The 143490-nt window shown below is 43.2% G+C and overlaps 4 protein-coding genes, 1 non-coding gene and 1 pseudogene across 10 annotated transcripts in view; 3 read left to right on the top strand and 3 right to left on the bottom strand.

The window, feature by feature from the left end:
• Nucleotides 1–4, top strand: part of TAF1 (TATA-box binding protein associated factor 1) — a 97926-nt gene extending 97922 nt beyond the window's left edge. For all 4 annotated transcript variants that reach the window (XM_060002380.1, XM_060002379.1, XM_060002378.1 and 1 more), the window contains one exon: nt 1–4. This exon is cut by the window's left edge. The gene's annotated coding sequence lies outside the window, so the exon portion shown is untranslated.
• A 48419-nt stretch (nt 5–48423) lies between these two features.
• LOC132418175 (suppressor of cytokine signaling 6-like) lies at nt 48424–52889 on the bottom strand (annotated as a pseudogene).
• OGT (O-linked N-acetylglucosamine (GlcNAc) transferase) lies at nt 52878–90033 on the top strand. 3 transcript variants are annotated; one of them, XM_060002186.1, is made up of 23 exons: nt 52903–52931; nt 53076–53121; nt 55949–56129; nt 56995–57238; nt 62971–63039; nt 66319–66435; nt 68674–68753; nt 69287–69482; nt 69742–69882; nt 70476–70576; nt 70719–70872; nt 70971–71072; nt 71269–71448; nt 72119–72277; nt 72426–72515; nt 77615–77740; nt 78161–78331; nt 78445–78561; nt 78651–78821; nt 80465–80617; nt 82497–82749; nt 82973–83096; nt 87759–90033. In XM_060002186.1, exons 2-23 carry the CDS (start codon nt 53085–53087, stop codon nt 87931–87933), a joined length of 3141 nt encoding a protein of 1046 aa, XP_059858169.1. In that variant the 5' UTR covers nt 52903–52931; nt 53076–53084; the 3' UTR covers nt 87934–90033. The 3 variants fall into 3 exon arrangements, with proteins under 3 accessions (XP_059858170.1, XP_059858171.1, XP_059858169.1); XM_060002187.1 differs by having other exon boundaries at nt 52878–53121; nt 55979–56129; XM_060002188.1 differs by lacking the exons at nt 82497–82749; nt 82973–83096; nt 87759–90033 and adding an exon at nt 81804–82243 and having other exon boundaries at nt 52878–53121.
• TRNAW-CCA (transfer RNA tryptophan (anticodon CCA)) lies at nt 81824–81896 on the bottom strand. The gene has a single exon. It is a non-coding gene; the product is annotated as a tRNA-Trp (tRNA).
• Nucleotides 90034–94184: 4151 nt separating the features above from the next.
• On the top strand, nt 94185–115707 carry GCNA (germ cell nuclear acidic peptidase). The gene is made up of 8 exons (XM_060002043.1): nt 94185–94231; nt 103136–103176; nt 106556–106924; nt 108075–108150; nt 111989–112133; nt 113330–113468; nt 114472–114676; nt 114985–115707. Exons 1-8 carry the CDS (start codon nt 94185–94187, stop codon nt 115232–115234), a joined length of 1272 nt encoding a protein of 423 aa, XP_059858026.1. The 3' UTR covers nt 115235–115707.
• A 2051-nt stretch (nt 115708–117758) lies between these two features.
• Nucleotides 117759–120433, bottom strand: CXCR3 (C-X-C motif chemokine receptor 3). Its single transcript, XM_060002042.1, has 2 exons — nt 120422–120433; nt 117759–119264 (listed from the first exon to the last, which is right to left on the bottom strand). The coding sequence occupies exons 1-2, from the start codon at nt 120431–120433 to the stop codon at nt 118092–118094; spliced, it is 1185 nt and encodes a 394-aa protein (XP_059858025.1). The 3' UTR covers nt 117759–118091.
• Between the last annotated feature and the right edge of the window lie 23057 nt (nt 120434–143490).

Genomic DNA, 143490 nt, shown 5'->3' with positions numbered 1-143490 from the left:
TTTTTGTGGCACGCGGGCCTCTCACTGTTGTGGCCTCTCCCGTTGCAGAGCACAGGCTCCGGACGCGCAGGCTCAGCGGCCATGGCTCACGGGCCCAGCCTCTCCGCGGCATGTGGGATCTTCCCAGAACGGGGCACGAACCCGTGTCCCCTGCATCGGCAGGCAGACTCTCAACCACTGCGCCACCAGGGAAGCCCTTGCTGAAACTTTTATAAGGAGTCTCAGACTGGACTTTTAAAGGACCTCTCAGGGCTAAGAAAGTCACACCAAGGGTTTATCACAGATTTTTGCCTAACCTATGTAGGTGAATTCCTCCCTTTTTGAGGTCTCCAAAATACCTTGGGATTTCTGTAACCACTAGTGGGGGATAGCCTTCCTAATTTATCTGATAAAGCTGCAGGGAACCTAAGAGTTTCCAAACTCTGGAGGGAGCAGATAGATAAGATAAATGTTTCAATTCTGCTTACAAAAAAGTATAATTTACCAAATTTCTGTAAGTTATAATGAGTTTGAGGGGAAGGTCTCCTTATACCTGGAAAACACAGATTTAAACCGGTAATTTTTTCAGATAGAAACCATAAAAATAACCATATTCACCAGTTCACTCCATCCTGTATAACTAATCCTTTTTTGGTTAACAGCTTTATGAGGCCATCAGGTTTTTCATTAGAATTCTTCAATTTCTTACACAGTTCAGCATTATGGTCTGAAAGTCAGAAACTTGTATATATCCAAAAGTCCTTTCTATAAATCTTCTTGAAGGGGAAGCATTTTTTGCAAAGGCATTAGATTGAAACCGTAAGTGTCTATAATGACAAAAGACTTAAGAAGGCACGTTTGTTAAGGAACCTCCGTACTTTTCTCCATAGTGGCTGTACATTCCCACCAGCAGTGCAAGAGTGTTCCCTTTTCTCCACACCCTCTCCAGCATTTGTTTCTAGATTTTTTGATGATGGCCATTCTGACCGGTGTGAGATGATATCTCACTGTAGTTTTGATTTGGGCATATACCCTGAGAAAACCATAATTCAAAAAGAGTCATGTACCAAAATGTTCATTGCAGCGCTATCTACAATAGCCAGGAGATGGAAGCAACCTAAGTATCCATCATCAGATGAATGGATAAAGATGTGGTACATGTATACAATGGAATATTACTCAGCCATAAAAAGAAACGAAATTGAGCTATTTGTAGTGAGGTGGATAGACCTAGAGTCTGTCATACAGAGTGAAGTAAGTCAGAAAGAGAAAAACAAATACTGTATGCTAACACATATATATGGAATTTAAGAAAGAAAAAAAAAGTCATGAAGAACCTAGGGGTAAGATGGGAATAAAGACACAGACCTGGTCTTCCCTGGTGGCGCAGTGGTTGAGAGTCTGCTTGCCGATGCAGGGGACACGGGTTCGTGCCCCGGTCCGGGAAGATCCCACATGCTGCGGAGCGGCTGGACCCGTGAGCCATGGCCGCTGAGCCTGCGCGTCCGGAGCCTGTGCTCCGCAACGGGAGAGGCCACAACAGTGAGAGGCCCACGTACCGCAAAAAAAAAAAAAATAAAGACACCTACTAGAGAATGGACTTGAGGATATGGGGCGGGGGAAGGGTAAGCTGTGACAAAGTGAGAGAGTGGCATGGACATATATACACTACCAAACGTAAAATAGATAGCTAGTGGGAAGCAGCCACATAGCACAGGAAGATCAGCTGGGTGCTTTGTGACCGCCTAGAGGGGTGGAATAGGGAGGGTGGGAGGGAGGGAGACGCAAGAGGGAAGAGATATGGGAACATATGTATATGTATAACTGATTCACTTTGTTATAAAGCAGAAACTAACACACCATTGTAAAGCAATTGTACTCCAATAAAGATGTAAAAAAAAAAAAAGAATACTTTGGAGAAACCAAATCCAGTCTTGTTCTAGCCCATTCCTATTGAAATCCATGTACCCAACTAAATTTAGTCCAATCTTAGAAAATCCTGATTATGTATCACTCTTTTCAGTATTTTTCATTCTTCACACATTTTTTTAATGCTTTTTTAAAAAAAATTATTTAGTTTATTTTTGACTGAGTTGGGTCTTCGTTGCTGCGCGCAGGCTTTCTGTAGTTGTGGGAGCGGGGTCTACTCTTCGTGAGGTGCGCGGGCTTCTCATTGCGGTGGCTTCTCTTGTTGCGGAGCACAGGCTCTAGGCGCGTGGGCTTCAGTAGTTGTGGCTCACGGGCTCTAGAGCACAGGCTCAGTATTTGTGGCGCATGGGCTTAGTTGCTCCACGTCATGTGGGATCTTGCAGGACACGGGCTCGGACCGGGGCTCAAACCCGTGTCCCCTGCATTGGCAGGTGGATTCTTAACCACTGCGCCACCAGGGAAGCCCTTCACACCTTTTACTAAAAACACATATCTTACTTTCCTTAAAAGTTTTTTCCCATTGAGTTCCTTTTCTTGTTGACAAATTTGTAATAGATACAGAATAAGGTCTTATTTGACCTCTAGGTGTACGACAGAAGTATTATACTTGACATTGATGACTCTAACATATCTATATTAATCAAACCAACAAGCTTAAGCCACCTTCAATACCAGATATCTGTTTAGTACTGAATATTTTGCAGATGACATGAACCTGAAATTCATTCTAGCCAGATTATTTTCTATTTTTGAGTATTTATATAAGCACTTAATTTTTTAAAAAGCCAACTAGTAGAGCTCTTTTACGAATTCATTTTTGGCAATACCATACACCTACAACACACATATAGACACTTACGAACACACAAACCAACATAGAGGCCTCATAGTTTCTGTTCGAATTTCAGCCCTGAGTCGGGTACAACATAAAAGCCATCAGTTACAAGGGGTTGGATTCAAATTGGGTTTCTAGCAGATGGAACACATCAAGGTCACCTATCTAGATGGTTAAACACTTTTTACTAGTGTTTACAGAAGAAAAGACACTTAAGATTTCTATTTATCCTTGACAAGTCAAATTCTAAATTACTTTACCCTTTTTAAAATTTCCAGTTTAAAAAGATGGCAGAGCTAAGTGTTCCTGAGAAGACCAGATAGGACATTTGCATCTCAATGGTACAGGCAAGTTCCTCCTAGGATGACTTTGTTTCCCTTTTGTTTAATACTTATAAGCCTCTTAAGATAAATAGGGAAGGTTTTGGGAGTGGTGAAAGAGATTGGTGGGTTTTGGATTATTTTCGGAGCCACACCTCTGGTCCTGTAAAGACTACATTCGTAAAACAAGGACAGTTTTGTTTTCTTTTTCAAAGAATTGGGTGACTACCTCAATGATATTGAAGGACTGACATACCCATTCACCCATGTTGGAAAGTTTTACTTTTCCTCATTTAGCTTAGGGGAGGAGTCCTCTTCCAAAATTCCTATCAGGCTCTGAATATCAGCTATGGTTAGTTTAGTCAGACCAGTGGCCTCCTATTTTGGTAATCTATTTATAAACATTTTTTGAGGATCTTCCCTACGTTTAAGAAATTGGTACCTTATATTTAGACACTATATAACCCTTCTACTTAATATCACCGGCTGGATATCTTTGGCCAAGCCGGGAACCTCGATATTCCACGTTCCAGGGTCTACTAAGGCTTATCAGAACAATCTGAAGGAGTAAGGGAACATGCAGAAGTGGGGGAGGCTTGTTTTCCTCCCTGAGCCAGGAGAGTTTTTCTGATTCCTCAGGCTTTCAATTATAGGAGAAAGTCCTGGACATAAGGGAACCTCAGTCCATTTTCCCATCCTGTGGCAATAAAGATCTAATTGTAAGAGACCCATTTTTAGGCCATTTTTCTTTGTCATTGGATCATAGCTATAGGTTGACCAGTCATTCAAAATTTTTTCTAAGGGGCTCCCAGGTAGGGGTGGAACCTTACAGGAAGCGCTTCCCATTCTAGCTTGAGCAGTTAGTAACATGTCTGCGCGCTCAAACCAAAGTAACCAAACGAACCCAAACCTTGCCAGCTGGAAGCCACACTAAAAATTAAAAATATCAGCAAAGAGATGCCCAGAAATCAAAAACCAAATGGCAAAAATGCCCTAAATGTGACTTCCCAGTCCCACTAGACGTGTGACCTTGGTCCGAAGCGGCGCCTTACAAATGGAATTTCCCTTCACAGGGAGAACTCCCCAAACTGGAACCGAAGTTCCCCAAACGAACAAAGTCAAAGAGGCTACGGTGTGCACTCCAGGGAACTTACCAAATTACTGGCAGGTTTGTTGCGACGTACCAAACGCCCTCTTTCTGATCCTCCAAGAGTTAATGTTGTCTCAGGGTAGATGTCCGGGCTGATGCGGAGAAGGGAGAAGGAAGGTGTCCTCAAGGCAAAGAAAGCCTCGGCAGCTGCTAGGGCAACCTCTCCCCCGATCTCCGCCACAGCCATGGAGTTCTGCAGCTGAGACGGCGGGTCGGGTATGATCGGGGCAGGGCCCTATGGCAGGGGAACCCTGGCGATCTGGCCTCAGAGAAATCCTCCAACCCTCTGCTCTCCCTGGGGAGGGTGGTGTGGAGAGAAATCCCTGAGTAACCGATCAAACCGAGGGCCCTACGGGGCCTCCTGCCCACGAGTCAATCCCGGACGAGCCCCCAAATTTGTTGCCAAAATCTTGGCTCTCTGTGCAGCAATGCCAAACAGAAATATGGAGACAGTGTTAATGGAGGAGAAAGAGTGGCTTGCTTTCTTTGCCAGGCAAAGGGGAACACAGTAGGCTAGCACCTCAAGAACTGTGCCTCCCTTCACTGGGGAATAGGGAGAGGTTATATAGTCAGGGGTAGTGGTCAGAGGTATGTGATAAGGATCAAGGCAGTAACAGTCTTGCATTCTTTCTTCTGCAGAGTTTCAAAAGGGTGGGGTTGCTGACAAGATTAGGGTGTATGTAGGGTCTACTAATCTCCTGAACTTCTCTGGTCCCTTTAGTCTTGCCTCAGGCCCTTGATTAGCAACTGTTCAGGTCTGCCCTTTGGAACTCAGGGAAGGTCATGGAGGCTGGAGTCTTGCCTACAAGAAATGGGGGACAGAAAGGCCTCCCTGCCCAGGAGCCCCAGAGGTTCCTGCTTGGCATCACTGTTCTTCAACAAGTGTTACATCAAAATGGGAATAGGGGTTGCTTATTGTAAATTTAAATTCCTGGGCTTGGAATGTGCATTTTTAACATGCACATCTATAATTCTGATGCAGATCATCCTTAAAATAATACTAGCAACAATATTCATAATAATCCTTTGGTAAACATAAGTACTTTAGAAGAAGTATAGAATCACAATATTTTAATTATCAGGTATATAGTATTACAAATTTATCCTTTGCTTTTGGTTCGTAATAACTTAATATTCAAGGTTTTTAAAAATAATAAATTACCCTTAATGTTATGCATTCAATCTATTACTTATAAATGTCATACCTAAACTGACAACTTAAATTACACATAAATTATGAATTCTGCAAGTTGGTTTAAATAGATGTAAGACTTTAAAAATCATTTATTTAAAAATGCCTGTACAGGTTAGGATTTTCCACATTTTGGGGTCTCAGAATGCAGTCTTTTCAATCAACTGCACATTACAGCTTTTCAACTTTTAAAAATACCCACTCATCCTGATTTACAGTAAAATAAAAATGTGTACTTATATCCTGTGTTTGTGACTCTCTCACACAGTACAAATAAGAACTTGTATCAACCAAAAATTTGACTGAGTTAACTGTAAGAAGTGGTCAAATAACAGAGTAAGCAGAATTAAATTACATTTTAGTAGGTGAAGGGTATGTCATATCAATGATCACAAATTTATTCATTTTTCCTGTGTTTCCTTCTTATGAAATCTGGAATACTATAAAGGGAGGAAACAGCTATATGGGAAAACTTGGGAGCACATTTATTTGCTCTAGTTCCCAAAACTAGAGACATAGTTAAATACTTAGGAAGGAAAAAGAATTTATCAATGAAAAATGAAAGTTGGTAGGGTGCCAGATATATTTTGCTTCAGTTTTCACAACTGTATCAAAGAAAGTATATTAGAAGCTGTTTATTTTAGACAACTCACTTCCTAAATTCCTTTATCCTAAATATTGACAGTCTGCCTGTCTTTTAAAATAACATCAGCATAGTGCTGGGCACATATTATGACCCTGAAGGCAAAAGTTTAAACCAGTCTTATTTGTTTCTTTGTTTCTTCCCCAAATACACTGGGAGTTAAGATGAGCATTCACTAGTAAACAAATGTTCTAGATTCTGGGAGACCGGGGGCGGGGGGGGGGGGGGGGGGGGGCTCTAGATTCTGGTGGTGGGAAAGGTCACCAGAGTCTGCGAGGAGGGCTTTTTTTAAAGCCTCCCAAGTGATAGGGAGACCTGCCCCCAGCCCCGTCCTTCCCCAATCCCTGATTTAGACAATTTGATGAAGTTTCCCCAATATTATATTACAAAAATTCGTAGGTTTCAATACTTAAATTTAAAACTAATGGATTTCTTATCAACGAGGAATTTTCAGCCTTTACCTTTGTTCTCTATCAAACAGCTCTCAGTCTATCAAACAGTGGTTAAAATAATGGATCTTACCCTGTTTGGGGATATGGATAATTTTGAAAATATAGTAAAAACTGTGATATAAATACACATAAAGTTTTTTTATTTTTTAAAAAAAATTTTTTAAATCTATTTTATAGTGGAGCATAGCTGATTAACAATGTTGTGTTAGTTTCAGGTGTACAACATAGTTATACATATACACGTATCTATTCTTTTTCAAGTTTTTTTCCCATTTAGGTTATTACAGAGTAATTTTTTTTAATTTTCTTTTTTTTTTTAATTTTTGGCTGCGTTGGGCCTTCGTTGTGGCACGCGAGCTTTCTCTAGTTGCACTGAGCGGAGCGGGGGCTACTCTTCATTGTGGTGCGCGGGTTTCTCATTGCGGTGGCTTCTCTTGTTGCAGAGCATGGGCTCTAGGCGTGCGGAGTTCAGTAGTTGTGGCACACAGGTTCAGTAGTGGTGGCTAGCGGGCTCTAGAGCGCAGGCTCAGTAGTTGTGGCGCACGGGCTGAGTTGCTCTGCGGCATGTGGGAACTTCCCGGACCAGGGCTTGAGCCCGTGTCCCCTGCCTTGGCAGGCGGATTCTTAACCGCTGTGCCACCAGGGAAGTCCCTATTACAGAGTATTGAGCAGAGTTCCCTGTGCTATACGGGAGGTCCTTGTTGGTTATCTATTTTAAATATAGTGGTGTGTACATAAGCTTTGTATATAATATCAGGTGCTTATTAGACTCCTGGTTAAGAAAGTAATTTGAAAAAAAAAAGTAATTTAAAAAGAGGTGTAGTCTGAGGTTTAACGTAACTTTCTCACCAAGGGTGTCTAAGTTGCAAACAATAGAGCATAATTTAAATACTCCTAAATCTTTAGACAATATCATAAGCAAGTTACAGGCTCGATCACCAATTTACAATAGAGAGAAAAGTTGGGACAACACTTTTTCATTCTCTTGAGGTAAATTTACAGTCGTTTCACTTCCTCCAACCTTGTGATTGCCAGCTGTAACTCCAGATTCCAGTAGAATCTCTTTGTGGACTGTGAGGAAAAAAATATTTCAACAGGGGCTTTCCTGGTGGTGCAGTGGTTGAGAGTCCGCCTGCCGATGCAGGGGACAGGGGTTCGTGCCCCGGTCCCAGAGGATCCACATGCCGCGGAGCGGCTGGGCCCGTGAGCCAGGGTCGCTGAGCCTGCGCGTCCGGAGCCTGTGCTCCGCAACGGGAGAGGCCACAACAGTGAGAGGCCTGCATACAGAAAAAAAAAAAAAAATTTCAACAGAAACCCACATTTCAGATCCAAGTGTCTTAGAAACAGTGTAGTGTGTGGTGGTTTGAAATACAGGCTTAAGTATCATGTATACTTATGTATAACAGCTTACTAGCAATTAACTAACATTGCTTCCTCAGCTATCTGACAGAGTTGTAGTGAGAGTTAAATGAGATAGTGCCTATGAAGTGCTCATCAGAGTGCCTGGCACATGGTTCACACCCAGTAAATGTTAGCTGTGGTTATTATCTATTCTGAATAAACAATAGTTCACACATTTAGACCAATTTAAGTTATTCTAGCTCCTTAAAGTGAAACCTCGATCTTAATGTGAAATTGCAAAATATTCCAGACTAAGTAGAAATCCTCAGGAAGGGAGGGTTTGTCAGAATTACTTGAGAGACGTTTTCAAACTCCCATTCCCTGTTAATCTTCTCCCCCCACGTGGAGAGTTGCTTCCACTCTCACCCAGAGTTTTATTATCCCCTTGGCTGAAGATCAGTGCCTTGGTGAGTCACTATTATGGATGAGAATCTACACAGGTAGAGGGGAAAGCTTCAGAACCATGTATTGACTTCACCTCCCTTTGTGGCAGGGCCAGAAAACAACTTCTCAGTTTACTTGACTCTCCTTTATTTAAAATAAACAACTCTTTATGACACAGTCAAATAAAAGTAAAACACAAATATCTGACGGCTCTAGACAGCTCCAAGTACTGTAATAAAGCCAAATTATGCAGATATGAAAAAAGCGTAAGAATTTGTCCACCACTAACTTTTGTAATTTAAATATTTTAGTTTTTCTTCCAAGTTACTTGATGTGTTTCTGAAATTCAAGTTTAGAATAAAAGCTTGGCCACACGGCTTGCAGGATCTTAGTTCCCTGACCAGGGATTGAATTTGGGCTGAGGCAGTGAAAGCGCCTGAGTCCTAACCACTGGACAGCCAGGGTGTAAGGCCAACTGGCCCGAGGCAGTGGAACACAATCAGATTCACAGGTTGCATCAGACCGAAACTCTCCGGACCACCCAGTTCCAGAAACTGACCTGGAGACTTTCCGGACTACCCTGTTCCAGGAACTGACCTGGGGACTTTGAACCCGGCCCAGCCTTCCCACCTTTCGAGGGGCAGGACTAACTGTCCCCCAGGATACCTGAAAAGACCACCAAATAAGGAATACCCTGCACCCTCCCAGATTCACCACACCCCTTTCCCTTCTTCCCCTATAAAATCTTGCCCAACCCTCTCCCGGGTGCGACTTCTCTGGCCCCTTTCTCTGGGACCAGTGAACCTCGCCCGGGAGCGCTCCCTAATAAAGCTCACTTGAAGCTTTCCTCTGTTTCGCGGTGCCGTTTGTTAAGATCCGACCTTACACAGGGAATTCCCAAAACTTGGGGTTTTTAAAAGTTTTGCTTCTCATTTCATTTTTTTTTTTTTACTTTAGAATCAAATTGTAAGTTATGAGATTTAACTCTCAGATCACCAAGCAAGTATGGCTACTCCTAACTCTGAGCAATAAATATCAGACTGGGCAGAATTTTTTTGCCAGAAGATATAATGTAAATTCTTTAAAAAGGTAAGACGAGAAATTTCTTGCAACTAAATCAGAAGTTCTCTTTGACTCCATCCTAGCATGATGATTTTTTAAATTATTATTTCGAAGTAAGTTATTACATAGTAATACATCCATTCAATTTATACACATTTCACGTACCAGTTTAGTCAATTAATTTCTAGTTTCAAGGGCTCCTCATTTTATAACACAAATTCTAAGCTTTTCCATGCAAACCTCTAATTATTAAAATTTCAAGCACTTAAACTGCTTTTGATTCAGTGGGAGCTGTGTAAAGAGGACAGCCTGGCGCTTTCCCTAGGTGTCCTGTCTTAACATAGGTAGTGCCCAAGACTTAGAAGATAATCTCTCAATATACAGGTAAAAGAGGCTATACTGCCCTGTCCCCTCCCCCCAGTACTCATTACAAAATCTTCTGTTCTCCAACATATGCTACCCTTGTGCATTTTGCCAGGGACATATTTACTTGCCTAGTCTGTAATATGCTGCTTCAGAGCCTAGAGACAGTTCAGAGATGCTCCTGTGTGTGATTTACAAAATAAACCAGATGACTTACGACATTGTTTTCAAATGAAGATAATATGTCCTAATGCCTAGGAACATGCTTTTAAGTCAGACTCCTATGGCTCTTTAGGCAAGTCCCCTGGGCGTTAAGTTTCCTCATCTGTGAATGTAGGATAGTAGGATAATCGTAAAGATTAAATGAAAAATACATTGTGAAGTGCTTAGAATAATGTCTGGCACATAGTAAGCACTCAGTATGTGTTAACTCTCGTTTTATTGTTACAAATAATAATGATGAGTAGGAGAAGAGAGGTGGACCTTCTTTCCTTGTTCTAATTCCACAGCTCATCAGTTCCTAAATCACAATTTACCAGGGTTGCAGTTCAAGTAGGAAAGCACGGCACGCTGGCAAAACAATGAATGCAAAACTGTTGGGAGGTAATCCGTCCACTCAGGGAAGACCAGTTGGCCACCCAGTTAGTTGGCCAGTGGTCGCATTCATCCCAGCCCGTGGTCTCTGCCTCACCAATCAGAAGCTGTGTCTAAACCTTAAAGCAAACTGATACATAAACATTTACTAATTTGTTAATCAGCAATGAGAAATTTAACAAATAGGCAAGTACCCATATTTGCTCATTAGTACATTCTCTGCTAGTTGACAAGTCTACAGGAGAAGACATTGTAATCAGAATGTTGCTTAGTGAGGAGACAATCAGAACCAGGGCAGTAAGTTGGATTTTACCTTTATATTTTTACTATGGAAAATTCCAAACATACTTAAAAGTAGAGGTGTATAATGAACCCTCATGAACCCCTCATATAGCTTGAACAATTAACATTTTGCCAGTCTTCTTACATCTATCCCTCCCACTTTTCTTGGAGAGGTGCTGTAGTATTTTAAAGTAAATCCCAGACATCATATTTTTTTTCAGACATCATATTTTGCCAGAAAATTCTTCATTATGTAGCTCTTATGGATAAAACTTTAAAAACTCCTCTACCTTTATCACATACCAAAAATGACAATAATCATGGGACTTCCCTGGCAGTCTAGTGGTTAAGACTCCGAGCTTCCACTGCAGGGGGCACGGGTTCGATCCCTGGTCGGGGAACTAAGGTCCCTCATATTGCATGGCGCAGCCCCCCCCAAAAAAATCCCCTTATACTATCTAATACCCCATCTATGTACAGATGTCCCCATTGTCTCAAAAAAATGTATACATTTGGCTTGTTGAAATCAGGATTCAAACATTATATTTGGTTCACGTCTTTTAAGTCCTTTCTAATCTTTAACAGTTCCACCTCTCTCTCTTTTTTTAATGGCATTTGCTGTTGAGAAAACCAGGTCACTTTGACTTTCTCCCAGTATGGCTGACTGTATCCCCAATAGTCTTCTATTCCCTGTATATCCTGTAAATGGGAAGTTAGACCAGGAGGCTTGATTAGAGTCAAGTTCAGAATGTTTTTATTTTCGAGGGAGGGGGAGGAACAAGATGTTTCATAACTGATGGTGTGTGCTTCCTGTTGTATCACATCAGGAGGCACACGATTATCTGGTTGTTACACGGGCCAATTTGAATGGCTGGGATCAAGCTGTCATAACCTCATGTACCCATCTTCTGTATAGGGATGGACTTGATACCAGAACATCCTCCTAGACAGTGCTGGGGAATATTGATGACTTTGGCCTCTACCTTGGACTCTTGTATCTGATGACTTGCAGACTATCCTTGTTCTGTTAATATCCCATTTCGTCAGATAGAGCTCAGTAGGGCTTCCCTGGTGGCACAGTGATTAAGAATCCGCCTGCCAATGCAGGGTACACGGGTTTGAGTCCTGGTCTGGGAAGATTCCACATGCCACGGAGCAACTAAGCCCGAGCACCACAACTGCTGAGCCTGCACTCTAGAGCCTGTGCTCCACAACAAGAGAAGCCACCGCAACGAGAGACCCACACACCACAACGAAGAGTAGCCCCCACTCGACGCAACTGAAGAAAGCCCATATATTTGCTAAAATAAAAGCTTCTTACCTACTGGAACAATCCATCCTGTGCTTACCCCAAATCAACTTAATTGAATTTGGGGTATTAAAAATTTTGTAGGTCCCTTCCACAGATGGCTTGTTTTAGATCCCTTACATTTTTCCTATATTGGTTTTTAAATTATAAAATAGTTCATGTGTATAAAAGGATATAATGGGGGGTAGGGGAGAGAGGGATTGGGAGTTTGGGATTAGCAGATGCAAACTATAGAGAATGGATAAACAAGGTCCTACTGTATAGCACAGGGAACTATCTTCAATATCCTGTGATAAATCATCATGGAAAAGAATATAAAAAAGAATGTATATATCTGTATAGCTGAATTGCTTTGCTGTACAGCAGAAATTAACACAACATTGTAAATCAACTACACTTCAATAAAATAAACTTAAGAAAAGAATATAACAGATGGGGACTTCCCTGGTGGCACAGTGGTTAAGAATCTGCCTGCCAACACAGGGGACACGGGTTCGATCCCTGGTCCTGGAAGATACCACATGCTGCGGAGCAGCTAAGCCTGTGCACCACAACTACTGAGCCTGTGCTCTAGAGCCCGCGAGCCACAACTACTGAAGCCCACGTGCCCTACAGCCTGCGCGCCGCAACTACTGAAGCTCGCATGCTCTAGCACCCACGTGCTGCAACTACCACAGGCTCCACAAGGAGAGAAGCCACCGCAGTGAGAAGCCCACGCACCACAATGAAGAGTAGTCCCCACTCGCTGCAACTAAAAGCCCACGTGCAGCAAGGAAGACCCAACGCAGCCAAATAAATAAAAATTAAACCAAATAAACAAAAATTTAAAAAATAAAATAAAACTGTTCAAAATAAAATTTTTTTAAAAGAATATAATGGATGTACTAGATGTAAAGAATAATAAAACCATTAAATGTGTACCTACCACATAAGAAATTATATTTTTTTCTTCGATAGTTTTATGTTGAAAGAACTTTGGATTTACAGTAGAGTTTCAAATATAGTACAGACAGGTCCCCTATACCCTTATCTAACTTCCCCTAATGTTAACATCTTAATCTGGTACATTTATCAAAACTAAGAAATTAGCATTGGTACAGTTCTATTAACCAAACTAGAGACTCTATTCAAATTTCACTAGTTTTTTCACCTATGTCCTTTTTCTGTTCCAGGATCCAATCCAGGATACCATGTTGCATTTAATCATTATGTCTCTTTAGTCTCCTCCAGTCTGTGAAAGTTTCTTGGTCTTTCCTTGTCTCTCATGACCTTGGTGCTTTGGAAGAGTACTGGTCCAGTATTTTGTAGAATGGCCCTCAATTTGGGTTTGTCTCATATTTTTCTCATTATCCTGGTGGTATGCATGTGGGCGAAGAGGACCACAGCGTGAAGTGCCTTTCTCGTCACATCATACCAGGCGGTGCACAGAATATCAGCATGACTTATCACTGTTGATGTTAACCTTAATCACTTGGTTAAGGAGCTGTTTCTCCACTATAAAATTACTAGTTCTCCTTTTCCATGTACTGTTCCTTAGAAGCAAGTCACTGAATCTAGTTCACACTCAAGATGAGGGGAAATTAAGTTCCATCACTTAGAGCAAGAAGTAGCAAAGAAGTTGTGAACATAAGTTAAAGCCACCAAAGTAAGTAATGAACTTTTGATAGACTCCTTACATTTTTTTAACCAGCAATATGAGTTTATTTAGGAATGGCAGAGGAATAGCAATTAAGGACATGCCAACTATAGCAAACAATAGGCAACTCCAGAGACCAAGGGGAGGAATATTATTTTACAGAGGAAAAAGGGAAGTTGGGAAAGGCTGCTTTGTACGAAAGTCCATTGAAGGTGTTGACCGTAGAAATAAAACAGCCAATTATTTTACCAGAAAAATGGGTTCATTCAGGAATAACAGAGAATTGCAATTTGGGATAACTTTGCTATAGAAGAACTACAAGGGGCCTCCCTGGTGGCGCAGTGGTTTGAGAGTCTGCCTGCCGATGCAGGGGACACGGGCTCGTGCCCCGGTCCGGGAAGATCCCACATGCCGCGGAGTGGCTAGGCCCGTAAGCCATGGCTGCGAGAGGCCACAACAGTGAGAGGCCCGCGTACCACACACAAAAAAAAGAACTACAGGCAAGTCTACCTGGCTCCTTATATTTTGACTCCTCTTAATTTTATTATTACTACCAATATTGCCTGCAGTATCCACCAACTACTTCCTATTTCTTCATCCATGAGGTTATTATGAATTCGTCATTGCCTTCTTGAAAGCTATAGGTATTTGTACAGCAGTTTCCCAGGCTTGTCTGATTATCATAATTACCTGGGGTAACTATACAAGTTCCCCAGCCCCTCCTCTACAATATGGTTCAGTTTAACTGGGATGTGGGCTTGGAAACAGCGTTAAAGCATCCCAGGTGATTCTTATTATGAGACCAAGTTTGAGAAACTGGCTTACAGCATTTCTGTCTTCTCCCTGTTTTGCAATAGCGAAACATCGACACAAAACTTACTATTCTTTATGTTTATAGTTTCCTTATTTATATAGTTTCCTTATTTCCTTTTTCAAATTTAGGAAATTTGTATTTTCCCATCTTCCGCAGAGTAAGGACATTTGAATGTAAATGACAAGAAATATTTCCAGCTGGGAAAGGGCAGGCGGTCTCCCAACTCTTTCCCTCTAGTTTTGGTCTCTTCTTCCCCTTTCCCTTTTGTACTTGAAGCCTCTACTGCTTTTGTAAAAAGGCCAGAAGTTTTTCTTTAGGAGTTTATCTCTGCTTATTTCTTCTAAACCTGAGGGATTTCAGTAAGGATGCTATTCATTTTTGTTATCCTGCTTCCATTTCAGTAACTACCATTTGCCAGATAGCATGCTTTATGTATTAGGTTGAACAATATGGAAAACATTTTTATAGGTCAAAATGATTGAATGTTGGTGATTTAATATGGTTCAACCTAATACATTATCCTAGTTTTTTTTTTTTTTTTTTTTTGGCTACGTTGGGTCTTCCTTTCTGTACGCGGGCTTTCTCTAGTTGTAGCGAGCAGGGGCTAGTCTTAGTTGCGGTGCACGGGCTTCTCATTGCAGTGGCTTCTCTTGTTGTGGAGCACGGGCTCTAGGCACTAAGGCTTCAGTAGTTGTGGCACACGGGCTCTGTAGTTGCGGCACGTGGGCCCTAGAGTGTGCAGGCTTCAGCAGTTGGGGCGCACAGGATCAGTAGCTTTGGCTCGCGGGCTCTAGAGCGCGGGCTCAGTAGTTGTGGCACACGGGCTCAGTTTCTCTGCGGCATGTGGGATGTTCCCGGACCAGGGCTTGAACCTGTGTTCCCTGCATTGGCAGGTGGATTCTTAACCACTGCGCCACCAGGGAAGTCCAACCTAATACATTATCTTCTTTAATCCTCACAGTAACCCTCAGGGTTGGTGGTAGTATGCCCATTTTTACAGATGGGAAAACTGAAGATCAGAATAATTAGGCAACTTTCCTAAAGTCATGTATTTATAAATGGTAAAGCCAGGATTTGGATACAGGGCTATCCGTTTCTGAAACCCATGTTTTTGAACACAATACTGCTTTAAAGAAAATGTTATGATGAGGGTATGATAAAGCAGGCACTGACACACTGTGTGTGGGAGTGTAACTCAGTACAATTTTGCTGAAAGCTATTTGACACTGCATCAAGAGCCTTAAGAATTTTCATCCTTTGCGTCTAGTAACTCCAGTTTAAAAACATTATCCTAAGGGAATAATCAGAGATGAACATGAAGATTTATGTAAAATACACTCATAGAAGCATTCTATTTTTAATATAAAAAATTGGAGGGAGTTCCCCAGTGGCCTAGTGGTTAGGATTCCAGGCTTTCACTGCCGTGGCCTGGGTTCATTTCCTGGTCAGGGAACTGAGATCCCACAAGCCACGTGGCGCGGCAAAAAAATTAAAAATGGAAACCATGAGTGTTCAACAATATGGAATTAAATTAAGATACAGCCACAAGATGGACAGGGGACATGGAACAATGCTCATGATACAATGTCAAGTGAGACAAACAGTATACAAAATTAAGTATGACCACATTTTTTGTTAAAAAAAATAAGTATAGAAAAAGTCTGGAAGGAAATACAGGAAAATTGCAACACTGGTTATATCTACACAGTGGGATGAAGAGTGGTTTTCATTTTATTTTTAAAATTTTTCCATAGAGGGCTTCCCTGGTGGTGCAGTGTTTTTGTTTTTGTTTTTTGTTTTTTTTTAAATATTTATTGATTAACAAATATTTATTGAGTGTATATGGTGTACTGCTATAAAGTAAATGGTTTTTTTTTAATTTAATGTATTTATTTTATTTTTGGCTGCGTTGGGTCCTTGTTGCTGCACGCGGGCTTTTCTCTATGCAGCGAGCGGGGACTACTGTTCCGTGTGATGTGCAGGCTTCTCATTGCGGTGGCTTCTCTTGTTGCGGAGCATGGGCTCTAGGCGTGCAGGCTTCAGTAGTTGAGGCACACGGGCTTAGCTGCTCCACGACATGTGGGATCTTCCTGGACCAGGGCTCGAACCCGTGTCCCCTGCATTGGCAGGCGGATTCTTAATCACTGCGCTGCAACTACTGAGCCTGTGCTCGAGAGACCATGAGCCACAGCTACTGAGCTGGCATGCCACAACTACTGAAGCCCGCACGCCTAGAGCCCGTGCTCCACAACAAGAGAAGCCACCGCAATGAGAAGCCCGCGCACCACAACAAAGAGTAGCCCCTACTCACTGCAACTAGAGAAAGCCTGTGTGCAGCAACGAAGACCCAATGCAGCAATAAATAAATAAAATTTATTAAAAAAAAGAAATTTATTAAAAAAATTTTCTTCTATAGAGAATTTTCTATAACAAACATATATTACTTTCATCATAAAAATGTTGAAAATAAGTTTTGTTACAAGAAAAAAGTCATTTATAATCCAAAGATGCCAACATAATAACTGTTTTCATTTTTGCATATCACCTCCCAGTCTTTGTTCCCGTAGTTGCATAATTTTACCTGATAGCAGTCATGGTGTACAAAATATGTTTTTTAAACTTTTAAAAATTACTATTTAAAAAAAATAAAAATAATAATTATTATTTAAATATTATTGTTCATTGTAGAAAATTAATATAGATAGGCAAAAAAGAGGGAAATACAAACCTGTAATCCCACCACCAAAGAAAATCACCATTAACTTGTTTTGTATATAGCTAGCTTCCAGGCCTTTACACACTTGTGTATATATAATGTATACCAAGATTATATCATACTTGCACATACCATTTTTTAATGACTGTGTAATAGTTTATTGAATTTACCATTACTTATTTAACCATTTCCCTATTATTGTGTCATTAGATTGTTTCCAATATTTCCCAGTCTTAGATAATTCAACAATTAACATTTCATACATATAGCTTTTACTTTTTTATATATGTATGTATGTATCTATTTATTTATTGGCTGTGTTGGGTCTTAGTTGCACCACACAGGATCTTTCGTTGAGGCATGTGGGCTTCTCTCCAGTTGTGGCGTGTGGGCTCCAGAGCATGGGGGCTCAGTAGTTGCGGTGCACAGGCTCTCTAGTTGTGGCACGCAGGCTCAGTGGTTGCAGCACATGGACTTAGTTGACCCGTGGCATGTGGGATCTTAGTTCCCTGACCAGGGATCGAACCTGCGTCCCCTGCATTGGAAGGTGGATTCTTAACCACTCGTCCACCAGAGAAGTCCCATGCATATAGCTTTTACTTCTGTTGAATTGTTTCTCTAGCATCAGTTCGTGAGTGTGGAATTATTAGGCCAGTGGTTAAAAACAATTCTATAAAGTTTCTATCTATGTAACACACGGTCAAAAAATCAGAAGCGCTCATAATGAATAGCAACTTCCCTACCCACACTTCCCTTTTCTTCTCCACTCACTTTCCCCAAAGCAACCACTTTTATCTGTTACAAAGGTATTTATGGGTTTTGATATGTAATGTCACATTGCTTTCCAAAAGTTTGTACCCATCCTATGTGAACATACTAATTTCACTATAACTTTGTCAATTTTAGATGTTATTTAAAAGTTGTAAAAAAAAAAAAAGTTGTTTTTGCCTATTTTCATTCATTCAATAACCGTTCCAGCACCTACTACAGGAGACAACTGAGGTTACGAAGAAGAATGATACAGCATCTGCTCTGTTGCATCATAGGAAGCCAGACTGACAGGAGAAGCAAAACCCAAGAGTACAGTACAGTGTGATCAATGCAGTGGAAGCATGTGAAAGGAAAAGGGAAAGTTGAGAGGAAAAAGTAATCAATTTTGCAAGTTATGGGCCAGTGATGAGGGTGAAGAAAAGCTTTACAGTTCAAAAGACCTTTGAGCTGAATTTGAATGGCTGCTGAGGGGTCGGCAGGTGAGGTGGGGTGAGGATATTCCAGACAGATAGTACATATCCAAAAGCCAGAGCCTAGAATCAGCGTCGAATGTTTGCAGAGCTGCAAGTAGTCCAGCAGAATTGGAGCATTGGGCCTGTGGGGAGGGCAAGTGAGGGTAGGGGAAAGGTGGGGAAGGCAGAGTAGATTATGAAACAGATCCCACAAGGGGTTGTAGACCACAGTGAGGAATTTGGACTTTATCTTGATGGACAATGAAGAAGGTGAAGGATGTGATTCGATTTGGGTTGGTTTTAAAGAGATTAACTCTGGCTTCACTCCAGTGAATGTGTTAGAGAAGAGGCCAGGCTGGAGGAAAGAGTACCTGTTACAAGGCGATTGCATTTGTTCAGGTGAGAAGTGTTGTGGACTTCAACTAGAGCAATGATATTTGGGTTGGAGTAGATGGCATAGATTTGGGAGATGTTTAGGAGGTAGACTTAACCATGCTTGGTGACTAATTGTTAGAGGGGCAAGAAATAAGGAGGCTTATAGGACTCAGTCAGTAAATCTTTATAGTGTGCCTATTATGTGCCAGGCACTGTTCTAGACTCTGTGGATGTAGCAGTGAAAAACATGGAAATAAATCTCTGTTCTCATGGAATTTATACCTGAGTGGAAAAGAGACAGTAAACAAGGAAACACAAACTGTGTTAGAAATAAAAGAAGGTGGAATATTAGTCATTGCGGCCAGGTTGGGGTGGCTGTGGACCTACTTTAGGTAAGATAGACAGCAGAAGTCTCTAATGAGGAGGTGACATTTTCACTAAGCCTTGAAGATGAGAAAGAGCTAGCCTTGCATTGAGCCACAGGAAGATCATCCTAGGTAGAGGGAACAGCAAGAACAACGGCTCTGAGGCAGAAAAAAGGTTGGTGTATTGGAAGAACCGAAGTGTTGCAACTTGAGTAAAGCAACTTGGAATGTAATGACCAAAGGGGAGAGTGGAATTCTTCCAGGTTTTTGTCTTGGGAAGCTAGGGGTGGGGGTGGAGAATAATAGAGGAGTAACTTAAAAGAAGGAATAGGCTTTGGGTTGAGGTAGATAAGGAGTTGTGTCATGTTTGGTGAGATGTCTGTAAGACATCCAAGTGGAGATGTTCAGGAAGTAATTGGAAATAATGGAGCTTAGGAGAGAGGCCATGTTGTGTCGTTAGCCTATGGGTGGCAGATGAAGTTATGGAAATGAGATGAGGGCCAAGGGCAGAACTCTGGGGAAAAGATCCAACATTTAATGGGTGACCAAAGGTAGGGGAGTCAGCAAGGTGATTGCAAAAGAACAGTCAGCAAGTGTGTAATCCAGAAGTTAGAGGGGGAAGAGAAAGTGAGGAATGAAGGAATAATCAGTCTTTCTCTTTCTTCTTTCTTTTCTCCTTCCTCCCTCCCTCCCTCCCTCCCTCCCTCCCTCCCTTCCTTCCTTCCTTCCTTCCTTTCTTTCTTTCTCTTTCCCATCAGAAGATGGTTTTTTGGGTTTTTTTGGCTATGAGGCTTGTGGGATCTTAGTTCCCCGACCAAGGATTGAACCCAGGCCCTTGGCAGTGAAAGCACAGAGTTCTAACCACTAGACCGCCAGGGAATTCCCAATAATCAATATTTAAAATGCAACAAAGAAGTCAAGTAAGAACTGAAAAGTACCCATGATCATACTCTCTGACTCAGCAATTCTACCCCAGCTATGAGCACTAGAAAGATTCTTGCAGAAATGTACCAGAAAGTATGTACAGGAGTTCAAGCGTGTTCATAGCAGCACTGATCTTAATAGCAAAAAGCTGGAAACAGTTCAAATGTCCTTCAGCAGGACATTTGGCTTAATGAATTGCAGTATAATCATAAAATGGAAAACTACACATTGGTGAAAATGAATACGTACATCTACAATATCAACATGGATAAATCCCGCAAACACAATCTACAGAAAGGTCAAGTTCAGAAGAGTTCATACGGTATGATTCTATGTATGTAAAGTTCAAAAACAGGTGAGAAAGCAATAAAGAAAAGCAAAATCCCTGCGGGCAGTTATATGTTGTGAGAAAGGAGAGGAATGCAATGCAGAAGGGCATACAGAGGGCTTCAGAAGCTCTGGTAATGTTCTGTTTCTGAAGCTGATTGGTGGGTTACATGAGTGTTCATTTTATTATTCTTTAAATCACATACATATGATTTTATTATTTGTATATATGATTTAAATAAGTCATAAGAGTATGTATATATTGTTTTGTATTTGTGATACGTTTCATAAAAATTTTTAGGCTAAGAAATAATGATTGGAAGGTGAGAAATCTAGGCTGTGAAGGGAAGGAGAATAATAGTAATAACTAGAGGGAGAAATGGGATCATCAGAAGATTTTTTAAATACTTGTAAGATATGAGCACATTTACAGGCTTCTTTCATTCATTCAACAAAAATTTGTTGATACCAACTAGGTACAGGGTACTATGCTGGGCCCTGGAGTACAGAGATACATTTATTCAATTATGTAGTTACTGTTCATCTAAGAGCTAAATCATTAATACATTTATTCATTCAACAAATATTTATTGAGCGAGTGAATACTCTGTCCCAGGCAGTGATCTAAGTGCTGGGAATACAGCACTGAACAAAATAAAACAAAATAAACTTTAAAGTATATGGGAGGGGTACTTCCCTGGTGGTCCAGTGGCTAAGACTCTGCACTCCCAATGCAGGGGGGCCTGGGTTCGATTCCTGGTCAGGGAACTAGATCCCACATGCCGCAACTAAGACCCCGCATGCCACAACTAAGACCCAACACAGCCAAATAAAGAAATAATAAATAAATAAATAAATAAAGTATATGGGAGGATGTGCATAGGTTATACGCAAATAAGGGACTTGAACATCCAGGGATTTTGGTGTGTGTGTGTGTGTGTCCTGGAGCCAATCCCCCCGCCTCCCCGAGGATATTGAGGGTTGACTGTATATGGACGGTGGTGGTAAGTACATGAGAAAACAAGTAAGGTAAGGGTATAGAGAGGGAGTTGGGGGTGGGTGGGTTATTAGACTGTTCAGGGAAGGCCTTTCTGAGAGGGTGACATTTGAGCAGAGAACTTAATGAAGTGAGAAAATAAATCATGTGGATATCTGGGGGAAGATCATTCCAGGCAGAGAGAACAGCAAGTACAAGGATGCCGAGACAGTTGAGGTGCTTGGCATGTTAGAGGAACAGCAAGGAGGCCATCATGTCTGCTGCAGTGTAAACAAGGAGAGAGTGGAAGGTGATGAGGTCAGAGAGGTTTCCAGGGGCCAGATTATGTAACTCCTTGTGGTATGGGGAACCATTAGAAGGTTTTAGGCTTGGAGTGACATGATTTTTATTTCTGTGTTTTAAGGGATCTCTTAGGCTTTGTGGTAAATACTAGGGGGCAATGGTGGAAGCAGGGAGACTAGTTAGTAGGCAATTGTAGTAATCCAGGCGAGAGATGGTGGTGGCTTGGATGAGGTTGGTAGTAACGGAGATGGTAAGAAGTAGTTAAAAGTAGGGTTGTATTCTGAAGGTAGAACCAACAGGATTTGCTGATGGATTGCATGTGAGGTATGAAATAAAGAGAGGAGTCAGGGATGACTCCCAAGCCTGAGAGACTGGAAGGCTGGAGATGCTATTTGGTGAAATGGAGAACATTGAGAGAAAAGGTTTGAAGGGAAAAAGAGAGTTCCGTTTTTGACATATTAGGTTGAGGTGCCATTTAGACAACCAAGTGGAGATGTTGAATAAGCAATTGGCTATATGAGTCTGGAGTTGAGGGGAGTGGTTGGGGCTAGAGATATGAATTTGGGAATCATCACTATGTAGATGGTGTTTAAAGCCATGGGATTAGGAGAGATGGCCTAAGAATTGAGTGCAAAGAAGAGAAGAGATTAAAGGACCGAATCTTGAGGTCCTCCAACAAATACAGAGGCCAGGGAGATGCAGAGGACTCATTAAAGGAAGCCAAGAAGGAACAGACTGTGAAGTAAGAAGAAAATTAAGGGATGGGAGTACAGTACCTAGAAGCCAAGTAAAAGGAATTTAAAATAAGGAAGTCATCTAGAGATTATCCTACTAAGTAAAGTAGGTCAGACAGAGAAAGACAAATAACATATGATATCTCTTATATGTGGAAGCTAAAAAAAATGATGCAAATGAACTTATTTACAAAACAGAAATAGACTCACAGACATAGAAAATAACATTATGGTTACCAAAGGGGAAAGGAGGGGAGGGATAAATTAGGAGTTTGGGATTAGCAGATACAAACTACTATATATAAAATAGATAAACACCAAGGACCTACTATATAGTAGAGGGAACTATATTCAATATCTTGTAATAAACCATAATGGAAAAGAATAAGAAAAAGAACACACACACACACACACACACACACACACACACACACATATATATATCTGAATCACATTGCTGTATGCCAGAAACTAACACAACGTCGTAAATCAACTATACTTCAGTAAGAAAAATAGTAAGTCATGATCAGCTATATAAAATGCTGCTGAGAGTTCCAGCAGGATGTTGCCTGAGAACTGAGGCAGAATGGATTTGACAAAATGAAGGTAATTGTGTTATTGACAAGAACAGTTTCTGTGGAGTGGTGGTAGTGAAAGCCTAGTTAAAGTTGGTTTAAGAGAAAATCGAATCCCACTACTGGGCATATATCCTGAGAAAACCATAATTCAAAAAGAGTCATGTACCAAAATGTTCATTGCAGCTCTATTTACAATAGCCAGGAGATGGAAGCAAACTAAGTGTCCATCATCGGATGAATGGATAAAGAAGATGTGGCACATATACAATGGAATATTACTCAGCCATAAAAAGAAATGAAATTGAGCTATTTGTAATGAGGTGGATAGACCTAGAGTCTGTCATACAGAGTGAAATAAGTCAGAAAGAGAAAGACAAATACTGTATGCTAACACATATATATGGAATTTAAGAAAAAAAATGTCATGAAGAACCTTGGGGTAAGACAGGAATAAAGACACAGACCTACTAGAGAATGGACTTGAGGATATGGGGAGGGGGAAGGGTAAGCTGTGACAAAGTGAGAAAGAGGCATGGACATATATACACTACCAAACATAAGGTAGATAACTAGTGGGAAGCAGCTGCATAGCACAGGGAGATCAGCTCGGTGCTTTGTGACCGCCTGGAGGGGTGGGATAGGGAGGGCTGGAGGGAGGGAGACGCAAGAGGGAAGAGATGTGGGAACATATGTATATGTATAACTGATTTACTTTGTTATAAAGCAGAAACCAACACACCATTGTAAAGCAATTATACTCCAATAAAGATGTAAAAAAATAATAAAGAGAAAATCGGCGGTGAGAAGTGGAGACAGTGAGTGTAGATACTTGAGGAGTTTTGCTATTAAGGGGAGCAGAGAAAGGAGACAGTATCTCAAGGGGGATGTGAGGATCTAGAAGTGTGTGTGTACATGTGTGTGTGTTAGATGGGAGTTATATTTCTTTTTACACTTAATTATTGTGAATGTCTCTCTACACACACACACCTCATTCTTTTTTAATTGACATTTTCATTGAGGTAAATGTAACAAATAACAGTGATCTCTTGCACATTTTGCCCAGTATCTCCCAATGGTAACATTTTGCAAGCCTATAGTATAGTACATCACAACCAGAATATTGACATTGATGCAACCCAGTAATCTTTTTCAGATTTTTCCAGTTTGCCTCATTATTTTTTTTATAAATTTATTTATTTATTTATTTATCTTTGGCTGCGTTGGGTCTTCGTTGCTACCCATGGGCTTTCTCTAATTGTGGTGATTGGGGGCTACTCTTCGTTGCGGTGCACGGGCTTCTCATTGCAGTGGCTTCTCTTGTTGCAGAGCACAGGCTCTAGGCACACGGGCTCAGTAGTTGTGGCTCGCAGGCTCCAGAGCACAGGCTCAGTAGTTGTAGCACACAGGCTTGGTTGCTCTGTGGCATGTGGGATCTTCCCAGACCAGGGCTCGAACCCGTGTCCCCTGCAGGCAGATTCTTAGCCACTGCACCACCAGGGAAGCCCTGCATCATTATTTTTTAACCTATTGATAGACACTTTTAAAAAAAATATTTATTTATTTATTTATTTATTTGGCTACACTGGGTCTTAGTTGTGGCATGTGAACTCTTAGTTGCGCCATGCATGTGAGATCTAGTTCCCTGACCAGGGATCAAACCCAGGCTCCTGCATTGAGAGTGTGGAGTCTTAACCACTGGACTGCCAGGGAAGTCCCTGGTAGACATCTAGTTTTCCAATTTTTTGCTCTTAGCAATGCTTGAGTCTCCTGGACTCTGTTCCGTTCTGTTTAATCTTTCTGTTTATTTCTAGGCCACTATAAAACTTTTAATTACTATGCATTTAATTATATCTGGTGGGTCAAATGGCCTTATTATTCATCCTTTAAAGTATTTTCTTTGGCTGCTGTGGAAGATAGATGGCCTCCAGTCATCCCCACCTCCTGGTATTCATGCCTTTGTGTAGTCCCCTCCTGAGTGTGGGCTGGACCTTGTGACTTAACAAATAGAATACAGCAAAGGTGATGGCAAAGGTAATGGGTCGTTGCTTCCAAGACTAAGTTACGAAGGACCATGACTTCCATCTGGCTGGCACTCTCTTGCTCTCTCTTGCTTGCTTGCTCTAAGGAAACCAGCTGCCATGTTGTGAGCTGCCTTGTGGAGGGGCCAAAACGGCAAGTAACTGAGACCCTCAGTGCAACAGCCCACAAGGAACTGAATCCTGCTAACAACCACCGAGTGAATGTGAAAGTAGATCTTGAGATGGATGCAGTCCTGGCCGACACTTTGATTGAAGCCCTGTGAGAGACCCTGACCTGTAGAACTTAGGTAAGCAGTGCCAAGTTTTCTGACCCATAGGAGACAGTGAGATGATAAATGGATGGTTTGGGTTTTTTTCTATTCTAAAATTTTTTTTCCTTTCTTTGTTTTATTTTTTAATAAATGTATGGTTTTGTTTTAACTTCTTAATTTAACTGTAGATTTACACAGTTGTTAAAAAAAATGTAATACAGAGATCCCAACACCCTTCACCCAGTTCCTCCCAGTGGAAACATCTTGCATAACCATAGTGCACTGCACAACCAGGAAACTGACATGGATACAATTCATAGACCTTATCATAGCACCAGCTTTCCATATGCTAACCTGTGTGTTTGTATGTGTGTCTTTAGTTCTGTGCAGTTTCATCACATGTGTAGATTTGTGCAACCACCACCACTGTCAAAACACAGAGCAGTTCCATCTCAGGATGGCTCATGCTACCCTTTTATAGCCCCTGAGCATAGAATTTTAGGTTAGCAGGGTTTTTTTTCTTTAAGTACTTTAAAGATGTTGCTCAGCTGACTTCTGGTTTACATCGTTTCTCACGAGAAACCTGTTGCCATTTTTATCTTTATTCCTCTATACATAACATATCTTTTTTCTCTGGCTGCTTTTAAGATTTCTCTCTTTATCACCGGTTGTAAACAATGTGATTATGATGTGCTGTGGCATGTGTGTTTTTTTAATTGTGGTTAACATGCATACATAAAATTTGCCATTTTAACCATTTTTACGTGTACAATTTACTGGCATTAACTACATTCACAATGTTGTGCATCCATCACCACTATTTCCAGTACCCTTTATCACCCCGAACAGAAACTTTGTACCCATTCAGCAATAACCCCCTATTCCCTCCTTCCCCCTTCCCTGGTAACCTCTATTCTACTTTCTGTCTCTATGAATTTGAGTACTCTGAGTATCTCATATGACTGGAATCATACAGTATTTGTCCATTTGTGATTGGCTTCTTTCACTTGGCATAATGTCTTCAAGGTTTATCCATGTTGGAGCATGTATGAGAACTTCATTCTTTTTTTTTAAATAAATTTATTTATTTTTATTTTGGCTGCATTGGGTCTTCGTTGCTGTGCGCGGGCTTTCTCTAGTTGCGGCGAGCAGTGACGCCTCTTGGTTGCAGTGTGCGGGCTTCTCATTGCGGTGGCTTCTCTTGTTGCAGAGCACGGGCTCTAGGCGCACGGGCTTCAGTAGTTGTGGCACGTGGGCTTCAGTAGTTGTGGCTCGTGGGTTCTAGAGCACGGGCTCAGTAGTTGTGGTGCACAGGCTTAGTTGCTCCACGGCATGTGGTATCTTCCCGGACCAGGGCTTGAACCCTTGTCCCCTGCGTTGGCAGGCAGGTTCTTAACCACTGCGCCACCAGGGAAGCCTTTCATTCTTTTTTATGACTGAAAAGTATTCCATTGTATGTATATATCACATATTATTTACCCATTCATCTGTTGATGGACACTTGATTTGTTTCCACCTTTTGGCTATCGTGAATAATGCTGATATGATTTTGTGTACAAGTATCTATTTGAGTCCCTGTTTTCAATTCATTTGGGTGTGTACTTAGGTGTGGAATTGCTGGATTATATGGTAATTCTATGTTTAACTTTTTGAGGAACTGCCAAACTGTTTTCCACAGCAGTTGCACAATTTTGCATTCCCACCAGCAATGCACGAGGGTTCTAATTTCTCCACATTCTTGACCACACTTGTTAGTTTCCTTTTTTTTCTTTTATGATAATAGCCTTCCTAATGGATGTGAAGTGGTATCTCATTGTCATTTAGATTTGCATTTCTCTCATGGGTAGTGCTATTGAGTATCATCTCATGTGCTTGTTGGCCATTTATATATCTTCTTTGGAGAAAAGCCTACTCAAGTCCTTTACCCATTTTTGAATTTGTTGTTGCTGTTGTTGTTGTCTTCTAATGGTTTTAAAGTTTAGATCTTTGATCCATTTTGAGTTAATTTTTGTATATGGTGTAAGGTAATGGTCTAACTTCATTCTTTTGCATGTGGATGTCCAGTTGTCCCAGCACCATTTTTTTAAAAACCAAACCCAACATTTATTGAGAATAAAGGAAACCAGTTAGCATAGAGGCCCAATTTCAATTCATCAAACTTCAGCTGAGGATAGGGAATGGGGGGGAGGGGGGTGGCCAGCCCTGAAGTCACCCTCCCAGGGAAGAACGAGCTCTGGGAGGGAGCCAACACCATTTATTAATGAGATTGTCCTTTCCCAATGAATGGTCTTGGCATCCTTGTCAAAAATCAACTGACCATATATATGAGGGTTTATTTTGGGGCTCTCTATTCTGTTCCATTGGTCCATGTCTGTCCTTATACCAGTACCGCACTGTTTTGACTGCTGTAGCTTTGTAGTAAATTTTGAAACCAGGAAGTGTGAGACCTCCAGCTTTGTTCTTCTTTTTCAAGATTGTTTTGGCTCTTTGGGGGCCCCTTGAGATTCCACATGAATTTTAAGATGGGTTTTTCTATTTCTGCAAAATATACAGATTAAATTGATCTGTAGATTGCCTTGGGTAGTATTGTCATCTTAACAATATTGGATGCCAGACATTGTGAATTTTACCTTATTGGATGCTCGATATTTTTGTACTACTATAGATGTGCTTAAAGCTTTTTTCTGGGAAGTTGTTACTTGGAAACAGTTTGATCTTTTTGAGACTAGCTTTTAGAAGCCAGAATCAAAGCAGCCTTTTAGTCTCAGGCTAATTTCACTCTACTACTGAGGCAAAACCCTCCTCAGTATTTTACCCACTGTCTTATGAATTATGAAGATATCCCACTCAGGCTGTGGGAACGCAAACTATCTGGTCCCTGTGTGAGCTTTGAATCTTTTTTTTTTTTTTTTCCTTTTTGCGGTACACGGGCCTCTCACTGTTGTGGCCTCTCCTGTTGCGGAGCACAGGCTCCGGATGTGCAGGCTCAGCGGCCATGGCTCACGGGCCCAGCCGCTCCGCGGCATGTGGGATCTTCCCGGACCGGGGCACGAACCCGTGTCCCCTGCATCAGCAGGTGGACTCTCAACCACTGCACCACCAGGGAAGCCCTGAATCTTTTTTTTTTTTAATATATTTTTAAAATATTTATTTATTTATTTAGGCTGTGCCAGGTCTTAGTTGCAGCATGCGGGCTCCTAGTTGTGGCATGCGGACTTCTTAGTTGCAGCATGTGGACTACTCTGTTGCAGCATGTGGACTCTTAGTTGTAGCATGCACGCAGGATCTAGTTCCCCGACCAGGAATTGAACCCGGGCCCCCTGCATTGGGAGTGTGGAGTCCTACCCACTGGACCACCAGGGAAATCCCGAGCTTTGAATATTTTTCCCCTCCAGTCCTTTCAGGTGGTTCTTTCTCCAGCTTTAGGTAGTTTCTTTACATGTATTCACTAACCAGTACTCAGATGGAAGACTCAAGGCGCATCCTCTGCATATCTCCAGAGCTTTCTCTCTGTGCAGCCCTCTTCTCTCTAGTATTCTGTCCTGTGAGTTTTAGCTACCTTGGCCTTCCTGGACTCCCAACTCTGTCTTCTCAGCTCACAAAGGCTGCTAGGCTCTGCTTGGATTCCACCCCTCTGCACTGTGGCCTAGAAACTCTCTTCTGACAGTATGCTAGGGCACTCAGCTTGTTTGTTTCTCCTCTTTCTGTGATCATTATCATGTGCTACCTGATGTCCAGTGTCTGAAAACTATTGTTTAATAGAGTCTGTCCATTTGTTGTTCTTTGGGCCAGGAGGGTAAATTATTCCATCTTGGCCACAAGTGGAAGTCCCCTCTGGCTTTTTGTGAGACTGGGGTGTGAGATTTCAGAAGTCCTATTTTTCTGGGCAATGAAGAAGTCCAGGATGTGGCTCTGTGAGTGGAGGCTGAAATGGGATGGATATCAAAGTTCCTGGAGTAAAGGCAGAATAGGAACTGGAAGGCTGGATTGTTAAATGAGTCATTCATATGGATGCTCAACTGGCAAACTAGGTGGGGGTGGAACTGGCGTTACAGAAAGAAGGAGGAGGATGGCAAAGGGCCTGAAGGAATAAATTAACAGTGGTTTTGGAGAACCGTAAAATATTTCTTCTAGCTGGAATATAAAGTACCCAAGAAGCCATGCCAGGAAATAAAGTAGACCGGTGACTATATTTGAAAGGTGCTGTCTGCCATACTGAAGAATTTTTGTTTGGCTGTTCTGGGTCTTCATTGCGGCACACAAGGCTTTTCGTTGCAGTATGTGGGCTTCTCTAGTTGCGGCACTAGAACGCACGGGCTTAGTAGTTGCGGTATGTGGGATCTTAGTTCCCCGACGAGGGATCCAATCTGGGCCCCCTGCATTGGGAGCATGGATTCTTGACCACTGGAGCATCAGGGAAGTCCCCATACTAAGGAATTTGGATATTTTCTTGAAGGCAATTGAGAAAGTCAAGAAATTGGGAAGCCAGGGAGTCAGATGGTCATCCAGATTAATTCTGGAGTCGTCTAGCTGATGACATGGGGTAGGAAAGAAAACTGATAACTAGATTCAAACATTCTTACTGAATAAAGGAGGCTGGGATCATAGTTTTAAGGTTGTGTAGACAGTTACAAAACCAGATGCCACAAGTCTCAAAGGAACAAAAATGGTTTACCCACGAGTGGTGGACTTGGCAACAGGGAGCAAGGAGAAAGCTTCCCTCATTCCCCCAACTCCTCCTCAACTTTGTGGTGGTCAGACTGTGAGAGAAGAAGCAGTCTCCTTCTGGAGAGGAGCGGGAAAGCAGGAGCCTCAGGAGAAAGCCACAATCAGTTAAGACAAGGGCTGGAAGGAAAAGCTCAGCAAAGAAAGCCAGTGCGTAGGGCAGTTACTTTCTCCTGGAACAGGAGCTCCAGAAGGCACAGTGCAAAGGGCTCTGAGAAAAGCAAGTGGTGGCAAAAACAGGTTGCAGGTGTATGTGGAGGAAACAGAGCATCTGGGGCTCTAATATCAGTTTTCACCTCTTTTCCAGTCTTAGAAAGGTGGTGACACCTCCTCTGCTGTCATTCTTTTTTTTTGTTTTGCTTTGGCTGCGTTGGGTCTTCATTGCTCCGCGCGAGCTTCCTCTAGTTGGGGTGAGCGGGGGCTGCTCTTCGTTGCGGTGGCTTCTCTTGCTGCGGAGTATGGGCTCTAGAGTGCAGGCTCAGTAGTTGTGGCGCACAGGCTTAGTTGCTCCGCGGCATGTGGGATCTTCCTGGACCAGAGTTCGAACCCCTGTCCCCTGCACTGGCAGACAGATTCTTAACCACTGAGCCACCAGAGAAGTCCTGTCATTCTCTTTTTTTTTTGTCATTCTCTTTTAATACCATTCTTAATGTGCCCCATTACAACCGATTTTAGTTTCACTTGAACATATTTCTAACGCTTACTTTGCTTTCTGTTTAAAATTCATGTGATCAGATTGGCATGTCTCCAAGGAAATACTCTCTCAAACCCTCATGAAATGTGCTCTCTCTGTAGCAAACACCGTGTTATTCTAATATCTTAAGGCTTGGTCCAAAAGCCCAAATTGCTTTCTCTGACACTGTCAACTCCTCCCCACTCTTCCCAGAGCCCTTCTTTCAGTTGGATGAAGAAATGGAAATGCCCCCTTTTGCTCCCAAGGTCTTCAGCTTTTGCCCAAGCATCATTGCAGAGAATTGCTTTGCAAGTGACTTGCCTCCTCGGAGCAGATAGAGGTCAGAAAGTTTGATAGATTCTATGACATACTCCAGATCCACAGTGGGAAGACAGCACCTCATCCCCTTTCAACATTACTTGGCATACAATATTTAATTTTTGTATATATAATGTATAGTACAAGAATTAAAATCTCCAAAAATGTACGTGATAAAGAGTAAGTTTCCCTTCTTCCTCTATCCCCAATTCACTTGCTCTCCCTAGAGACAACTACAGTTATCAGTTTCTTGTTTATTCTTCCAGAAAGATTCTATACATTTATCCACGTATATCCATATATTCCTTTTTAAAAACCACAAATTGTGGCGTAATATGCCCACAGTTTTGCACCTTGCCTTTTTCACTTCACACTATATCCTGAAGATCTTTCTAAGTCAGTCCATAGAGAGCTGCTCATTGTTTTTGCAAATGTGTAGTATTACACTGCTAGCTATACCATAGTTTATTTAACCAGTTTCCCACTGGCAGACTTTTCGGCTACTTCCAACTTTTTGCTCTTGCAAACAACGTTTCAGTGAATATTTTTCTACATGTGTCATTTCAAACATATATTTATAGAATATATGTAGAATAAATATATAGACTATATATAGAATAAGTAGCTATAGAATGCATCTCTTGAAGTGGAATTTCTAGATCAGACTATGGCACTATCACTTTTGATTGGCCGTGAGGAGGCTTTTTCCAGTGATATCTTGAACACTGTGGCAGCAAGCCATCCACTTCCACAATCTCTGCTACTGCTGCCAGGGGCAACTGTTTCCACTTCCTTTTGTTTCCACTTACAGAATCCTCCCTCTTCTTATGTGGAGTATGTGATAAAACATCTTGTTTAGTGGGTCTGTGCAAAGCCTTCATGGAGAATGCTTCATATATGTGGTGTAATGTGGCTGGTTCTACTTGCTTTTCTTTTCACATTTTTCTACTTATCATCATAACCTTGGTTATGGAAACCCTCTGCTGACCTCCTGGCATGTTCCTTCTCCTTTTCCTCTTTTTCCTACACTTCTTTCTCCCCTCCCCCTTTCTCTCCCTCCTCCTTGTTCTCCTTTCCCTTCTTCTTTTTCTCTTCCACTTCTCCCCTCTTCCTCTTTCTCCTTTGTGATGTTTTTTTTTGTTGTTGTTGTTGCTGCGCACAGACTTTCTCTAGTTGCGTTGAGTGGGGGCTACTCTTTGTTGTGGTGCGTGGACTTCTCATTTTTGTGGCTTCTCTTGTTGCAGAGCATGGGCTGTAGGCACACAGGCTTCAGTAGTTGTGGCACGCAAGCTCAGTAGTTGTGGCACACGGGCTTAGTTGCTCTCTGGCATGTGGGATCTTCCCGGACCAGGGCTTGAACCCGCGTCCCCTGCATTGGCAGGTGGATTCTTAACCACTGCGCCACCAGGGAAGTCCCTGTGATGGTTTTTGATTTGTCAGGTTGGCTAGGCTACAGTCCCCAGTTATTGAATCAAACTAATCTTTGTATCTCTGTGAAAGTATTTTGTAGATGTGATTGAAGTCCATAAGCAGTTAGCTTTAAGTAAGGGAGATTATCCTGGATAATCTGGGTGGGCCTGATTCAGTCAGTTCAAAGGCCTTAAGCTGAGGCTTCCCTGATGAAGAAGAAATTCCTCCTGTGAACAGCAGCTCCAGCCTGTTCAGGGGTTCTGGCCTGCCCTTCTTGATGGACTGCCCTACAGGTTTTGGACTTGCCTAACCAGCCCCCACAACTGTGTAAGCCTATTTCTTGCAATAAATCTCTTAATATATATCTTCTACTGGTTCTCTGGTTGAACTCTGACTGATACATCCTTCAAAGTATTTTCTCCATCCAGTCTGGGAAGTCCTCATTTCATTGACAAGTGTAGGGAGGCACTCCCCAAACTCATTTATCTGTTCCTCAAGGGGGAAGATCGACTTCAGTAAATACTTACAGAGGGCCATCGTTGCCTCTGATTGGAAGGAAACCATTCTTCAGGTGCCAGGAAAGGTTCCCAGTGTGAGGAACAGTGTGCTAGCATTGTCAAGTGAACTATTATTGGTTGGTTGGTTGGTTGGTTGATGCCAGACTGCTGTTAATTGCATAAAAAGAAAGTAAAAATGATTGAACATAAAAGTGAGAGCGGGCAGAGTATAAAATAAATATATGTCCATACTGACATAAATAAACGATTGACTGAATAAATAGATAAATAAGTAGAAGAGAAGAGGCAAATCTCCCATGCAGAAGAATTTCAAATAATTTATGTACGTACTCTGCCCTCAAGGAAGTAGAGCATTATTCTCTATTTCTTAAGATTGGGTATGCACAGTGACTTCCTTTCAAAGAGTACAATGTGCAAAAGGGGGAAAGGAGTAACTTTATAGTGGAGAAATCTGACAAATGCTACCTCAGTCAGGCGATCAAGTTCAACATCAACAGTGAAAATCGTGTTGATATTATGTATCACAGCTATGATGCAATGAAAATGGCACTTTACCTCTGTAGTCTTCTCCCCCAAACCTATAATCCTAGTCTAACCACGAGAAAAACATCAGAAAAATACCAATTGAGGGACATTCTGCAAAATAGTTGACCAGCACTTCTCAGAACCATCAAGGTTATCAAAAACAAGAAAAGTCTGAGAAACTATCAGGACCAAGAAGAGCCTAAGATAAGACATGATGACTAAATGTGATGTGGCATCCTGGATAGGATTCTGGAACAGAAAAAGGATATTAGGTAAAAACTAAGGATGTCTGGGGACTTCCCTGGTGGCGCAGTGGCTAAGAATCCGCCTGCCAATGCAGGGGACACAGGTTTGAGCCCTGGTCTGGGAAGATCCCACATGCCGCGGAGCACCTAAGCCCATGTGCCACAACTACTGAGCCCACGTGCCACAACTACTGAAGCCCGCGCGCCTAGAGCCCATGCTCCGCAACAAGAGAAGCCACCGCAATGAAAAGCCCGCCTGCCGCAATGAAGAGTAGCCCCCGCTCGCAGCTGCAACTAGAGAAAGCCCGCGCACAGCAATGAAGACAAAATGCAACCAAAAATAAATAAATAAATAAGTAAATAAACCAAAAAAAAACCTAAGGAGGTCTGAATAAAATGTGGACTTTGGTTAATGATGGCATATCAATATTGGTCCATTAATTGTAACAAATGTATCACACTAATGTAGGATGTTAATAATAGGGATGGATGTGGGTATATGAGAACTCTCTGTACTATCATCTTAGTTTTTCTACAAATGTAAAACTGCTCTAAAAAATAAAGTGTATCTCTGGAGACAATACAAATATCAGTGGTCGCCAGAGGTTCTGGGGAAGAAGGGAGAGGGGGGTTTAGGGCAGTGAAACAATACTGTATGATACTGTAATGGTGGATGTGTCATATACATTTGTCAAAGCCCCAAACCATTGCAGGAGCGGCCGGATGCTACAGGTGCCCCCAGCCAGAGCCCAATAGGAAACTGCTACCGCTGCTGCTGCAAGAAGTCAACCTTGAAAACACTGGGAATTCCCTGATAGCAAAAAATGGAAGCTCTGCGTAGAGCTGGTTTCCTCATGGTGCTCAGTTCCGAATCAGTCTCATGCAGGTGTGTCTGAGTGGAGGAGCCTAAGTCCTGGGACCGTGTTCTAGCTACGAAGGAGGCCGGCAGATAGTTCTGACTCTTACACGAGGGGGGGCGGAGCTCATAACGTGGAAAATCTTCCGTGTATGGAAAGGTTATTCCAATAATGAGGGCAGCCGCAAGTATGACACAGATGGTGCTGCTGCCAACTGACGTAGAGGATACAAGAGTTTGGGGGCAGGGTGATGAGTTCCATTTTGAACATGTGGGGTTAGAACACTCACATATAGATGTCTGGACGGTGGTGGGATATTTGAAGGTCCTAGCATAGAGGTAGCAGTTAAAACAACAAGAGGAGGTGGGATGGTCCAGGGAGAGCATGTAGAGTGAGATCAGAAGAAGACAGAAGGTAGAATCCTGGTGTGGAAAATAAAACTTCCCTGAATTTCTCAGTGCTCCTGTAAAAAGACCCAGCCACCTGGGACACGGGGATGTACACAATATAAAGATGGAGAATGTTTGCTTTCACTTCCCCTGCATTTCATTTTTCACATACCATGAGGATATCTCCAGTCATTTGTCTAGCTCACTGCTCTGATCCAAAGGGATAATAAAACTTTTCTTATCTTTCCAAGAGCTCCAAATGGTTACAGCCGAGACCAGGTCCCCAGGTGAAGCATCCAAGATTCCAGGAAGACTGAGCTCTATTTCCCTAAGTATTAACACTTCAAAACGGATAAAGCCCAGACTTTGGAGACATCTCTAGGCTGTAAAAGCTGGAGACACAGGATTTACCTGGCTCTTGGAAGGACATGTTAACATTACAAAAGGTTGGTGTAAGAACCGGGATCCTTTCCAGCCCCTCTTAGAGGAGCAAAGCTTTTTATCTCTCCTTTCGGAGGGGAGCAGGATGGCTGTCTCCCAGATATAAATGGAGAAAATCCACTGTTCTCTCTCATCTTTGGGGTGAAACCCGCCACTCACATAGAAAGTTTCCATCAGTTCTCACCCTGTCACCTGTGGGTCTGGGTGTGGGGGACCAACATGGCAATATTACTCTGGCTGTTGATCTGGTTGTGAGTATTAATCAAAAATAACCCTCTTTTCCCTGAGCCAGGTGTCTCGTGTTTCTTTAGTATCCATACATATAATGTACATAACTGTGCAAGTGGGGTAACATCTCAGACCCCTTTCAGCTCTTGACAAAACATTGGGAAACATGAACATTTAAATGGTGGAAGGAGGAAGAGATTTTAAAAAGAGAGAACAGGGGACTTCCCTGGCGTTCCAGTGGTTCAGACTGCACGCTTCCACTGCAGGGGGCACGGGTTTGATCCCTGGTTGGGGAACTAAGATCCCGCATGCCACGCAGTGCGGCCAAAAATAAAAAAAATTAAAAAGAACAAATGAAATAATGCCATTTGCAGAAACATGGATGGACCTAGAGATGATTATACTAAGTGAAGTTAGAGAAAGACAAATATCATATGATATCACTTATAGGTAGAACCTTAAAAAATGATACAAATGAACAACTTATTTACAAAACAGAAATAGACTCACAGACATAGAAGACAAATTTATGGTCACCAAAAGGGAAAGGAGGGGGGAATAAATTAGGAGTTTGAGATTGACAGATACACACTACTATATATAAAATAAACAACGAGGACCTACTGTATAGCACACGGCAATGTATTCAATATCTTGTAATAATCTGTAATGGAAAAGAATCTAAAAAAGAACATATATATATGTTCTTTGGAAACCTAGGAACGGGAAACCTAGGAACAGGAACGTTTCAAGGGGGTGGCAATTATCTGCAGTGTCAAATGCAGAGGGAAGTCCAGGAGTTCCCTGGTGGCACAGTGGATAAGACTCTGCACTCCCAATTCAGGGGGACCAGGTTCAATCCCTGGTCAGGGAACTAGATCCCACATGCATGCTGCAACTAAGAGTTCACATGCCAAACTAAGGAGCTGGCGAGCTGCAACTAAGGAGCCCCCCTGCCGCAACTAAGACCCGGTGCAACCAAATAAGTATTTTTAAAAATGCATAGGGAAGTCCAATAACATCAAGACCGAAAAGCTTTGGCAGTTTGGAAGTCACTGGTGACTTTTTTTTTTTTTTTTTTTTTTTGCGGCACGCGGGCCTCTCACTGTTGTGGCCTTTCCCGTTGTGGAGCACAGGCTCCGGACGCGCAGGCTCAGCGGCCATGGCTCACGGGCCCAGCCGCTCCGCGACATGTGGGATCTTCCCGGACCGGGGCACGAACCCATGTCCCCTGCATCGGCGGGCGGACTCTCAACCACTGCGCCACCAGGGAAGCCCGCTGGTGACTTTTGCCAAAATAAATTTCAATGGAAATATTTTTCAGTAGTTTGAGGCATGAATGGATTTGAGGAAGTAGAGGCAGCAAACATAGACTACTACTATTTGGAGAAGCTTAAGCTGAGAAAGTAAGGAGAGAAACTGGCACCTGATGAAGATTCAGGGTCAAGAGAGAGTTTTATTTTTGTTTTCTGTTTTTTTAAACAGGAGAGGCCTAAGCATGTTTAAGGAGAAGAGGCACCACAGATTGAAATCAAAGAGAGAAGCGTTAATTGATGGAGCAAGTTTCTAAAGGAGATGATTGAAAAAGATGGCACATAGGGCCCAAGTGGATGGGTGATCTTGAACAGGAAGATGGAATGGAGACAAGGATGAGTGTGAATGTAGCTTTGTTTGTAGAAGAGATTAGACACCTGGTGGAAACAACCAGGTGAAGGAGGGGAGAAAGGTGGTTGGTAGTACTAACACAGGGTGAGAGGTTTGTGGGGTGGTTTGGCAGACAGGAACACAAAGGGAATTGAGGCTGCTGGCGAGAGAGTAGTTCTGGTGATCAAGCATGACATTAAGAAAGGTTGGGAAAGGAAGGAAAAGAGGCCAGGAGGGGCTGGGAGACTGGGAGAAAATGGAGGGCTCAAAGGACTGAAGGGGTCCATATGAGGTAAAAGAACCAGTGTCCTGTGAGACCCTTACTCCTGAGGAAGCAGGTAGGAGAGGAGCTTGTCTCAAAATGGAATACTGAAGGGTTCGATGTTAGAGGTAAGCAATTCTGGGCCTCAGTAAAGTTCAAGATGTGGTGCTTTGAGTGCAGGTGGCTGAAACGGAATGGAGAAGGTAATTGAGAGAATCATGGGACCCAGAAGTTGCTGGTTCTGTCATCTCCATGGACAATGAGATCCCCTAGTATGAGCACCAGGAATTAGGGTGGAGTGGGAAATCATGGGCTGGGTGCCAGTATCCTTACTTAAGGAGGGAGGAGTGAAGGATATATAAGAATTTTCTAGGCAGACTGGGATGGAAGGATGACCATTCAAGATAGAACAGATTGGAGAAAGGCATGGTTGGATGTGTGAAACAGCCTGATCTTTTCAGGGAACTGAAACCAGTATGAGTGTGAGCACAGGGATGTGCCAGCAGATGAGGCTGGATTAGCAGATGGAACTGACATCGGAGGCACAGCCACTGAGAGGTCTTAAGCAGAGCATAGACATCATTCTGATTTGTATTTTAGATTTTCTAAGGTTAACTGTGGAAAACTAGAGTCAGGTAGGGTTAGAAACCAGTTAGAGGGCTCTCGCAGTTGCCTGGGCCAATACCAGGGAAGTGGCACTGGCAGAGGAGGTGGAAGATGAATTCCAGAGCTATTTTGATATCACACGTGTTTTTGCAGCTCTATACCGTTTCACCTATTTTCAGCATATGCAGTATGAAGCCTGGTAGCTTTATCCTTTCAGTTTATGCTTTTATGGCCCAGCTCTTCACCCCAGAAGCAGCTGTCAGGACCTTTGAGAATGGGATCCTTATCAGTTATATCTCCACTTTGCCCACTGGATAGGGCAGGGGATGCACTTATCAAAGGCTTTTGGTCTCAGCTAATTTACTTGTCTTTACTTGCTTTTTTCCCCCTTTACCAAATCCTTCAGTTAGTCTGAGGCAAGAATTTGATACCTTGAACGTTATGGGATCAGGCTGTTTCACTCTTTTTCAGTGCTCTGTTGCCTGGAGCACACATGTGGCAAATTGGAAGGGCTAGTACGGTATATGAGAGTTGAACTCAGTACGTGAAGCTGGCTGACAGGCCCTAGTTAGTACTCTGCCTCCTTTTCAGGGTTACTCTGTCATTTGTGGTAGGCAGAATTCTAACATGGCCCCCAGGATTCCTGCCCACCTGGTGAATACACACCTTCTCCCAGTTCTTTACTCAAAAACTAATCTAGGTGCTGCTGTGAAGGGATTGTGCAGATGTAATTCAGATCCCAAATCAGCTAACTTTAAAAAATAGATATTATCCTAAGAGAGCTGACCTAAACAGCTGGGCTCTTAAAAGGGATTGGGCTCTTCAGTCAGAAAAAGACAAATGCTGTATGATTTCACTCATATCTAAAGTAGTCAAGGGCTTCCCTGGTGACGCAGTGGTTAAGAATCCACCTGCCAATTCAGGGGACACGGGTTCGAACCCTGGTCTGGGAAGATCCCACATGCCGCGGGGCGGCTGGGCCCGTGCACTGTAGCCCAGCCTGTGCCCTGGAGCCCACGAGCCACAACTACTGAAGCCCATGTGCCTAGAGCCCATGCTCCGCAACAGGAGAAGCCACCACAATGAGAAGCCCGCGCACCGCAACGAAGGTAGCCCTTGCTCACCACAACTAGAGAAATCACGTGCGCAGCAACGAAGACACAACGCAGCCAAAAATAAAATAAATAACTAAATAAATAAATTTATTTTAAAAAATAAAGTAGTCAAATTCATAGAGACAGAAAGTAAAATGGCGGTTACCAGGGGCTGTGGGAGGGGGAAATGGGGAGTTGTTTAATGAATCTAGAGTTTCAATTTTTTTTAACATTAATTAATTAATTCATTAATTTATTTATAATTTTGGCTGTGTTGGGTCTTCGTTGCTGCACATGGGCTTTCTCTAGTTGGCGGCGAGTGGGGCTACTCTTTGTTGCGGCGCATTGCGGTGACTTCTCTTATTGCGGAGCAAGGGTTCTAGGCACGCGGGCTTCAGTAGTTGTGGCATGTGGGCTCAGTTGTTGTGGCTCACAGGCTCTAGGACACAGGCTCAGTAGTTGTGGCCCAGGGGCTTAGTTGCTCCGCGGCATGTGGGGTCTTCCCAGACCAGGGCTCGAACCCGTGTCCCCTGCATTGCCAGGCGGATTCTTAACCACTGCGCCACCAGGGAAGCCCCTAGAGTTTCCGTTTTGCAAGATGAAAAAGTTCTGGAGATCTGTTGCACAACAGTGTGAATATACTTAACAGTACCAAACTGTACACTTTAAATGGTTAAGATGGTACATTTTATGTTATTTTTTATCACAATTTTTAAAAAGTGGGAGGGACTGGGCTCTTTCTGGTGAGATTCAAACTGTGAGAGGAGTTTGACACGAGGGGGATTCTCCGTCGCTGACTTTGTAGATGGAGGGGGCCATGTGGCAAGTAATGTGGGTTGCCTCTACGAGCTGAGAGTGGCCTCCAGCTGACTGACATCAAAGATGTGGGAACCTCGGTCCTATGACCATGAGGAACTAAATTCTGCCACAACCACATGAGTTTGGAAGAGTATCCTAAGCCTCAGGTGAGTCTGCAGCCTGACATCTTCATTTCAGCTGGTGAGACCCTGAGCAGAGGACCCAGGTAACCTGTGCCTGGATTTCTGGTCCATAGAAACGGTGAGAAAATAAACGTGTGTGTGAGTGTGTGTGTGTGTGTGTGTGTGTGTGTGTGTGTGTGTGTTTGGTATGTGTTTTTAAATGAAAATTTTATTTATACTCTGTATATATAAGTAGATACATAAATTCTTGTACAATTTATTTCCAGAAATATGCAAGACATTGCTATTATTTGTTTACAAACCAAACCACATATTACAATCAGTGGACTTGGGATGATTCAATTGAGCTTCTAAGTACAAATGGTTTTACATACCTGATTGAAACATACAGAAAAAGTATAAACTACAGCAGTCTGGACTGCAAGTATTAATCTCATGACACTCCAACACGACTATAAAATTTCTAACACAACATATATACTTATCACAAATTCTATAAGAATTTTTCATCATCTCTGGATGTAGAATTTGTAACACTTTCCAGAAACAGTAACGAAACATTTTGCCATGTCATGATTGATTAATAAAAAGGATGATTATAAAAATACTTTCTTTACAGGATTAAAAAAAGTATTAAAAGAAACTAAATTTGTGATTACTAGTGTACCAACACTTTATTTTAGAAATATAAAGTTATTTATGGAACCGGCAATTGTTCCTTATTAGACTATTCAACAAAACTGTCTATTGCTGATAGTATGATTTCATTTTCAAATTAAGAATTCACACTTGAAAAACAAGGGCCTACTGTATAGCACGGGGAACTATATTCAATACCTTGTAATAACCTATAATGGGAAAGAATCTGAAAAAGAATATATATATGTATATATATGTATAACTGAATCACTTTGCTGTACAGCTGAAACTAACACAACATTGTAAATCAACTATACTTCAATTTAAAAAAAAGAATTCACGGAGTCCCCTGGTGGCCTAATGGTTAGGATTCTGGGCTTTCACTGACGAGGGCCTGGGTTCAATCCCTGGTCGGGAAACTGAGATCCCACAAGCCGCGTGGTGAGGCCAATAAAGAAAAAAAAATTCACATTTGATGAAAAGCCATTGTGATTTAAATATATATATAATAGGTATTTTAAATCATTCATAAAGCATTATTTCTCACGTGAAATGTATAATAATTAAAATCGCAATTTCTGAAGGCATTTTAAACAAAATGTTTAGACTTACAGCTTTAGCAGAGACATTGCACATAACCTATTTAAGATTTTAGTAACTTTTATCTTTTTATCCAGTTTTGAATGCTGGCTCAAATTATAATGTAGGGCTTCCCTGGTGGCGCAGTGGTTGAGAGTCCGCCTGCCGATGCAGGGGACACAGGTTCGTGCCCCGGTCAGGGAAGATCCCACATGTCGCGGAGCGGCTGGGCCCGTGAGCCATGGCCGCTGAGCCTGCGCGTCCGGAGCCTGTGCTCCACAACGGGAGAGGCCACAACAGTGAGAGGCCCGCGTACCGCAAAAACAAAAAACAAAAACAAAAAAAATTATAATGTATACTGTTTTTTATTTGTTTGGCCATGCGGCTTTTGGCACATGATTTTCTTTAAGAGCAAGATGGTTGCCCTGTGTAGCTGGTTTCCTTAAAACCTATTTTTTAGTTCTATGATCATTTCCTGCAATAAATATTTTGACCTTCTGCATTTTCAGATTATGGCTCCAAGTAGAAAGAGAACAGTTTCTCTTAGACAGATTGAGAGACAGAATCAGGGACACACAGAAAATTTCCAAATTCCTTCTATAGCTTATTATTTGTAAAAATTCATAGTAGAGTCCTAATAAGCCTGACAATAGCTCTGGCCTTCATCACGTTTTGTGATGAAACATTTGACAAAAACCACTTTGATCCATTTAGTATGGCAAACGGACACAGCTTTCCTGTTTTCCTTTTTTTGTCTTGAGCTCAGATTTTTAGAAGCACATATTTTAAAAATCAAGTACAGGTTTTTCCAAGTGCCATTTAATAGAATCCAAAAATATTATCAAAATTATTTAGGCCAAACTATGGGTTAAAGTTTTATCTCTCTTTTTTCCCTTCCATTTTTTTTCTTGGCTGCACCCTGCACAGCTTGTGGGATCTTAGTTACCCAACCAGGGATTGAATCTGGGCCCTCGGCAGTGAGAGCACAGTGTCCCAACCACTGGACCTCCAGGGAATTCCCTACCTTCCATTTTTAACTAGACTCTTTGAGTATCATATAAAATTAACCTTTCACATTAGGTTGTGCTACCTATGTCTAATGGCTCTCTTTATATACAAAAGTAGAAAATATTGCAATACCTCCTTCTTTCTAAATGTTTATACAATTAAATGTTTATACATTTAATTAAGGCAAATACTTTTATTTTTATTGATATACAATCAGAACTTAATTTCAGACTGCATTATAACAGGGCATATTTCAAGGTATTTTATAATATGGCTACACAAAGGCACATTAAAATTGTCTTTCTGAATAGAACAGTATTAATGTTTGCCCTCTAAAATGACACAAAATAAAATTTTTAAACATTTAAGCAAACAGACCATTTAAAAAATGGGCAGAAGACCTGAATAGACATTTTTCCAAAGAAGACAAACGGATGGCTAACAGGCACATGAAAAGACGCTCAACATCGTTAATCATCAGGGAAATGCAAATTAAAACCACAATGAGATATCACCTCACACCTGTCAGGATGGCTGTCATCAAAAAGAACACAAATAAACATTGGCAAGGATGTGGAGAAAAGGGAATGTTACACTGTTGGTGGGAATGTAAATTGGCGAAGCCACTGTGGAAAACAGTGTGGAGGTTTCTCAAAAAACTAAAAGTAGAACTACTATATGATCCAGCAATTCCAATCCTGGATAGATATCTGAGGACAATGAAAACACTAATTTAAAAAGATACATGCACCCAATGTTCATAGCAGCACTATTTACAATTGCCGAGATATGGAAGCAACCTAAGGGTCCATCTACAGAGGAATGGATAAAGAAGATGTGGTATACAGATATACAATGGAATACTACTCAGCCATAAAAAAGAATGAAATTTTGCCGTTTCCGACAACATGGATGGACCTGGAGGCTATTATGCTTAGTGAAATAAGTCAGAGATAGAAAGACAAATACTGCGTGTTATCATTTATATGTGGGATCTTAAAAATAAAACAAATAAATGAACATAACAAAACAGAAACAGACTCACAGATATAGAGAACAAACTAGTGGTTACTACTGGGGAGAGGGACGGGGGAGAGGCAAGATACAGGTAGGGGATTAAGAGGTACAAAGTACTATGTATAAAATAAATAAGCTACAAGGATATATCGTACAGCAAGAGAATATAGCCAATATTTTATAATAACTATAAATGGAATGTAACTTTTAAAAATTGTGAATCACTATATTGTACACCTGAAACCCTATATAATATTGTACATCAACTATACCTCAATAAAAATAGTGAAATAAAATAAAAGCTCACCGGGTGAAAATTTTTTAAAGTTTTAAAACATTTAGATGAAAATCAGAATAATCTGAACTTGACACTGAATAGTTAGATCTTATACACATAGTATCACACGAGGAAAACGTGGGGAACAAGCTATGCACACGTGATAAAATGGGTTTCAGGGCAGTCCAAAGGCCTCTGTGCACTATGGTTTCACACAAAGCACTTGTAAATGCTTCTAGAAACATGGAAAAGTCATTTCAACAGTTATTATTAATATACAGTGGCTCTCTGACAATACCTGCCATGTAATATAGATGCACAAGACTTTTAACTCACCCTAGATATATGTTAAATTGTTTAAAAATAAATAACTTTGCAAAAGAGTAGTTTAAATGTATTACATTAATTTGATAACAAGCTTACAACTCTAATAATTCTAAATCCAAATAGCTTATAGTGAACACAGATGATATTAATATAATATTCTCCATATTCTCCATCTTCTTATTAGGTGAAAACATATCAGAAAATGAGAGGAGTCTCCACAAGGTACGATCGACACCGGCTAGAATTCAGTACTTTTTCCCCTTTAAGTCAAAAGAAATAGTGCCATGGTATTATGGCTTTGTGCCTTTTCTTGGTAATAGCTCAATTCTGACCCTAAAAAACAAATAGAGAAAAAAGTGGGGATACAGTTACGTTTGAATGACAAAGCCATTAAGTTTGACTTACTTAGGACTTTTACCCTTGTGATTAAATGAGGGTAGGGAAAACTAAGTGACAAAGGAAGAAACATCTCGAATTACAGGTTTCATCTTAGATAGAAAGAGTTTTCTTGTGTAACTGGAAACACCTTCTGGTCAGGGCAATCTCAAAACACTACATTACAGCATTGTGCAATGAATAAACACTCTGCATTTCAAAATAACTAAAAATATTAGGGATAACCACCCCCATGACTACAGAGTTAGACATAAAATGCTTAACTAATGATTCCAAATTACTCAAGACTTAGCTAAATTTCAAATAAACAAATAAAAAACTTTAAAGAATGGCAGTACATATGATAGGCAATAAGACTTCCATATATCTGATATGGTTTAATATTTTTCTCACATAATGCTTCACACTTTCCACATTTTTTTCCAGCTAGAGTCTTTGGTGGGGGCAGGGGTCAAATCTAGCATATTTTACTAGCGACTACATTAAAGAAAAATATAAATCCAACTGCAAAACAATGTTTTCTTTTTATCTAAGTCAACTCAAAACCTAATGTAAATTTGAATGTTGCAAGAGAATCCGCCAATCCACTTATGCAAATTAGTGGTACAGTCAAGTTCTACCCAAGAAAATATGACTAAACTGAAGAAATTGAGGTGAAGCGTTTGCCAGAGGAAAGTATAGATGCAGAAAATTGCTATCATAGGAATCTAAGTTCATGTAATATTTCTTTAATAATAGTTCTAGTTCCATAGTTCTTTATATATTATGCCAATTTGTATCAGAGTTTAAAGGCAGAAAAGGCAACAATTTCTAAATTGGTGGGCTACATTTCTTCAAGATTTTTTTTTTTTTTGCAGTACGCGGGCCTCTGACTGTTGTGGCCTCTCCCGCCGCGGAGCACAGGCTCCGGACGCACAGGCTCAGCGGCCATGGCTCACGGGCCCAGCTGCTCCGCGGCATGTGGGATCCTCCCGGACCGGGGCACGAACCCGCGTCCCCTGCATCGGCAGGCAGACCCTCAACCACTGCGCCACCAGGGAAGCCCTCTTCAAGATTTTTTAATGTAAGGCCATTTTCTTTTAACATCTTTATTGGAGTATAATTGCTTTACAATGGTGTTTTAGTTTCTGCTGTATAACAAAGTGAATCAGCTATACATATACATATATCCCCATATTCCCTCCCTCTTGCGTCTCCCTCCCATCCTCCCTATCCCATCCCGCTAGGTGGTCACAAAGCACTGAGCTGATCTCCCCCTGTGCTATGGGGCTGCTTCCCACTAGCTATCTGTTTTACATTTGGTAGTGTATATATGTCCATGCCACTCTCTCACTTCGTCCCAGCTTACCCTTCCCCCTCTCTGTGTCCTCAAGTCCATTCTCTACGTCTGCGTCTTTATTCCTGTCCTGCCCCTAGGTTTTTCAGAACCACTTTTTTTTTTTTAGATCCCATATATATGTGTTAGCATACGGTATTTGTTTTTCTCTTTCTGACTTACTTCACTCTGTATGACAGACTGTAGGTCCATCCACCTCACTACAAATAACTCAGTTTCGTTTCTTTTTATGGCTGGGTAATATTCCATTGTATATATGTGCCACATCTTCTTTATCCATTCATCTGTCGATGGACACTTAGGTTGCTTCCATGTCCTGGCTATTGTACATAGAGCTGCAGTGAACATTGAGGCACATGACCCTTTTTGAATTATGGTTTTCTCAAGGTATATGCCCAGGAGTGGGATTGCTGGGTCATATGGTAGTTCTATTTTTAGTTTTTTAAGGAACCTCCATACTGTTCTCCATAGTGGCTGTATCAATTTACATTCCCACCAACAGTGCAAGAGGGTTCCCTTTTCTGCACACCCTCTCCAGCATTTATTGTTTGTAGATTTTTTGATGATGGCCATTCTGACTGGTGGGAGGTGATACCTCATTGTAGTTTTGATTTGCATTTCTCTAATAGTTAGTGATGTTGAGCGTTCTTTTATGTGTTTGTTGGCAATCTGTATATCTTCTTTGGAGAAATGTCTATTTAGGTCTTCTGCCCATTTTTGGATTGGGGTGTTTGTTTTTTTGATATTGAGCTGCATGAGCTGCTTGTAAATTTTGGAGATTAATCCTTTGTCAGTTGCTTCATTTGCAAATATTATCTCCCATTCCGAGGGTTGTCTTTTCGTCTTGTTTATGGCTTCCTTTGGTGTGCAAAAGTTTTTAAGTTTCATTAGGTCCCATTTGTTTATTTCTGTTTTTATTTCTATTTCTCTAGGAGGTGGGTCAAAAAGGATCTTGCTTGTGATTTATGTCATAGAGTGTTCTGCCGATGTTTTCCTCTAAGAGTTTTATAGTGTCTGGCCTCTAAGGCCATTTTTACAAAATATACAAACCACTAGATGAAAATGAAGGCAACAGAAAAATTCAACTTTTCATAACCAAAAAATTAGCACAACCTTAAAAATAATTTAGAAAAGAATGTTGTAAAAGATACACCCCTCTAGGTCGTCACAGAGCACCGAGCTGATCTCCCTGTGCTATGCTGCTGCTTTCTACTATATTTTAGCAGCATTAGGATGCAGGGTAAAATGGAGTGTATGTGGTAATATAGGACAAATATTTCATAGAGTGTAGCTTATTGATAACCACCACAAGATCCTGTGTGATTTACATGCCTCTTAAAAATATATAGGAGCTCAGTTCATTTTGTGCTATTTTATTGTGTTTTTTTGTTTGTTCGTTTTTTGCGGTACGCGGGCCTCTCACTGTTGTGGCCTCTCCCGTTGCAGAGCACAGGCTCCGGACGCACAGGCTCAGCGGCCATGGCTCACGGGCCCAGCCGCTCCGCGGCATGTGGGATCTTCCCGGACCGGGGCACGAACCTGTGTCCCCTGCATCGGCAGGAGGACTCTCAACCACTGCGCCACCAGGGAAGCCCTTATTGTGTTTTTTAACTTAATTACCGTCAAAAAAAAATGTTTGTATGCATGTGGTTTGTCTTTGTATAACCTTCCTTTACTTTCAGAAATGAACGCAAATACATTTGTATTAAAAATTTTTTAAATTACACTTTTCTTGTTAGGAGATAAAAAAAATTTCTAATAAAAGTCCCCATCTCTTTTTAGGCATACATAATTACAATAGAAATGTGACACAATTCACACCATTATTTCACTCCTATACTCACCTGGATCTAGGTATATACCCAGATAGTGATTTGGCTTACCTCTATGTCTCCAAATAACTGAGGCAAATACAAAAAAAAAGCCCAAGAAATAAAATTACTCTTAAAATAGGTCAATGAGCTTGTATACTTCAGTTACATTTCCACTTTGTTTAATCATGCTAAATAAAAAAAAAGTTTGTTTTCTTCTCATTCCATGATGCCCTATTATATACCACCAGGTACTAATTTTACAGAATTCCTAATATGTTTTACATATACATGTTTTATTTATATATATTTCCATTTCTAATATCATAGCAAAAGTCAACTTAGCTATTTTAAGAATGCTTTACATATGATATAAATTTTTAATAATAATATCTAATTAGTGTGATATCACAAATCTTAACTTCTTTGTATGTACTATTTGATTATTAAAATATCACTCTCTTGAAATAACAACAACAAAAAAGATATACTGCAGATCTGCATTCTATTACCCAAGCTATGTCAATTCATAATTCTAAATCTTTCTAAAGTATGAGATTAAAAATCACTTTTAGTGTATATATAAATTCTGCATGTTTTTTTGCGGTACGCGGGCCTCTCACTGTTGTGGCCTCTCCCGTTGCAGAGCACAGGCTCCGGACGCACAGGCTCAGCGGCCATGGCTCACGGGCCCAGCCGCTCCGCGGCATGTGGGATCTTCCCGGACCGGGGCACGAACCTGTGTCCCCTGCATCGGCAGGCGGACTCTCAACCACTGCGCCACCAGGGAAGCCCAAGACTTTCCTTTTTAAAGAACCAAAAATAAACTCAAGACACGTTGGCAATACTGCCCCACCCCTAAACAAATTGATTACTCTTTTCACCTAAATCTTTAACAGTTATGGCAGCCAAAGATTTTGATAGTAATGAAAGTTTGTCAATTATATTTCAATCTCTTTTTCTGGAACCCAAAGTGCAGGATGCAGGGTTCTCCTAATCTTTCAGTAATGCTTCTCCTGTCAATAATTCTTCATTTTGTTTGGCAAAGGCAGTTTTTGAAATAAGTCTATTCTGATATACTGACATATAACAAATAGCACCTGCAGGAATCGTGATACTTGGTTGGTGAGTCTGACAGGGTAAATTGCATATCCAGGCAACCGAGACCTTGAATAACAAAAAGCTCCATTTCCAGAGTCCCTGGTTGAATGTTTAATTAGATCAGCAAATTGTCCATCCACATCTGGTTGTTCATAAAAGCAAAACCTAACATTTGAGTGCTCAATTCTAGTGTGAAGTGTTTACCATGGAAGCAAAAGCTGGAGCTTAAAAGATAACAGTCATCAGAACTAGCCGGAGCAAGAAAAGAACCATCTGGCACATTTGCTAGATTTCCTTCTGTCTCCCAGCATGTGATTTGTCCCCAGCACTATCCTTATTTCACAAGTTTTCTCAGCTTCTCTGCAAAGCTTGTCACAACCATAAGACCACTACTTTCCACTGAGTCACAAACTCTTGGGCTTCCCTGGTGGCGCAGTGGCTGAGAATCCACCTGCCAATGCCGGGGACATGGGTTTGAGCCCTGGTCCAGGAAGATCCCACATGCCATGGAACAACTAGGCCCGTGTGCCACAACTACTGAGCCTGCACTCTAGAGCTAGAGCCCACGAGCCACAACTACTGACCCGTGAGCCACAACTGCTGAGGCCCATGCGCCTAGAGCCGGTGCTCCGCAGCAAGAGAAGCCACTGCAATGAGAAGGCCATGCACCACAACAAAGAGTAGCCCCTGCTCGCTGCAACTAGAGAAAGCCTGCACGCAGCAACGAAGACCCAATGGAGCCAAAAATAAATAAATTTAAAAAATGAATAAACTAAAAAAAAGAAAGAAACTCTTGCAACCACAGGAGCAGAGTCAGGATCAAAATTCAAATGATAGCACGTATACTTTCAGACACATGGACATCTGTGCTGGTAAGTCCACCGACGTTCCTTTGGATTTGATTTTTCTGCATTGGAGGTGGCAGTGGTGAGTGTGGAGGGACATCATCATGACTCACTCTTGGGCTTTGCAGTGTGACACCTGAGGTGCCAATGAACAAGCCATATACAGACTTGTCCACAAAGATCTCTGGGGCAACGACTAGGTCCTGGTTTTCATTTTTGGAGAAAGAGTTCTCTCCCGCTTGAGAAGCAACTGCAGAAACTTCCATGGAAAAACTGTCCAGACAATAGGCAATGCTTCCAAAGCATACATCCCCCTCATTTCTAGGCACAGAATACCAAACGCAGTCTTGACGGGTAAGTCCAATAACTACAGGCACGTGTTCATTGTGGTGAAGACGCAAATCTCCATTCTGAGATTCTGAACTCTTTAATGAATTATTTTGTTCTCGGCACACAGTTTCAGGCTGAAGACTGAAAATCTTTTCAGACATCCTTACGTGTTGGATTTGGATTGGAAGAATGAACCAGGGCTTTGAATCTCACTTCCTCCATTTTGATACACTGCTCCTCAGAGTTTGTAGGTCAAGAGACTAAGGGGTAGGACTATAGTGATGATTGACGAGGAAAGTGGACCTTATTGGTCTTTTGAGCTCTCGCATCTTTAAAGACTATTGGTGCTGAGGAGAGGAAAACGTATCCTCATCTGGCAGAGCTCCCAGAGGGTGTGCTCCCCTTGCTTTTCTGCTTTTGTTCTGCAGAAAGCCGCCTTTTTAATGTACCCATTAGGCTTTCAGTCTTTGATCTATTTTGTTCTACCTTTTTCATCTTCCCTGTTGATATCACAGCTGGCCATGTCTTTACCATAGCAGCTACCAAATAAGGAATCATTTTTTCCAAACTCACTGGCTAGTGATGGTTGCTGTGCTACCATGAAATCAGTTTCTTTACTTTTATTCGGGCTCAAAGATTTCCGGAAGGTTTTAAAACGAATTTTCTTCGTTATGAGTGGTTAGCTACTCCGGGGGGTGGGGGTCGATCTCTCTCTGGAATATTATCCCCAAACATCTGGAGAGCCTGTGGCGCTACATCTAGGTATTTTTCCAGCTTCACTGAACCTTTGGAGCCATTTTCCAGCGGCAACTGCGCGGCGGCGGCGGCGGCGGCGGCCAGAGCGTGTCTCCGGCTCTCTCGCCGAGCGCTGGCGCGACTGCTCTGAAGTGTGCGTTGTTTCAAGCCGCTAAATTGGTGGGCAATTTGCGAGACAGTAACAGAAAACGAATACACCATTAGCGGTATGATTACGGTGGCAAAGTTTGGGATTGCGGTGGAAGAAGCGGCTGGTTTATTTTAGGTGATTCTGAATTTACAATTGCCCACAAAAGGGAGAAAAACAAACAAACAGAAATCAGTGTGAAAGAGAACACACAAAAGCACCTCCATCAATGCCCAGGTCAGGCCTTCTTGGTCACCCTCCTCCAGCCTGAAGTGACTGTTCCCTCCTCAGATATTTATAGACAGTGATGTATTTTATCACCTTAATAATACTCTTCTGTTTTATGCTCTAGCGGCTTTTTGTGTCTACCTAACTGGTCTTCAATTTCCTCGAGGGCAAAGATCTTGTCTTGCTGATTTTTGTGTCTCCCACAGTGCCTTGCACTCTAGTAAATGTTACTTGATTGGCCAAAGAAGATGCATTTATCTGATAAGTCCTTCCAACTAAACCCTCCAGGTGCTACTGCTGGAAGGTACCTGGAGGGGGTTCTTGAGACTCCAACAGGAGTTTTTCCTTATTGAATCACTGTGAGCCCCACCACCCAGCTTTCCACAGCAGCGTCCTTTGACTCCTCTCAGGATAAGGAAACTTAGACCACAAGTATGGATGGGCCAAATAGCCTGCCTGGCTGGGAACATAATCTGGCATTTAACAAGAAGAAGAGTTTTACTTAATTAGCTAGCACCCACTAATCAGTAAGGCCTAAACATCTGCCAGTGGAATCTGAGAAGTCCGTTCTAAAAGTTGAAAAGCTGATTTTATTCACCACAGATGGAGCACTTCTGCCGGGGAAGGGGGGGGAGCGGGGAGAAAAAGGTTTTACCAGTTAAATCAAATTAAGAGAAGAGGTTGGTGCCCAACTTCCAGGAGAGTTTGTGTAGTGAACTTCGTCTTTTTCACTGCATCTGACTCGTAATTATGGATGTGATAGAAGAAATGATCAATATTACAAATTTCCTCTGTGCCCATATCCATAATTAACAGTATGTGAGCTGTCTCAAAGAAATTGAAGCAAAATTTGAGGACTTAAGGGTGTGTGTGTGTGTAGGCAGTTGGCTAGGTAGTAGAAACATTTTGAAGAAATTCACTGACTTGCTTTCTTAGATCAAGGACTTTTTTTTTTTTCTTGGAAAAAAGAAGGCTCCGAGAGACACAACTTGTTGCCTCCATTGGTTTATAATTTCTTGCTGATGTGGCAAGCTACCTTAAATCCTTCCTGGAACAAGAGATGAGATACAAATTAATACCAATGTGACAAAATGTCCGAACAGTGGACTTGAAACTGCAGGAGATCATAAAGAACTGATTTGTTCAATAAGTGGAGGCAATTTAGTTTCAATCTCGACGTGTGGTTTAGGTAGATGGCAAATGAATCCATTTATCATTGTTGAGCTGCCTTGAGTTACATATCACTGATTGTACCGTTCTGCAGAGCTACGTGGTGGAAATGAAGTCACAACTCAGAAGAGTCATGGATTTTGAGGAATATGAATCGTCTTTAACATTTTTATGGCTGCTGCCTTTGGAGTGCAAACTCTCAGCATGTCCCCGAGTTATGAAGCATTTGCCATAATACTGTGGGCAAAACTATCCTGAACACCAAAAGGATTTGGAAATTTCGGGCTATATGGCCCAAATCTGAGATGCTTGGGTTCACTTGGCCCTGTGAAACTCTCAATCTTTTTCATCAAAGTGCTTAAATCAATGGCTGGAATCAGAATTAAGACGTGTTCTAATTGGAACCCTCTCTGCCATCGTTTTGAATTCCAGCCTTTGAAATATAACCATTTAAATTTACTTGCTCAGAATTGATTCATCAACCTTGTAACTATCCCTTTTTGTACGAATAAAGTTGATGAAACTTTTGTAGATGCCTTTGGTATTTCTATTAAAATCTATGTTCTTGGCTGGGTAGTGGACTATACTTTACCACTCTGCCAAAAATGTAGCCATCATGTGTATGTTTCTTTTTCATCTTCCGCTTCGCTAGTAGAAAACTTGGACGGTCCTGCCCCAGACAGTGCCCTAGCCGCGAGTCGGGTTGACAGGGTTGCTCGCATGCGCTCTCGACACAAATCGTGTTTGTCGCAATGGGCCCTGTGCGGAAGGCTACATAGGAAAGAGTGACTTTGATTATAGTCATTTTGATCACATAAGTGGTTACCGCGCTACTTCCGCGCTGGTACTTGATTGTAACAGAAAGTAGTTCCGGTCCGTGTTGTCTCGGCCGAGGAGCCGTCGCCGCCATTTCAAGACCGTGAGAGGTAGATGGCCAACCAGAGTTCGTAAGGTTCGGTGCCTGTACTGTTGCCGCCGCTTAAGCCTGCCAAAGCAGTGGTACGGCTGCTGCCCTCGTATTTGCTACCTCTAGAAACATTCTTGCCAGTAGTGGCGGCAGCGGGACTCAGTTACCCCCTTTTCGCACTCCCTCCAGAAGCTCCAGATGGCGTCTTCCGTGGGCAACGTGGCCGACAGCACAGGTACCGGTGTCTGTTCTACCTTGGCAGACGCCCCCTTGGGGTCTCGCGCCGTCCTTTGCCTCTCATCACTCCCTTCCCTCTAGCCATCCCCATTACATCAGTGGCATCGCTGAGCTTTTCGTCGTCTACCGGCATCCGATCGCGGTTTCTGCTGTCGTCCGTTCCTTAAACATTTCCTCTCGCTTGCTTGTTTTTTGCTTCCTTTCTTGCTTTGTAATCCTGTGCATTTTCTAGCCTTCTACTCTCTCGGGACGCTTCTTCCACACGTGCGCGCTTAGGATGTCTTGGAATGGACTGCATTGGAATCCCTGCCCTTCTCGCTGCCTTTCACTTGCCTTCCCCGCCGTATTCTCTCCTAATTCAGCTCACCGCCCCCTCCTCTTCCCCCTCCACGTCCTCCTCCACCCTGCTCCCCTTAGCCCGATTTGGTGGTCCTCTGTCAATCGAGGGCGCGGGTGCCGTTCCGAGGTAATCGTATCTTCACTTTGTATCACCCCAAGGACGGGCACAAGCTCCTGGGTGTGCTTCGAGTAACCTCGACGAGAGGATTTTGAAGCAGCACCCCCCGGGCAGCGCCTTTCTGCTGTGTCTTCGGTTGAGTGGCCCCGGTTTCGATTGGAAATTTCCAGGGGTTCCTTTTGCCATCGCTCAATTCCACCCGCTGCCCCCAGCCTGGATTTCCCACCCTGTCCTCCTCCCTCCCCTCCCGCAGGCAGCCACACCCTTTCCTTCGCGAGGTTGCCAGCCCTGCGGTCCACTTCCTACCCTTGGGGAGAAACCACCCTGGTGCTGGGGTTTTGGCGTTGACCATCCTGCCCGCCAGTTTCTCGCTTTGTGTTACTTTCTCCCTGTATTCCTCCGCCGCCGCCGCCTCTGGGTCTTCCATCCCCATTCTTTAGCCCGGTATCTCTTTATTCATAGGGGGTGTATTTTTTTTAAGTTTTCATCCCTGCTTGAAGAGTTTGTAAAGCAACTGGAGTGTAGCTGCACAAGTGCAAGGCGGTTGCCCTTTTAGACAATTAGTCGAGAGTATTTGGTACTAAAAATAAGGAAACAACCAAATTATAGGAGTGTCCTTCAGCTGCCTTTCCATATTGAGGCTATTTGGGGCGGGAGGGAGGGGGGATTGGGCTGCGGTTCTAAGGTTTCCCACGAGGTTATTTTTTTGTTGATTTCTCAGTTGAGATGTGTCAAGGGTTTTATTGTTTTTGAACATTTGTGCACTAAGAAGTGAATCTTCAATTGTCTTAGCCATGATTGTAGGTAGTGGGATTAGTTATTAGTCTGTGTTCCCCTCCCTCTCAGGGATTTTTAAAGATTTAAGATTCTGTCCTAGATTCTCCTGTACTAGCTTGCCCTTTTCTACGTGTTATTTTATTTGAGGAAGTTGTCATTTCGAGCGTTAAAATAGCAGGCGGCCTTGAAAAGTTAATAATGTCTTAAAATAAGGAGCTAGGAAGTTCTAGAGACTTGTCTAAAATGTGATTTTCTAGTTTCTCTCATAGATATAACCGCCCCCAGAGTTGGATGCAGGTCTCTCTGCTCTTAGTTAGTGGTCAGCTAGCTGTGCATTCTGTTAGGAAATTTACTTTGCGTTCCTGTGAATACAGTTCGCTTGCCAGCTCTAATGATTGAGGGTCTAAGGCTCAAATTTGAGCTTGTCACTCTGACCTTGGTAGAATTTAAGTAATTTGTACAAGGTTTCCCACGCTATCTAGTTAAAGTGGTGTGGTCAAATTCCCAGTAATGTATTATTAAGTAAGTATTTACAATTGATACTTAGGTAGCTTGTTGTTGTTTTCCCTCTCTGGGCTTTAGATGTATACCCTTTATCTTTATGTATCTGAATGAAGTCACTTACACACAGCAAAGTGCTTTCATTTGTTATTCTGTTGCGCTTTATCGAATGGTTTTATATTTTAGTGTTTTCCCATTTTAAAAAATCATTGCAGTTGTAGGTAACTGCTTGGTTTACACAGGGTTGTTTGCAGTGTCTTAATCCTTTAGTCAGTATCCGAGGTCTTTGGAAAATGCTAGTGTTAAACCAGCGTAGGTGGGGTTTAGCTAATTTGGTCTCAATGTGAGTTTGGGATGGTAGAGGAGCAATGTAATTTTGGGTCTTTATTTAAAATGTTTGATGATCCCTTTAAATATTTTGGCTCTTGACAGATGAATTCATCTTGTTTACCAGCTGTTTTAAAAATAGCACCTTGACTTTTAGTTTTGTTTCCCCTATGCTTGTTTCTAGTGTTGCCCTTAAAGTAATTAAAAAATTAAGTTGTGAAATATACAAAACAATATAATTGAGTTCACTACGCATATGGTGCCCCCAACCCAGGTTAAGAGATAGTTACCAGTACCCCACCCCCCACAGATCCAACCTAAAACATGGGACAAAGTATTAAGTTTCCCAGGTTATTCTGACATTATTAAATCTATGTGACCTTGCAAATCACATGTTTTATATTTTGTTTTTCTGTGTTACCTAAGGTATGAGGAATAATGTTTCGTAAATCTTTAGATGCTACTTACGATTTGTAATTTAAAGATACAAAGTATTTTTTGTCATTATGTAATCTCCTTTTTAAGTAAATATTTCTGTCTGGTCTGGGAAAGAAAGTTAATGGGCGAATTCTAAAGATGCCAGTTCTGCACTTGATATTAACTTGGGGGTATCAGTAACGTGCAGAACACTCTAGTGCTTTACATAGTTTCAAGCATTTTCATCTTTAAGTTTAATATACCATATTTTTACATTTTTTTGTTTGCATTTCTAACTTTTTGTTTCCCCCCCCCCCTTCCCTCAAATGTTTTGATGATTCTCCAGAACCAACGAAACGTATGCTTTCCTTCCAAGGGTTAGCTGAGTTGGCACATCGAGAATATCAGGCAGGAGATTTTGAGGCAGCTGAGAGACACTGCATGCAGCTCTGGAGACAAGAGCCAGACAATACTGGTGTACTTTTATTACTTTCATCTATACACTTCCAGTGTCGAAGGCTGGACAGGTAGGAGATGTGGGGGTGATGCTGGTGATTGCTGCCTCTGGGTGCTAAGCTTGAAAAATGATACTTAAATATTTGAACTTGAAATTTTTCCAGTACTGGGTTTCACCTGGAGCCACCAACGCACATCTGCTCTCTTGCCCACTTGTGACATGCCCAGCTGCCAGTTTTTCTTCCCTCCTTTTGTGGTTATATTATCAGTATGACTAGGGACCTTTTCTAGTTCTTTCCACCTACGTCTGCTGCTTTTTTAAAACTCTGTTCAGGTAATTATTCTTAGTATACATCTGAGCATCCACTCTCACCTTTGTAAGATTTGTCAGCTTGAGGGACAGAAATGCTCAGAGGTGATGGTGTATATGCTGTGGTAGGAGGTGCATATGTGGTTCAAGTTGCAGATGCCATCAAGTCATTATGATGTGCTACTTTTAGCTAATCAATTGAATTAATCAAAAGGGAAGAATCTGTGTTCTTATCCTTTTAATAAATTGTCATTTTGGCTTATTTAGACATTTAAAGGTGTGCGTAATTGAATCTTTTCAAGAAATGGAAAATGAGACTCACGCACATAGCATTTTTATTCTTCATCTTAACGATCATGGTTTACAATGAGACAGTTTGGTAATGAGACTCTAGTTAAGAATTTTATCTCATAAGAAAAAAGAGTGTTCCAATTTGAAATCTGGAATGCCTCCACTTCTGAAAAACTTTGATTTCCAAAATTTTTCCTACTATGCGCTAGTTAAAAGATAATGTATTATTATATAATGAGCAATACACAGGATCTTCAGAAACTGAGTTGCATATGGGCCATACCTTCTTTCTGTAACATGCATACCCATGCAGGAATACTTTCCCCCTTTTCCAGATCTGCCCACTTTAGTACTCTGGCAATTAAACAGAACCCTCTTCTGGCAGAAGCCTATTCGAATTTGGGGAATGTGTACAAGGAAAGAGGGCAGTTGCAGGAAGCAATTGAGCATTATCGGCATGCATTGCGTCTGAAACCAGATTTCATCGATGGTTATATTAACCTGGCAGCCGCTTTGGTAGCAGCAGGAGACATGGAAGGGGCAGTACAAGCTTACGTCTCTGCTCTTCAGTACAATCCTGTGAGTATAATTTTAATTGTTATTATTTTCCCTTCACAAAAGCCTAGAAAGAAACAGTTTGATACTTTAGACACAAATAGGTTTTTGCATGGAAAAAAGTCAAGAGTTTGGCAATGTTTTGTCTACTTAAAATGGTGAAATTGCTTTGACTCAGGTCTGTGTTATATTTAAAAAAAATTCATTTTATCTAGCAAGTTATTTGAGAGTATAAAAATTATCCTTATTGCAAGAAACTCTACATCTATCTTTATAATGCCTGTAAAAGTACAGAACACATGACATTGTTTCTTTGGGCTCTTTTGATTAAATTTGGATAATTTCTGCTATAACATGTTTGCAACGGTTAATTGATTTTCAAGGAATAGTGGAAGAAGGGCGTTAATCTGTAATATAGAATAGTTAAGATGTCAATGTATGGATCCGTGACATGAAAACTAGGCTGCAAATTTTTTTCCTCAATATTCTATTCTCTTTTCTTTCTACATAATTAGAAGTGGTAGAATAGAGGTGATAGTATGCACACCAGGCTTTTGATTAGTTCTAAAAATTTTTTTGTCTAAATTGCAGATGTTTTCCTGGGAACAAGTGAGGCCCAGTTGGCAGACATTAAGTTCACCATGTGTTAGGGTTTCTGAAAGGTACACAGAAAAAGTAAGACTTGCCCTTAGAACTTTTGATGTAGTTAGGGAAATAAGATAGACATAACAGGAAAGTGATAAAAGGGAGATTATAGGAATCCAGAAAAAATTTAAGAATATGTTTTTGAGCTACGTCGTCAACATTTAGCTTTGCACCAACCCTTGAAGTGGTTAATAATTAACTATTATAGCTACCATTTATTGAAAGTCTACTATGTGCTCAGACATTGTGCCAATCAGACGTTGGTCTTTCTTAATGCTCACAGTGATCCTTCAAAGTAGATGGTATCTGTTCCAATTTTACCACTTAAAAACAGACTCAGGGGGGTTATGTTAACTTTCTTGGGATCAAACAGCTAGTAATGGTGAAGTGGATGTTAAAACCTGAGTCTGAATATCTTGAAAGCAAACATTGTAGAGAGAAGAAATAAAGGAAGCCCTTTTTATCTGGGTACCCAGAGGGCATCCACCCCTCAACGCAGCCCTTGAGCACAGTTTGAAAACCATTCTGCTGTCCCTTATCGTTATTTTACAGATGGGAAACTGAAGCTTAATATAGTAGTTTATGCAAAGATCTGAAATCACTTTTTATCATATCTATTAACAGTTATTTTTTCCATTAATTTTGATTGTTAAATTTTATTTATTGCTTTTTGTATGGATACAGTGAAAAGTCTCCCAGCTACCCTTCTTGGAGGTAGCTGATGAAACTAATTTCTTATGTATCCTTTTGGAGATACTCAATGCATATATATGTAAATTTGAGTGACTTTTTGTAATTTTTATTGCAGTACCATCTAGCTAGTTACAGAAAGTTTTAGGGAACCCTGTATGTGCTGCCACTGGGGCTTGGACCTTGTTCTTGCCAAGGCTCAGGGCTCACTTGTGTACCTAATTGTCACAGTAAATTCTTTCCCTTTATTAATTAAGGTTGGTTCCATCCTTCACTTGTTGATTACGTATACATTCACTTGTGCCCTCTTACACAGCCGTGGGCCCAAACATCTTGGAACTCTGATCCCCTTTGCTCAGGTTTCCAGTTGCCTACATGTATCGCAGAGCAGTCATTGCTGCTGACAGTATACCAAACTGTAGGAGTATGATGAGAAGGGAAAGCTAAAGTGGGAGACAGAACCATGCTTTTCAATATCTAACCTGTTAAGAGGAAGCTTATCATTGTGCCCTACCAAAGAAGTAAGATAATACTAAAATAAATCATGGGACTACCCCTTGAAGGCATTGAACATCTGTGCATTCCCATCTGGTTCTGTTTCTTCTAGTGGAAGGTGCTGCTGTATTTCTCTGTCTTTATCAGTAAGAATGAAAAAGGGACTGTGCCTACTGCCTTGATTTCACCTAAATATACCGTAGTGATCATGTTTTAATTCATTTCAGGGTATCTAGTCTTAACTAGATTTAAGCTTACTGTCAAATGCCTGTGTCAATTCAGTACTGACAGAGAATCTTGAGTCTGTTCCTAGATTGTGCTCTTGTTGGCAGTGCATTGCTGGCCTGAATCACAGATGTAGTTGGCATTCTATGAAAAATAGTTAAAGAAACTCAGGTTAGTTTGGTTTTGCAGTAGTGAAAAAGTAAAATGTTAAGGTGGTAGTCTTGGCAACCTGTTTTCAATAGTGTTTGTCTTTTTAAGTTAATGGTATGTCAGTTGAGAAGTTATTCTGTCACTTGATTATAGAAATTACTTTTAAGAAGTAGAGCTGTTTCATATTTTTACATTCTGAATTGGCTTCTGTAATATTGGGTGATTTAATAATTTCACTAAAATATTAGTCCATTGTATTTGAAGGTGCTGTTGCAGCTGGTAATCTTTCACATGATAACTCACTAGAGTTGCCCATGCTTGGCAATCCCTTTTATGAATTATGTATAAAATGTTCTTTGTAAGATGGCTATAATACTGAGTTGCTCTAAGGAACTCTGTTTCTGAGTCTATAGGTTTTTGAACCATTGCTTCTGTTTTGATTGTGGATGCATAGCACTGAGAGCTACTGGCATCCTGACCATCACGTGTTACTGTCATGTTATTTGTTACTGTTAATGAGTCTCAGTCATACAGCTAAACTGTAGAAAACCTTATACAGTCATCCCTAGGTATCTGTGGGGAATTGGTTCTAGGACCCCCCCACGGATACCAAAATCTGTGGGTGCTCAAGCCCCTTATAAACAGTGGTGTAGTACAGTTGGCCCTCAGAGTCCACAGTTTCTGCATCTGCAGATGCAGAGGGTCAACTGTATTTCTGTCCCTCTCTGCTCTGCTTTTTGTAAGTTTGCTGTGCAAATGTCACATTTAAATACTTGAGTGCTTATTGTGTGTACAGTGCTTTGTTAGGAATTGGGGAGATGTGTTGTGGGGGCAGCTGTGGATTATAATATGAGACAGGACCTGACCCATAAAGGAAAAAAGGTGTAAGCTCCTCAGATGATTATTCTTAGGGAGTATTAATCAGAAGATTTTCTCGAGTGGATGCTTATAACCTAAGCATTCTGTAGGAAGGTAAATAGCAAGTAGACTTCCTTGGCTGAAGTGGTGAGTCAAGTAGTAACAAGAAGTGAGCGTAGTAGAGGAGAGTCAATTGGAAGATTGAGAAAGAATAGAGGCTGAGGAGTTTGAATTTAATTTGAGAGGCAATTGAGAACTACTGTAGGCTTTAATCAACCTGATTTTATTTCGTGTGTGTATGTAGATGTTGTGGGTGGGGGTGGGGGGACTCTAGGAGGAAAGGCGGGAATAAATGCTATTTCAGGAAGGGTTGTTATACAGCAGATTCTTACTCATTTGCATCTCCTTACCTTTATTCATACTATTTTCCCTTGTCTGCAATGTCCGCCTCCTTTGTCTGTTAAAACCGTACTCATCCTTTAAGGCCCGGCTTAAAATTTCTTCCTTGAGTTCATTTCTTTACCACTATGTGGCTATTTAGTATGTATGTGTTTTGTCTTTCCACATAGGTTGTAAGCCCTTTGAAGATGAGGATTCTATTAATTTATTTCCCTACAGTTCCAGGCATATTGTTGAATTGAATAAAGGTTTGCATAGAAGATATTAACCTAGGAATGGGTACATGGGCCGGGTTTGAGAATTGTGATTCTCTTAGCAGATATTGTTTAGATGTGACTACTGAAGCAGAACTGATGTCTCAGGTTTTGAACTTTGGGGAGAATAGTGGTATCCTTGAATTTTCTGGAAATTAGTTATTCATGCATGAAGATTTGGATTTCCAGTGGGAGAATTGGATTTCACTATTATATTTAATATGATATGTTTTACCTTTTTCTAAAACTGCCTTATTGATTATTTTATAGTGATCTTGAAGATAATCTATTTTTAACTGTGGGCATTGTGTTAACTTGATTTAGTATGCTGTAATGGGTCTAGATGATATAACTAAATATAGATATATACACTGTCAGTACTTGGATGGCATGCATCCAAGAGTTTATAGAAACTAGAGGGTAAAATTATGCAACAGTTGGCTAAGATGTATAACCCATTAGGGTCATTGTTGGAGAATTATTGCAAGACTTCTGATTATTATGGCTCAGAAAAGGCATAGGAACTGGTAAAAGTCCAAAGATGTATAACCACGATAATGAGATATAGTAGAAGGAGTTTGTTTGAACAGATTGGATTGTTCAGTCATGGTCTGCCAAAACATAACGGTAGCCCTTAAAGTTTAGGGGAAAAAAATCATACAAAGTAGATAGCAAGATTATAGAATTCATTACTTCTGAGAGTATAAATAGGGTTGAAAAATACTTAGACTCATTAGAGGATGCTAAGTCTGTAATAAGATTAATGATACCTATGAGGATTAGTATTAGCCTTTTGTGCTTGAGGTCACAGGAGACCACCACTTTCTCCCAAAACACTAGTCATTGCTCCATGGACAGACAGATCAGGTAGCTCATGGAACTGACTCAGTATGGCCAACCGTAAGGGTGTTCTGTGGCAGCCTATTCTTTGCTGGCTGACTTTTTGTTCACTTGGATGGATGATAATATACAATCACAAAAGCTGTTTATCAGTAATCACCTGATTGTGGAAACCATAATACAGTTGCACATAGAATAGTATATATGATGATACTTTGGCACAGTTGACAAAATTTCACTTTCTAGGACTTAGTGTAAGGCTCTTCCACACGTGGAACAGTTTGGAATGATAAGCTTACTCCTTATTGCCATTGTCTTTGCTTGTTGACTGACAAGGCAAACCAAGGACAAATAAAAATTTAAGCTCACTGTTCTGATGTGTCTTTCATACTGATGAACGGACTGGTGAGTCAGATGACTAGCAACACAATTGTGCTGCTAATAAAAAGCCGAGTCGACTGCTTTTCATTATTCGCCCACTCAACTCTAATGGCAGTTAATACTAATGAGTAATCTAGTGCCAGGTGCCAGGATTAAAGCTTTGGTTGGATGGTAATCCTTTTGTCTAATAGTGAAATGAAGTCAAGTTTTCTACTATACGTCTGACAGCCTAAGGGTAGGTTTGCCAATAACTAATCACAGCTAAATCCTTTTTTCCACTATGGAAAATTTTTGACCCTCGATATAGTAGTGGTTCATAACCTTGAACAAACATTTGATGCTTTTTTTTTTTTTTTAACGTGACTAACATTTGGGGAGAGGAGAAGCTATAGCAAGGCCCATAGTCTTTTATCTGAAACTGGTGGGATCAAATGCATCATAAAATTCAGAGTTTTTAGGATATTAGAAAGATGATAATACCATATATGACTCCCAGGTGTGTCTGGAGCCGCACCTTCTAGTAAAACACATTTATATTTCTGCAGCAGAAGGTATGCATATTCACATTAAGTGGGATCAATAAATTCTGTAAATAACTTCATGCCAGTTCAAGTCAGATTTAATCATCAAATGAGTTTTTAAAATTTTTTGGAATTTGGAATTGAGGATGGAGGGGATTGTGTTCCTGTTCTTAAATTGTCAAGCAGTCTCTCTAGTTGACAATAAAATGATGGAGCTAGATGCGTAAAAGTAATTTCAAGATATCTTTGGTTGACAAAGCAGAGTATAATTAATGACAGAGTATCTCTGGGTTTCTAGGATTTGTACTGTGTTCGCAGTGACCTGGGGAACCTGCTCAAAGCCCTGGGTCGCTTGGAAGAAGCCAAGGTAGGTGTTTGATAGAACACATTTAAACATCAGTGTTACGGATACTTGTACTTTTTGCCAAGTCTTCAACTCTTCATTGAGCTATCTTCACAAAACAGTCCTATGAAACTGAGGAAAACTGACGGCATGAATCGCCTCAGACTAGAGCAGGGCCAGGATTTGGCATATCTGTTCTAAATCTGGGGGTAAAGCAAGAACCTGAACATTTTGGAGCCTTTCTGCTGAGCTAGATCATCTTTATAACAGTGGGCTCCGTCATGATCTTATGTGGGAATAAATAACATTCCTTCAAATCTGAGGCTTGCCTGCTGGTGACAAGCAGAGCGCCTGTGATTTGGCTCAAGACTCCTATATGATGCAGGTGCCATTGAAAATGCTGCTCTTCTAAGTCCTTTGTGGCTTGTAAGTGGAGAAGAATTTCATCCAAATGTTACCCTGTAATACTGGCATTTAAAATTCTTATTTAACCTTCCTCCCTTCATCTTCCTCACCCTTTTTACAGTGGAAGAAAGGCTGTTAAATGATTGCAAATTAATAATTGGAACATCCTGCCCCTTCTTGTCCTCACTCCCTTCCCCAAGTTCCTTTTCCTCTTTTCCAATCCTAGTTGTCTACCTTCTTTTCTTCTTACTTCCTTCTTTTATTCCTCCCCATCCCACCTCCTTTAAAAAAAAAAAGTCAGAAGGACAAAGCTGGTTTGTTTGGGAAATGGACTGATCGAAAGAAAACTTGCCCAAGTGGAAAGGTGGCTTTTAGCATTCTGTGTTTCCAAATAAAGAATTTGAACACCAGGTTGGGTTATTAAAGCTTTTGGTATAATTTTAAATTAAATTTATAAATGAAATTGTCTTGTTACAAGCCACCTTACGCAACCGCGCTGCAGGGGTGAGGAGTGGGGAGAAACCAGAATGCTTCTGAAACTCCCACCTGTTGCTCTGAGCCCCACGCGCATGCTAATACGTGGAGTGTATGCGCAGCGTAGCTGTCTGTTTGACTGCTTCATCCAGGGAGGGAGAAGGCTTTTCAGCACCATCTGATGTTAAAAGGCACTAGTTTTAAGTGCATAGCTCATAAATTCTACTGACACTTTGGATTAACCTTATGTAGGTTTCCAGCTAATGGATTGTAATTGATTTCAGTCTTAGCTGATAAATCTAATTGGTAATTTATAGAACAAATATTTGATAAGCTTCTATTAATTGTCACCCCACCAAGCGGACAGCTAACATGAATTGCACTTCACTGCAGCTTTAGAGATCGGTTTAGGCTGAGACATTGCGCCTGCCTTAGGTTGCTGACTTCTTTATTTCAGAGCTCTGGAGACACCTAGTTTGAAAAATGTTATTCTGTTTTTGTGAGAACTTAGTGAACAAGAAAATACTCTTGAGTGAAATGCAATGTATTTCTTTTGTAATCAGTGCATTTGAAAATTCAAGCCAGCATATTCCTAGTAGATGGAAGCAAAATTAAGTTGTCTTTGTAGAAAATGAAGAGCCTTTCTTCCAGCAAAAATCCCTGCTGTATGCAATAGCCCTGATTAACCCTCTCCCTTCTGCATGTTTCCCATATTACAGACTTGAGACTGTCCTCATTCCCATTTGTAATAGACATCCAAAGAATTTCAATTGCTTTGTTGAACTTTTACTAATGATCTTGTTTTTATTTTCTCTCTTGTTTTTGGTTTTTCACCATTGATATTGTATTTAGAAGGTTTCAGGTGGGTGAAACCTCCTATTCCATGCGTAAGGTGCCTCGCTGAAGGGAGCTCGAGGCCTGGATCTAGGGCAGACACACACCTCCTCCTCTTCCAGCAAGGAACGCACCGAAAAGTCACATGATGAGAAATATGGTAACGGGTTTGTAACTGCCACAGCAAAACAATTTGCCTCCATGCCTGAATCTTCTGTCTTGTGGCTTCAGAAACAGCTTAAAATAATTTTATTTACAAGCAAGTTATGTAAGAGAATGTTTTATACTATAGCCACAATTCTGTCAAAGATAAGTAAAAGTTAATTGATATTAAAAATTATTAGAGATAATTTACTAGTAAAAGCTTCTAACTCTTCTTGTTGTTCATTTTTTCCTTTTTTCTTCTTTGTTTGGATTGCAGCATTCTGCTCTTCTGATGATGCGCTGTGACCCTGCAGTAGCGCAAAGGCTGCGCAGCGTTAATGCGCAATGCGTGCGAATGAGCCCCTGTGAACGGTTGACTAGATGAGTAATCTGATTGACTGGCTCCCTCAGTCCTATTTTGTAGCCTTTTTGGATAAAATTGGGTTTTAACATACCTCGAGTCCAACTAATCTCATTAAACAAATATTCTCTATGGGCCTGTCTAGTAGATTAATGGATCTGGTTGGCCGTTTGCTGCGTCTAGGGGTGTTCTATGTAGCGCAGCAGTTCGCAGCGATTGCGCAGTGCGATGCTGTTAGGTTGCGCAAGCGATGTTTGCGCTCGCATTACAGGGACCTCAACCTAGGTGCAGTCCTGTCATATGAGGTTTCAGCTTCAGTCCTCCTTGGGAGACGGGCATTGTGAGGATGTGACTTATAGCCTGGCCTTATGATATCTGGCTTGTCAGAAAAACATTTTCCTCCTCAGTAGCATAGTTTTGATGTTAGTGAGGAACATTATTGTTTATTTAGAGCAGCATTTCCCAAATGTGTTTTATAGGTATTCTCATAAAATGTCCAATGAAAGAAGAGGTCCATGGTCAACTAAGTTCAGGGAACCGTGTATATACTATTAAAGGCTTAGGGAAGTCCTGTAGTCAAGAAACCTGTTTTCTGTTTTCCTAATTTATTTGATCGTGAAATCTTTTTTTCCAGTGATAACTATTAACACATCGTAGAACAGACTTTGGGAAACTTGGGTGGGGGAGGAACTTAGCCTTAAGTGGCACCTTCCAGATAACACTTGAAAACAAGAGCAAGAGCCCTTAGGTGTTCAGATAAGAGAAGTCCAGCATAGAGTCTTAAGGCAACTGACTTCCCGGTTAAGTCCCAGTGTAAGGGTTGGTCATTGGTTGGCAGAACTGAACATGGTGGTTTGCACCTGGGTTCTGGTGGCGCAGGCGCAGGAGCAGCCAGCTGTGGCAGCGCATTAGTTTTGGCGCAAGCGAGCCTATGCTGCAGGGTCACTTTTGGCTGGTCAGAGAAGGAATAATGATATCACCTTCTTCCCCCCTCCCCCAATCTTTTTTTTTCCCCTTTATAAATTTTCCCCTTTCCCTTTACCTCCTTCCCCTCCCATCTTCTTCTTTCATTAACCCCTCCTAAGGCATGTTATTTGAAAGCAATTGAGACGCAACCGAACTTTGCAGTAGCTTGGAGTAATCTTGGCTGTGTTTTCAATGCACAAGGGGAGATTTGGCTTGCAATTCATCACTTTGAAAAGGTTAGTCGTTAAATTAATAATTGGTATTTTTGAAGTGCTTATGTATGCAGGGTGTTTCTACTAGAACTAAATAATAGGCCTTTACTTAATCAGTCACATAATATCTTTGTTTCTCTGACAGTATTGCAGCATTTGCTGGATGGTATATGGCAGTTTCCAGTTTAGCATTGAAAATGTACTTTAGTAATTAAAAATTCTTTTTTTAAACGGGCAGCTTTACTGTAAAGAAGCAGAGTTTCTTGGTGAAAAGACTGATTCCAGATCTGGGGCAGGAAATGTACAAAAATAATCTGGAGTGCCTTGTTGTGCCAGAAAGCAAGGAAGTTTTGATATATTTATGTCAAAAGGACTCAGGAGGCAACTGGAAGAGGCTCCTACTGGCTAAAGATGGGAGTTGAGCATCAATGGGAATAATAACTGAAATATATTGAAACTTATCAAATACATTTAAGTTCATGAGTATAATTATACTAAGAAGAAATTCATGGGTCATCTTTGGAAGATAAGGAGCAACTCATTTTGAGAACTGGTTAAACAGTTGTCCTCTCTCTCCTGTATGAACTGGACATCAGGGTAACCCAGTAGTTGATGGGGGAAGTTTCTCTTTATACAAGTGTTCCAGCTAATAAATGAAGTAGGAATGATAGAATCAGAGTATAACCAATAATAAATTTAGGCATTTATCAGTGGCAAAAAAAAAGAGACACAACCAGACATTTTGTACCTTGTGATAGAAGTAAGTACTTCCACCAGTGAAGTAGCCTTGCAAAAAGAGCAAAGAACCCAAATCTGATTATGCTTGTAGTTCTACCAATTTACAGGAAATACATGGGACAGGGAAACATAATAAGCACATTAAAGGACACCATAGGGGTGCAGTCAGCAAATTCAAACTATGGGAAGCTGTATAGGACAGTGATCTGATTTCTTCAACAAATTACAGGAATAAAAATGAAGATTTAAATTAAACTTTTAATTTAAAAGATTTAAAGAAACTCACAAAGACATGTTAATTGTATGGGTCTTATTTGGATCCTCAATCAAAGTTAATCAGAAATTGGACCACTGAATGGATATATGATACTAAGGAATTGCTGTCACTTTTTTAGGTGTGATATTGGTATTGTAGTTATGTTAGGAGGAAAAAGTATTCCTGTATTGTCCCTAAAAATTTTCAAATGAACTGATATGTCTGGGATTAGCTTCAGAATGATCTGGGAAGAGGGCGAGTTAGGTTGGAATATAGATTAAATAAAATTGAATATGATTTTTTAATTGTTGAAACTGGGTAATGGAGACTTGGAGGTTATACTCCTCTGCTTTGGTATATATTTGAAATTTTCCATAATAAAAAAATTTGGGGGTGGACATCTATTACTATAGACAATCTAAGTAAGTTAAGTGCAACAGAGTTGCCATCTAAGTGAAGAGGAATGTTCTTAATGAGTCTTAAATATATTCACAGTTACTCATTACCTTTACCTTTCAGTATTTCAGTTCAGGTTTCCATTCATTACACTATAGGAGTACCTACTCTCTTGCTCTGTGGTTCTCCTTGGTTGCACATGAGGAGCTTGTAAAAGATATGGATATCCTGGCCCCGTTTTCAGAGGGTCTGATTTAACTGGCCTGTGATGGAACCCAGGCTCCATTTAGGAGGTGAATTCTAATATACTGCCAGTGTTGAGAATTACTGCTGTAGATATATCTGGTCATATTTTAAGACAGCTTCAGAACTATCTGAATGAACCATTTAATGGTTAGTATCCCCTTGAAGTAATGTATCTTACTGAGTATACAGCTCTAATTACATATCTTACTAAGGTCTGAGTATACAGTTGTAGTTACTGAGGTATGTATTTCCTTATTCAGTTAGAGCTTGCTGCTTCTTCCTGCCATTATTTTTTTAGAAGAGCTAGGCTGATTAATTGAGAATAAAATGGGGCCAACCATGAGAAGTGTTCAGCTCAATAAAATTGGAGCAGACCCAATTTAAAATTTTTCCCTTCAGGACACATTTTGCTCTTACATTACATGGGAAGTTATTTTGGTAACATTGAGATTTGTGAATAATGAGTGGGTACTAAAATAATTGGGTTTTAAAAATGAAAGAAATAAGATTTAATTATACTAGAAAATGTAATTGGAGGTCTAAAATTATCTCAGACTAAAAACTTGTAATTGGGAAGTTAATCTGAAATCCTAACTTGCTCTAAGTAACTGTCTTGCAATTTTTAGGCTGTCACCCTTGACCCCAATTTTCTGGATGCTTATATCAATTTAGGAAATGTCTTGAAAGAGGCACGGATTTTTGACAGGTGAGGTTATTTGGAGTTTTTGTTGTATCAACACTTGAGAGTTTGGACTGAAATTATCACAGTGGGTCATTGAAATACACTTTCCTTTTGTTACTTTCCCGGCTCAGGTCTGCTGTATTACCTTTTATTATAGGTTTATTGTTGCCTGACTTCATTGTTGGCTTTTCACGAAGCCATTATCCTTCTCACTAGGAGTTTAGTTGAAATTTCCTTTATTGTAAAACTATTGAAATGGTTATCTTTTAGACTAAATTATTCCTTCTGTCTGATTCAGAAAGCTAAGTAAATCCTGACTTTTAACTTTTTGTTGCTGTTGTCAAAGGAAAGTCTGTTTCTTATGGGGGTATAGAAAATTTTTCAGTGTAAAAATACATTTTATAAAGGTGCAACTTTGATTTTTGAGGTTAAGTATAGTATGGCATGAATTAATTGTAACTAGTTATAATTGATATACTTTGATAGAATGAAATAATTGTAACAAAGCATCCATTAAAAGTTAGTTGCATTGTGTGTGTGTGTGTTTCTGTTTATAGAGCTGTGGCAGCTTACCTTCGTGCCCTAAGCTTGAGCCCAAATCATGCAGTGGTACATGGCAACCTGGCTTGTGTATACTATGAGCAAGGCCTGATAGATCTGGCAATAGACACCTACAGGCGAGCTATTGAATTGCAACCACATTTCCCTGATGCTTACTGCAACCTAGCCAACGCTCTCAAAGAGAAGGGCAGTGTAAGGATTTTTATTCAGTCTCTTTCTTTGTTACCTGATGGCATTAAAAAAAAGTCATTTTTGTACATATTGTCATTAAATATTGAGGTGGTAAATTGTTTAATTTTGGAATTATAGATGAGAGGAAGAATAGCAAAAATACCTGTTTTCTGGAATATTACCAGCCATTAGGCTTAACTAAGCAATTGTTAGAATAATATCAGTGGCGACTCTGTGATTCCTCTGTGTAGGTTTTTGAATAGTTTGTTTTGTTTTTTAGGTTGCCGAAGCAGAAGATTGTTACAATACAGCTCTCCGGCTGTGTCCCACCCATGCAGACTCTCTGAATAACCTAGCCAATATCAAACGAGAACAGGGAAACATTGAAGAGGCAGTTCGCTTGTATCGTAAAGCATTAGAAGTATGTTGAGGGTGGTGTGGCTGGGTATTTTGTCTGTGTGATAGTAGAGGGAAGGCAGTTAAGTTTGCCATGTCATCCACCTCTTTTGTAAAAGTAGATAGTGGGCAAATCATTCGTTGAACCAGTAATTGAGTACCTAAGGTATGAGTGAGGTCCTGTGTGACATTCAAGAAAATCCTTAACATTGAGTTTGTTATTTTATGGGTAGATAAGATTGGCACAAAAAAATTTAAACAGTAAGCTAGAGTTCAAGAAGAGTTACCAGTAAATATATAATTTCAGTACCTGATGGCTGTAATGTTGGTTGGTAGGTGTGGTAGGAGTTTTGAAGAGAGATGCTAGAGTTACCAGCATAAACTAAGATGAGGAGAGGTCTACCTCATTATGTTTTGAAACACGGAGAGGTATAAAAGAAAGGAAGAGGTAGAATTTGAACTACTTGGCTTTGAAGAATGAGTAGACTTGGAGAAGGTGGAGAGAAGTGTAGGGATATAAAGGTGCTTGAGCGAAGTTCTTGTTGTGGTAAGTTATTACTGCTGTTTTAGCAGTTATTTTTTTTTTTAAACCTCAGTTATCATCTTGAATCTTTATAGGTCTTCCCAGAGTTTGCTGCTGCCCATTCAAATTTAGCAAGTGTATTGCAGCAGCAGGGAAAACTGCAGGAAGCTCTGATGCATTATAAGGAGGCTATTCGGTAAGAGACTCACAGCCTTATTTTTTTCTTCTGAGTTTTAAAATGTTTGGCATTTGGCACATTTGGTATGTGGGACTTTTAATAATAGCAGACTAAATTAATATTACAGGGGGTTAAATAAAATCTTTGTCCTCTCCTTTAGGATCAGTCCTACCTTTGCTGATGCCTACTCTAATATGGGAAACACTCTAAAGGAGATGCAGGATGTTCAGGGAGCCTTGCAGTGTTATACTCGTGCTATTCAGATTAACCCTGCATTTGCGGATGCCCACAGCAATCTGGCTTCCATTCACAAGGTACTATTTTTTATATATATTTTATTACAATATATGCATCTTAGCACCTAATGTTTTTAATTTTAGGAAAAAATTTAACCATCCCACTTTATTTCCAGGATTCAGGGAATATTCCAGAAGCAATTGCTTCTTATCGCACTGCTCTGAAGCTTAAACCTGATTTTCCTGACGCCTATTGTAATTTGGCTCATTGCCTGCAGGTAAAGAATAATGGGCCAGTAATTGGCTTTCAGGGTTGTAATCACTTTTTAATTGTATGTGCCGTATTAATCCAAGCTTGGCTGGAGACACTGTTTTTTAATGGGTTATCTGACATTACTTTAGGCCAAAGACACATAGGATGTTAAGTCTTGGAGTAAGGTTTTCTGGATAATAACTTCTTTTTGCCTCCTCTAGATTGTCTGTGATTGGACAGACTATGATGAGCGAATGAAGAAATTGGTCAGCATTGTGGCTGACCAGTTAGAGAAGAATAGGTTGCCTTCTGTGCATCCTCATCATAGTATGCTATATCCTCTTTCTCATGGCTTCAGGAAGGCTATTGCTGAGAGGCATGGGAACCTCTGCTTGGATAAGGTGCGAGTCTTTCATTTTAATCTTTTCGTCGTAAAGTAAAACACAGATACAGAAAACTACATGAATCAAATTTATGGCTTAATGAGTTATCATAAGGTGTTTACCACCCAAGTTGAGAAATGAAGCTTCGTGAGCCAGTCCAGAAGCCCCCCTCCCATTGTGTCCTGTCTTGATCGTAACCCCTTCCATTCTATAAGGTGGAATCCTTAACTGAAATACTTAACAGTAGGCTGATGGTGTTTTCCTTTAATTTTGAAACCATAGTTTTTATAAAGTGTTTGGTATTTTCTACTCACCTTTGGGAATTAGAGCAGTACTTGATCAAAGGTGGGAATTTTCTCAGCAGAATAGAGCAGAGTGCTAGGTGTAATTGTGTTTTTAAAAAATGCTTCCCTACAGAATTTTCTAAAATGCAGGGTTTGTCATGCTCTTCCCACTCTGCTTCCTTCCTACAACTTTAACTTGCTTGGGCTACTTCATAGGCCTCAGGAACAGGTCAAAGTATGAAGCATATTATACAAATTGCTAGGGTTGTATTAGACTGGTTATATGAATTAAAGAAGTATTCTGGGCATACCATTCCTAACAGGTATGCTTTTAGTCAGTTTTCCTAGATGAAAATTTACATATAGACTCAACTTTACTAACAAGCACTGAATTCCATTGGTAGATAAATGTCCTTCATAAACCACCATATGAACATCCGAAAGACTTGAAGCTCAGTGATGGTCGACTGCGTGTAGGATACGTGAGTTCTGACTTTGGGAATCATCCTACTTCTCATCTTATGCAGTCTATTCCAGGCATGCACAATCCTGATAAATTTGAGGTAAGACTAGTGTTGCTCTAGAGTCGCTATTTATAAAACCAAACAAACCCACAGTGGTAGCTTTATAGTCACCTTTAGGTGTTAAGCCCAGTGTCTTTTGGAAAGATTTGAGCCAAGGTTATTAAATATACTATGTGCTGCCTTTCAGGTATTCTGTTATGCCCTGAGCCCAGATGATGGCACAAACTTCCGAGTGAAGGTGATGGCAGAAGCCAATCATTTCATTGATCTTTCTCAGGTATGTGAAACTCTTATACTTACAACTTTCTTTTTTTTTTTTTTGAGTCCTTTCCCTCTTTTTCTTGATGAGTCTGGCTAATGTTTATCAATTTTGTTTATCTTCTCCAGGAACCAGCTTTTAGTTTTATTGATCTTTGCTATTGTTTTCTTTGTTTCTGTTTCATTTATTTCTGCTCTGCTCTTTATGATTTCTTTCCTTCTGCTAACTTCGGGTTTTGTTTGTTCTTCTTTCTCTAGTTCCTTTAGGTGTAAGGTTTGATTATTTATTTGAGGTTTTTCTTGTTTCTTGAGGTAGGATTGTAGCTATAAACTTCCCTCTTAGAACTGCTTTTGCTGCATCCCATAGGTTTTGGATCATCGTGTTTTCATTATCATTTGTCTCTAGGTATTTTTTGATTTCCTCTTTGATTTGTTCAGTGATCTCTTGGTTATTTAGTAACGTATTGTTTAGCCTCCATGTGTTTGTGTTTTTTACATTTTTTCCCCTGTAATTGATTTCTAATCTCATAGCGTTGCGGTCGGAAAAGATGCTTGATGTGATTTCAATTTTCTTAAATTTACTGAGGCTTGATTTGTGACCCAAGATGTGATCTATCCTGGAGAATGTTCCATGTGCACTTGAGAAGAAAGTGTTATCTGCTGTTTTGGGATGGAATGTCCTATAAATATCAATTAAATCTATCTGGTCTATTGTGTCATTTAAAGCTTGTGTTTCCTTATTAATTTTCTGTTAGGATGATCTGTCCATTGGTGTAAGTGAGGTGTTAAAGTCCCCCACTCTTATTGTGTTACTGTCGATTTCCTCTTTTATAGCTGTTAGCAGTTGCCTTATGTATTGAGGTGCTCCTATGTTGGGTGCATATATATTTATAATCGTTATATCTTCTTCTTGGATTGGTCCCTTGATCATTTTGTAGTGTCCTTCCTTGTCTCTTGTAACGTTCTTCATTTTAAAGTCTATTTTATCTGATATGAGTATTGCTACTCCAGCTTTCTTTTGATTTCCATTTGCATGGAATATCTTTTTCCATCCCCTCACTTGCAGTCTCTATGTGTCCCTAGGTCTGAAGTGGGTCTCTTCTAGACAGCATATATATGGGTCTTGTTTTTGTATCCACTCAGCGAGCCTGTGTCTTTTGGTTGGAGCATTTAATCCATTCACGTTTAAGGTAATTATCGATATGTATGTTCCTGTGACCATCTTCTTAATTATTTTGGGTTTGTTTCTGTAGGTCCTTTTCTTTTGTGTTTCCCACTCGGAGAAGGTCCTTTAGCAGTTGTTGTAGAGCTGGTTTGGTGGTGCTGAATTCTCTTAGCTTTTGCTTGTCTGTAAAGCCTTTGATTTCTCCATCAAATCTGAATGAGATCCTTGCCAGGTAGAGTAATCTTGGTTGTCAGTTCTTCCCTTTCATCACTTTAAGTATGTCATGCCATTCCCTTCTGGCTTGTGGAGTTTCTGCTGAGAAAGCAGCTGTTAACCGTATGGGAGTTCCCTTGTATGTTATTTGTCGTTTTTCCCTTGTTGCTTTCAATAATTTTTCTTTGTCTTTAATTTTTGCCAGTTTGATTACTGTGTGTCTCAGCATGTTTCTCCTTGGGTTTATCCTGTATGGGACTCTCTGTGCTTCCTGGACTTGGGTGGTTATTTCCTTTCCCATGTTAGGGAAGTGTTTGACTATAATCTCTTCAAATATTTTCTCTGGTCCTTTCTCTCTCTCTTCTCCTTCTGGGACCCCTATAATACGAATGTTGTTGCGTTTAATGTTGTCCCAGACGTCTCTTAGGCTGTCATTTGTTTTCATTCTTTTTTCTTTAGTCTGTTCCACAGCAGTGAATTCCACCATTCTGTCTTCCAGGTCACTTATCCGTTCTTCTGCCTCAGTTATTCTGCTATTGATTCCTTCTAGTGTAGTTTTCATTTCAATTATTGTATTGTTCATCTCTGTTTGTTTGTTCTTTAATTCTTCTAGGCCTTTGTTAAACATTTCTTGCATCTTCTCGATCTTTGCCTCCATTCTTTTTCCGAGGTCCTGGATCATCTTCACTGTCATTATTCTGAATTCTTTTTCTGGAAGGTTGCCTATTTCCACTTCATTTAGTTGTTTTTCTGGCGTTTTATCTTGTTCCTTCATCTGGTACATAGCCCTCTGCCTTTTCATCTTGTGTATCTTTCTGTGAATGTGGTTTTTGTTCCACAGGCTGCAGGATTCTTGCTTCTGCTGTCTGCCCTCTGGTGGATGAGGCTATCTTAGAGGCTTGTACTTCCAACTTTTTATTTTGAGCAAATAGTGAATAAAACTGTTGGTGTGTAGCTTGTATCCTCAATTTTCTTTTTTAAATTTAATTAATTTATTTATTTTTGGCCGCTTTGGGTCTTCATTGCTGCCCATGGGCTTTCTCTAGTTGTGGTGAGTGGGGTCTGCTGTTCATTGCGGTGCACAGGCTTCTCATTGCGGTGGCTTCTCTTGTTGTGGAGCACAGGCTCTAGGCGCGTGGGCTTCAGTAGTTGTGGCACGTGGGCGCAGTAGTTGTGGCTCGTGAGCTCTAGAGCGCAGGCTCAGTAGTTGTGGCACACGGGCTTAGTTGCTCCATGGCATGTGGGATCTTCCCGGACCAGGGCTCAAACCTGTGTCCCCTGCATTGACAGGCAGATTCTTAACCACTGCGCCACCAGAGAAGCCCATATCCTCAGTATTTTCCATGACAGATATTTAACATCAGCTACTACATACCTGTGGGCAATTGCTTCGATCTTATTTCCTTGATTGTTTACATTTATTACATTGCATTTATAATCAGCATGGATTTTTGCTGAGTTTGCAAATGAAATAGAAATATGGTGTATTTGTGTGTGGTCGTAAAACTTCTCTGCGGATTGAGCTAGCACTTGTGACAGTAGATACCTAATATTACCTGAATAAATTGAACAAAATGGTGGCTTGGAAGAAGAACAAAAAAGTCATTTAAAGGGCCTTTGCCGGGCTTCCCTGGTGGCGCAGTGGTTGAGAGTCCGCCTGCCGATGCAGGGGACATGGGTTCGCGCCCCGGTCCGGGAAGATCCCACATGCTGCGTAGCGGCTGGGCCCATGAGCCATGGCCGCTGGGCCTGCGCGTCCGGAGCCTGTGCTCCGCGACGGGAGAGGGGGAAAAAAAAGGGCCTTTGCCTTTGGTTTTCTTTATTTCTTATACTTGCTCCATTGCTGTTTCCTCTAGGAGCAAAAGTTTTATGATAAATTAATATTGAAACCTGTGAGGGAATGAATTTGCTGCAGGTATGGACTAGAGTTTTTTCTTATAGACGCTGTTGGCCACTTTGGTGACTAACAGAGGTATGTATGGTATACCCAGTAATTCATATATATGAATCATTGAAGTCCTAGCAGAAGGATTGTGAGCCTCTTGTCATTTCATAAATAATTTCTACCAACGTCTTTTGTGTTATGGCTGTTGCTTTGGAAATATACCTGACCATTTTTGATGTAGGGTTGGACTCTGACCAAGAAGCATATGGCCCTCCACCTCTGACACCTTTTAGGATTCACTGCTTATTGACTGAAGTCTAAACTCTTTAAAATATATATTTATTAATTTTATATATATATATATATATATATATATATATATATAAATTGAAATGTAGTTGACGTATAGTGTTACGTTAGTTTCAGGTGTACTACATAGTTATTTGCATACATTATGAAATCACCATGATAAGTCTAGTAACCACCTGTCCCCATACAAAGTTATTGCAGTATTATTGACCATATTTCTCATGTTGTATGTTGTATCCCTGTGGCTTGTTTTATATCTGGAGGTTTGTACTACTTAATCCTGTTCACCTATTTTGTCCCCTCCCTCCCTTCCCTCTGGCAACTTTTAAATGGCTGAGGAATATTCCACTGTGTATATATACCACATCTTCTTTTTCCATTCATCCATTGATGGACACTTAGGTTACTTCCATATCTTGACAATTGTAAATAGTGCTGCAGTGAACATTGGTGTGCCTGTATGAAGTCCAAGCTCTTCAGTGTGGCCTTCGCAACCTTTCTAAACAAACAACCTTGTTTGCCAGAGCTTTTCACCCATCATTAGCCCTCAGTTATACCCTATATCAAATAGAAGTGATCTACCCATTTTTTAAACCTACCATGCACTTTACTCTGGTTCTTTATTCATACAGTTCTCTGTTGAGATTGTATTCTGTCCAGCTTCCTCAAACTCCTGTCCATCTTTTTAAAATTTTTATTTATTTATTTATTTTTGGCTGCATTGGGTCTTTGTTGGTGTGTGTGTGCTTTCTCTAGTTGTGGCGAGCGGGGGCTACTCTTTGTTGGGGTGCGTGGGCTTCTCATTGCGGTGGCTTCTCTTGTTGTCGAGCATGGGCTCTAGGCACGCGGGCTTCAGTAGTTGTGGCACATGGGCTTAGTTGCCCCATAGTGTGTGGGATCTTCCCGGACCAGGGCTCGAACCCGTGTCCCTTGCATTGGCACGTGGATTCTTAATGACTTGCGCCACCAGGGAAGTCCTCCTATCCATCTTTGAAGGCCCATTTCAAATATCAACTCCTCTATGAAGCCTAGTTTTTTTTTTTTGGTTGCGTTGGGTCTTTGTTGGTGTGTGCGGGCTTTCTCTAGTTTTGGCGAGCGAGGGCTACTCTTTGTTGCAGTGCACGGGCTTCTCATTGCAGTGGCTTCTCTTGTTGCAAAGCGCAGGCTGTAGGCATGTAGGCTCCAGTAGTTGTGGCACACGGGCTTAGTTGCCCCGCAGTGTGTGGGATCTTCCCGGACCAGGGCTCGAACCCGTGTCCCCTGCATTGGCAGGCGGTTTCTTAACCACTGACCCACCAGGCAAGTCCCAAGCCTAGTTGTTCATACGTTCAGTCTAGAGGTAAACTCTCCTTCCTCTGTATCCTGTTTGTGTAATGCTGTGGGCCCATTTTAATGGTACTTAACCATGTTTTTACCCTGCATTAATGTAATTTGTGTTGTTACCACTTTTGCATCTGGGAATTTGAATTCTGTTCAATGCCATTAAGACTAATTGAATCAGTTTTAGATTATACATAGTATAAGTTCTTATTTTTTTATTCCATAGATTCCATGCAATGGAAAAGCAGCTGATCGCATTCATCAAGATGGTATACACATCCTTGTAAATATGAATGGTTATACCAAGGGTGCTCGAAATGAACTCTTTGCTCTCAGGCCAGCTCCTATTCAGGTAAAGGAAATAATGATAATTACTCACAGTGTTTATTGGGTTAAGAAGACAGTGATAGGTTTTTTTCCCCTCTTTGGTTAACTGTCCTTTGAAACAATAGGACAGACATGCTTGACTTATGAAAAAAAAGTGTAGTTCTTGAAAATGAACAGGGACAAAGAATTTTGAGTGAGAACACAGTGCCCACAGGAACATGTATATGGAGACATGCAATTTGTAGTTGGATGTAAACCGTTGTTCTGTCTTGTAAATTGGAAAAACGGTTTAGCACTTAGAAGTTTAGTCTAAAATATTACTTGATTGCTCTTGGCTAAGGAAGTCCACCCTCCTTGGTTGTTTGTTTACTTATTTAATTTTAAGCTATTTGCTGAAGGTTCTTAGTCAGTTTTTGGTCTGATTTTTTTTTTTTTTTTCTTTTAGGCAATGTGGCTGGGGTACCCTGGGACTAGTGGCGCGCTTTTCATGGATTATATCATCACTGATCAGGAAACTTCACCTGCTGAAGTTGCTGAGCAGTATTCTGAGAAACTGGCTTATATGCCCCATACTTTCTTTATTGGTGATCATGCTAATATGTTCCCTCACCTGAAGGTAGGTAGAAAAACAGTGCTATAGGGGAATTGCAAAGAACTGTAGTCATTTATTTCCTTGCTGCTGTTCCTGTGCATCCTAAAAGATATGTCTGAAACTTTTTTTTCAATTAGAAAAAAGCAGTCATCGATTTTAAGTCCAATGGGCACATTTATGACAATCGGATTGTGCTGAATGGCATCGACCTCAAAGCATTTCTTGATAGTCTACCAGATGTGAAAATTGTCAAGGTCAGAACCTGGTCAATACTGTCATTGAAATTAAGTTATCTGCATTTGGGATCTTTCCCTAATGATGTATTTTGTGTAATTATTTTAAGATGAAATGTCCTGATGGAGGAGACAACGCAGACAGCAGTAATACAGCTCTTAATATGCCTGTCATTCCTATGAATACTATTGCAGAAGCAGTTATTGAAATGATTAACAGAGGACAAATTCAGATAACAATTAATGGATTCAGTATTAGCAATGGACTGGCAACTACCCAGGTGAGAAGAGAATAATAGAACATACTATCTACCACCAAGTATACATTTATCTTCTTTACATCTCATAACTCTAGGAGGTAAGCATCATTACTTCCGTTTTATAGATGAGGAAATGAATTCAGTGGAAACTGGCATCTTATATAGGTTTGTTTGATTTTAAAAGTCTCTTGGATTCAGCCAGCAGGTTACTTAATGAGAGTCTTCTGTGTTAATACCTTGTTATTCTCTGCCTGTGGCTTTACTCTTACCAACGGTGAACTGTCTGTAGGCATCATACAGTGTCTTGCTTCTGTAACTCATCCTTTCCCCAGTTAAATCTTACTCATCTTTAAGACTTTCAGTTCAGACAACTCCGCCAGGAATCTGTTTCTGTCCATATCCCTGACCTCTCCTTCCCTGCTCCATTGGTACCTGTATTCTCTGTTCTTGTAGTATTTGGGATATATCTTTACATCCAGCACAACACATTATAATTCCCTGGGTTTGTATGTATTCTCCACTGAATTGAATTACTTTAGGGTCCGTGTCTTAGCCACAATAATGAAATACGTGCTGAGTAAATATTGGGTTGGCCAAAAAGCTCGTTCAGGTTTTTTTGTAAGCTTGTATGAAAAATCCGAATGAACTTTTTGGCCAACCCAATATTATATATTGCATACTTGAATAAGTGAATATGTAACTCTGTCAAGAGATCATAAGGCAAGGATCTCTGACCTCTTTAGGAGTTAACAGTTTTAGTGGTATAGCAGTTTATACAAAGAATGCTTGAAATGAATTAAGGTAAAGGAATTAATCACCCGTAATGTGTATTAGGCCTGAACTGTCCTTTGAAACAATAGGGCAGACATGCTTGACTCAAGGAAAAAAAAGTATACTTCTTGAACTGCACAGGTACAAAGAATTTTGAGTGTAGAACAACACAATGCCCGTAATGTATGAGATGTCTGTCACACCTGGAATAGTTACATAACAAGGTAAGGCACTACCCAGATGTGTGGGAATTGCAAGATAAGACTGTAATTGTGTATGTAGATGCTCAGAAATAGAGCTGAACAATGAGGAGAGGCAGTTTTAGTAGAGATTTTTCAGTAATTTAAGTTTAGTCTTGAAAGGTGGGTGTGATTTAGAAAAGGATATTTCGTACATGGAGAAAAGAGTGAGCAAAAGCTTGCTGTTGGACTAATAGGGTTTTGAAGAGAACTTTTTGGCTAGAGTGAGATGTTTCATAGTGCAGTCCCCCCCAAATTAAGATAATGCTCTAACTTTTTTCCTTTAACTTAATGTGTCATGAATATATTCTCATTATAGTTCAACGACATTACTTTTAATGGTTATACCAGTTTGCATCGTAAAGATTGTTTATTGATTGAAAAATAATCAGATTGGGGACTTCCCTGGTGGTCCAGTGGTTAAGACTCCGTGCTCCCAATGCAGGGGACCTGGGTTCGATCCCTGGTCAGGGAACTAGATCCCGCATGCCGCAACTAAAGACCCCACATGCTGCAATGGTGCAACGAAGATCCTGCGTGCCACAACTAAGACCTGAAGCAGCCAAATAAATAAATAAACAAATATTGAAAAGAAAAGAAAAATATCGGACCATGTTTACTTTAAATATAATCATATATTTTTTCTTGTTCTAGATCAACAATAAGGCTGCCACTGGAGAGGAGGTTCCCCGTACCATTATTGTAACCACACGTTCTCAGTACGGGTTACCAGAAGATGCCATTGTGTACTGTAACTTTAATCAGTTATATAAAATTGACCCATCTACTTTGCAGATGTGGGCAAATGTGAGTGTGTGTAGATTCATTATTAATGTCCAGAGATTCTCGTAAAGATTCTGTATATAGGTCGTCTTGCTGAGGCTGCCACCCCATCCTCCCATTCAGGAGCTGTTGTGCTAGATTATTGTGATAATCTTCAAAAGAGCTGTAGATTTCAGCAGTTTTTGATTTGTCCTTCAAGTGTCTAAATATCATATAATGAACTTTTAAAATTTATGTGTTCAAACGCAGGGATCAGCAAACTTTTTCTTAAAAGGCCAGGTGGTAAATATTTTTGGTTTTGCAGTCTATACTCTCTGTCACACCTACTCAATTCTGCCATTGTAGCAAGAAAACACCATACTCATTATATAAATGAATGAGTATAGGTATGTTCCAATAAGTTTTTATTTACAAAAACAGGCAATATGCCAGATTTGGCTCATAGGCTATAGTTTGCCAACCCATGGTCTAAGCTGATAGCAAAGCTGTTACGTATACTCATCCACATTTTACATCATTCTTGCAATATTGTAGAGTTAGAACCAGGAAGGAATTGGCTTATGCCGTTACTTCTCAGTCATTTCATCATACCAGTTTGCATAAGCAGGACCTCTGAAGCTTCTAAACTTTGCTATCCATATCTGCCTCTTTTTCCATAGAGCCTAAAATGGAGATAGTTCTTGGTTGACTTTTTTTCTGATTAATATCTGGGTTTTTTGGTCTGTTTTCTTTTTTTAAAGGACGAGGGAGGGTGGAGAAGAGGAAGCAGATGAGTACAGGTTTACTATCCCTGAATCTTCACTTCCCCATTTCAAAAAACCTGAAAACCAAAAGCATCTTCATAAGTTTGTGGTACATTTATTTGGTTGGCAGCCACACTGCCTGAACTGATGTTAGGCTATTTATGATTCTTTATTTATTCCATTTAGTATGAATATTCCTACATCTTGATGCAGAGATACTAATATGTTGGTTTGCAGGGAGTTGCCGCTGAGAGTGTTATGTAATTTATATATACTGTACTACTTCTTAAAAATCTGAAATATTCTAAATTCTGAAATCCATCTGTTCTCATGGCTTTCAGAGATGGGATGGTGAACTTGTATGATACATTGAGTAGATGTAGGTCTAAATCGGGTTGGCGAACTATGGCCGATGAGCCAAATCCAGTCCGCTGCTTGTTTTTTTGTTTGTTTTTTTATTTTGGCAGTGTGGCATGCGGAATCTTAGTTCCCTGACCAGGGATCGAACCTGAGCCCCCTGCAGTGGAAGCATGGAGTCCTAACCACTGGACCACCAGGGAAGTCCCAGCTGCTTGTTTTTGTAAATAAAATTTTATTGACACACAGCCATGCCTACTTACTTACATATTGTCTATGGCTTTCCAGTGACAAGGGCAGAATTGAATAGTTATGACACAGTCCATGTTGGCCATCAAAAGCAACAGTATTTGCTCTCTGGTCCTTTACAGAAAATGTCTGCTGACCCCTGATCTAGATTAGGCAAATAAAGTTTGGCAGGTGTGAACTAACTTTATTTGTTGTACCATGGTGGGGGATTTAAAATTTGAAATGGAAAATTCCTATCTCATGGACAAAAATCACTCCTAGTATCAATTCCCACAGGACATAGCTGCCTCAGATTTTGCCAATTAGTAACTTGTTTTGTCTTCTTGCATCAGTCTCCTCTTTCTTTGAACTGTCTTTGGGGACAGCTAAGCAGAACAGGAACCTATAGCTCAGTTGATCTAATTCATCTATGTGAAAGAAAGACTTAAGTTCACGGTAGGCTGCTATCTGGGTGAAAAGAATAGAGTATGGTAGAATTACTAGAAATTTATGGGAGCCTTTCTTGAGAAGGGCAGAGCTGCTATTAATACTTGCTCTTGTTTTCCCTATTTTAGATTCTGAAGCGTGTTCCCAATAGTGTACTGTGGCTGTTGCGTTTTCCAGCAGTAGGAGAACCTAACATTCAACAGTACGCACAAAATATGGGCCTTCCCCAGAACCGTATCATTTTTTCACCTGTTGCTCCTAAAGAGGAACATGTTCGGAGAGGCCAGCTGGCTGATGTCTGCTTGGACACTCCACTCTGTAATGGACACACCACAGGGATGGATGTCCTTTGGGCAGGGACACCCATGGTGACTATGCCAGGTGAGCTGCTTCCTTGTTCTTTTTAAAATCTCCTTGGGAGAGACACTTCCAGGTGAAATCATATGTACTAGAAGCAACATTTAGGGCAAGATGATAGAAAATGAGACTTGTTCAAGTCTGAACACTCTTCATCTGCATCGTGTGGATATTTAACATAAATAACATTAATAACTGTGTGCTATTTGCATTCTCAGATGTGCAGTTGTTATCTTTCTTATTGCAGGAGAGACTCTTGCTTCCCGAGTTGCAGCTTCCCAGCTCACTTGTTTAGGCTGTCTTGAGCTTATTGCTAAAAATAGACAAGAATATGAAGACATAGCTGTGAAACTGGGAACTGATCTAGAATAGTAAGTAAACTTTTCCATGAACAAATTATATGGTGAGGTGAAGGAAACAAGAAAAATTTAGAGAGAATATAGGTGTTATGAAGTGAAATCATAAAATAAGGGTAATATAAAATAAATGAATTAGTTGTATGCTCTCTGGATGGGAGAAGGACTTTTTATTATTTTAATTTAATTTAACTTGTTATTTATTTTTGTGGCCGCACCATGCGGCGTGCGGGATCTTATTTCCCCGGCCAGGGATCGAACCTGTGCTCCCTGCAGTGGAAGCATGGAGTCTTAACCACTGGACCGCCAGGGGAGTCCTGAGAAGAACTTTTTAAACTTCATAAATAAAGTGATCATTAGGTTTCACTATGTAGAGTAAATGCTGAATAAAAGTAAGTCAAGAGAATTAAAAGATGTAAACTAGCTATATTTCAATAAAAAAAAGAAAATTAAAAGGCAAACGAGGGAAAAAAATCTGTTCCTTAATGTCAAATATTAATAGCCTGGCTATATAAAGACTGAAGAATATTTACATTTTAAATCCCTTAATAGGAAAGTAAGCAAAGAAATGACAACTGACTAAAGTAGAAATACAAATGGTTAACAAGAAAGTTTCAACCTCTGTAGTAGAAATAAATATTTATTTTTTAATTTATTGGCCTTGCCACCTGCCTTGTGGGATTTTAGTTCCCTGATCAGGGATTGAACCCACGCCCTCGGCAGTGAAAGCGTGGAGTCCTAACCACTGGACCACCAGAGAATTCCCTAGTAGAAATAAAATAACCTTGAGGTACACCCATTATTTACCTATAAAATAAAAGATTTTTAATATGATACCAATGATGAGGGAGCACTGAGGTGCTGACCTTTTCATACATTGGTGAGTAAATTGGTAGTCTTTTCAGAGCCCTTAAAAAAAAAAAAAAAAAAGCTAGACCTTTGACCCTAAGAATATCCTTGTGATAATATTTGGGCATGACTTAAATGCCCCCAAATGGGTGGGAATTAGAGAGATGATGCTTAAATAAATGATGCTTTATCCATACAATAAAATAGTGTTTGTCTCTTAAATGAGATTTTTCTTTGGGTATTACATGTGATTTTTTTTTTTCTTTGTGTTTTCTGACAAGTAGCATATTATGTAGAAGTTTAAAGAAGCACCCTCTTTGAGTCAGACTTCCTGGGTTTGAATCCAGGCTCTCTCACAAGCTTTGTGACTTTGGACAAGTTAGTCTCTATGTGCCTTGGTTTTTCCATCTGCAAAATGGGGATGAATGATAGTACCTACCTTGCAGAGATGTGAGGATTAAAAAAAAGTGTTACCGGTCAGAATGGCCATCATCAAAAAATCTACAAACAGTAAATGCTGGAGAGGGTGTGGACAAAAGGGAACCCTCTTGCACTGTTGGTGGGAATGTAAATTGATACAGCCACTATGGAGAACAGTATGGTGGTTCCTTAAAAAACTAAAAATAGAACTACCATATGACCCAGCAATTCCACTCCTGGGCATATACCCTGAGAAAACCATAATTCAAAAAAGAGACATGTACCACAATGTTCACTGCAGCTCTATGTACAATAGCCAGGACATGGAAGCAACCTAAGTGTCCATTGACAGATGAATGGGTAAAGAAGATGTGGCACATATATACAATGGAATATTACTCAGCTATGAAAAGAAACAAAATTGAGTTATTTGTAGTGAGGTGGATGGACCTAGAGACTGTCATAAAGAGTGAAGTCAGAAAGAGAAAAACAAATACCGTATGCTAACACACATATGGAATCTAAAAAAAAAAAAAAAGGTTCTGAAGAACCTAGGGAACAGGACAGGAATAAAGATGCAGACGTAGAGAGTGAACTAGAGGACACGGGGAGGGGGAAGGAAGGGTAAGCTGGGACGAAGTGAGAGAGTAGCATTGACATGGATGCACTACCAAATGTAAGATAGATAGCTAGTGGGAAGCAGCCGCATAGCACAGGGGGAGATCAGCTCGATGCTTTGTGACCACCTAGAGGGGTGGGATAGGGAGGGTGGGAGGGAAACGCAAGAGGGAGGGGATATGGGGATATATGTATACACATAGCTGATTCACTTTGTTATACAGCAGAAACTAACACAACATTGTAAAGCAATTATACTCCAATAAAGATGTTTAAAAAAAGAGAAAAAGTGTTCCACGTAAAGCACTTAACAACAGTTCTTGGTACATAGTAAGCATTCAACAGATGTATGTTAAGCATTTATTTATCATTTTCAAAATTTTCTCCCCTGAACATCATATACAGCTAAGAAAAACTAGTGAAAACTTTGAGCCCAGGCATTAAAAAATTAATTTACATGTCCATCATCCCAGAGATAACTACAGTAAATAATTTAGTGTATTTTCTTTTTGGAACTTAGTTGACTTCATACACTACTTTTTCCCAACATTTTATTATGAAAAAGTTCAATTTTATAATAAACACTTATATACCTACCACCTAGCTTCTGCCACTGATAATTTTACTGTACTTTTATCACATTCCATCTGTTTATTCCTATATCCATTTAGAAATCCATCTTATTTGAAGTAAACTGCAGATATCAGTATTCTCCCTAAATACTTCAGAATGGCCATCATTAACTAGAGTTTAATACTTGTTTCTTTTGTCTTTTGAGGCAGAATTTATATACAGTGTATACACAAATCTTTTTTTAAATTAATTTAATTTTACTTTTTTAGTTGAAGTATAGCTGGTTTACAGTGTTGTTTCTGGGGTACAGCAAAGTTGATTCAGTTATATATATATATTATATACACATGTATATTCTTTTTCATATTCTTTTCCATTATGGTTTATTATAGGATATTGAATATAGTTCTCTGTGCTGTACAGTAGGACCTTGTTGTTTACTTTATCTACGGTAGTTTGTACCTGCTAATCCCAAATTGGAATACACAAATCTTAAGTGAGTTTTGAGAAATACCTTTATAACCCAGGCCTCCAACAGCATGTAGAACATTACCATCACTCCAGAAAGTTCCTTCACACCCCTTCTCAGTTGGTCCTCCTCACCAACCCTCAGAGACAACCACTGTTCTGAATTTTTTTTCCACCATAATTTATTTAGTCTTGCCTTTCTAGAACCTTATACAAATAGAATCATACAGCATGTACTCTGAAGGCTTCTTTCAATCAGGATAATGTTTTGAGATTCATCCGTGTTGTTGGCTCATATCAGTAGTTCATTCCCTTTTATTGCTGAGTAGTATTTCAGTGTATGGATGTACCACAGTTTAACCATTCTATTGACGTACAGAACTTTATTTATTTAGTTTTAAATTTATTTTATTTTAGTTATTTTTGGCCGCTTTGGGTCTTCATTGCTGCGCGCGGGCTTTCTCTAGTTGCGGCGAGCGGGGGCTGCTCTTCGTTGTGGTGCGCGGGCTCCTCATTGTGGTGGCTTCTCTTGTTGCGGAGCACGGACTCTACGTGCACGGGCTTCAGTAGTTGTGACACACGGGCTCAGTAGTTGTGGCTCGTAGGCTTTGGAGCACAGGCTCAGTAGTTGTGGCGCACAGGCTTAGTTGCTCCGCGGCATGTGGGATCTTCCCAGACCAGGGTTCGAACCTGTGTCCCCTGCATTGGCAGGCAGATTCTTAACCACTGCACCACCAGGGAAGCTGACATACAGAACTTTAAAAATAACACAAAGGTATTTTTATTTGGAAGGTAACACTAATATGATCATGGTTGGGTTGAGGCCAACAGATATGCATAGCTGTTTTACTAGTTCTGGCACAAAAAAAAACATTAAAACAACCTTTCTATTAATTGTTTTTTAAAATGCACAAGAGTATTCCAGCTTCTGGTTCTAAAGTAATAACTCTCTCTGTATAAGAATAGTCTCATGACAAATGATATATTCACAACAGGAGGAGAGAGAGAATTCTATCTTCTTTCCCCAGAAGAATTGATTGCTTTTTTTTTCCTGTTTCTGAACAGAACCATAGTCTTGGTGATATTAGGAACACTTTTTTTTTTATATCTAAATAAACAACTCAGTTCATGTACAAGGGGAAAATTAAAGCAGTAGACGTACTGTATTTTTTCCCCTTGAGTGTTTTCCTATTTCATTAAAACATTCATAAAATGAATACTTCCATCTTATGTTTGTGCCTTAGCTATTGTAAATGATGCTTCAGTGAACATCTTTGCATGGTCAGGTATGTCTGAGATTATTTCTGTTGAATAGATTTAAAAGTTATTGATAGGTCATAGGGTTATGAACATTTATGGTTCTAATAGACACATTGCTAAGTTGCGTATTAAAAGGGTAAACAGTTTATGTTCTAACCAGTAGTACGTAGGAATAGACGTGTCATTGCCAAGTGTTATTTTTATTTTAAAGGTAGAAATAAGATGAAGTGGAGAAAGCATGGTGTCTCTTGGATATGCTTATTTAGGAAAGAACAGTGTTTTCAGGGGACGTGGAGGTGAACTCCATTATAAGTGTTTAACATTATGTTAGCTGTGACCTTTCACTTTTTTAGCATTGAGGTAAGGGAGGACCAATCAGAAGAGAAAGTTTGGTTATGTAATTTACCATAAAGGTGTCTAGGTGTTTATGGGGGCTAGTTCTGAGTTTCTGCTCTGATTTGTAAACTTGGATCTCTTTTTATTATTCAGCCTGAAGAAAATTCGTGGCAAAGTCTGGAAGCAGAGAATATCTAGCCCTCTGTTCAACACCAAACAATACACAATGGAACTAGAGCGGCTCTATCTACAGATGTGGGAGCATTATGCAGCTGGCAACAAACCTGATCACATGATTAAGCCTGTTGAAGTCACTGAGTCGGCCTAAATAATGACTGTGTGCACAGGAGAATTACCCCTGTACCTGAGCCTCAACCTTCTGGGGGAAAGGGAACTACTTTTTACTTATCTGTACAATATCATGTTGCAGATGGGTGACAGACAATGATAAGAAATAGCACAGCCAGACTTGCTTCCTGCATGATCCTGATAGGGAGAGACACAAGAGATGGGAAACTGCTGTTCCACAAGGAGTCTCCATAGAATTTTGCAGCAGCCAGGTGTTGCATAAGTCTGGAAGGTCTGATCTCCCTTGGTCTTCCATGGGATGGATGGTTAGTGTGGAAGGGAGATAGAGATTGCCCAGCCGTTTTGTGATTGTCATGGATTGATTGAGTCTTCTGAATTTTTTTCTTTATATTTTGGGTATTGGAGCTTTTAAAAATGTTTGGTTTCAGGTATTTTTATTCATGTGAAGTATATATAATTCTCTTGAGATAAGGTTTTAAGCTAAAATATTCCTTGTTTTAGTTTCTGAACTCTACAGATAAATGGGGACTTTGCTGGTGTAGTCTTTTTATAGGTTTTATAAACCACTTGAGCCTATATCAGTCATTTTAGTGTCTGACATAATGTTTGGAACTATCAGTGCTTTGTTGGTTTATAGATGATGGCTTAAATTCTTTTTCTGGTCCGTTTCCTTCTTCCCTTCCCCTCACTTTAAAAATTCTCCTGTAACTTGGCTAACAAAAACCCAAGTCTGATTCAAAACCTCCCAGAGTGTTTCTCTTAAACACATCATCTGGTGCCAAATGAAGATTCTTAGGAGTGATTATTAATTCTGAAGGGCACAGTTGTGGTACTGTCACTGATGATAATAATAATGGATTTTTGGCCTAGAGTTTTGACCTATTTCACCAGTGTTTTACCGTTGACTGCCCCTCTATGCTGCTTCCAACAGTGATAGTGTGTGATACGATTTTTACTTTCATTTCTAAAGTTTGTTTTTTTTTAAGTGAGTCCTGTTCTTCCTTTTTCTTTCAGCAGAAATGAAATCCCAGGTAAGTATAAGTATTCAAATATTTGATCAGTAAGTCACAGTTATCTCCAGTACATTAAATAACTTTCATCAAAAAACATTTTATAGGTAAAAAGCTCTGAAGGACCAGCTATGTATATGATAATTATGTTTCAGACCTTCCAGGGTATTATATATAATAACTTGTCTTCTGGACGTGGTCTTGAAGTCTTTATGGATTCAGCCTCAGTAGTAGCGAACTGCACTGCTACTTGGTTTGGAGTACAAATTAGACTTTAGCCCTCCTGGAGGTTGAGTTTTTGGTATTGAAAACCATAGGAATAAAATTATTGTATTTCAACAAAGGATCGAGGGCTTGAGGCTTAAACAAGCCAACATATGAATATATGTTTTTGTCTTGCTGTACTGCACATATGCTGTCTAGTAACAGATATTTTGTCTGCTAGTAGTGTTCTAGATTATGTCTTTCCAAAGTGCTGAGGCAGTGCACCTATTCTGTAGTTGCAGCTGATGCCTGAATGTATCCTAGCTGACAAATTGATTAATAAGAACTTGAATTTCTGAAAGATTTGTACTGTTAACCAAAATCTGAGCAAGGAGTCTCAAATGTAATTCTTAGCCAGAATTACATGTTAATGAAACATTTAACAGTGTAAATCAAGGAACATCAGTGTAGGGATTTCTTTTAATTTATTTTTTACCTGCTTGAAATATCAGTTAAAGGTTGCCAGCTTGGTTGCAGATGAACGGACGTTTGAAGTTCACCAAACTACTTAATGTGGAATAGGATAATAGACTTCCAACGCCCTCAAGGCTGTGACCTTGCAGCCATTTTACATAGCACATCATCCTCCTATAGGGGTGAACCTTTCCCTGGCCCGAAAAGTAGCCGCTCTGGTTGAAGCTTTGCTTATTGTAACAGGCTTTTGTTTCCAGGTAACATGTCTGTGGAAGACTTAATTCTGAATAGAGATATAGATATTACTGGAAACTAATTGTTTTTTCTATTATACTCTGCTTTATCAAAAAAGTAAAACATTTAAATTGTGCTACAGAAATTCAGATGTTGTCTTGCAATCTTTAAACAATAAATGAATGATTTGCCCTTAATATGGCTGATGTATTTTGTGTTCTGTTAAATTGAGCATTGGATGGAACAATAGGGTCCTCCAGTTATGAAATCTATATTTGAACAGCTCCAAACAACAGAAGGACCAGATTTCCCTACAGTGCAGCTATGATAGTAAGAATTATTTTGTTTTCTCAGCCAAGTGTGGTGGAGCATGGGTCAGGTTGGTGTATGATCCATTAAGACTTAACAAAGCCTGAGACTCCCAGCACACGCATTTGTGTTTGTTCCTGTTCAGCTTATAACCATTCTGGCTTCTTCATCTACCCTTGTAGTCTCATTCTTTATGTGGACTATTCCTTCCCACTCTGTATGGTGATTGAACTCAACCACCAGTATGAGGGAGGAGGATATCCATGCATCAGGGACCAGAACAGGCTGTTTAGCTGCCTGTTTTCTCAGAGATATAACCAATTTTTTTTCAATAAAATGTTAGGTAATTTACCTCCCAAGTTCTGTGGATTGAGACCCTCAAAGCCCTAATGTGGGTTAGTGTTTGTTTCTTGGAAGATGGGGCAAGAAAGATGTCCAATAGATTAGTCATAAGTTCTTTTTTTTTCTAATATCTGTTTGTTTATTTGACTGCATCGGATCTTAGTTGCGGCATGTGGGGTCTTCTCCTTGTGGCGCGCAGGGTCTTTTCGTTGTGGCGCATGGGCTTCTCTAGTTGTGGTGCACGGGCTTTAGAGTGCGTGGGCTCAGTAGTTGCGGCGTGCAGGTTTAGTTGCCCCACAGCATGTGGGATCTTAGTTCCCCTATCAGGGATTGAACATGCGTCCTCTGCATTGGAAGGTGGATTCTTAACCACTGGACCACCAGGGAAGTCCCCATAAATAAGTTCTTACCCCCACCCTCTTCTGTCTATTAGGAATGTGCATCAGTTATTTCCAGTCTACTTCAGCTCCTCCTGCCTTCGGTCTAAAGGAGTTGCTTGTGCACCTTGAATAAACTTGTGTAACTTACCATTTGATTCCAGTCCTAAACCCACTCTTTACTTGAAGCACATGCCTCTTAACAATATTAACTACAGCTAATGTTCAGATTCTTTGCCCAAACCTCTGAGGCACACAGTTATGTAAGTCCCATTTTTATGGAATAGGCTTGTAGAGGTAAACTTACAAGTTTGTTGTAAGTGATAAGGTTATAATGATAAGCCCTTATCCCATTCCCCATCAACTCAGAAAGTACCTTTTTTTTTTCGGTACTCGGGCCTCTCACTGCTGTGGCCTCTCCCGTTGCAGAGCACAGGCTCCGGACGCGCAGGCTCAGCGGCCATGGCTCACGGGCCCAGCCGCTCTGCGGCATGTGGGATCCTCCCGGACCGGGGCACGAGCCCATGCTCCCTGCGTCGGCAGGCGGACTCTCAACCACTACGCCACCAGGGAAGCCCCAGAAAGTACCTTTTTATATGTAGGCAGTTTGGTGCTTAAGACTAACTAGTGCTGCTGGAATTTGCATTCTAGCTCCCTGTCATTTTTTAGCCATGTGATCTCTGTAAAATGAGAGTGCTAACACTGCCTACTTTTTTAAAGTGTCGTAAGGATTAAATTCATATAAAAACATTTGGAACAGAACCTAGCATGAAATAAGCTCAGTGTCATTAATGTTTTTAAATGCAGGGACGTTTTATATGTATTCTGTTGGCCAAATGCTTAAATTATGAGATGTATGGGTTTTTGCCAGAGAAACGGGCACAATCTAGAAAGCCTTTGCTGCCCCCGTTTGTTATTCTTGGTGTGTCGGGAGTGAGTGCCAGAAAGCTTCAAGTAACTAATTTCTCTTTATCTCCGGAGTTCGGAGGGGTCTGGAAGCAAACATCATAGTTCAGTGTTGCCTGGCACTTCTGAGTTGCTGCCTCCCTCTTATTAAGGGGGTCTGACCCCTCCCCCACCCCTCCCTCCACCCCCCTCTCCGTGCATCTCCGCGCCTCCCCGCGCCTCCCCGCGCCTCCCCGCGCCTCCCCGCGCCTCCCCGCGCCTCTCCGCGCCTCCCCGCGCCTCCGCTTTGTTTGGAGGGGGGCTAATGGACTTAGTTGGGCAGTTCAAGCAAGGAATGGGGCTCGCTTATCCAAGTTCTCACAAGGATGAAACTTTGTTCGGGAGGATTCGACTCGGTTTTTCCCTGTCGCCCCAAAAATTAATTTAGGGATTGCCAAACTACAAAAATGGGCTTGTACCCTGTGCGTGAAATGGTACGTTCCGGTAAAATTAGGGATACCTCGTGGAAGTGATAAGCTTGATTCCGGAAGCACTATAAATGGGCGCCAAGTTTGAGTTCATAACCGCGAAAATTGCCTGGTTTACCGCACTGTGATAGGTGGGTACAGGGAGGGCGGGAATACGTCAGTTCCTATCTCCCGCTGAGCCTGGGCTCTATAAAAGCAGCGTGTTTCACAGTTGCTCCGGGCGTTGCACACCTTCCACTCCCAGAGGAGAGCGGCGGCGATTCGATTGGGCCAGAGGCAGCAGAAGCAGGTAGGTGAAGGGAGAGTACCGAAGCAGAAACAATCTTCACGCTCGTCCTAGTTGAGCTGACTTAAAGTCAGGACCACCATAAGCCCTGGACACTGTCCGTGAGCCTTGAGACTGAGATTTTGGCAAAATATTTTGCCCGTTTCCACTTTAAGCTTTTGGAAGAAGGAATTTTTTTGTGTGTGTTAGTGATATTAACTCCGGGGGATGGGGGGCAGAGGTAACCAGTTGGTGCATTAGGGAGTAGAGGCCTGGGAGGTGGCGTACAGTTGTAGGGGGGACTCTAGGCCTGAGTGGTGGAAGGCCAGCAGGCTGATAGAGGTTGGAGTAATGTGTGGAAGTAGGGGCAGGTGGAGGATGGGTAGGGGTGTGCATGGGGGCGGTCGATGCCTGATCAGCTAGGGGCAAGAGACGGGCGTGGGAGCGGGGAGCGGAGGAGTCAAGGCCCAATTGGTGCAAGGCCGGCTGGGGGCGCTGGGAGGCGAGATGGGGGGATGGGTCTAGGACCGATGGTGCAAAGCTGCCAGGAGGGGGGAGGGGTCCAGGCCTGTTGGTGTAAGACCTCCTGGGGAGAGAAGGCGAGAGTGGGGGGAGGAGTAGAGGAGTCGAGACTTGATTGGTGCAAGGCTGGCTGGGGGTGCTGAGATGGGGGAGGGGCCTAGGCCTAATGGTGCAAAACTGGCTCCAGGCCGGAGTGGGGGAAGGGCCTAGGCCTGTTGGTGTAAGACCTCCTGGGGAGAGGAGACGGGAGCAAGGGGATGGAGGGGTGTGTGTGTGTGGGGGGTGAGTGGAGGTGTCTGAGGTCTGAGCAAGAGGGGGGAGGGGTCTAGGCTTGATTGGTGCAAAGCTGGTGGGGGGCGGGGGGTTGGGGGCAGGGAAGAGGTGGAGAGGTGGAGGGGGCTTAGAGAGGAGGTGGAGCGGAGGGGTGGTGAGGCGGAGTAAGGAGGAGAGTTTGAGGCCCCGTTGGGGCGGAAGTTGGAAGTTGGTGGAGGCGTGGAGGCGTGGGGGGAAGGTGACCTGATTCCCCGTGCGAGTAGGGGGATGGGGAGAGTGAGTTGGATTGAGGTGTGTGTCAGGGTGTGGCCTGGTCTGTGTAAGCCTGGCTATGAGCAGGAGTAGGGAGGTGGTGGAGGGTACGGGGGTGGCGGGGTGTGGGGGGTGGGAGCGTGTGAAAGCCTGATGGAAGACTTCCTTGGGGCATGAGGCGGAAGTAGGGGGAATGAAGATGTGGGGAGAGGGGAGCGCCGGTGGTGATGTAGGGGGTGGTGGGAATACATTTAGGGTCAGAAGAGCATTGGGCCGGGGACAGAGTAGTACATGCTAAAAGCCTTACAGTGGGGAGAAAATTGATCTGGGGGCTGATAAATGAACGATTGTCCTCCCTGCACATCTCTATAACAGGTGGTGGTTGAGGCGGCTTAACATCAGGGGCCGCTATGGGCTTTGGGCTTTCTAATGGATCAACGAAGAACCTTGGTGGGGCAAGGTGGGAGAAAGGTCAGCAATAAACAAATTTAAATACTTCTCTTTTCATAGAGCAAAGTTTTGGCTTTAAGTTGGGGTGAAGAAGCTGCTCAAAGGTAAATGCAGAACGTAGAAACATCTAACTGGTTCTGGTTTCCTTTCAAACGTATATCCTTGTCCTGACTACAGACGCGGACATGTCCAAAGCAGAGGATGGGCGTTGGAAGAACCAGGATGATGATTGGTGAGATTTGAAAAATTCTCTTTTCTCTTAGTTTAGTCTTACTCTGTTGGCAAAACGACTTTCTCAAAAAGTATATGTTTATATCACTTAGAGTCTACAGAGTGTATAATTTGGTTAGTCATAAAATGAGAATTGTGAAAAGAGAGCTTAGAATCATGGGAGTCCAGTTTCTATCCAATGCATGAATCCTCTGTATAACAGCTCTTTTAGTGGCCAGGAGTGTACAACTTCATGAAGCAACACAATGCAGTGTTGAATATGTGTAATTTCTAGAAAGTTCTTCATTCTGGTGAACTTCAAATCTGTCCTTTTGTTACTCCCAGTGTTCGCAGTGCTGCCCTCTTGAGGTATGCAGGTGAAGTATTTTTCTTCTCTGGGATAGGTATTTTAGGATAGTTGCCTCATCTCCTCTAAGTCTTCATTCTCCCAGAACACTGCTCTGTTTTCCTCCTTCACAGGTAAGATAAGCATACAGATAAGTGTCTGGTATGGGAGAAAGTAGAGACCATAGACTAGAGAGTCTGGAAATAGACCCAAATACATATGAAAATTTAGTTCATGATGAAAAAAATGACATTTCAAATCACTGGGGAAAAGATGGATTCATTGACAAATAATTCGAAGATAATTGGTTGACCATTTGGAAAACAATAAGAATTGGATTCTTACCTCATCACTCCTTATACCAAAATAAATTACACTTGGATAAAATATTTAAAAATAAAAAATGAAACCATTAAAAATGCTAGAAAATATAGCTGGATTTTGTTTCCAGTAATTTTGGAGTGGGGAAGGTCTTTCTAAATTTGATATCTAACAAAAGCATAAAAATGACAACAAACTGGAAAAATATTTTTATTACTTATGATAAAAGGCTATCTTCCTTAATCTACAAAGAACTTTTAAAAGGAGCAATTATGGAGTTCCCAGGTGGCCTAGTGGTTAGGATTCCGGGCTTTCACTGCCATGGCTGGGGTTCAATCCCTGATCGGGGAACTGAGATCCCACAAACCACGTGGTGTAGCCAAAAGATAAATAAATAAAAGCAACAATTTAAAAAGGTGAACAAACAGAAAATGAGCAAAAGTTTTAGAAGGTAGTTCTCAGGGAAAAAAATACAAATGGCCCACAGACATTAAAATTTATTCAACTTTTAATTTTATTTTACTTAAAGAAATGAAAGAATTTTAAATGAGTGAGATACCATTTTTCATATATCAGATTGGCAAAGATTAAAAAAAATTTTTGATAATACCCAGTGTTGGCAAATTTGTAGGGAAATTTCATACAGTCATGGTGGGACTATAAATTGGTGCAACCTTTTTTGGAGGGCAATCTGGCAATGTCAAAATTTTAAATGCCCATGTCCTTTGGCCCAGTAATTTCACTACTAGGACTTTTTCTTTCATTTTTAGGACAATTTTATTTAATTTCTGTATACATATACGTAAGTGCAAAAATGTGGTTGCATCGTACATGTTCTTTTTTTTTTTTTTTTTTTTTTTTTTGCAGTACGTGGGCCTCTCACTGTTGTGGCCTCTCCCGTTGCGGAGCACAGGCTCCGGACGCGCAGGCTCAGCGGCCATGGCTCACGGGCCCAGCCACTCCGCAGCATGTGGGATCTTCCCGGACTGGGGCACGAACCCATGTCCCCTGCATTGGCAGGCGGATTCTCAACCACTGCGCCACCAGGGAAGCCCTGCCCTTTTGATTTTTAACTGTAAACTCTGCATCCTCAAGTCCTTTCCCCTGTGGTCCCTTTCTCAGAATTCACTTTCATATCTTTAAATAGAAATATACCACTTGGCAAAAAACAGGCTTCTCACTGATAGCTAATGATACTCAACTAACATTCTTGTCCGGTCTTTGTGCAGTACGGACTGAGCAGCTTGTGCCTTCTAATTTTTCTTCTCCTACCCTATTGTGATCTTCATTTCATAAGCCCTTAAAACCTTTTTGCATTTCAGAAACTCTGATTGATGGTTCTTTCCATTTGAGATTTTTGACATTTGGTTGCTTATGACGTTAGTAGCCTTTCTTTAAAACAGAATGTATTTTATTTTGCAGTTGCATTCTTACTGTGGACTCAAGCAGTGATGAAGAACTTGATTACTGTAAGTAGAGTCCCCTCAAAGAGCAGTAATTTACAATTTAAAGCATAATTTAGCCATGTCTCCGTAGAGATGACTAAAATGTGATTTGGGACATTTGATGTAAGCTGTCCTAGGTTTGTCTCCTCTAGGGTTGGTTCTAGATTGGCAAAGCAAAGTTTATTTTCCTACTATGAGGAGCAGAGGAAGTTCTTTGTGCTTCTTTTCCAATTTGCTTCCTTTACTTTTTTCATTCAAGGTCTCCTTACATTTATTTCTTCTCTCTCATGGGAGATGTAAGAGTCCACCATAAATTTTGACCAGCTGTAATTTATGGACTTTGGTTTTAGGGAGTTAAAGACATGGGTAAACAGATTTGATTATGCTTCAAATGCTTTCTGATGCCCTGTTTCTTTCTCTGTGTCAGTTGTATCTGGAATGAACCTGCAGAAAAGGAACATCAGGTGAGTAGGAGAATTAGTGAAATTTGACTTTTTTAAGGAACAATGTTCCTGGTAAGATGACTTAAGAATAAACATCACATTTTCTCTGTGAATCCTATGTTCAGGGTCATAATGGGTGTTTGGTCTCACAACTGGGTTCAAAATATATTTCTTATCCATGGCCCATTATTTAATTGGGCAGTTTCTTCAGAATGTCTCTCTGGGGGGCTTCCATGGTGGCGCAGTGGTTGAGAGTCCGCCTGCCGATGCAGGGGACGCGGGTTTGTGCCCCGGTCCGGGAGGATCCCACATGCCGCACAGTGGCTGGGCCCATGAGCCATGGCCACTGAGCCTGCGCGTCCGGAGCCTGTGCTCCGCAACGGGAGAGGCCACAACAGTGAGAGGCCTGCATACCGCCAAAAAAAAAAAAAAAAAAGAAGTCTCTCTGAACCATCCCTTAACTTCCAGTCTCTACTATAAGGCCTTTATCAGTTTTTACTCTTGTATCTGTGCGGAGCTTTTTTTTTTTTAAATAAATTTATTTATTTTATTTATTTATTTTTGGCCGCCTTGGGTCTTCGTTGCTGTGCGCGAGCTTCTCGTGGCGGTGGCTTCTCTTGTTGCGGAGCATGGGCTCTAGGTGTGCGGGCTTCAACAGTTGTGACTCACAGGCTCTAGAGCACAGGCTCAGTAGTTGTGGCGCACGGGCTTAGTTGCTCCACAGCATGTGGGATCTTCCTGGACCAGGGCTCAAACCCATGTCCCGTACATTGGCAGGCGGATTCTTAACCACTGTGCCACCAGGGAAGCTCCCGTGCAAGAGCTTTTTAAGTGGGCTCCTCACCCTGATTTCTTCCTTCTCTGATCCAGTCTGTATCGCACTTCCAGATTAATCTCCTGAGTCACTGCTTTGATCGTACTAATTCTCTATTCAAGTTGCTTATCATAGGGAAATCAAACTGGTAAACCCAGTAGGTAAAGTCCTCTGTGATCTGGCTCTAACCTAACTGTCAGCATTATCTACTACTTTTCCTATTTAGGAGCCCTCTGCTAGATGAAGGGGTGTTGCCCAGGTGCCAAACTATAGGAAGTGCTAAGAAAAAAAAAATTCCTGGAATAAAACTGTAATAACTGTGGTTTCCACATCAACTCCTTGAATTCCTGTAGAAATATGAATTGACCATTCCTGTCCCCCACCCACCCACCCAAGGCGAAATAGTGCTGTCAAGTGGGAAAATGTTTTTCTAGCTAGTTCTGATTTACCTCTGTTGATTATTTTTGCAACATGCAAGCCACCAAGCTTGACACCAATGTGTGAAAGTGATTTAAAGTCAGCAGTTGCAGTCAGCTGAAATACCGGAACTGAATAATGCATTGTATAAAGCTATCTATTGGAAATGATCAGTTTTATTATTTATACTTTTAAAGTTAGGTCTATTGAGGAATGACTTAACATACAGAAAAATTAGCCCTTTTTGGGTATACAGTTTGATGAGTTTTGACAAACGTATGTGGTAGTGTAACCATTACCACAGTCAAAGATGCAGAATTTCCATCACTGCCCCTTACATTTTATTTTTATTTTTATTTATTTATTTTTTACATCTTTATTGGAGTATAATTGCTTTACAATGGTGTGTTAGTTTCTGCTTTATAACAAAGTGAATCAGATATATATATGTTCCCATATCTCTTCCCTCTTGCGTCTCCCTCTCTCCCACCCTCCCTAACCCACCCCTCTAGGTGGTCACAAAGCACCGAGTTGATCTCCCCGTGCTATGCAGCTTCTTCCCACTAGCTAGCTATTTTACGTTTGGTAGTGTACATATGTCCGTGCTACTCTCTCGCTTTGTCACAGCTCACCCTTCCCCCTCCCCATATCCTCAAGTCCAGGCGGTAACAAAGCACTGAGCCGATATCCCTGTGCCATGCGGCTGCTTCGCACTAGCGCTTGCTGCTTTTAATGTGTTTTCTTTCTGTTTAATTTTTGACAGTTTGATTAATATGTGTCTTGGCGTATTTCTCCTTGGATTTATCCTGTATGGGACTCTCTGTGCTTCCTGGACTTGATTAACTATTTCCTTTCCCATATTAGGGAAGTTTTCAACTATAATCTCCTCAAATATTTTCTCAGTCCCTTTCTTTTTCTCTTCTTCTTCTGGAACCCCTATAATTTGAATGTTGGTGCGTTTAATGTTGTCCCAGAGGTCTCTGAGACTGTCCTCAGTTCTTTTCATTCTTTTTTCTTTATTCTGCTCTGCAGTAGTTATTTCCACTATTTTATCTTCCAGGTCACTTATCCGTTCTTCTGCCTCAGTTATTCTGCTATTGATCCCATCTAGAGTATTTTTCATTTCATTTATTGTGTTGTTCATGGTTGCTTGTTTCATCTTTAGTTCTTCTAGGTCCTTGTTAAATGTTTCTTACATTTTGTACATTCTATTTCCAAGATTTTGGATCATCTTTACTATCATTATTCTGAATTCTTTTTCGGGTAGACTGCCTATTTCCTCTTCATTTGTTAGGTCTGGTGGGTTTTTATCTTGCTCCTTCATCTGCTGTGTGTTTTTCTGTCTTCTCATTTTGCTTATCTTACTGTGTTTGGGGTCTCCTTTTTGCAGGCTGCAAGTTCGTAGTTCCCATTGTTTTTGGTGTCTGTCCCCAGTGGCTAAAGTTGGTTCAGTGGGTTGTGTAGGCTTCCTGGTGGAGGGGACGAGTGTCTGTTGGATGAGGCTGGATCTTGTCTTTCTGGTGGGCAGGTCCACGTCTGGTGGTGTGTTTTGGGGTGCCTGTGGACTTATGATTTTAGACAGCCTCTCTGCTAATGGGTGGGGTTGTGTTCCTGTCTTGCTAGTTGTTTGGCATAGGGTGTCCAGCACTGTAGCTTGCTGGTCAGTGATTGAAGCTGGGTGCTGGTGTTGAGATGGAGATCTCTGGGAGATTTCCGCCATTTGATATAATGTGGAGCTGGGAGGTCTCTTGTGGACCAGTGTCCTGAAGGTGGCTCTCCCACCTCAGAGGCACAGCACTGACTCCTGGCTGCAGCACCAAGAGCGTTTCATCCACTCGGCTCAGAATAAAAGTGAGAAAAAGTAGTAAGTAAGTAAGTAAGAAAGCAAGAAAGAAAGCAGGGAGGGAGGGAAGGAAGGAAAGAAAGAAGGAAAGAAGATAAAGTAAAATAACGTAAGGTAAAATAAAATAAAGTTATTAAAATAAAAAATAATTATTAAGAAAAAAGAATTTTTTTAAAGAAAAACAAACCAAAAAAAACGGATGGATAGAACCCTAGGACAAATGGTGGAAGCAAAGCTATACAGACAAAATTTCACACAGAAGCATACACATACACACTCACGAAAAGAGGAAAAGGGGGAAAAAATCATAGATCTTGTTCTCAAAGTCCACCTCCTCAATTTGGGATGATTCGTTGTCTATTCATGTATTCCACAGGTGCAGGGTACATCAAGTTGATTGTGGAACTTTAATCCGCTGCTTCTGAGGCTGCTGGGAGAGATTTCCCTTTCTCTTCTTTGTTCTCACAGCTCCTGGGGCTCAGCTTTGGATTTGGTCCCGCCTCTGTGTGTAGGTCGCTGGAGGGCGTCTGTTCTTCGCACGGGGTTAAAGGAGCAGCTGCTTCGGGGATTCTGGCTCACTCAGGCCGGGGGAAGGGAGGGGTACAGAGTGGGGGGCGTGCCTGCGGTGGCACAGGCTGGGGTGAAGTTGTACCAGCCTGAGGCGCGCCGCGCGTTCTCCCGGGGAAGTTGTCCCTGGATGCCGGGACCCTGACAGTGGCGGGCTGCACAAGCTCCCCGCAGCGGGGGTGTGGATAGTGACCTGTGCTCGCACACAGGCTTCTTGGTGGCGGCAGCAGCAGCCTTAGTGTCTCATGCCCATCTCTGGGGTCCGCGCTTTTAGCCGCGGCTCGCGCCCCCGTCTCAGGAGCTCCTTTAAGCAGCGCTCTTAATCCCCTCTCCTCGCGCACCAGGAAACAGAGGGAAGAAAAAGTCTCTTGCCTCTTCGGCAGGTCCAGACTTTTCCCCGGACTCCCTCCCGGCTAGCCGTGGTGCACTAACCCCCTGCAGGCTGTGTTCACGCTGCCAACCCCAGTCCTCTCCCTGCTCTCCGACCGAAGCCCAAGCCTCAGCTCCCAGCCCCGCCCACCACGGCGGGTGAGCAGACAGGCCTCTCGGGCTGGTGAGTGCCGTTCGGCACCGATCCTCTGCGGGAATCTCTCCTCTTTGCCCTCCGCACCCCTGTTGCTGTGCTCTCCTCCGCGGCTCCGAAACTTTTCCCCTCCGCCACCCTCAGTCTCCGCCCGCGAAGGGGCTTCCTAGTGTGTGGAAACCTTTCCTCCTTCACAGCTCCCTCCCACTGGTGCAAGTCCCGTCCCTATCCTTTTGTCTCTGTTTATTATTTTTTCTTTTGCCCTACCCAGGTATGTGGGGACTTTCTTGCCTTTTGGGAGGTCTGAGGTGTTCTGCCAGCGTTCAGTAGGTGTTCTGTAGGAGTTGTTCCACGTGTAGATGTATTTCTGGTGTATCTGTGGGGAGGAAGGTGATCTCCACATCTTACTCTTCTGCCATCTTCTTTACGATCCACCCCTTACATTTTAAATGGTATGTCATGGATCCTTAGAAATACTCTGGTTTACAATATTATACATTATAGAGCCCTTGTTTAATAATAAATTTAAAAGTATCCAATTTTTAAGTAGAAAAATTGGTTTCTTCCTTCCTCCACTAGGTAGATGTTGAACAAATATGTAAAGAAAATCCATTTCAATGGGTCTGCCAGGAGTGCCCACAGATCTTGGTCCAGACCCAGGAGGCTTCTGTATATGGGATATTGTAGGAAGGGTGAATTTGGGGAGGAGGTGATGAGTTCAGTTTTGGGTATGCTGAAATTGAGGGGCCTATAGGCAGGGCTGATATTCAAAACATTTACAGTCAATAGATACAAACAGGGATTAGTCAGGATGGCTGCCTGACTGGTTCGAATAGACACCATCAGTAAAACAGTTGGTGAGGCTGTACCTGTGGAGACTGACTAAAAATCGGCCCTCCCCACAGGATATCCAGGTAGGAAGCTGGCACTGTGGAGCGAGAAGTTAGAAGCAAAGTTGGGCTGGCGGATGGATAATGTTTACCCAATCCTTAGGAATTAATTGGATTGGCATGAAAGGGGTGTGGATAAAGCCTGGGAACGAGTGAGGAAGAGAATTGAGTGAGAAGGAGTGGGCAAAAAAGGTGAGAAGAGAACCAAAACCAAACAGTATCCCAGAGATCAAGAAAAGAGAGAATTTTAAGGATGGAATGAATGGTCAACAGGAGAGCAAAGGCCCATCAACTTGGCAGCTTAAGCTGTGACAAAGCGAGAGAGAGGCATGGACATATATACACTAGGACACGTAAAATAGGTAGCTAGTGGGAAGCAGCCGCATAGCACAGGGAGATCAGCTTGGTGCTTTGTGACCGCCTGGAGGGGTGGGATAGGGAGGGTGGGAGGGAGGGAGATGCAAGAGGGAAGAGATATGGGAACATATGTATATGTATAACTGATTCACTTTGTTATAAAGCAGAAACTAACACCATTGTAGAGCAATTATACTCCAATAAAGATGTAAAAAAAAAAGTGGTGAATATGGTGGAAATGGATGAATAGATTTGTGCCTGTAACTGGTACAGACAAGTCCTCTAGCAGTGTTTTAAGTAGTTTTCTGTCTCATCATAAAGGTATATCACACTTATTGTACACTGTTTGGGAAATACAGAAAGGTGGAGAATTTCAGCCTTCTGGAACCTCTGACCCAAATACCTGGGCCAGCTGAGAACGACGGTCCCAGAGGCGTGCTCACCACCGGCATCCTGGGTGGCACAGGGATACTGCTGAGTTGGACTCCTGCCAAAGCAATCCATCAATTAGAGAGGGCGGTGCTGGCTTCAGGCTGCAAAGAGTGGCGCCCAGGAGAAATCTCCCTGCCGAGGCTGCCTCTCTGTATCTGTGGCAGGGGGATCTCAACGTGGATAAAGAGAAATGGCAATTAAATAAACCTTTCCTTAATCAATTTCCCCCTGCGCCAAAACTATTTGAACACATACCGTCTGACAGCCCACTTCAGTCTCTCAGTACTTGACACATTCCTCCTTTTGAAAGGATTGAGACGGATGGAAAGATTTGGTATGAAGATAGGAAAGATGGAAAATCAGGAATAACAATTGAGGAGTTCCGGAGAAGGGGAACAGAGTTACTGTGGGAAACCAACAAGTCATTTCAAAGTGATTATGCTCATTGGAACAAAGGTAGAAAATGCCATGAAAAGAAGAATGTTGCATTCATGCTTCTCTTTTGTTTTTCCCTGTCTCATCACTCAGCTACGTGGTGATCAACTCAGACTCTGACGATGAAAACCTCTGTGAGCAAAAGAGAGCTAAGATAGCTGAAATACATTGCAAAGGCAAGTATACTACTAACTTAGAGAAGATGCAGCCTCACCATGCACAGTCATCTCAGGATGAAAGTCAGCAAATGTTCTATGCTGAATAATTTCGTAGTGAGTGCCACTGTTTTTTCCTCCTATGTGCTGGATGTGGATATGGCTGGGTTCCCCGCACCGCCTGGTCAATTTCCTAACATAGCAGCAACTGTTCTTGCTGCCTTAGACCCCAGGCATCGCCCTCAGTAGAGTTCTTAGCTACCCAGCGTTACATCGCGGGAGCAGAGGGAAGTCAGGAACTCAGCCTGATTAGCGTGAAGGTTGCCCTGCTCCTCTGCCTTCCGCTCTTTTCCTCTTTCCCTGTATGTGGGGATGACAGAGAGGAGGAAGGAGGAGTAAGAGACAGGGGCGCATTCTTTCCAGCCTGATGGAGGCTCATGTGTGAGGCTTATGGGCCAGCTGGCAGTGACTTCTCAGAGGAATGCTTGTTTTCTCTGTCTAGCTGTTTGTCTTTGCCTTTTGCTACCCCCTTTATATTTTCTAGAGAGTCCTGTTTTTCTTAGAGCCTGTTTCCCATAGCAGGTCCTTGCCTCTTAGGAGTCAGAGGCCCTCATCACCTTTCGGGAGGCACGGAGTTTTACTCGCAGTTCAGAACCTGCTCAGTGGGTGTGAGACATAGGAAGACTAGGAGCTTCTTAAGCCTTTGGGATAGTATTTTATTTTTCTTTATTTTTCTTTCTTTCTTTCTTTATTATTATTATTTTTTTTTGCGGTACGTGGGCCTCTCACTATTGCGGCCTCTCCCGTTGCGGAGCACAGGCTCCGGACGCGCAGGCTCAGCGGCCATGGCTCACGGGCCCAGCCGCTCCGCGGCATGTAGGATCTTCCTGGACTGGAGCACGAACCCGTGTCCCCTGCATCGGCAGGCGGACTCTCAACTACTGCGCCACCAGGGAAGCCCGGGATAGTATTTTATTGATCTCTGTTTGCTAAGTACCTGGTGTAGGGCATGAGACACAGGCACCTACTTAAAGTACTGGCACCCTTAAAAATACTGGCTACTTATTTGATAACTGCCTCAGATATACCACTGATATCAGAGAAGGGAAAGGAGAGGTGGCTTGGAACCTGCATTTCCTACTGTTTCACCACCTGTCCCCTCTCATTTCCTTTTTCCCTCCTCTCTAGCTCTGAGTGGATTGCCTGAGCAGGACAGAGGTCCAGGTGCAGAGTAGGGGGTATAACATGACAAGCTACTGTAATGCAGAGGGAGCCCCGAGGGAGGTAGCTTTAGAGTAGGGGCCTGAGTGACAAAGCCAGAGGCCAGTTTATCACCATAGGCCACCAGTTGCTAACTCCTTGAATCAGAAGATCCATCGTCTTTTGAGGATGAACTTTCAACTAAGGCTGCTCTGACCGGTAGCATCCATCCCAGTAGTGGGATGAAGAATGCTTCAACAGGACTGTCTTTGTATGTTTCTTTACTGTTCTCCACATGCCATTTCTTTTGTTATGGTAGTGAATTTAGGCAGTTTTACAGGAAAAAAGGCCCAAGAAGCTTAAACACATACTTCCAACCTCACTTGAAACCTTTGTCAATGTACAGAGTCATTTTTTACAGATTGTAAGCAGTGTGTCCCTACTTTTTATTTATTTATATTTTATTGAAGTAGAGTTGATTTACAATATTGTGTTAGTTTCAGGTGTGTTAGTTTCACAGCAAAGCGATTCAGTTATACACACATGCATATATATATATATATATATATATATATTCCTTTCTTCTGTTCTTTTCCATTATAGTTTATTACAAGGTATTGAATATAGTTCCCTGTGCTATACAGTAGGTTCTTGTTGTTTAGCTATTTTATATATAGTAGTGTGTATACGTTAATCCCAAACTCCTAATTTATCCCTCCCCCCAACACCTTTCCCCTTTGGTAAACAGAAGTTTGTTTTCCAGGTCTGTGAGTCTGTTTCTGTTTAGTAAATGAGTTCATTTGTGTCCCTACTGCTTAGAATTTCAGCTGCAGGTGGGAAAACTTTAACTCTTCTAGGAAGGATGACTTTTTACCATAGGAACACCCACTGCTTTCTCTTTCCTTATTGCATATCTGAAATTTTTTGATAATTAATTTAAATCATAGATGAGACTCAAAATATATTATCCCAAATCTGCAATTTTAGGATACAGAGTTTTTTGCACCATAAAGATATTTTCACAACTTGCTCATGCTGTGGTTTATATTTTTTACATCCAGAATCATAGAAACCTAGAAGTTGAACCCTGAGCAGACTGCAGAGAGCTTGAGTCTTAGGCACGTTGCCCCTGGTATCCAGATAAAGGGATGGATCCTCAGTGAGGGCAGGGACAGTCTCAGTGTTCCCAAGGCCTTTCAGTGCTGGCATCAGAACTTAACTCCTTACTCTCGCATCAGTGGTTTTGAGAGCTTCAGACTTATGGACTAGTTAAAAAATGAAATTTTGGTGACTAACATAGAGTTGCCAATTTTTAATTTGTCTAATGATGGAAATAAACTCCAACTACCATCTATCACCATAATTTCATAAGGTAAAGAGCACCAAAAGTTTAGTCAGGACATAATCTCAAAATAAAGGACAGTCCTTTAAATTATAGAAAGCTAGCTTGATAGGGGAAAAAGAAAAACAAACCCACTTTATTATTCTGATTTCTCTTATTTTGCTCTGGCCCAGTGAAAATATACAAGTTTCGGACCTGTGGGAACCCCTGAGCACCTACAGAGAAATGTGATTTGAAAATTGCCTCTGGGTTTGGATTGCTATTTTATCTGTCACTGTTCTCAGTAAAATAAAAAAGTAATAGAGGTAAAATCGTCTAAATAACTGATTCTTACCTAGGATTCATTATATCACAGTTCCTGACTTGTTTAATTTTTTAAAAAATTTATTTATTTATTTTTGGCTGCACTTGGTCTTCGTTGCTGTGTGTAGGCTTTCTCTAGTTGCGGCAAGTGGGGGCTACTCTTCATTGTGGCGTGTGGGCTTCTCAGTGTGGTGGCTTCTCTTGTGGAGCACGGGCTCTAGGCGCTCAGGCTTCAGTAGTTGTGGCACGTGGGCTCAGTAGTTGTGGCTCGCGGGCTCTAGAGCGCAGGCCCAGTGGCCGTGGCTCACAGGCCCAGCCGCTCTGCGGCATGTGGGATCCTCCTGGACCGGAGCACGAACCCGTGTCCCCTGCACCGGCAGGCGGACTCTCAACTGCTGTGCCACCAGGGAAGCCCCTGACTTGTTTAATTTGTGCTCAATAATCTGAACTTGAGTTGAGGGTGTGGGGGTGGAGGGAGTATGTTTATACATCATTGTGTCTCTTGAATTTCAGATGAGATTCTGGAAGTGTCTGATACCGATGAGCAGCCACCCCAGGAGTCTCCAATACTTATCACTGATGATGATGATGATCATGATGATTTGGAGGGCCCTGTGCTAATAGAAGATGATTCGTGTGATGAGGACCAAACTCCCTCAAATGAGAAAAAGAAGAATGAGTTTGCTATCTCCCTACACAAACCATCTTATGATGTTGGTAAGCAGGATCTTGGGGAAAATGTCTGCCAGCCACCAAGTGATGATCCTAAGGCTGAGCTAGTGATTTCAGTTGGAAAGTTGTCAAGTGATGAAGAGCCTGTACGTTTGGTGGCAAAACCAAGGAAAAGGAAAAATAAAACCAGACACATACCTGTGACACCTGGTAAGCCAATCAAACCAAGTATGCCTGTCCCACTAAGGCTAGCGCCACAAGTGGATGCCCTTTCCCCCGTATACGTCTGTCTTGTCGAGTCTGCTTGTCCTGTCTACTAACCCTCCGCTATGTTTCAGCAGCTTCCTAGTGGCCGAGGGAGGCAGCCATCCCAGTGAGAAGGCTCTTTCTGGGGAAGGGCGAGGAACACCTGTGTTGTCCTCATGCTCCAGTGTCTTAGTATCTGCCGTTCCATCCATTGGCAGTGCTTTTTCCCTGCAATTTTTTGTCCTGAGGACATCCCATTTTTCTTAGGATCCAGCCCAATTGCCACTTGCTGTAGAAAGCCGTAAGTGCGAGGTGCTCCTCCCTCCCAGGTTCCCAAAGTTCCTAGGCCCTGTCACTAGTAAAGCACTTACACAACTGTGTTAAGTACGTTTCTGAATCTGTCCTCCCAGTAGATAGTGAGCCTTTTCTTTTTCTTGGCCACATCACATGGCATGCGGAATCTTAGTTCCCTGACCAGGGATCGAACCCGTGCCCCCTGCAGTGGAAGCACAGAGTCTTAACCACTGGACCGCCAGGGAAGTCCTGATGGTGAGCCTCTTGATGGGAGGGCTCTCACTCATCCTTTAGTCTCTCCTGGAGTCTAGCCTGGTACTTGGCACGTACTAGACGTTTAATAAGTTTTTTAGATAAATGAATGAAGGGCACTAACTCCTGATACGTGAATTTCTGGCTAGAGCAACCGGCAGTATGGGTGCTAGACAAAAGGAGAAAGATTTGGCTTGCACATTGGATGAAGGTGCCACCTAGGATGGGGGCCTTTTCCTCAGAGTGAGTGCGTGAGTTATGCCACACCATTCCTGGTACTGCACGTGCCTCAGTCGCCCCCACAGTCTAACCTCCAAAGGCATATTCATGTAGCCTCATAATAGTCCTCAGCGCCTAGGACAGAATCCTATCCCGCTTACTCTGCTTACTCGCGTAGGTGAAATCTTTCATGCAGACTAACGGAGGAGGGTGCCCGCTTCCGAGAGAAGCGTTGAGTGTATATGTGCTGCTCTGGGCTTGGCTGTGAGGGCTCCTCCTGAGATTACCTTTCTGTGAGTTGCTGGTTGGTACCAGTTTTCAGGGTACAAACAAACTACTCTCTTTTCAGTTGTTAAAAGAGCAAAGAAGCATGGGACTTTAAAGAAGAAACCCGGAGCAGCAGAATTTGAAAAATGCGAGCCTGGGTATGTATGTACTGCTCACGGTCAACGGCACAGGAGTTGACTGCATAGTTGTCACGTGCAAAGCTGTCCACTGGTCACGTGTGGGGGTTTTCAAGGGGATGAAGAAGTCTGCTGGGGCGGGGAGGGGGGGGGCGGCACAAGTTTTACCTCCCTGAATGGGGAGGGCAGAAGCGGCAGGAGGAGGAGAGGAGGAAGGGGGGGGAGGAGCCTTGGTGCCCTCCCTCCCCCTCCCCCAACAGAGCCGGGGCGTGGGCACTCTGCACAGATTTCAGCGATTCCGGGCAGACTGGAGCCTTTTTACCCTCCCCTCGCCACAGGAGCTCTGGCCCCTGAGGTTTCCTTTGTCCTTCCACTCAGATTAAACAATGATGTGTAGCTAAAGATCCTTTTTTTCAGGCCAGATACAGCCTCATGGCCACCAGTTTGCACTGAACTGAAAGCAAAGGCGGTGGGAATGGTGAGAAGGCAGAACAGATGTGTTCCCATCCATTGGAATTGGGGGGAGGCAGTCAAGATTGTCTTCCAGGGTTTTCTAGTGTTCTGGATGGACCCTTATTCTTTTTTTTTTTTTTTTGGCGGTACACGGGCCTCTCACTGTTGTGGCCTCTCCCGTTGTGGAGCACAGGCTCTGGACGCGCAGACTCAGTGGCCATGGCTCACAAGCCCAGCCGCTCCGCGGCATGTGGGATCTTCCTGGACCGGGGCACGAACCCGTGTCCCCTGCATCGGCAGGTGGACTCTCAACCACTGCGCCACCAGGGAAGCTCCTTCTTGCAAATTTTTAAAGCTTAAACGTTAAGGTGAAATAAATAGTCTCTTTATCTTTATTAAGCTATATGTTAGATATTATATTGATACTGAAAACAACAGGTCATTTAGACCACAGACATGTTAATGCTCAAAGGAAGCAAAAAAAAAATGGATTTTCTCACTTAGGTTCCAGGAACTTCTCACTTTTTCTCTTAAAAATATGATATAGTGAGCATACTTTTCTTTGTTTTTCTGTGCATTCAGGAGTAATTTATACTTACATCTGAGTTATCTTACAAAAGAAGGGATATATTTGAAGGACTGTACGTTTCTTTTTTTACCTGTATTTTGGGGCAATAAATGCATCTATTTTTAAACATATGGTGTTTTCCTTTTAAGAAATTTATTTATTTATTTATTTTTGGCTGCGTTGGGTCTTCGTTGCTGCGCACAGCCTTCCTCTAGTTGCTGCGGGCGGGGGCTACTCTTCGTTGCCGTGCGCGGGCTTCTCACTGCGGTGGCTTCTCTTTCTGTGAAGCACGGGCTCTAGGCACACGGGCTTCAGTAGTTGTGGCTCGCGGGCTCTAGAGTGCAGGCTCAGTAGTAGTGGCGCACGGGCTTAGTTGCTCCGTGGCCTGTGGGATCTTCCTGGACCTGGGCTTGAACCCGTGTCCCCTGCATTGGCAGGCGGATTCTTAGCCACTGTACCACCAGGGAACTCCAATAATTGCATCTTAAGGGGAGAAGAAGAATGATGTGTCAGGCGTAGGGGCAACAGAGAAACTTGGACTTGAGCAGAGAGGCTCTCTGTTTCTGCATTTCTCTTTGGTTCGGCGTGTCACGTCTTAGATGGGTCCCCTTGCAGCAAAGCTTGTTCTCTGGATTCCTAGATCCATATTTAAGCTGCTTTGCCTCTAAGGGACATGTGTCTTGGGTAGAGTGTGACAAATGAAGGAAGAAGCTGCTCCTTTGTGTCATTGTCCTCTGCCTCATATCAGGAGGCTGGCCTGTTTGGGCTCTTCTCTGTTGCCTTGCTGCTTCCTGTTTCAGTCTGTAGGCTTCCTGTTGTGCTCAGCATTGTTCCTGTGCAGGCTGCTTGCTGGTCATGGTGTCTGATGCATGCGTCTGGGGTCTTGTTGGTTCCTCTGATGTGGAGATACTCAGTTTGCAGTAAAGCAGCATTACCACTGAAGTGAAGGCTTGCTAAGCCACAAGCTGCTTGATGTGAGTATAGACACACGCAGGCATCACGCTCTCTGCTGAGGTCTGCAGATGGTTTAGGTTTTTATCTGCCACCTTTTCTGATGCAAATTTGCTTTCAGGACTAAATAATTGGAGGCAGAAATATTAGTCACCCTTATCAGACTGTGGGGCAGAAGTCCGTTACTTTAGCTGCCTATATCTTCTCTGGTACTTTCCCTCTGTCTCCACCCTGGGCAACTCTCATAGGGTTTTATTTTGTGACTTAAGGGTTAATGAGCGTCTTGGCAAAATCTCAGTCTCAGGGTTTCAGGTCAGAAACACTTCCCTCTGTTTGCTACTGGTTTATCATCTTTTCAGCTCTGTGGGCTCATCTCTTTGGACTCGTGGATTGTTCCAGCCGAGATAAAAACGTTTCAGTTTAGGCGCTTCCCTGGTGGTGCAGTGTTGAGAATCTGCCTGCTAATGCAGGGGACACGGGTTCAAGCCCTGGTCTGGGAGGATCCCACATGCCGTGGAGCAGCAGGCCCGTGAGCCACAACTACTGAGCCTGCGCGTCTGTGCTCCGCAACAAGAGAGGCCACGACAGTGAGAGGCCCGTGCACTGCGATGAAGAGTGGCCCCCACTCGCCACAACTAGAGAAAGCCCTCGCACAGAAAGGAAGACCCAACACAGCCAAAAATAAATTAATTAATAAACTCCTACCCCCAACATCTTCTTTAAAAAAAAAAGTTTCCGTTTAAATAAATAGATATTACATGTGTGAGTTTTTTATGGGCTCGGCAGTATTCTTTGTGCATCTGAATTAGGCCTTGAAAGATGGGGCAGCAATAGTGGTCTAATGGAAATACCGTGAGATTTGGGTCAAAAGATTCAGTGTCTGTGAAATTTGGGTAAGTCATTTAACCTCTGAACTTAAGTTTCGTCATGTGCAAAGTGGAGATGGTAAGAATAGTAGTAGCTTCTTTGGAGGGTGGTCGTGAGGATTAAATACGATGATGCAAAAGGAAGTTCTTAGCAAATGATGAAGTGCTCCACAGAGGGTGGGTCTCAGTAGAGGTGGAGGTGTGGCCATTCTAGGCCATGGACAAATCGGTTCATGTCCAGGGAACATTTAGGTTGCCCAGTTTGGCCAGAGTGGAAATGATAGCTGGAAACAGAGGTTGGAACCAGGTTGACCTGGGCCTTGAATGTTAGGCCAGACAGTCAGTGAAAAGCCAGGGAGGGACATCATTGGAACATGGCCTAGGAAAATTAATCTGCAGAGGTGTGTGTGTGTGTGTGTGTGTGTGTGTGGTTGGATTAGAAGAAAAAGAGCCTGGAGGTGAGGAACACAGCGGGATGCTGTAGTAGCAAGGCATAGAGGGGAGGACAGGAACTTGACCTAGAATGGTGACAGCAGGGTAGAAAGGAGGGGCTGGCTGGAAGAGATGATGTGAAGGAGACAGTGGTCTGTCTTTGTGCCTAGTTGAATGTGGGGTGAGGGAAAAATGAATTTAAAAAGTCTCTGAGGTTTTTAGCCTGTTATAACAGAAGTTGAACCATTAAACACATTTAGCAGGAGACATACTCCGGTTAGTAAGTTGGAAATTTGCACTGGGCAGTTGTAAACGCAGATCTTAGGAAAGAGGTGGAGACTGCAGATCCAGATGTGGGATCACCCCTGTTGAGGTTGGAACCATGGGCTTCATGTCTCTGACAGTGTGCGGGGAGTGACGAGAAAAAGGCTATGAATGGAATCTTATAGGAGATGCCCTTGTAGCAGGAGCTGGAAGGAAGAGGGACCAGCAAGTCTTCCCTAAGTCTCTCTTGACATGACCTGTATGTATGCATTTCTTCTACTGATTTCTTTCCCTCTACAAAACTCAGTTGAATTTACCTTTGCAGGCATTCTGAGTGCAAAATACCTGGGTGTTTCTTGCGTGGCATTGAGAACTTAAAGCAGTATTCTGGAAAGAATTTCAAGCAAAATAAGGATGAACTGGTTCAGAAAATCTACGCTCTGTGTAACAGCTCTGTCTTTGATAAAAAGGTAGACTCGATGAAATAAGCACTTACTGAGCACCTGCTGTATGCCCAGCTCTCTTGGGAGCTGGAAGGTGTGCAGATATACTAACTGTATATTTCCTTCCCTTGAGAAGTGTCAGTTTAGATGGGGAGGGGAGTTGAGACATGCATACGTGAAAGACACAGAATGTTTTGTGGGTTACCGTATATGGTCCAGACTGTTACTACCACAGGTGATCAGCAGAGGGAGAAATCACTGAGAGCCTGAGCGGTTGGGAAATAGGATTGCCTGGAGGGAGTGAGACTTCTTCTGGGTCTTGAAGGATGGTAAGGGGCGAGGACAACAGTGGAGGAGGAGAGGGCAAGTGTTGAAGCTTGACTATCTGGAAGAGAGGGTTCGTGTTGAAGGATACTAGGAAAGAGCTGTGGGACCTTAGGCAAGTTACTGAGCCCCTGTTTGCTCATCTGTAAAATAGGGGCAGTCCTAGTACCCTAGTCCCTACCACCTACTACTTCACAGAATTACCATTAGGCCTGGATAGGTGAATGCCCCTGAAGTGCCTAGAACAGGGCCTATGACACAGTGAGCAGTACATGTTAACTAGTGTAGGGCTGGTTAATGGAGGGCCTTGGGAGTCGGGTTGGAGGAACTTAAATTGAAATCAGTAGGCACCACTGCCCAGGGATGGGATGTAACGTGGAGTGCCTGCTGAAAGAAGTTGTTCTGTCAGTAGCCTGTGGTGTGGACTGGATCGGAGAGAATTTGGAGGCAGAGAGACCTGCGGTCATGAGGTTTTCCAGAGTTTATTGACTCTGGTGACAAAACTTCCTGCAGGGAATGTTCTTAGATCTTTCTAAAGGTTCCCCAGCCTTTGGTGCCCTTTCTGATGACAGTGGTGTTACATCAGATAACTCTGATGAGTGGAACCTTAAGTGTTCTGAGTTGCAGTTTTAGTTGTGCCTCATGGCTCTCATGCGCGGGCTCCATCTCCTAGCCCAGCAGAAGTGTCCTTCTCTCCTTGGCTGCCCCTGACTTTTGTCTCCATACAGGGGAGCACAGAGCCTGCATTCACGTGCTTGCAACAGTCTCATCTTTACGTGGGCTTCAGCTTAGGTTTTATTCTCCCCAGAATGTTAGTATTTGCAAAACTCTTGAGTTGATATTTTCTGGTCTGCTTAGAACCACTTTCTGATTCGCTCTTGTTTGCTTTTTGTTCTCAGATGCCGGAGAAAATTGACATCGGCTGGAATAAAAAGATGCTGAGAACTGCTGGTTTATGCACCACTGGCGAGACTCGATACCCGAAGAGGCAGCGTTATGCTAAGATTGAGATTTCTCAGAAAGTCTGCGATTCTGCAGGTGATGGCAGGAGCTGGGCAGCTCCCCTGCTGCACTTACATCCGATATGGCGCCTGGGAGGTTACTCTTGGGTGCTGGTGTTCTCTGGCCGCCTGTGTCACAGCTTTCCCTGTCACTCCTGGGTGGACAGGCCTACTGTGTGTTGCTTAGAGGACATTATTATTGGATGTCTCACCACCACCAAGAATCCAGTTCGTCCATATTTCTACCGGGCCTAACTTTCTCTCTGCAGCTCCCCACTGCCAGCGGCAGCATCTCCATCCTCCCAGTAACTGAGGTTCAAGGTCCCCTATATCTAGCCAATCACCGGATGTTCATAATGACTCTCCTATTATCATCATTCCTTCTCTGTCTTTGCCTCTGCCTAGCTATGGACCCTCATCACCTCACTTCTCTCCCTGCTCCATGCAGTTTCTTGCTAGGAAACCTTGGGCTTGCCAGTGCCTCGAGTGTGGCTTTCGAGGCCATCGTACTTTGCCCCCCTCCATGTGGCCAGTCTTGTCTCTCACTACTCCACCTGTGCTCCAGCCAGGCTTTCTTCACGCTGGCTTTCAAAATGGACCACATGCTTTCCTGACCCCAACCTTGGCTCACCTTCTCTACCACACCTAGAAAGACCTTGATAATTTTGCCAGTCTAGTCAATTGATCTGAGCCCAGCTCAGATCCCAGCTTCTCCACGGAGCTTCTCCTGACCAAACCCCACTTTATGCTCCTGGAGGGCGGCGACCGGGTCTCAGCTGGATGTATTTCTAGCAGTGTCCCACAAAAAGAGCACATTGGAGCTTTTCCAAAAACACTTGCTCCGCTGAGGCTCTCTGCCATTAATAAAATCGGGTTGAATTCAGTAGAAATTTCACCTTCAGAATCCTGGGGCGATAACACTCCTGCCTGCCCACATATGCTTATGTGTCTGATGGGGTGGAGAGTCTAGGGGTGGTTGGGTAACAGACCAGAAGGGAATCGGTTTAAGCCTCATGATTTCATTTCATTCCTCTTCTAAGACCGACTCCGGGATACTTTGGTCCATGAGATATGCCACGCAGCCTCCTGGCTGCTCGATGGCGTCCGTGATTCTCATGGTGATGCATGGAAGTATTATGCCCGAAAATTGAATATGGTGCACCCGGAGCTGCCCAAGGTCACCCGTTGCCATAACTACAAGATTAACTACAGGATTCATTATGAGTGTACTCGGTGCAAATTCAGGTAAGACCCTTCTCCTCAGACTTTTTCCAGTTACGTTTTTACTATGGCCTCCACGTAGTCTTCAGTGGTTTTATCAGGAAGTACATGGCTATCTGACTTGAGGAGTAAAACTTCTCTACTCCTTTCCATGTCTTCTTTCTCCATTCTCTTCTGCTTTGAGCCAGCCTGACCACGGCCACTGCCTGGTGCCCCACTTGCTGAGATCCCACAGAAGAAGTCTGGCTGTGGGCTCAGGGGCAGCAGCTCTGAGAAGATGCGGACGTACAGTGACTGATTTGTTTGCTGTGTGGTGTCTCTTTCCTCCTTAGGGTCGGCCGCTACACCAGATCACTGGACACCGAGCGCTTCATCTGTGCCAGGTGCCGCGGCTCTCTGGTCCTTCTGCCATTAACTCGTAAAGATGGAACCCCCATTGAGCCCCATGTGAGACCATTTGCCAAGTATGTGCAGGAGAATTACAGAATAGTCAGGAAGGAGACGGCAGGGATAGGTCATGGGGATGTGATGAGAAAGCTCAGCAAGGATTTTACTGCCAAAAAACAAAGCCAGGTTCGTTGAGGTTATCTGAGAATGTATTTGTGTGAGGTGAATCATCTATTGGTAAGGAGTTTTAGAAAGATATCTTTGATGCTGTGAAGTTATGAATATTAGAATTTAAATCCTTCTTTAAAAGTTTCCTTTTGTTAATGATGTTTGTTCTTCACTAAGAGTTCTGTTGCTAACCATTTTGTGCTGATACCCAAAAGCACTTTTGATCTACCTTGGGTCTTATTTAGATGCTGTAGTTTTAACATGTAGAGCAAAATGCAAAAGAGAAATGATGTCTGGAGAGTGGCACGTTGAGAGAATGAGGCATGCTGAGAAGAGAACAAGTTTTAAAGACAGTACTTCAAAACCAGAGCTGCTGTCAGATGTAACCTGTTACACCTACCTGGAAGTGAAATACAGACATGTTTCATGAGTTTAGTTGCTCTTGACATTGTATGAAGCCACCTGAACAATGTGACTGTTCATAAAATAAAAATAAACAAATGTTTTCTGCAGCTCACTTGTTAGCAAAGTCTGTTCATTGACAACCCATGTCCAGAGCAGAACAAACCCTTGGGTCTTTGTCTAAGACCCCGGACCTCTCAGGCTCTCCAGGATGTGTCTGGAAGAACAGCCTCCGTTTAGGGTTTCTCTTGGATTTTTGTGACTGCCCATAAGCACTTCAACAACCTCCCCACTTTTGGGAGCTGTCTGGGATGTAGACTGGAATCAACGTTGTATTTGTTTTCTGTTTCTGCCAAAACAGTCTGCCAAAGCAGATTACCACAAGTTTAGTGACTTAAAACAACACAAATGTATTATCTTACAGCTCGGGAGGTCAGAAGTCTGGCGCAGACCTCATAAGTCTAAAATCAAGGAGTGGGCAGGGCCGCATTCCTCTCTGGAGGCCCTGGGCGGGGGAATCAATTTCCTTCTCTTTCCACCTTCTAGGGGCTGCTTGCATTCCTTGGTTTGTGGCCCCCTTCCTCCATCTTCAAAGCCAGTGACATCTCTTTTCTCTGACTATCTCCCCTTCTGCCTCCCTCTTTTACTTTTAAGGACCCTTGTGATAACACTGGGCTCACCCAGATAATCCAGGAAAATCTTATTTTAAAGTCAGCTAATTAGCAACCTCAATTCCCTTTTGCCATGTGAGGTAACATTAACATATTCACAAGTTCTAGGGATTAGAGTGTGGACATTTCGGGACTTGTTATTCAGCCTGCCTCAAACATCTTTACTAGTCTAGCATCACTGATACTTTTTTATAGGCAGGATGTGTTATTCTGTCATCTGCCTTCCATCTTTCCTTCATTTTGCAGATGCTGAGAGTGTTCTTTCAGTGGCCACAAACTGAAGCCTAAGCACAAGTATAGATGGGATCGGGTATGTACACAGGGTGGTACGCGCTCCCGCAGCTAAATCCTTGGGTCCCTCTTCTCCAGTCCCACCTCCAGCCACATCTGCAATCTTAGCAAAGCCCAGCTGGCCTGTGAAACTGGATCATGGCCCATTGCTGACTTCATTAGGGAGAACTGACAATGCAGTGGTTCCACCCCTGCAAAGGGAGGGTCCAGCCCTCTGCCTTACCTCAGTAGCCCTGGTCACTTCCCCCACTCACTTCCACCCCAGCTATAGCCATGGGAAGATGCTCCCTGCAGCCCACACATGCCTCCAGGTGGCCTATGTGCTAATGACTGCCAAGTCGTCCGATCTCCTTTTTTTCCAGTCCTACTTGTATCTCCTTAGTAAGAGCCTGCGTCACCTCTAACATGAATAACCACTACAGCCTTGTAACCTATGATACCCTCACCTGATCCCAAACTTAACGTTCAGTCTTTTACACCCTTTCTCTACCTGAACCCTTAATTCTAGCCAGTTGGGACCAGTTATCATTCCTCCAATAAGCATTGCTGTTTCCAGCCTTCCCGCCTTTGCTGCTGCCCTCCCATCTGCCTGGAAATACCATCTTTCCTTCTCTTTGCCCTTGGAAATACTACTTGCCCCTTAAGTTCTTACTCATTTCTCTGTCTTCAAGAAGGCTTCCCAAATGGCTCCAGCCGCAGTGCTCTGAACATGTGCTGCACATTTGCCTCGTGGCATAGACTGCTTGGTATTGTCACCTATACATTTTCCTTGCTGGCCTAAGCTTCTGTAGTGCAGGGACTATGTCTTATTTATGTCTGAAGGCCCCTTCCCCAAATTATGCCTAGACAGTGTCTAGCCAGCGGGTTGGCTAACTGCCTACCCTGCACCCATGTCCCTGGGTGCTTCCCTGTGAGGGACAGGTGTGCCCAGGAGGGCAGAGAGGAGGGGAGACAGAGACAGAGGCAGCATTGTTTGGCACAGACCAGGGCCAGACAAGGAGAAGCAGGAAGTGCATCCCCAGAGCCTGGGCAGGGCTGGCTGCAATGATGCACTAACACACCCTGGTCCTGATTAGCTTGTTTATTGAAAAGTTTGAAGCAGAGTTTTAGACATAAAAATCAAAGTGAGCAAACACAGAGGTCTCGGGAACCACAGCCATAGTCACTGCGGAACAGGAGGCCCGGCCAAGGCCGCTGCCATTATGCTGTTTGCCTCATGCTCCCTGCATACGGGGAAGGCTGAGGCCTAGTTACTGAATTAGGAGGGTGGTGGGGTTCCGAGCGGCCAAGGTAAGAAGGGCCTGAAGGCAGCCACCTCTGAAGCGGCGGGATGGGGGCTGTGCAGCTAAGGAGCAGTGATGGGGCAGCCCCCAGAGCCAGGAGGGCGGCTCCCTGGGAGACCCGGCAGTACCAGGGCCATCGGGGACTCCAAGGAGTGTGTGTCTGGGGAGTGAGCGAGGGAGGAGCCTGGAATGGGGGAGTTGGGCTGCGTGGGAAAGGGGGATCCCCCATCCCAAGCCTCACAAGCCTGAGTAGGAGGCCTCTGTGGTCTCAGACCAGGATGAATCCCGGCGGGAAGCCGGAGGCTGCCGCTGGTGGCCCCTCTGGTTGGGGCAGCCCAGGCGCATGAGTAGCATCCACATCCGCTCTCGGAACTTGACACCCACAAAGGCATAGAGCAGAGGGTTGAGGCAGCAGTGCATGTAGCCCATGCCCGATGTGACTGACTTGGCCACGTCCACACTGCTTTCTCGGCCACAGTTGCGGGCCACGGCCCCCAGCTCCATGAGGGTGTCCACCAGCACCACCAGGTGGTAGGGGGTCCAGCAGAGGGCAAAGGCCACCACCACCACCACCACCAGCCTCATGGCTCTGAGCCGCCGCTGGCCCCTGGAGACCAGCAGCACAGCCAGGATGCGGGCATAGCAATAGGCCATGACCAGCAGCGGCAGCAGGAAACCGGCGACCAGCTGCAGAATGCGCAGGGCCGTGCGGCCCACCTGCGGGAAGCTGTACTGGCAGTGGGTGGCGTTGAGGCGCTTGTCGTGGTGGGCGGACAGGAAGATGAAGTCCGGGAGTGCAAAGAGCAGACAGAGCCCCCAGACCGCCACACAGGTGATGGCCACGCGGGTCGGGGGACCCCGGCGGTAGAGCTGGGTGGCGTGCACGATGCTCAGGTACCGATCGAAGCTGATGCAGGCCAGCAGGAGGGCCCCTGCGTAGAAGTTGATGTTGAAGAGGGCACCCGCCACTTTGCAGAGGCCAGAGCCGAAGACCCACTCGACGGCTGCGTCCACCGCCCAGAGCGGGAGCGTCAGCACCAGCAGTGCGTCAGCCACGGCCAAGTGCAGCAGGAAGGTGTCGGTGCTGCTCAGGACCGCCCGCTGGCTCAGCAGCACGGCCGCCACGGCGCCATTGCCCAGCAGCCCCAGCATGAAGAGGAGGCTGTAGAGGACGGGCAGGAAGGCCCGGTCGAAGTTGAGGCTGAAGTCCTGCGGGCAGGGTGGGGAGGCACAGCAGGGGTCACTGTCGTTTTCTCCGTAGTCATAGGAAGAGTTTTCCAGGAGGAAGTCAAGCTCCGAGACTTGGAACTCTTGGCGTTCACTCATCTGTGGAGGGAGGGAGGGCACAGAGCCTGTGAAGGCCTTAAAAGTCACTCCTTCGATTAGGAATTTGAGATTAACAGATACACACTACGACATGTAAAATAGATAAACAGCAAGGGCCTATTGTAGGGCACAGGGAACTATATTCAATATCTTGTAGGTTATCTATAATGGAAAAGAATCTGAAAAAGAATAGATATATATGTAAGCATAACTGAATCACTTTGCTGTACACCTGAAACATTGTAAATCAACTATACTTCAATTAAAAAACATCACTCCTTCAAGATTTAGTCTGAGGAGGCTTTCTCGAAGCAACTCCTCTGTAAGGCAGGCCCGGAGGCCTGGGCTGTACCCTGTAACTGTCCTGCCTTTCTTCTTAAACCACGCCCTCTGAGCTCCAGGTGCCCGCCCTGGGTGCTGGGCTGGTAACTTCCCTTCTCGAAGGCTGCTTCTCTCTCTCCCTTCTGGGTCATCCCATCGGCCCAGGGACTGTGGACTGGAGGGAGAGCTTCCATCTTGTGCCCAGAGCCCTCCCGGCGCCCTCTCCTCTCTCCTTGCCCTTCCTTCATGGCTTATGGTCCTCAGTGTCCTGGCCACGCCTAGTTCCACCACCTTCGTCCCCTGGCGCCTATTCGCCGTCCCCTCTCCTAGTCACTGGCCCTCCTCTTCCCTCCTCAGCCCTTGTCTGGGGACTCCAACTTCCTGCCCCCCACCCCATGGGGCCCCTCTACAAATCACTGCAGCCCCCAAACACATGCTTTCTGCCCCTGTCCTTCCCCTCCCCTACACTGAAGCCTGCCACCCGCCGGGGACTTGCCCAGCAAGCTCTATTAGAAACATTCCTTACCCCCTTCCCCTGCAAACCACCCCATAGCTGAGGGCCTCCCAGGGGCCAATTCAGTCCGGCATGGAAGATCAAAGTTCCAAGTCAGAGCTGAAGGGAGCCTTGGGGACCGTGAGGGGTGAGCCTCAACCTCATGCGTTTCGCAGATGAGGCACCAAAGCCAGAAAGGGGAGGGGTCTCGCCTGTGGTCATTCACAAGTCAGTGGCCAAGGTGGTTTCCCAATTCCCGGAGTGCTCCCGGAGTCCAGAGTGCTCCTTCTACACAACCCCTGCATTCTCTACCTATTCACCCAACCCTCTGGTGGCCCTGGCTTGTGGGCCAGTCCTGACGTTCCCCTAGTGTCCTAGGCTCTCCACTTGGAGCTGTGGTCTGGCCTGGCTGGACAGCGGCACTTACCTCGGGGACCATGGCTGGGCTGGTACTCTGGCTGCCTGGCCGTGTGCTGCCTGCCCCTCTGCTTTGGTGCTTGTGGTCGGGAACCTGCGCTACACAGAGGAAGTCAGGGTTTCACGCGGTTTTCGGCAGCAACCTCTTCCAAGGGGTGATCTATACCAGAACTCCCTAGACCCAAGGCCACGGGGTTCCTACCCCAACATCCCGCTGGCCCGGCGAAGCTGCTCTGGGAGTTGAACACAAGCCTGGGACCAGAAAGCCTGGGGCCGAGGGAAGGGCAGGAGCAGGTGCTTTGAGGGGAGAGGTCTGAAGGAGAAGCAGGGCAGCTGGCAAGGGCAGGGGTAAGAACTGCTGCTCATCCGTCCTGGGCTGGAGTTGCTCTCACACGATTGTGGACTGGATAGCTAAACGTGTTGACTCTATAAAGGAGATGAACCTTCTTAAAAAATGAAAATATTTGAAAGCAATCCATCACACTAATTCTAGTCCTTTACTATTGCCCCTCCCTGCTAAGCAACAGGGGCAAGGAAAGGGAACTGCTAGTAATGAACTTGCTGTGTGCTGGGTGTTGCTTTAGGCGTTTTCTCTGACACTGCTTCATTCCAACCACACAAGTCCCTTGTAGGGGCGGGGGGTGGGCGGCATCCCCATGGCTAATCCAGAAAGGGGAAAGGCCTTCGCCAGACATAACAAGCAAGGGTAGGTGCTACGATTGAACCCACAGCTGTCTGACTCTCCTTTTACCACTCCTCACACTGCCTTCAGTTGCTTTCTAATGGATAAACAATGATATATTCACACAGTTAAAAACAAATGAACTAAAAGCTATATATTTTAACATGGACACATCTAGAAAAGCCAATGACCAATGGTGGAAGAGGCAAGTTAGGGAATACTGTGTATAGTTTGACACCACTTAGGTAAATTAGAAAAAACACACACACAAAACAATACCATGTTGTTTTGGATACAGCTATTTGTCCTAGAAGTTTAAAGTAGGGACTGGACACACCACACATCCATGAGAGCAGTTGCTTCTGGGGTGAGGAGAAGGGGAATAGGGTTGGGGAAGACTACATGGGGATCTCCCTATTGCCCTGCTCTTATTATCAGAGGGAAAAGGCAGCCCCTTGCCTCTCCCAAGCAGTTTCCCTCTCTCCTCATAGGTGAAAAGCAGAGAGAGAGAGAGAGAGAGAGAGAGAGAGAGAGAGAGGGAGACTGAGGCTATGGCATTGGGGTCCAGTTTTCAGCCAGAATGCGTCACCTGAGCCTCCAGGCTTGGGTCTTGAATTCAGCTCAAACTTAATGGACAAAACACACACTTGTGAGGCAGCGAGGTCCTTCCCCGCCTCCTGTGGCCAGAAGATGTGACTGTCCTTGCTCTAAGCAGTTTGTCACCTGCAGAATCCAGGCCAGAGGGAACTAAGGGCTTGGAGGAGGTCAGGAGCAGCACAAGTGGAGGGGCCTGGGGGGATTCCAGAAGCCACAGCAGTTAGGATAGGTAGGACTTGGCAGGTGACTTGCCTGCAGGTGGAGGAAGACAGGTGGGAGCCAGGAGCACAGCTTCCGATGCTGGTCCGTGAAGAGTTTCCATTCACTGGGCTTCTACCTGTGAGAGAAAGGAGGAAAACAAAAAGCTCTATTTGTTCAACTTAAAGGAGGTTCTTGTATTCTGCAGTTATGGCCTTTATCCCCTTTTTGGTATTAAAAGGATCTTCTCTTTATGAAATGTTGGTGACGATAGCATCTTGTGTTAGCAGGAGTTGACAACCCAGTGTGGGTCCTCCAGATACATGTGAAATTTCTAAGTTTAGGGACCTCCGGTCTCCTTCCTGTGTCCAAGTCTCCTCATTTGCCACATGGGGACCAAGATCCCCACCTTCCTGGGTTGCTGGAAAGGAGAAATGAGAGGAGGTCAGCTAAGAGTGTTGGAAAGGTGCAGAGAGCTTTCCTTTCTGCATTGGGCCATATCCTGAGAGGCCAGCCTGGGCTGTGGGGTAGACTGTTCCTGCTGCTCCCGGTGTGGCCATGCTGCAGTGGGAAGAATGGGAAACATGCTGAATTTGTCTGGCTCCAGCCCTGACTCCACCCTGTTCGAGATGTGTGACCTTGGACCTATGACATAACCGTTTTTGAGCTGGTCTCAGCAGGGGTGTTATAAGATGATCTGAGGGCTTCCCTGGTGGCACAGTAGTTGAGAATCCCCTGCATTGGCAGGCAGATTCTCAACCACTGCGCCACCAGTGGTTCGAGCCCTGGTCTGGGAAGATCCCACATGCCGCGGAGCAACTAAGCCCGTGCGCCACGAGTACTGAGCCCACGCACCGCAACTACTGAAGCCCGTGCGCCTAGAGTCCATGCTTCGCAACAAGAGAAGCCACTGCAATGAGAAGCCCATGCACCGCAACGAAGAGTAGACCCCGCTTGCCGCAACTAGAGAAAGCCCGCGCGCAGCAACAAAGACCCAACGCAGCCAAAAATAAATAAATTTGTAAAACAGGTCATCTGAGATGACCAGGGCTGTGAGGTCTCCACACAGGGCTCAGCCCTTAGTAGAAGCATATCTGAGAATGCTGAGTGTGAGGGATACTGGCCACAAACCCAGAGTCCCTGGGAGCTCTTCCATGTCAGGGGAGCCCTGGGACGGAGTGTGCTGCCCTGTGGACGTGGCTGGAGGACGGATCCTTCGGGAAGGCTGCCATGCCTTAGCTGGGAGGGTTTGGCCAGTCCTCGCCGAATCCTCTGGCTGCCCCACTGTGTCACCTTAGGCGAATCATTTTACCTCTCTGCCTTGGTTCTCTCATTTGAAAAGTAGGGATAAAGCTAGTCCACCTGTGTCAGGGCTGCTCTGTGAACTGTAAACGATATATATGGCACAGGGTAAAGAACCCAGCTAGCAGCAGTTTCCTCCCCTTCTAGTAACTTTCCAGACCAGCCCCTCCCAAGGCCACAGAAGGTCAGGTCTGCAGTTGGCCACTGCTGTCTTTCACAGCTCACATGCCTCAGAAGGTGCCGAGACAAGAACCTTGTTTGGCCCACTAACTCGGCCCTCTCCTATCCCAAGCAGCCCCCAGACCAGCTTCCAAGCAGGCCCAGCCCTGGGGAAGACCCACCTAGCCAGGAGCCTGCACCCTAAGTTCTGGTAGCTGTACCCTTCTGCTTCTGGCCTCCCGAGACACCAAGTGGGGAAGCTTCAGAAGGAAGTTAGTCAGAGTGAAGCTGCTCCGAGCCCCACCTGTGGTCAAGGTGTGAAATGTGCACCTGTCTCTTCTCTGCCACCCCTCCCCCTGTTTTTTTTTCTGTCTTTCACACCTCTGGGCTGTGGTTTGGGGAGATGGGAGGCTTGAAGGTCTGAGCCCTGGGCCCGGTCCCTCACAGGAAGGAGGGCCTCCACAGCTGTCTGTCAGGCCAGCAGGGAAGGGGGCCACTTCCTCTTCTTCCATCCTCTCAGTGTTTCACAGCCTCTCTCGCAGCTTCTCCGAATGCCCCCGGGAGCCCTGCTCCCAAAGCCCCTTAGACTAGGCTGCTAGCCCCCAGCTGTCAGGGGGGCAGGCTCAGCGAGGCCCAAGCTTTCCGTGGGTCTCAGGTGGTGGTCCAGACTGGGACAGAGCCTTTCTTACACAAAATGAAGAGTCCTAACCCCACGAAGGGGGTGTGCGTCTGCCCCAGACACTGCTGGGACTCTGTGCTTCCTTCTGTCGGCTGTGGATTTCACAAGAGAAGGAGAGCTTAAGTCACAGGGATGCCCAGGGACTGGGAAGTGCCCCTTCCTCTGTCCTTTTCCCTGCAGCTCTGAGCCCTACAGGGAGGCAAGTCCTTTCCAAGTGCTGGGGCCATGGGCTGGGACCTCAGAAGTCCAGGCCCGTGGGACTGAGCCCCCAAGCTATGGGCGTGCTCATTCTTTTGGGGACCAGGGAAGGAGGATGTTGCTGCCATCTGTCAGGTGGCAAAGGGAGACAAGGCAAGTCAGGCCATGGGACCAGCAGGTGCCAAGGCCAGGTAGCGAGGAAGAGCTTGTCAGCCCAGGAGCAGGCAGTCTGGTTGGAAAAGAGGGTACGTATGAAAGCAGGGGGATGGAGTGGGCTGGAGAGTAGTTCAGGACCCAAGCCCTGCCACCAAACACAATGACCTTCCTGTCATCCTGTCCGCAGCAGTGCCTGGGAACCAGTAAATAACAATAGCTTCCACTTGGCAAGCCCTTGCTTTCGAACACACAATCTTCTTTAAACCTTTAAGCCTCCCGGGGAGCCAGAGGTTGCTGTACGCATTTTGTAGAATGGAGCAGAGGTTCAGAGAGGTGAAGTGACCTGTCCTAGGCTAGTCAGCCAGCAGGGTTTGTGACAACATTCCTACCCAGGCTGCTTTCTAATGTGCTCTCCCAACCCCCGCAATCATGCTGCCACCCAAGGACTTGATCTTTCAGGAGCCACACCTTACTCACCATGCCGCCCCAAGCAGGCATCTTGTGTGAGGGCAGGTGCTCACCTGGCGGGGATTGTGCCCTAGAGGGAGCTCTGGTAGACCTCACCACATCCCCATTCTTCTGCCGTGCTCCTCCTCACTTACTAGGGAGAAGAAATGTCAGAATCACCAGGACGAGGAGCCTGGAGGACCAAGCAAAACTCCGCCGAGTGCCAGACCCCTTTTGCGATGCCTCCAGGAGGATCTGTGGTGCTTCCAGAAGTCTCCCTCCCACCACAGGCTCCTGAAGACCTGGCTTGGAAAATTCCCCACCTCTGCCGTTGGTGTGCATCTGTTCTCATCCCCCACCTCCCGGTCCCTGGGACACCACCTCTGCTCTCGGGCCTGTCCAGACTCTCCAGAGGTGCAGGTGGCAACACTGGCAACGCACAAAAGTTCTATCATGGAAGCCTGACCTTGATGAATTCTTTTTTTTTTAATTGAAGTATAGTTGATTTATAATGTTGTGTTAGTTTCTGGTGCACAGCAAAGTGATTCACACACACACACACACACACACACACATATATATATATTCTTTTAAAAATATTCTTTTCCATTACGGCTTATTACAAGATATTGAATATAGTTCCTTGTGCTATACCAGTAGGACCTTGTTATCTATTTTATATGTAGCAGTGTGTATCTGCTAATCCCAAACTCCTAAATTTATCCCTCCCCCACCCCTTTCCCCTTTGGCAACCTAAGTTTGTTTTCTATGTCTGAGTCTGTTTCTGTTTCGTAAATAAGTTCATTTGTATCATATTTTAGATTCCATACATAAGTGATATCATATGGTATTTGCCTTTCTCTGTCTGACTTACTTCACTTAGTATGATCATCTCTAGGCCCATCCATGTTGCTGCAAATGGCATTATTTCATTCCTTTTTATGGCTGAGTAGTATTCCATTGTATATATGTGCCACATCTTCTTTATCCATTCATCTGTTGATGGCTGCTTCCATGTCTTGGCTATTGGAAACAGTGCTGCTATGAACATTGGGGTGCATGTAACCTTGATGGATTCTTGAGTCCCCATCACTCCCTCAGTTAACAGGGGGAGGATGTCCCCCTGCGCTGCTCGGCTGGGCTGCCCCGTGGAAGTCATTGGCAGGCCCAGCGTTTGCTTCTTGCACTTCCTTGGGTCATCCCCACAGAGTGAGGTCAAATGGGACAATAAGAATAGCTGACATCTATTGATTACTTAACTATGCGCCAGGCACTATTCTAAGAGCTTTACTGGGATGAACTCATTTAATACTCACAACTATGTAGTAACTATGACATCGTTACTATTATCAGATGGCAGAAACACAGAAAGTTTAAGGAACTTGCTCAAAGCCACGTAGCCAGCAAGTGGCAGAGACCTCCTGCTCTCACCTATTATGCTATCATGACTTTTAAGGTGAGAGGGACTGGGACTGAGCGTGGTGTTCAAAGAGGATGGCTTTGGCCTTCTTTGTAATGTTTTACAAGGAGATTGGATTCACGTATTTGCTGTGATTAAAAAAAAAAACATCCAGAAGGAAAATAAAATTAAGCTAAAAACCTGGGACAATCGCTGAAATTTGAACATGGCCTGGAGATGAGATAAAAACCTTATATCCATGTTATTTTTCTAATGAATGTCTTTGTTTGTAGAAATTATGATTCAGGAATTTATGGGTAAAAGCCTATCACATCTGCGGCTTTCTTTCATATGAGTTGGAAAAGAGATACGCAGAGTGAGAGAGGATGCACAAAGGATAAAGGCAATGGGGCAGCATGCTATCCCTTCCAGTTAGGTGATACCGGGAAAAGGTATAAAGGAGGTCTTTGTACTATTCTTGCAACTTTTCTGTAAGTTTGAAACTATATCAAAACAAAAGTTACTGAAAGGATCTCTCTCACGCAGGATGGGTTTGGTGTCAGACGCTATTCCCAGGACCAGCTTAGAGGTCTTGTGAGAAGAAGATGGGACCAAGGTGGTCTGGAAACAAATGCTCACTGGCTGTGTCCTCTGGCCTCGTCCCCAGGAAGCTCCCTCCCATGACTCAGTCCCTTCCCCTTCTCCCCTCCAGCCTCACTTTACTTCTGGACTCTTGGCTTCTTCCCTTTTCCCACAGTCTGGCTACCTCCAGCCTCTTGGCCTGGAGTTCCTCCCAACTTTCCCCTCTGCCTTTTGAAGCAGGAAGGGAAGCGCTGCCTGCTTCCCAGATGGAAGGCACAGGCAGCCCAAGCACTCCTTCTCCAAGCCCCTCAGGGCCCCTCAAAGAATACAAGCCGTGCCTGAGGCTCTCAGGGTGACCCCATTCTTGCCTCAGACTGGCTGAAGAGAAGGGATTGGGGCTTGCGTCCTTCAGAGTGTGTCACCAGCTGAGGGCCTGGAGTTCTTGTTTCCAAATGGAAGTGGACCTGCCAAGTTGGGTGAGGTCCCTGTCTGGGAGGCCGCTCTCCCTGAAGAGCCGGCAGTCTGGGCAGGGGTTCTTGGCTGCTTCTGGGATCCCACGAAGAGGAAAAGGCACATGCTGGAAACCACGTTGCCTGCCGCTAAGGTGCTCCACTGAGCAGGAGCTGCTGAGTGATGGTGTCCCTCCCTGCGTGCTTACCTCGAAGGGAACCCAGTTGTGCGTTAAACTGGCCTCCCAGGACCCTGCACAAGGCCCCTTGCTGATGGGTCTGACTCTGGTCTGAACTCTTCCTGCCTGGACTCTCTGGCCTTCTGGAAAATTCCTCAGCCAGCTAAACGAATTTCCCCAAATCCCAGCAGGGTATGGCGGTGGCCTGGGGGGCTGTGTCTACATGTCCTGTGCTGCCATAGCCCTGGCCTTGCCTTCCATTATTGTTGGGCCCATATTTCTCCAACTAGGCACTAAGTCATGTGCACAGGCACAGGCATTGGGGCTCGTCTGGCCAGAGCCGAACTGGCCCCATGCCAGGCAGTCAGGCAGAGCAGGTCAGCACGCGGACTCTGGAGCAGCCTGCTGTTCAGGCTGTCTGAACTGGATTCCTGGCTCTGCCATTTACTAGCTGTGTGACCTTGCACTGGTTACTTCACCTCTCTGTGCTTTGGTTTCCCTCTCCGGATGAACAGAGTCAGTATGCTGTATATGTCGAGATGCTCCAGACAAGGCATGGTACGTGGTCAATGCTATATCTGAATCGTTAGCTACCCTCATCCCTGTGGCTGCCGAGATCCTCCCAGGACTGGGCACACCCCCGGGGGTAGCTTCATTTTTAAAAGTTTTTATTTATTTTCTTTTTTATAAATAAATAAAAGTATAGTTGATTTACAATGTTGTTAGTTTCTAGCGTACAGCAATGTGATTCAGTTATACATATATAACTATTCTTATTCTTTTCCATTATGGTTTATTACAAGATGTTAAATATATTTCCCTGCGCTATACAGTAGGACCTTGTTGTTTATTTTATATATAGTAGTTTGTATCTGCTAATACCAAACTCCCTCCACCCCGCCCCACCCCATTTTCCCCTTTGGTAACCATAAGTTTGTTTTCTATGTCCAGGGGCAGCTTCATTTGCATTGAGGTACTGCACACCCCAAACTGGAAAGCCTAAGCCTTGGTCCTGAATTGCCGAATTGGTCAAAGTGCTGATGCCTTTGGCTGTGGGTCCTGTACGACAGTTTTATCCCTGTGCCCAGGTCTTCATGGGTGATGGGGTGAGAGGTCCCTTCCAGACGCAGAGCCCGGCTGGGTGGGCTGTCTGCTCTGTCCTGCGGCTACAGAGGGGACTGGGTCTAGAAGTTGAGCCTTGCTTCTGGGGCTCAAGACTTAAAAGGAGTTTGAGGACACACCAAATTGAAAACATGCTTTCCCCTGTGATAGCCACAAGTTCCTCACTCACAGAATACCACTTTAATTGCTGACTCAGCCAAAATGATGATGGGACTGACAGAAAACAATAACAACAATAACACTTAGTCAGTAACGCTTATGTAGCACTTACCATGCCATTTGAAGCACCTTTACACATACATATCCTCCTAACAAGTCTTTGAGAGGTTCTATTTTTATTCCTGTTTTGAAGATGAGGGAACAGACTCAGGTCAAGTAACTCGCCCGGTGAAACAGCTGATTAGTGATGGAGCCTGGCTTTCAAACCAAGCGGTCTGGCTTCGAAATCCACACTCTTAACCACCCTGCTCTACTGTCTTGAGTCTGAAAAGGCCATTATGTGATTTTAAAGAGAAGCAGAGGCGCCTGAAGGTGAGCTGCCTCTGGGCCCGGGATGGATGCGCTGCTCTTTATGCAAATCCCCAACCCCAACGGAGATTCCAGAGCGTCTGGGACAGTGCGGGGTGGGGTGGGGGGGCTGCGGTGGAAACCAAAGCAAGGCCGGCCCTGCGACAACGCCTGAGGTGCCCGACAATGCCTGAGGTGCTCCTCAGGCATATTTCACAGCCGGTGGTGCCAGGACGGAAGTGAAGGACGGGAGTCAGGAACGCGCGGTGGTTACCATGGGAACCAACAGTGTGGTAAAGCTCCAAGCCGAGCCTGTCTGGGTCTTAAGAAAAAAAAAAAAAAAAGCAAATGATATTTTTAAAAATTCTATATTTTTTGGAGAACGGCTTAGGACAAACCCTCTGTGGAACTCAGATGAATTTTTAGCCTATTTGCTAGTGAGTAGCAGTCTTTCACATAACTACCCAGAGGATTTATAAATTACTGTAGTGTACAGTACAGCTAGAGAAGTGCTTGCGTGTGAAGAGGCATAGGATGGTTGAGGAGGAAGGGGGTGGTGCGGTGAGGGAAAGAACTGGAAGAGGGGAGAGAGTTTGGGGCAGGTAGGCGTAAGGAGACAAGTTAAAGGGAGGGAGAGTGTTCACTGAAGTGTGGGTAGCAGGGGCGGCAGGGAGGGGAGAGAGAAGTTGATTCAGAGCTGGAATCCACAGCACTGATTGGCCACCCCCAGCCCAGTCTGCCTCTCATGGGTTTCCATCCATCTTTGCCATGAGGATGGCATCCACTGCGGCCCCTCAGTTTGTCCTCTGCCCTCATGTCAGGTCTGGGAAGTTTGGCATAAAAGGGGTCTGTTTAGCCTCTGAACTCCAAATTAGTGACAAGGAAATTTCACATTCTCCCATAACACCCCTTCTTGTGCCCGCTATTATTAGCTCCAAACATGAGCTGTCTGCAGGGCACACTTCGGCAAACACCAGCCCAGAGATGGAGGCTATTCTCCTGGCCTGGCCTTCAAGGCCTTCCGTGATCTGGCCCCAGCCTCCTGCCCAGCCTGATTCTCCTCTCTGCTTTGTGCATCCTGTATGGTAGTCAAACTGAGCCTCACACTGTTGCAAGCATACCCCAAGTTTTCAGTGCTTGGCTGGTCTCTACCTGAGTCCTGCCCACTGTCTAGGACTCAGAGGTACAGCTCAGAGCCATGAAGGCATTACAAAGTCCCTTTATCTGGACCCCATGGTTCTGCCCTGAGGGCCCTAGCCAATGAGGCAGACAGAAAGGAGAGGTGAGAAGACCCAGGGGAGGAAGCAGGAAGTTTCAGTACCCTCTGACTACCTTCCAAAGATAGAAATGGGTTGAAGTTATTCTGCGGGGCAAGTCTCTGACTAGAAGTATCCTTTGCCATCTGATCTCTCGCCTCCAGCCTTCTTCCCCTTAGAACCACTCACTCCACTGGGGATCATTGAACAAGTATAGACAGGCCAAGACAGGCTCTGGAGGATCTCAGTGGGAGTCCTACTGAAGACAGGAACCGTGCAGCATGGTGGTAGCAAATGGGCTTTGTTTGGTGTCCGACAGGCCTGGATTTCAATCTCGTATTGGCCACTCAACAGCTGTATGATTTGGGCAAATCACTTCACTTCCCTGAGCCTTAGTTTCCTCATCTGCAAAGTGGAGATAATACCTACCTCATATGACAAGGATGAAATGATTGTTGACAGGATTACATGAAACGAATTTAGGAAAATCACCTGGTGAAATACCTGACCTTCTTTGACACCCACTCTAAAGTAGCCACCCCCCATCCCTCTCTATCCCTTTAGCTCATTTTATATTCATCACCACCTGCTATTTACTTGCTTATTTGTTTACTGACTGATCACTCCATTAGAATATACTTTTCACTAGAGATATAATTTTCTTTTCTTAATTACTATATCCTCAGTGCCTTGAATGGTTTCTGACTCATAGTAGGTGCTCATAAATATTTACTGAGTTATAAATGAATGGCTAGTGGGTTCTGAAAGGGTAGATACCCAACGGATACATACGTATGGCTGTAACTCTCTCTCATGCATACGACCTGTAACGCTGTAAGTCTGGGGTATTGCTGCTGTCAAGCATGTGACCTAGCACAAGGTGTGTTCTGGGGAGTACTTTTCTAGGGCCTGTGTTTGGGAAACAATGCCTATTAGCATAAAGCTTTTGGGAAGTCCTGCTGTAAAGACAAGAGTAGCCAAACTCATTTGGTTACCATATTCCGTTCGTAAGGCTGCCGTAACAAATTGCCACAAACTGGGTGGCTTAAAACACCAGAAATGTATTCCATCATAGTTCTGAAGGCCAGCAGTCCAAAATCGAGCTGTTGGCAGGGCCACACTCCCTCCAGAGGCTCTAGGGGAGAATCTATTCTTTGCATCTTTTTGCTGCTGGCTCACATGCCTTGGCTTGTGACCATCACTCCAATCTGTGCCTCCATCTTTATGTGGCCTCCCCCTCTTCTGTGTGTCTAATCTCCCTCTATCTCTCTCTTATAAGGGCAATTGCCATGGCATTTAGGGTCCACCCACATAATCCAGGATTGTCTCTTCATCTCAAGATCTTTAACCTAATTATATATGTAAAGACCTTGTTTCCAAACAAGATAACATTTACAGGTTCTGGGGTCTAGGAATGGACAGATCTTTGGGGGCCGTTATCGGCCAACCACAGTCACTATCTTTCCTATTTCCCACAACTCCCCTACTATTTTGAGAAATGGTGACTTGAGACAAATGGGTTTTTAGAAAGGATGGGGATGGAGATGGGAGTAGAGTACAGAAAGAAAAAACTTCTTGAAAATGTGAAAGGATGCTATAATTGTCAGGCCCTCCTCAGGGTGGGAGGAATGGGGCTGGCTATTGACTAAGCTCTCCTGCTGATTCTTTTTGTGTGTCAAGGACTAGGACCCACTGCATACAAAGACATGGAGAGGTAATTACCCCTGATGGAGAGTAATGAGTGCCGCTGTACTTCTCATTTAATTAGGCTGGGGAGGGTGTCTGGATATGGGTGGTTTTCAAGAGCTCTCCAGGTAACTGTAATGCATAGCAAGAGTGGAAAACCACTTGGACAATAGTGTCGAGGCGGTGAGAATGTCAAAATACAGCTGTTGGTGAACATTATCTTTAAGAGTAGTTACAAGGTTCATAATGTTTATATCCATAATTAATCCTCTTGAACTTTTCAGGGAGATAATAACGGCTGGGAACACTGGCTGCCTCTGTGTGGGGAGGGTGGGGAGATGCTCAGCAAGTGTGAGGTGCAGATAGAAAGCAGAAATCGTCGCTGGAGCCACCGATGTTTGAGAGCCTCAGCGCCTAGCCAGAGTCTACAGTGCCGGGGCTGGCCGGACATAGGGACCCAGCAGAGAGCTGCCAAGAGTTGCCGGGAAGAAAGAGAAGGTGGTGTTTATTTATTTATTTATTTATTTTTGCAGTCCGCGGACCCCTCACTGTTGTGGCCTCTCCCGTTGCGGAGCACAGGCTCCGGACGCGCAGGCTCAGCGGCCATGGCTCACGGGCCCAGCCGCTCTGTGGCATGTGGGATCTTCCCGGACCGGGGCACGAACCCGTGTCCCCTGTATCGGCAGGCGGACTCTCAACCACTGCGCCACCAGGGAAGCCCAGGTGGTGTTTATTTAATGAAAAAAAGGGAAAGCCCTTGGTCTGGACCCAGCCTCTACTCCCTTCTGGCCCAGCTGGAGGGGGCAATCTTGCCATGACTGCGGAGGCCAAGGTGGGCGGGGGGCAGTCTTTCAGCAGCCCTGATGGCTCTTGAGGTTCAAGCCACCTGGTATGAGGCCTCACGATGATGGACTAAACCTTTCTGAGGTTGCGGCTTCCAAAAAGGAATACTTCCTTTCTCCACGGGGTCTTTTCTGAAAAAATTTTTTTTTTAAATTTTACATTGGAGTATAGTTGATCAGCACTCCATGGGGTCTTATCCAGAGCTTTTCTGTCCACTATCTCCTTAACCCCCCCTAGCTCTCTGGGGAGGTGAGCCAGGCAGGCATTACTGCTAATTTTTTCTCATTTTAAAAATGGTGCTAAAATGGACATCACATAAAGCTTACCATTTTAACCATTGCTGGGGACAAGGAATCACAGATACATTTTTATGATAGGCGATGGATTCTTCACATATAGACTATCATATTTAGCCTCAAAATTCCAAATTGTTTCAGTCTACTGAAAGGATAAAATGAGATGGTGGTTTTGAAGCTGCCTTTTGTAAACTTTAAAGTTCTAACTTATTCTGAATAATTCTAAGTATCAGGAAGAATACACTGTTTACTGCATTTTATGTCTGACTCTCAGCCTTCTCCCCCCACAGTAATGGGATGGAGTAAGAACGGTATGTCAGTGTGGACTCAGACTCTTTGTTTTGACTCATTTAATTTAGACACATTATTTTAAACGTAAGTGCTTTTAGTTTGGCAGCTGGCATGCAGTTTTTAAAAACTGTGGCAAAATACACATAACTTAAGGTTTACCCTCTTAATTATTTTTGTCTACAGTTCAGTGGCATTCAGTATATTTGAAGTTTTGTGCAGCCATCACCACCATCCATCTCTACAACTCTTTTCACCTTTCTCAACTGAAACTGTACCCATTAAACACTAACTCCCATTCCCTTTCCCCCTAGCTCCTGGCAACTACCACTCTACTTTCTGTTTCTATGCCTTTGACTACTCTAGGTACCTCATGTAAGTGGAGTTATACAGTATTGTCCTTTCTTGACTGGTTTATTTCACTTGGCATAATGTCTTCAAGGTTCATTCATGTTATAACTGTTGTAGGACTTTCTTCCTTTTTAAGGCTGGATGCTATTCCGTTGCACAGATATACCACGTTTTATTTATCCATTCACCCATCAGTGGATGTTTGTGTTGTTGCCACCCTTTGGCTATTGTGAATAATGCCGCTATGAACAGGGATTATTATTTTGCAGGAGAGGAAAGTGAGGTTCAGAAAGGATCATTCAGCAAATAAGTGGCAGGGCCAGGATTCAAATGCTGGCTTGGCCCAAATCCTATTCATTGGCTGGGCTAGGCAGGCTCCAAAGAGACTGTTGCCCTGCTCTCCACCCTTCCAAGAGCCCTTGCTACCCTGGGAGCTGGCCATTCACACTCCCTGGGAGCTTGGAAAGGGCCCCCCGTAGTAATGACTCTCACGGAGAAGGCCCTTTCTTTACCTTGCACAAGCCCCAGGGGCCAGATGGCTAGATTCCTCTGCTTGGGTGACATTTGTGCCTGTTTCTTACCAAAAGGAAGATGTTGGGCTCTCTCCTCTCCTAGTCTGTGTCCTGCCTTCTAGGGCTTCCTGACACCCTGGCCTCCAACAGGGCACGTTTATTCTTGAATAAGCATCACCACTAAGTCCCCAGGAGGAGCTGGAGAGAGAAAGAGACAGGCAAGTTCCTGCCTGCAATTTTCTGCCCAGGCTAGGTCTGAGAAGCAAGTTTCTTACAAGCTGTATGGCCTTCACTTCTTTCATCCCCCCAGCTGCTGTCAGACATTTAGAAAGCAAATACCTCATCAAAGCTTTACATGACACTTTTGAAAACTCCTTTGCATCTAAGCATGTGGGAAAACCCCTGAAGGTAACCCTATCTTTCTTGCCTGCTTCTAAGGAAAGCCAGCCCCTTCAATAAGCACGAAAGTTAGAGGAATCAAAATTCCCTAAGGACGGGTATTAAACCTTCAAGTGGTCTTTCAGCCACAAGTCACACTCCATTTTGTGTTTCAGCTATGCCGTAACCCAGGCAGTCATCTCACCAGGAGTGTTGGGAAGGAGCGGAAGGGGCAAACCCACAACCCAGTGAATCCAAGTGTCAGCGCTGGTGCGGGTGAGAGGCAGGCTGAAGCTTGGGCAGACAGTTGTTCTGGCAGCCTCTGTTGGTTGTCTGCCTGACAGCCATGCCCCTCCCCTTCTTTCCCACGGGAAGAGCCTTTCTCCCACAAAAGAGGTTGGAAATGCCAGGGACTCAGTTTCGCAGCCTCCCTTACAGGTAGGAGTAGTCGTGTATGATGGCTGAGTTCTGAACCACGATACGTAAGGGGAAATCAGCTAGAAGGTTTCAGGGAAAGGGTTCCCTGTCATAAAAAAAGAAATTGGTGAGGAGTGTTCCTCCTGTAGCTTCTTGTCTTTGGACATGGCTGTGTGAAGCAGCCATCTTATGGTTATGATGTGACAAACCTGAGGACAAATGTCAACATGCTTAGCAAACCGGAAGGATAGAAAATGTCTGGGGTCCTTGATGAAGTCTTTGTGCTCCTGAATAATCCCCGGGACCGCTCTGGATTTATGAAGTGAGATGAAAAAAATCCCTATCTTGTTTTGTTTGCAGCCAAAAGCTTCCTCACTGATGCGGTATCCCAGAGTAGACCACGGGAAAGCAGAGATCAGTTAGTGTCAAGTGAGACAAAGGGCATGAGGCTGGGGCCAGAGTCCATGTTGCACAAGTTCATGCCTGAAGTGAAGAAGGCTAAGGCTCCACCTCTCTTGTGGCCACTTGAGTAAGAGATTGACTAGGAGAGAGAGCTACGGACAGGACCCAGGTTTGTCAGTGCAGGCTAGACTAAGCTATGTGTTGGCGACAGCAAAAATGTCCAAACTTCAGAGGGTTAACCAAACAGAACTTTATTTATTTCCCACTCACGTTAGACATGCAACATGGGTTGGCAAGGGCTTGGCTCACTGTAGTCACTCGAGGACCAAGGCTGATGGTGGCCCCATCTCAGCACACGCTCTCATGGTCACCACAGCCGTGGGATGAGAACAAGATGAATTGCACACTGTGTCCTAAAGCTTCACTGGCCAAGGCAAGCAACATGGCCACGTATAACTTCAATGGGGATGAGAAGTGCAGTTTGGCCATGTGACTGAAGGAGGACCCATTTGTAGACCCAGCAGCTTTCAGCACTCATCTCTAGTCAAGACTTGGCTTTTAGATGGGTTGGAGGGCAAGGGGAAGATATTGATCTCTCAGGACCCACGTGGCCAGGGCCAGAGGTGGGTCATCTGTTCTACTCACCCTCTACCATCCAAGTATAGCAGCAAACATGATTCTAGTCTTGCCCAGTGCTACCTTCGAGCCCTGGGATGGAAACAGTCACACTGGAAACAATGCCAGGACATTCAAAAGCATTGTTTTCCTCTGTCAGGCTGTATTCATTCCCTATTGCTGCTGTAACAAATTATTACAAACTTAGTGGCTTAACTTACATTTCTGGAGATCAGAAGTCTGAAATGGGTCTCACTGGACTAAAATCAAGGTATTGGCAGGATTGCACTCCTTCTGGAAGCTCTAGGGAAGAGTCAGTTTCCTTGACTTTTCCACCTTCTAGACACTGCCTGCGTTCCTTGGTTCATGATCCCTTCCTCCATCTTCAAAGCTGGCAATGTCAGGCTGAGTCCTTCGCAGGTTGCCATCTCTCTGGTTCTTTCACTCTGGCTCCCTCTTCCACTTACAAAGGCCCTTGTGATTATACTGGCCCACCCAGGTAGTCCAAGAGAATCTCCCTATCTCAAAGCCAGCTGAACAGCAACTGTAATTCCATCTCCAAACCTTAATTACCCTTTGACATATAATATAACATATTCACAATTTCCGGGATTAGGATGTGGACATCTTTGGTGGTGGGGGAATCATTCTGCCCACCGCACAGGCCTAGGAGGAAAAGAGTCTCCATCCTAGGAACAAAAGTGTCAACATCACCTGGGAGATGCCCCGTGAATGCACGATGCGGGGCTGTGGCCCCATTTAAGTGTTTTAAAGTTAGATTGGATGTTGCCATTTCCAAATTATTTTTTAACCGTAAGCTCTAAGATTGCTTTACTCTGATATTATGTCAGTTTTAATAAACCTACTCAGTAGATCATTAGCTCAGCAGCTCATCCCTTTAGGTGCTATAGGCTGAAGGCTGTATTTTTCCTTCTTGTATTTTCCCCTTTCTCCCCACATCTGACCCAAACGAAGCCAACTCTGCACTTTACTGCCTCGGGGGAGGTAATAGCCTGGTAGAGGGAGGAGAGAGAGGACTGTGGGTCGGTAGATCCTGCTTCTTTTTTTTTTTTTTTTGCGGTACGCGGGCCTCTCACTGTTGTGGCCTCTCCCGTTGCGGAGCACAGGCTCCGGACGCGCAGGCTCAGCGGCCATGGCTTACGGGCCCAGCCGCTCGGCGGCACGTGGGATCTTCCCGGACCGGGGCACGAACCCGCGTCCCCTGCATCGGCAGGCGGACTCTCAACCACTGCGCCACCAGGGAATCCCTAGACCCTGCTTCTTAGTAGTGCTCTGAGGAGCTGGTAATTCCCCAAAGTGGAGTGCCCCCACCAATCCTGGTTCATCCAGAAACACCAGGGCTCCCAGCCGTCTGGCAGATTTCCTCAGCTTCCTACAGAAGCAGCAATGGAAAGGGGACAATGGGTGGCTTGTTGGCAGCTTACATACTACAGATAATCGATGACCAGATGGGGCTCTGTCAGATGTCTCACACTGTGGAAAGTTCCAAGATCTTGTTTTGATCTCAGGGAGGCAGGAACTGCAAGAATGACTCAGGTAGAATTTCCCAACCCTCTGCTGAGATGGGGTGAAGAATCGAAATTAAGTTGATTTAGAAAAACACTAAAGAGAGGCACTATTTCTTGCATACCTACAATTATGGCTTGGGACTGATAACAAGAAAGAAACACAGCTTTCAATCTGCTGAGCAGCTTGGGCGTGGTGGGAGTGAAGGCAGAAGGGAGCCACGCGATTGCTTGGGAAATCACATGCTTAAAATGAAGGTTTTGCTTAAAATGAAGGTTTTATCCACAATCAGAGAATACAATCTCCTGTATGGAGCATTTTATATGAAATAGCGTTATAGGAAGACTGAGAAAATGGAAAATGTTTGGGGTACTCTAACGAACATCGCCTACATAAAATTTTCTAGTCTTTTTGGAGAGCAATTGGGCAGTATCCAGAAAACAGGTGCATCTTCTATGAATCAGCAACCCCAGAAGCACAAGTGCTCAGAAATCTACGCACGAAGGTGTTCTCAAATAGGTTTCCTTTTCTCTAGCCTTCTTCCCAGGGCTCAAGCTGGCATCTCTCACCTGGCCCACTGTGACAGCCTCCTATCTGATTTTCCTGTGCCCAGTCCTGCCTCTCTATGGAAAGACTGCTCAGAAGTCAAACCTAATCATATTACTTCTCTGTTGAAAACTGCACGATGGTCTTCTCCATTGCCCTCTGTATACAGGCCGATGCTCCGAGCTTGCCACGCAAGGCCCCATGACCTGGCTCCTTAACAGCGACCCCACTTTCCAATCATGCTGCAAAGTTCATTCACCAAATGGGTCAACGGGCCCTTCTCTGTGTCTCTGTGCATGCTGTTCCTATCTGCTCTGCCCTAACTCAATTGCCTCCTTACCAATCGGGAAGCTCTTCCTTTCAGAAGCTGGCCTTGAATGCCCTATGTAATAGTAGTTGCTTCTCCCTTGGGCTCCCACGGTACAGTGTGCATCAGGATGGAACATAAATTAGTATATTGGATTGTTATTTTAGAAACAATTCTTTCCCCTCCACGGATGCCTGTTATCTCGATATTTCTGACATTTAGTAAGATTCTCAGTAGTTCTCTCTGAGGATATGGTTTCAGGCACGCGGGGTTCCTCATTCTCCAAGGCCACCTCAGGCTGGAGGTGCTGGAGCTAGAGATTTCCTCAATACCAGTGAGATGGTGGGGGGCAGTAAATCCTACTTTCACCTTGATGGCTCAACAAAAGAAGCCAATATCTGGACTGCATGCCTGTATCTGTCACTGTCTATGTGATCATGGGCAAATCGTACCTTTCCAGCCTGTTTCTTCTCAGTAAAATGGACATAATAATAATAATAGCTACCCTCAGAGACTGTCATGAAGGTACTGAGGGATGAAGTCATGTGCTAATAACTCCCAAAGGACCACTTTAGTTCAAAGTGGCACAGAAAAAAAGAGATATAAAAAATTGCGTCCCTAATTTAGGCACCTGGTTCATACATATGAAACCCTCCTTATTCCATTGCCACTGCTCAAACTAAGTATGTGCTTAATTCTGCCTTCACCCGTAGGGCATTGTCTTCCTCTCTCCATGCCATCTTTTTTACTCTATCCCCAGTGACAGAAAAGCATCATGTCTCTCCCATGACATGGTCAACTGGATATTAGAGTCACAGATCTGTATTCAAATCTCAACTCTGCCATTTCCTAGTTGCATGTTTTGGGGGCTGGCTACTTAAGCTCTCAGTGCCTCAGTTTCTTCATCTTCTATTTGCTAAGTATGTGATGAGGAATAAATAAGACCATGTAACTGTTCCTTTCGTTTTCAGTAATCTCCATCTCTACTCTTATTCAGCCTCCCACACATTTAATCACACCTAGGATGCCTTCTACCAGAGTTTCATTTTCAAGATTTTAAACTTGAAAATCCACTTTTCTGAGTATAACCTCTGTTTCTTTCAGTTCTCTTTCTTGTACCAGAGTCAGTCTGTCTTCATTTCGGCTTCTAGCCCCTCAAGCCAGCCTAATTCTCCCAGGCCACTTTGGTCCGGTCTCAGTCACCTCTCTGCCAAGCCAGACCCCCATGGCTAGCCATATCACCATGCTTTCACCTCCACCTTGCATTTCCACACTCCTTCCTCTGGTTGACCTCCGGGCCCTGGGTAACCGTCTGCTTACTGTTGTAGCTTACAAATGTCCAAATTTGCAGGAGAAAGAGTCTTCTAATCCTATGCTACGGGACTAGAAGACTCATCACCGGGAAGTCTGTCTGCTTCTCCCTGATCTCTTGCCATGGCTGGGGAAGAATCGTCTCCTTCCTTGCCAACAGTCTCCTCTGACGGGTACTCTGGCTCCTACCCCATATCGTCTCCTCCAGACCTTGCTCCAATAATGATCCCCTGTATCATTCATTTACCTCTGCATTTCTACATCTCCCCTTCAGCATATAATACACTTGGATATCCTCCATTCTAAAACCATCTTCTCGCCCTCCATGCCAGATACCACCCTACGCCAGTCCCTCCCAACATTAAACGTCTTCAAATGATAGTCTATGCAAGCTCCCTACCTGCTCATCACCTACTCACTTGTTAACCCCTTACAATCTGACTTCTGTTTCCGCCGCTCTATTTGGTTGCCAACCTAATGACCACTAATAGTCTCCTAGCTGCCAAACTCAGATGGCAGTTGTCACTCTCCGTACAGCACATGACACTCTGGCCTAGCTGTCTTTTTCTGAAGCACTCTCCTTCACTGATCTTCATTGCTGCTTTATTATGGTTTTCCCTCTGTCTATTCTCTTCCTTGCCCATGATGCTCTTCCGTTGACACCACTCGCTTGGTGAGCACCTGAACTCTTATGGTTTCAACCGGCCATTGGCAAACTTTTTCTTTTCTTTTTTTAAAATTTATTTTTGGCTGTGTTGAGTCTTTGTTGCTGCGTGCGGGCTTTCTCTAGTTGCAGCGAGCGGGGGCTACTCTTCGTTGTGGTGTGCGGGCTTCTCATTGCGGTGGCTTCTCTTGTTGCAGAGCACGGGGTCTAGGCATGCGGGCTTCAGTAGTTGTGGCATGCGGGCTCAGTAGTTGTGGCGCAAGGGCTTAGTTGCTCCGTGGCATGTAGGGTCTTCCCGGACCAGGGCTTGAACCCGTGTCCCCTGCATTGGCAGGCGGATTCTTAACCACTGCGCCACCAGGGAAGCCCTGGCAAACTTTTCCTTAAAGGTCAGAGAGTAAATATTTTCAGCTTAGTGGGCCAAAGGGAAAAATCAAAGCGATTATGTGGGTACTTACATAAACATTTAAAATGTAAAAATTGTTTTTAGTTCACAAGCTGTACAAAAACAGGTTGTGGGTTTGATTTGGTCTGTGGGCTATAGCTAACCCTTGGCTTCAATCACCATCTCTGAGCAGAAAACTCTCCAGTCAATACCTCCAGCTCCCACCTCTCTGGAGGGAACTCTCCAGAGTTCCAGACTTGTGCTTCCAATTACCTACCGAACACCTATACTTTGCTATGCCACACACACCTCAAATTCAATGTGTTCGCAACAAAATTCATCTCCCTCAAATCACTTCCTTTTTCCTGAATCCCCTATTTTTGTTAATGGTGTCATGATTCTCTCAGTCACCCAGTTCAAAATCTCAGCCACCTCTCACTTTTTCCTCCCTTGCTAAACTACTGGCAGTGTTACTTCCTAACCACCTCTTGAAAACCTCATCTCTTCTCCATTCCATTTAATTTGTCCTGGTCCAAACCCTTAACATCTTTTCTGCGGACAATTGTCACAGCCCCCTCACTGGAATCCCTGTCTCCAGTCTCTGTGTCCATCCAAGCCAGGCTCCATGATGCAGTCTGGGATTTTCTTTTTTAGGTCATTTTTGTATTATGGTAAAAAACACGTAACATAAAACGTAAGATTTACCATGAGTTCTTAAGTGTACAGTTCAGTAGTGTTAAATATATTGACAGTGTTGTGAAACATCTCCAGAAATTTTCACCTTGCAAATCTGAAACACTATACCCTTTAAACAGCAGCCCCCCTTTTCCCCTTTTCCACAGCCTCTGGTAGCCACCATTCTACTTTCTGTTTCTATGAATTTGACTACTTTAGATACCTCATATAAGTGGAATCATGCAGTAATTGTCTTTTTGTTACTGGCTTATTTCACTTAGCACAATGACCCCAAAGTTCATCCATGTTGTAGCATATAACAAGATTTTCTTCTTTTTAAAAGCTGAATAATGTTCCACTGTATGTATTTACAACAGTTTTTTAATCCATTCATTCATCAATGGACACTTGGGTTGCTTCCAACTCATAGCTATTGTGAATAGTGCAACCATGAACATTGGTGTGCAAATATCTTTTTGAGACTCTGCTTTCAAATCATTTTGAAAGTGGGGCCTACTCTTTGTTGTGGTGCACGGGCTTCTCATTGCAGTGACTTCTCTTGTTGTGGAGCACGGGCTCTAGGGAGATAGGTTTAAGTAGTTGTGGTGTGCAGGCTCAGTAGTTGTGGCTCGCAGGCTCTAGAGCGCAGGCTCAGTAGTTGTGGTGCATGGGCTTAGCTGCTCTGTGGCATGCGGGATCTTCCAGGACCAGAGCTCGAACCTGTGTCCCCTGCATTGGCAGGTGGATTCTTAACCACTGCACCACCAGGGAAGTCTCAGTGTACAAGTCTTTCAACTCCTTGCTTAAGTTTATTCCTCAGTATTTTATTCTTTTTGATGCTATTGTCAACGGAATTGTTTTCTTAATTTCCTTTGCAGATTGTTCATTGACAGTGTATAGAAATATAACTGATTTTTGTTTGTTGATTTTGTGTCCTATAACTTTGTTGAATTTATTAGTTCTAACAGGTTTGTGTGTGTGTGTGTGTGTGTGTGTGTGTGTGTGTGTGTGTGTAATCTTTTGGGTTTTCCATGTACAAAATCATGCTATCTGCAAACAGAGATAATTTTACTTCTTTCTGACTTGGATGCCTTTTATTTCTTTTTCTTGCCTAACTGCTCTGGCTACGACTTCCAGTGTGTTGAATATAAGTGGTGAGAGTGGGCATCCTTGCTTTGTTCCTTATCTTAGAAGAAGAGCTTTCAGTTTTTCACCATTGAGTATGATGTTAGCTGTGGACTTTTCATATATGGCCTTTATTATGTTGAGGTAATTTCCTTCTACTCCTAGTTTGTTGAGTGTTTTTATCATGAAAGAGTGTTGAATTTTTCAAGTGCTTTTTACGCATCTATTGAGATGATCATGTGATTTTTATCCTTAATTCTGTTAATGTGTTTTATTACATTGATTGATTTTTGTATGTTAAACTATCCTTGCATCCAAGGGATAAATCCCATTTGGCGATGACACATAGTCCTTTTAATGTGCTGTTGAATTCATTTTGCTAGTATTTTGTTGAGGATTTTTGCATCTGTATTCATCTGGGAAACTGGTCTGTAGTTTTCTTTTCTTTTGGTGCCTTTGATATCAGGGTAATGCTGGCCTCATAAAATGAGTTTGGAAGTGTTCCCCCTCCTCTTCAGTTTTTTGGAAGCATTTGAGAAAGATTGGTATTAATTCTTTAAATGTTTGGTAGAATTCTCTAGTGAAGCTATCTGTTCCTGGTCTTTTGCAGGGAGGTTTGTGATTACTGATTCAATCTCATTAGTTTTTATTGGTCTGTCAGGCTTTCTATTTCTTCTTGATTCAGTTTGGTAGATTGTGTGTTTCTAGGAATTTATTCATTTCTCCTAGGTTGTCCAATTTCTTGCCACTCAATTATTCATAATATTCTCTTATAAATCCTGTTTGTTTTCTGTGGCATTGGTTGTAATACCCCCTCTTTTATTTCTGATTTTAGTTAT

This window comes from Delphinus delphis, chromosome X (assembly GCF_949987515.2).
Source record: "Delphinus delphis chromosome X, mDelDel1.2, whole genome shotgun sequence".
NCBI lineage: Eukaryota > Metazoa > Chordata > Mammalia > Artiodactyla > Delphinidae > Delphinus > Delphinus delphis.
Note: the sequence above shows the minus strand (reverse complement) of the source record. Positions and strands in the feature narration are given on the sequence as shown.

Bases quoted from the DNA above. Each gene is read 5' to 3' on its own strand.
- OGT (XM_060002186.1), top strand. From the start codon at position 53,085: ATGGCGTCTTCCGTGGGCAACGTGGCCGACAGCACAG. The intron at 66,436-68,673 runs GTTAGTCGTTAA...TGCAATTTTTAG, and splicing joins CAATTCATCACTTTGAAAAG to GCTGTCACCCTTGACCCCAA. The intron at 70,577-70,718 runs GTAAGAGACTCA...CCTCTCCTTTAG, and splicing joins CATTATAAGGAGGCTATTCG to GATCAGTCCTACCTTTGCTG.
- GCNA (XM_060002043.1), top strand. From the start codon at position 94,185: ATGTCCAAAGCAGAGGATGGGCGTTGGAAGAACCAGGATGATGATTG. The intron at 103,177-106,555 runs GTGAGCAAAAGA...CTTGAATTTCAG, and splicing joins CTCTGACGATGAAAACCTCT to ATGAGATTCTGGAAGTGTCT. The intron at 113,469-114,471 runs GTGATGGCAGGA...TCCTCTTCTAAG, and splicing joins GAAAGTCTGCGATTCTGCAG to ACCGACTCCGGGATACTTTG.